This window comes from Eumetopias jubatus, unplaced genomic scaffold, assembly GCF_037043125.1.
Source record: "Eumetopias jubatus isolate StellerSeaLion01/CBP00866 unplaced genomic scaffold, mEumJub1_p1.0 scaffold_7, whole genome shotgun sequence".
In the NCBI taxonomy this organism is placed as follows: Eukaryota; Metazoa; Chordata; class Mammalia; order Carnivora; family Otariidae; genus Eumetopias; species Eumetopias jubatus.
The window spans coordinates 25637339-25779201 of record NW_028274813.1 but is presented as its reverse complement, the minus strand read 5'-3'; the positions used below and the strand labels follow the sequence as shown (position 1 = coordinate 25779201).

At 51.7% G+C, this 141863-nt stretch overlaps 1 protein-coding gene and 1 pseudogene across 4 annotated transcripts; one reads left to right on the top strand and one right to left on the bottom strand.

Moving 5' to 3' along the window:
* Window positions 1-34629: 34629 nt before the first annotated feature.
* On the top strand, window positions 34630-139937 carry ESRRB (estrogen related receptor beta). Of its 4 annotated transcripts, none has more exons than XM_088025022.1 (7): window positions 34630-34679; window positions 87919-88328; window positions 105910-106026; window positions 124275-124385; window positions 124875-125036; window positions 133104-133373; window positions 139693-139937. In XM_088025022.1, exons 1-7 carry the CDS (start codon window positions 34630-34632, stop codon window positions 139935-139937), a joined length of 1365 nt encoding a protein of 454 aa, XP_087881148.1. The 4 variants fall into 4 exon arrangements, with proteins under 4 accessions (XP_087881148.1, XP_087881151.1, XP_087881150.1 ...); XM_088025025.1 differs by lacking the exon at window positions 34630-34679 and adding an exon at window positions 86788-86804; XM_088025024.1 differs by lacking the exon at window positions 34630-34679 and having other exon boundaries at window positions 87851-88328; window positions 124275-124383; window positions 124855-125036.
* Window positions 116278-116690, bottom strand: LOC114206127 (ATP synthase peripheral stalk subunit F6, mitochondrial pseudogene; annotated as a pseudogene).
* Window positions 139938-141863: the final 1926 nt, after the last annotated feature.

Sequence of the window (141863 nt, the reverse complement as noted above, 5' to 3'; positions counted from 1 at the left end):
TCACTTGCCTTGGTTCTGCGGGGGAATCCATAGAACTTTCTAGGGAATAGGCAATGAGTGTGCGGTGGGGTGGGGGGCCGATGCTTGGTGTTTCATCTGGCTGAAGCCCCATCACCTAGAATCCTTTACAATGGAAATGACCTTTCTCTTTGCCCCAGAAAAGGACTTTCCAAAGCTCTTGTGCCCATAGCTGCTTCCCGAGTCAGGAGGCCTCAGTCAATCCCCGACTTTTCTAGGAATTTAGGAGATCCCGGTCGTTGTTCTGAGGTGGGTGGGTGAACACAGCCTTGATGGGAGTCCCTATGGGGACTTAGGGTCTCCTGGGGACACGAGCCACAGGGCTCAGGCTATTTTGCCCTGGAGCCTGAGGCTTCTGCTTTCTGGGCTTCTGTTGTCTCCTCCTTCCTGCCTCCAGCCGCCTCTCTCCGATTTAAGGGCAGGTTTTATTCCCGAGCTGCCTGAGGGCTCCTCTTTCTGATTGTATTAAAGTCTCCGTAATTCTCCCCTCATTAATGATTGGCATATTTTTACCTCTCACTAAAGGAGCTTCAAGGCGACTCCCCGGGGGCCTTGCTCTCCGAATGAAACAATTTCATCCTGCTCCAGAAACGCATTAAAAAGGGTTTGTCAGGATCTTATCGCCAGTTAGAGAAAGCTAATCAAATTACTTCTATTTATTAGCCTGTACAGCAGTGTGTCATTCCATCAAGGCCGGGTCCTGACTCTGGTGCGGGGAGGGCGCGTACAGAGCACCCTGGCTGCTGGCGAACGGCGGTGTTGGACGGGCGGAGGGCGGTGCTGGACGGGCGGAGGGCGGTGCTGGACGGGCGGAGGGCGGTGCTGGACGGGCCGAGGGCGGCGCTGGACGGGCCGAGGGCGGCGCTGGACGGGCGGACGGAGGTGCTGGACGGGCCGAGGGCGGCGCTGGACGGGCGGACCGCGGTGCTGGACGGGCCGAGGGCGGCGCTGGACGGGAGGAGGGCGGCGCTGGACGGGTGGCCGGCCCGCTGCCCAGCCTCTCTGCTCCCGGCTGACAACTTTGCACCTGCCCTGCCCTGCCCTGCCCTGCCCTGCCCTGCCGTCCGCCGGAGCGGGGAGGAGGCACGGCCACAGTTGCCGGTGATGGCTCTGTACAGGTACCTGCGTGCTCTCCTAGCCAGAGGGCGCATCTCAGCCTCAGGCTGCCTGTCCTTGGCAGAGCCCGGAAGGGACTCGCAGGGTATTTATAAGAATACACTATTCTAACTGAGGGTTTCTGGAGTGGTGGGGGGTGGGAGGGATGGGGTGGCTGGGTGATAGACATTGGGGAGGGTATGTGCTATGGTGAGTACCGTGAATTGTGCAAGACTGTTGAATCACAGATCTGTACCTCTGAAACAAATAATACAATATATGTAAAAAAAAAAAAAAGATAGGAGGGGAAGAATGAAGGGGGGGGAATCGGAGGGGGATATGAACCATGAGAGACTGTGGACTCTGAGAAACAAACAGGGTTCTAGAGGGGAGGGGGGTGGGGGGAGGGGTTAGCCCGGTGATGGGTATTAAAGAGGGCCCGTATTGAAAGGAGCACTGGGTGTTATATGCAAACAGTGAATCATGGAACACTACAGCAAAAACTAATGATGTAATGTAGGGTGATTAACATAAAAAAAAAACACGTGTATTCTTCCCTATGTGGGGAGAAAAGAACTTAGACTATTTTGTTTTCCTTTGGGGAATAGGTTGTTTTTTTTTTTTAAGAAAAGAGTATTTTTAAGAAAAAAACTGCAGAAAATAGTGTCTACCACCCCGAATTGACAATTGATAACATGTTGTTATATATGTTTCATGTTTTAATAATAGAATTAATATTGCAGGCAAGTTAGAAACTCGTTTGTGTCCATCCCCCAGTTGCATTATTCCTCTCCCCTCCCCAGGGCCAAGTATCATGGATTTATTATGTATGTTTCTAGGCCCCGAAGAATTCTTTTAAGTAACATACACATATCCGAGGATGGCACCGTTTAGCAGGTGCGGTCGCCCACCTCCACTCTGCAGCATCACAAGTATCTGTGTGGACTCTGGCATCAAACTGCAGGTTGCAGCTCTGTGCCCTTGGGCAAGTGACCTAACTTCCCTATGCCTCAGTTTCCCTATCTCTGAAATGGGGATAACAGCACCACCCCTTAGGATCTGTTGTGAGGATGTAACGAGCTGAGTAAAGCACTTAGCAAATCACCTGGCACGGGTGATGGGTACACATGCCCTTCTCTCTCCTCTCCCCCTTCCACTTGCACCTCGTGGGGGGGCCCATGTGGCTTCTGGGCTCCGTGTCAAATGGACATGTCCATGCCCACCCAGCTTTAGGCTGCTGAAGGATGTGTGGTGTGCAGTGTCCAGACAGACCCCGCTGGTCAAGGCATCCTGGGAGTCTACCGTTCAGTGCATGGAGAAAGCAGGCTGGGCCGGAGAATCTGGCCCATCTGGCTCCTCGGCCCAGCATCCCCTGGGCCCACCCTGGCTGGAGCAGAGAAGCAGCCCCCATCCCGGCCACCCTGAGGCCAGGGGCTCTTCCAGCTGCACAGGCCGCCTCCATGGCCCCAGGAAGGGTTCAAAAGGCTATGCCGCATGCCCCATCACGTCGCACAAAAGGACGTATTGATTGGTTTGTAGGAGCATTTCCTGGGGACCTTTATATCTCGCTCCCTCGCTGCTGTAATGAAGAGGCTGAGAGCACAGAGGAGGGGAGAGGCCGCACACATGCATCCGGGTGGGATTTCTTCATCTTATCAATCAGGACTTTAATTAGACACGTCCGAGAGGGCAGTTCCATCTTGGGGCAGGCGGCAATCCTTATCAAGCGTGCCGCATCTCTAATTACTGTGTACTGACAGATAACAATTGGGGGGCAGGGTGGGGAGCCTAGGAGGCAGAGAAAGGACAGCAGGGCCCAGAGAGGGGCCATTCACCCAGGGAACGCATCCTTCCTAAGCAACCTGGAAGGAATGGCTCTGGTTCCCATAGCCAGGGGCAGGGGATGAGGCCCCAGATGAGAGCCCTCAGAGTGATTGCAGGGATGTGGAGTGGAGAATGGCCAGGTCAGTAGATGGACAGATGTGAGGATCCCCTGCCCCTAGTTCCTGTGCTCCTCACGTGCGCTTCTTTTTTTCTTTTCTTTAGCTCTGAATTTCAGTTTTGCTCAGTGTTTTGAACGACCCAGTAGTAAGAGCAAGGAAGTTCTAAGTTTGAATCCTATGGCTTTGTTCCACATCCACCCGTTTGTGTGACCTTTGGACAAGTGGCTTAACCTCTCTGGGCTCAGTTGCCTTCCCTGGTAAATGGGGATTGTCACACCTACTCATAGGATCGCTGGGGCCATGAATTGAAATGAGGAGCATGCAGATATGTATGTTCTCCTTCCCTGCCTTTCCCTCCGTCCTGTCTGGTGAACAGTTTTATTTAGGGATTTAGGGGACCGTTTAAATCATCAAAGGCTAAAGACAAAGGCTCCTGCCTTTCTGGGGTGTTTTCCGCTCAGCAGTGCACACCAGTCATCAGGGACAGTGGGTCCAAGGGTGGCAATGAGGCACAGAGCCTCAGTTGACCAACTCTGACTCGGCAGACGTCCACAGGCTGAGAGCTGACGGAGAGAGCACGGGCGGAGGCAGGGGCCTGAACTGGAATGCTTCCACTCAGTTATGAACCCGATGAGTTGAGTCATTTATTCTGAGTCTCAGTTTCCTCATGGGCAGAAGGGGTGTGATCACCCTCCCTCCCAGGGCCGGCACACATCGGGGCACACAAAGCACCTGCTCCCAGGTGACGGCCCAGTGGATTAAACAAGACGAGGCTGCCCCAGACCCAGCTCTAACATGCATGCTCCAGCCTCCTGCACGTGCGATTTTCCCTTCTCTCTTTCTCCAGGGGTTGGCTGTCCTGCCCCTAGGCTCTACCCTCCCCGATCCTGGAACCTGCCCTTTCTCCCAGAGAAGGCTGCATGGTGCTAACCCTGTCTGGACACCTTCCCAACTCCTTGTTCACCGGTTCTCAGGCGGGGGTGCCTTGCGTCCTGCTGTCTCCTCCCCAGCCACCACACTCTGACCTCTTGCGGAGATCCCTCAGAAGCATACCTCCAATCACCGGTTCCCCATGGCCTGCTGTCCCGTGAAGCCTCCTGGCTCTTCTGACACCATCACAGCCCTTGGTCCCAGGCTCCGGGACCCAGCATTTCTCTTGAGGGACAGACTTGGCTTGAAGGCTTTATTATTATTTTTTCAAAGATTTATTTATTTATTTGAGAGAGAGAGACCAGAGGGGCAGAGGGAGAGGGAGAGTCCTAAGCAGACTCCCCGCTGAGCACGGAGCCCAACGCAGGGCTCAAGGTCACCATCCTGAGATCACGACCTCAGCCCAAACCAAGAGGTGGATGCCTAAACGACTGTGTCACCCAGGCACCCTGGCTTGAAGGCTTTAAATCCTTCTGGCCTCTACGGTCTCAGGCCAAGTCCCAGGAAGGAATGGGCCCCGAGGGTGTCCCAGGGGTGGAGTGGGGAAACAAAGGCTAAGTGCTAGTTCTTTATGAATCATTGAATCTGTCAAAACAGATCGTGCTAGACAGAGATCGTAATCCCTGCTCAGAGTGATAAACCAACTTGCCCACCATCTCCCGGAGCCATAATATGAACCTACTTCTAGTGGTTAAGTTGGTATTCTTTAAACTACTTAGGAAAGTGAGGACACTCAAAACAGAATGAGATTGGGCAGCACAGGCTAGGGGGGTAGCTGAGAACGTCCCTGGATGAGAATTCTTGTGAGAAGCCTTGATAAGCCTACAGCCACATTTCTCCAAATGGACAGCACACTATCTGTCAGAGAAGGGTAGGGGAAGGCAGTACTCTGGGAAGCAAGAGTTACGGTGTCCCTGGGAGTGCCTCCGAGGCCATCGGCCTGGTCTACCCTGGACTTGGGCTGACGGACACCCCAGGGTGGAGTTTCACAATGCCAGGCTGGTCGGGACCTGGGAGGACAGGTAGGGAGAAGTGGCAATGGGGGTGCACAGAAGGTTGGGGAATAGCCTCACCTTAGAGACATCAGGATGTGGGTGGGGGAAAGAGCTAACACACAAGAGCCCGCCAGAGAACAATGAGGAGCTCACTGGGTGGCGTAATGAGAGCTCCCAGGAAGGAGTGGGCACCGTGGTGTAGATGTGAGCTACCTTCTCTCCTCTGCCTCTCTAGATCGCACACCTTCCAGAAGAGGCGGCATTCTAGCAGGAAAGAAGGAACATGATGAGCAAAGGTCGGGGGTCATCAGGGAACTTGGTGAGAGCACTAAACAAGGCTGCAGGCCAAGCCCCCTGAGATCCAGGACCTTTCCAGGGAGATGCTGCTGATCCCAGTGAAGGTGCTTCTTCACCTGACACATAAGGTGGCTTACATTCTTCCCTGGGCACCAACCCCCCTGAGAGGTAGATGGTAAGATCAACCCCATTAATCCAGATTTGGAAACTGAGGCAAGTGAAGAGGCTTGGAGTGGGGGGAGATGGGAGGGGGACGGGTAAGAACATGGGCTATGGAGCCAGAGTTCTGGTTTGAATTCGGGCCACTTGAGCTTTGATTTTCTCATCTTTAAAATAGGAAGAGTGACGTTTATGCCACAGAGTTGTTGGATGGTCATCACTAGGTGTGTTTCCCGGCACAGAGTAAAAACTCGATTAAGTAGTAACTGCTTGGATTTTCCATTCATTCATTCGTTCGTTTGTTTGTTCATTCGTTCATTCTTCGAGAGAAATACTTGTCAAGCACCTACCCCACGCCAGGCATGGTGCCACATCCTGGGATCACAGCACCAAATGCCCAGCCAAGTCCTACTCTTGAGGCACTTATGTGCTAGTAGGGACATGGCAGGGGCCAAGTAAACAGGATGAGATCATTACAGAGTGGAATAAGCAGTGACGAAGAGTGGTGGCGAGGGGGGTGAGGGTGGGGGCGAAGGGGCAACTGTCTAGATGAGGTGCTTAGGGAAGTCCTCTCAGAACTTTCTGGCCTCAGGCCTGAAGTGTAAGAATGACTCAGTCATGCCAAGAGCAGCTCAGGTGGGGGGAAGGACAAGTGCAAAGCTGGGGGTCTTTAGAATATTTGAGGAACAGAAGTGAGTGAGCCCAGTGAGGGGGAGCGTGGTCCCAAGGAAAGGTGGTCCCCAGAGAAGTTGGACAGACAGATCAGGCAGGGCCTTGTAAGTTATAGTTGATTCTAAACACAGTGCGAAGTCCTTGCGTGGTTTTGAGTAGGGGAGTTGAGGGCATTTTGCAGTGTTCAAGGGCATGGGATCTGATCCAACTTGTCTGGATTTGAGTCCTCTGGAACCATACCTGCCCAAAACTTGTGTCTTAAAGCAACAAACATCATTAATTTTGCTCACAAATCTGGAATGTGGGTGGAGCTTGGGGAGGGTGGTCCGTCTATGCTCAGGGAGCATCAGGCTGGGGCGGAGCAGGAGTTGGTGGCTCACTCCCATGTCTGGAAGGTGGTACTGGTGTAACTGGGAGCTCGGGTGGAGGGGCTGGGAGCCACAGGCCTCATTCCTCTCCAAGTGGGCCTGGGCTTCCTCACAGCAGTGTGGGTGCGCTCCCAGGGTGAATGTTCCAAGCTGCATGGCTTCTTCTTGTCTGGCTTTGGAAATCATGCCTCGTAACTTCTGCCTCTATGGATTTAAGCTGGTCACTAGGGGACAGGAATTAGGCTCCATTTCAAAACAGCAGGAGCAGTAAAGAATTTGTAGGGGCATCCGGGTGCCTTAATCAGTTAAGCATCCGCCGTCAGTTCAGGTCATGATCCCAGAGTCCTGGGATCAAGCCCCACATAGGGCTCCCTGCTCAGCGGGGAGTCTGCCCCTCCCTCTCCCTGCTGCTCCCCTGCTTGTGCGAGTTCTCTCTCTCTCTCTGTCAAATAAATAAATAAATCTTAAAAAAAGAAAGAAAGAAAGAAAGAAAGTTTGTAGCCATGTCCTAAGGAGTTTGGAGAGGTAGGTCAGAGATTAGATCAGAGACAGATCAGGCAAAACCTCATCGGTCATGCTAAGGAGTTTTTAGCAGTGTGAAGGCATTGGATGATTTGAAACAGGAGGTGATGGCAAGTGTAGGGGGTGAGAACAAGGATCCTTGAATTAGGCTGCGTAGATTTCAATGGGGCTCGCACTACTTATGAGCTGTGTGACTTTAGATGTGTTTCATAACTTCTCTGGGCTTGGTCTCCTCATCTGTGAAATGGGATTAGTAATGGGACCTGCCTCAGAGGGCTGTTGTGAGGAAATCAGTTTAATTCTTATAAAGGGCTGGAACCATGCCTGGCACAGATCATGTGCTCCAAGCGTTCTCTATCGCTGTTAGATTTATGCTTAGAAACAGTTGCTCTGGCTGCCATGTAGAGAAGGCATTGTAGGGCGACTGGAGTAGGGCCAGGGAGACCCGGTTAGATGGTAGAGCCGAGACCTCAACACAGATCTTCCCCGTGCTCTGCACACTTTCTTTTGACGAAGGTACTTACTGTGTGCAAGTTACTTGTCGTTGTCAGTTCCTGGGGCCGCTGTGACAGATGACCACAAATTGGGTGGCTCGAAACATCAGAAATTTATTCTCCCACAATTCCTGAGGCCAGAGTCCAAAATCAAGCTGCCTGGCAGGGCCGTGCTCCCTCTGAAGGCTTTATGGAAAGAACAGTTCCGTGCCTCTTCTCTTAGCTTCCCGTGGCTGCTGGAAAGCCTGGGCATCCCTCGGCTTATGGATGCGCCCCTCCCGTCTCCGCCTGTGTGTTCACATGGCCTTCTTCTCCGTGTGTCTCTCTCTCTGTGTCCAAGTTTCCCTCCTCTTCTAAGGACACCAGCACCCACCGAATCAGGATGACCTCCCCTTAACGTGGTTACATCTGCAACGGCCATATTCCTAAAGAAGGTCACATTCACAGGCTGGGAATGAATTTTAGCGGGAAGAGTATTTAATCCTGTTTACCGTCAGGGCCGTTACTGGGAGTCAGAGAATGGAATCGCTGCGGACCCTGCCCTTAAGGCGAAGGAAAGCTGCTGCATCGGCTGCCGGCACAGCTGGTGGGAAACGAGGTGCCCTAGCGGAAAAGCCAGCACCCCCTCGGCCACTGAGCTGCCCAGACCTGGGCCTTCTCCAAACACCTCCAAGGCCAGCCCTTGAGACGGCCCTACCCAGCCAGGCAGCACACTTAGTTTCCCAGGTTCTAAACCAGGGGACAGGATGGGAGCCCCTAGGCTGCTTTTTGTCTGGGGCCTCCAGATGCCCAGGGGCTGGGGGCTGGGTGAGCTGCCGGCGCGCAGGCGGCCAGCTTGGCCCGCACACCTCCGCCTGGGCTGCCTGCCGCCTCTGGGGTCCCCCTGTGCGTACGGGCTTGGGGGCGTCTGCCCTCGCTGCTTCCGACAGGCTGTCTCCAGCCGGGCTGAGCGAGCCCGGGCCCTGCGAAGTCCGAGGAGTATGCCCAGGATCAACCAGGATTCCGTAATTGGACTGTTGTTCTTTCATTTTGCCACGTCGTAGCGTGCGGATTATAGACACCACATGCTATAGATTTCCTGTCAGACCTCATGAATCAAGCCCCACTGTCTTATTTACTGTTGGCCAGAGGCTGTGAATAACGGCGCCCGACATACCCGCGTGCGGGCACGTGCTAGTGCAAATGCGGCCCGCAGAGCCGGCCCTGCTGCGGGGGGAGCACGGGGCGCGGCTCCCCACAGCCCTTCCTCCCTGGCCCTGGTCATCTGGGCTGTCACCCCCCCACCCCCTTCCCCAGGAGGGAGATGGCTTCACTGAAGCTTCGTTTTTCTGCATCCCACTTAGAGTTACTGTCTGTGGGCTTAAGGGGGGAGTCCAGCCCTTGGACCAGCCTGTTGTCAGCCTTACCTGTGCACGTAGGCAGTGAGGAAAGATGAGTATTGTGCATGGGCTCTGGGGCCAGAGAGATGCGGCTCAAATCCCAGTAAGGTCTCTCGATCCCTATGTCATCCTGGGCTGGTTACGTGTTCCCTATCTGAGCTTCCTCATCTGTAGAATGAAGTAATGACAGCATTCATTCATGAATGCACACGTGTGTGGTGTGTGTGTGTGTGTGTGTGTGTGTGTACGCACATGTGAGCGGAGGATGAAAATCAAGGGAGTGGGGGGCGGCAGTGGGAGAATTAGCTGAGAACTCTTGGGAGCACCCAGCATGGTGCGGAAGGCTAGCCGTCATGAGCTAGCCCCATGTTGCTGAGGGCCTCTGCCTGAGTGGGGCCGACTGGAGATACTGAGCTAGCTCACCAGTCTGTCCAGCGACTCTTCCGGGTGGGTATGGCTCCATTTTGCCTGTAAAGAACTCCAGGCTCAGAGGGGTTAATAATTTGTTCCAAGTTGCACAGCTATGGAATGATGGAGCCCAGACTCAAATCCAGCTCTGTCTGACCCTAAGGTCCAGGGTGTCTCCATTAGGCCCACTTTGAGGTCAAGGACTCCAAGGCAGACAATTCGGAAGGAGCATCTTCCCCGCACTGAGCCACCAACCAGCCCAGTTGCCAAGGCAGCATCCCCTTCCTTTCTCTCTCCTGCCTATGTAGGGGCTGCTCGGATGGACGTTGATCCTCCTTGTGGAGCTTAAACCCTTATCCTGTTGCTCAGGGCTGGTGGGGGTTGGGGGTGGAGCTTATGAGACATTTGTCTTTTTGTATAGAGCATCTTTATCACTTCTAGCATGCACTTCTAGCACCAGACTGTGAGCTGCTGAGGGTATGTGCCATATGCGTCCAGCTCACTGTTCTCCCTACACCTGATAACTGGACAGGAAGTATCTGGGTGGGTGGGTGGATGGATGGATGGATGGTTGGATGGATATGTCCCTACCAGCTTCATAAGAAAAGTGTCTGGGTGCATTTTAAACTAAATATGTGCCACATTTCCCATTGAACCTCTCTTGTCCAGTTTCCTTAATAACAGCCACTTCAAGGTGGTGCGGACCTAGGAAAATCATCATTAACATGCAAATTCCTTTGCTTCAATTTAAACAGAGATGCTGCCAGAAGAGGAAACACCAGTGACCTTTTCCCCATGGGTTCAGGGCCGGACCCAGCCCCAGGGAGGGTGTCTGGGGCTTGACGCCCCTGCCTCCCTCCCGTGAGCCTTCCTGGGGGCTGGACTTGGCAGGCAGCCGGCCGATCCCCGCCCCCTCCCCACCCAGACACTGCTGTATTACAGCCACCCCACGCTGATTTCTTACTTTCCTCTCCGTGCGTCTTCAAAACACAAGTCAGGAAAGGGCACTGAGGCTTTAGTCTTTTCTCGGCTGTTCCCCAGGCACCTGTGTGAGACCTCAGAATCACTTTTGACTAACTTCCTTCTTGAAGGCAGTGTGGTTCCTTGAGAAAGCAGGTCGCTGTGATTTCCTGATCCATAAAATGGGCCTAAGAACACCTGTCTCACAGAGACATTGTGGGGCTTGGGGTCTCTGAGTCCTCCCCCAAGTCTATGATAAAGGGTCATATTTCATTTCTTCTATGTCTTGACAGGCACAGGGAGTGTGTTAAGCACATGTGTGTGATGGATCGTAGAGCTTTGGGTTCCACTCGGAGCTTCGGGGATTCTAAGCATGGGTGCATCTGCCAGGGCCGGATGTGCCCCATGGTGATGCGTGTATTAGGCCCTTTTTCTCTGGGAGGTAGACACATTTTCTTCCTTCCCCCAAGAAGAGAGACTTCCACAGGGTAATAAGGCCCACAGGCAGATAAGGGTTGAGTGAACGGCACCTGCCCTTGGGGAACCACCAACCTTAAGGCCTGTTCCATGAGTCATCGCCAAACAGGGCCCCTCCCTGCTCCCCCAGAAAAGCTTTCACTAGCTTGTTCTGTGCCCAGAGGAAATGCTTCATCCTCAAATGTAATTGTGTCTGAGGAGGTGTCCTCTGCAACCAGGCAGGTCATGGAGCCCACGAGTGAATCAGCGCATCCGGGCTGAGTTAATTAAAGTGCAAGGGCTGGCTGGCAGCTGGAGTCTAGCTGGAGATGACTTCCATCACGAAAGGGGTCCAGGGCAGGCCAGGGCTTCTGGCTGGGGTCTGCTGGGCTGGAAAGGGCACGGAGGTGGGGGCATGGTCATGAGAGGGGTGGTCTGGGTCTAGGTGGGGAGGTGGAAACGAGGGAGGTGGCTCTCCAAACTAACTCAACGCTTTGGCTTCATATGGGCTATTTCCATTTTCCTTTGGATTCTCTATACAGTATTCACAAGCCATCAAAAGTTTTCTATGACTTCTCTGTGCCCAGTGAGATGGACTGGCCTGGTGGCCGGGGGTAGGTCTCTTAGACCGCTATTCACCCAGGAAGGCGCACCCTCATGAGGGGTGCCCAAAATGCCCAGAGCCTAGAATGGTGCCCAGCACATTGTAGGCACTTAACTGACAGCTTTGAATGAATGACTGACATTTAGACTCCCCAGTTGGGTTTATCTTAGCGACCAGTAGCTGGGTGGGTGGCCAGAGAAGAACAGAAAGAAATGAGTTAGAAAGAAATGAGTTGTTAATAGGAAAGAGAGAAATGGGTCTACTGGAACGTAAGTCCACAAAGGCAGAGCTTTGGTGTGTTCTCTCCCTGCCGGGTCCCTTGCTATTAAAGATTTGTTAAATGATGAGAGAGAATGGAGAAAAAAGGCAGAGAAGGGGGGAGGGGGGAGGGGGCACCCATGCACCTGGGGCAGGTCTAACGAAAACCAGGGAAACTTAGCGAAAGCAGTCCTCGTCTCTCTTGCACCCTTACCTTCTCCCCATTTCCAGGCACCTGTTCAGGGGCAGACAGATCTCTTAGTGAATGATACTGGAGGTTTCTTTTCTTCCTGCACACCCTCACTGCCACCTGCCAACCTGCTCCGCTTTCTGCAATGTCCACTCCAAAAGAGATTTCTGTTTGAGAGTAGTCTCCAGTCCCAGACGGGACATCTAAATGGAATCTCTGCTTCTTTCCCTCCTTCATAAACCATGCTGGACAATCCAGATGGAAGCTCTGCTTCTCCAGAAACCTGTCCTCCCTCAAGCCAGCTGAGGCTGTGGGGAGGGCAGACCACATGCCCAGCTCCTTTTGATTGCGTGGAAGGCTCTGTGCTAGACCGAGGGCTCATTCAGAATAGCCCCTGCCCTGGCAAGCTTTACTGTCTTCCTAGAGAGACAGGGGATCTGCATACGAAAGCCTGGATGCCTGGAAGAGTTCCAGTGAGCTAGCTGAAGGGGTTAGGGAGAGGCTTGCCAGCCTGCCCAGGCTATTCAGAGTGAGCACCGCAGGGACCCCAAGCTCCCAGGACAGTAGAAGCCACCAGCCATATGTGTCCACCGCTCCGCAGTGAAGGCCTGGGTCATTGTGGAGTTTTCAGATTTGATACTTCGTGCATTTTCCAACTAGAATATCCTGAGCCAGGTGAGTCAGTATTTTGCCTCCCAGAACCTGGAGCCCTCACATGAACCAGGCGCCATGACAGGTATGTCAGGGTACTTTGTGGGTAACTGTTGAGTGAGAGGACCAGGCCACGCATGACTCCCCATGGGGCTGAATGCCCTCTGTTTGCCATGGTTGTGGGCCACCTGGACACAGCTGGAGGGACTAGCATGATGCTGCCTCTCCCTCTCCCCCTCCCCTCTCCAGGAACCCATGAGCAGCCCATCAGCGACGTGGGACTTTGGCAACGCTGAGTGAGGCTGGCAGAGGGAAACTGGCAGGTGAGGTGCGGGGGCCTGGGTACACCTGCCTGCTGTCTGCCCTGCCTCTGCCAACTAGATGCTCCTTTGTCATCCTGCCTAGGAACCATGGGCTACTTCAGACAGGGAGAGGACAACAATGCTGAGACCGCAGGCTTGGGATGGATGCCATTGCAGCCGGCGAGCTTTGTACTAGGGCATGGCCATGGCAGTCCCCCTGACTGTGAGCATTGCGGGCATGGGGTGAGAGAAACAGTGGGTGCGCAGGTCAGGTTCATCCCCATTAATGAGAAAAAAAATTAAAGTTAACACCCCATTATAGTAGTTTCCTAGGGCAGCTCTAACAAAGTACCACACATTGGGTGGCTTAAAATGACAGAAACTTATTGTCTCCAAGTTCTGGAGCCTAGAAGTCTGAAATCAAGCTGTCAGCAGGACCATGCTTTCTCTGAAAACTGTAGGGGAAAATCCTTCCTTGCTTCTCCCTAGCTTCTGATTGGGGCTGGCAATCCTAGGGTTCCTTGGCTCACAGATGCAGCTCTTCAACTTCTGTTTGCATCGTCCCATGATGTTCTTCACACACACGAGTGTGTGCGTGCGTGCATGCATGTGTGTGTTCTGTTCTTATAAGGATGCTAGTCATATTGGATTATGGCCCACCCTGCTCCAGTATGACCTCATCTTAACTTGATTACATCTTCAAAGACCATTTTTCCAAATGAGGTCACATTCACAGGTACTAGGGGCTAAGACTTCACAAATTTTAGGGGACACAGAGATAACAGGAATGTTATCTCATGTACGGAACCATATGCAAAAAGCTGGTTTTCCTTTCTGTTCAGTACACATGGCCTCTTCTCATAAGCCATCCAGAAACAGGAATTAGGTTCATGTCAGCAGCGCTCTCCCTCTAACTGATGAAGAATGTAAGCTCCGAGAAAGAAAGGGTTTTTGGCTGTCCTGTCAACTGTTGAATCTGAAGCATCTAAACAGTGTCTGGCACAAAGGTTTGCTGAATGAATGAATGAATAAATGAATGGGTTTGGTGGTGGGAGCTCCAGAAGCTGTTAGATTTTAACTGTGTGACCCAAGGAAAATCACTTACCTCCCTAACTTTGTTTCCTCATACGTAAAATGGAAAGAGGAATGAGCACCTTATTGGGAGTATTGCGTGAGAAACTATGTAAATGCACCAACTCAGTTCCTGGCACATAGTAAGTATTGAATAAATGCTGATTAGGTGAGAATCTGTTGGAGGCCGTGGTTTGGTCTTTGAGTTTTACAGCTGGAGTGATGCCAACCTGCTGAGTGGAAATGTAGCTACACACTTCTTTTCTGCAGGGGAGGGTTCAGCTGCTTTAACCAGGGATCTGCTAGTGAGAAATGATTAACCCTAGGGTGGAAGGAAGGGAATCGATCACTGGCGAGGGATTATCATAGAGAGCTGGATAAGAGCACAGGCTCTGGGGCCACTCCTTAGGGGTTCAAATCCCAGCTTGGGCTCTTGCCAGCTGTGTGACCTCTGGCACACTGAGGCTCAGTTTCTCCGACTGTAAAGTGCAGTAATAATAGCATCTACCTGGTGGCCTTGTGGCAAGGATTGACCTACGGTGTGTGGCACATGGTGACAAGTAAGTTTACTATTATTGGGATCACTGTTGAGCCCTATGCCCTGATTGCTCGGAGCTGGATCATTGGAAGACCTACCTCTCGTGTTGTGGGCTGGCTCCCGGGAACGCAGGCTCTCGCTCTTCTCTCCCTGGCGCCCGGCGCGCACCTGGCCATGCACCTGCCCGCCCGCCCCCGGCACCCGCGCCCGCGCCCGGCGGAGCTCCGCGCACTCCGAGATCCAGCGCGCCCTCTGGTGGCGCTCGGCCGACAGGCGGCCGCGCCGGGAAGAACCTCCCACCCGACCCCGCTGCTGTCAGGCCGACCGCGAGGGTCGCCCCGTGCGCAGTCCCGCGGCCCCGATGCGTCCCTTCCGAGGCGCCCTTGTCTGTGGCCCTTCTCCGTGCGTGCGGTCTATAGGAGAAGCTGTCTCTCTCTGCGGCCTTCCTCGCGAGAGTGCAGCTGTCCCAGAGAGAGAGCAGGAGGACAGAGGACAGCCCCTCATCGGGGATGCCGGGGTCTGCCTCCGGGTGCCGGCTGCAAGGGGGGAACAGGGCTGATGAGCGGCTCTTTCACAGCACCCTCCCCCCCGCTACTTTTTTCCTTAGCATGATGTTGAAGCCGTCTGGGCAGCTGAAAGGGCCTAGTATCTGCAAATTTGCCTGTTTGAAGGTTCACACCTTGTATCTTGGGCTCCCCAGCTATTTCCAACCCGGAAGCTAGAGGAGGAGGGTTCTGGCTGTGTCTGTGGCTGCGTGGACCTGTTCTGGCATCTTCAGCAGCAGCATCTCTAACGGTATTTAATGCTAAGCCCTTGCCAGATGCTGTTCTAAGTGCTTGTTGTGTGTACCTCCTTCTGCTCCAACAGCGGTAGGACCCAGGGGGGCAGTGGCACCTAGGAGGGAACCAAGGCTCAGAGAGGTTAGTGACTTGGGCAAGATCACTCGGAGTGGGGCAGTCTGCCTCCAAGCTGATGTCACTACCCCTCTGGCCTGCTGCACCCCGGCTGAATTCTGTGCAGTTAGTTGGCCCAGCTCGCCTGCCCTTGTATATGTGTACCCTGATCTCCCCATCTAGAGTGCCCTTCCTCGTGCCGAGGACGTCTGCTTGGCAAGCTCTTCTGTGAGTTCTTCCCTGCCTCTCTGTGGCCTCCAGGACCCCTGCTCCCACCCCGTCTCTCCGTGCTCTTGTTACCCGTGGTGCTTTGCTAGCCTCTGGTACAAGGCTGTGGATTTGCTGACAGCTGGGGGCCCTTGGCTAGCTCTCTTTGCTCCCTGCCTAGCACAGCAGCAAGCACACAGCAGGTGCTCACTGGGTGGAGCCAGGCTCCAGCAGCCGCAGCCTTTTCCCAGGGACATAGCTCCACATTGCCATCTGAAGTGGGGAGGAAAAGCACATCAGTCCCATCTTAGAGATGGGAATGCCGAGGTCACAGGGGTGAGGGGTTCCACCCACTCCACAGAATGAACTGTTTAAACAGGAGATGTTCTCACATGGTCCCTTGTTCTGTGCTTGGCTGCTCAGGCCAGAGACTTGTGAGGGATGCCCCACAAGGACCTGTGGCGTGGGTCACGGGGACGGAAGTGTAGGGGTGTCTGTGCAGGGAGATCCTGGGTGTTATCTGCAGAGGCCGCGGGGGAGAGAATTTGAAATCAATATTTGTTTTATTCTGCAGGGTCTCCCCTTGAAAGACCTCATCCTGGGGGCACATCTTCCTTCTGGATGTGTCTCCTTTCCGGGCAGCCTTCTTTGCCGTCTGAGGCAGTAGAGACCCTCCTGGGCACGGGGGTGCTGCTCCCCAGGGGCAGCTGGGGGCCCGGAGACAGAGTGGGTGCCTGTGAAGGGCCTGGCGTGCCCTCAACCCTTCTCCCTTGCTTGCCTCGCTCCCCAGCCTGACCTGGCGGCTCCCAGCCTTCACGGTCCCTCCCATCAGAGCCTCCCACTCCACTTCTGGTCCACCCCCACCGCACCCCAACCAGCCAGCTCACTGGGCGCTCGCGTCTGTGTCAGCGTGGAGCTCGCCAGGCATTTCTCCTGCCGTAGTGAGCTTTTCTTAAGGAGCATGATCAGGTCTTCTGTTCTGTCTGCCCCCCCCCCTCAGTGGCCAGCGCAATGCTGGGCACTCATAGATGCTCCAGAGGGGGCAAGTTGCTTAGCTTTGCAGAGCCTCAGTGTCCTCCTCCATGAAATGGGGATAACATAGCCACATGTGTGAGACTACGTCAGAGTACCTAGCACAGGGTCCAGCACCCAGGAGGCAACTACTCAGGGTTAATTCTGCATCTTCCCTGTCAACACAGGCCGCCTCAGCCCCCAACCTCCCGCTCTGACTGGGGATGACCCACAGTGAGTAGCACGTGTACTCTCTCCCTCCCCCCCAGACCCAGGGGACTGGTGTTCAGAGGTCCAATGCCCTCTCCTCTGTATGCCTCTCCCCCCATCTCTGGGGACAGGCGGGGAAGGGCAGGGGCCTCAGTAGGCTCCAGCGAAGTGTAGGTAGGGTCTTGGCGGGTCCCCAGTGCCCACCAGGGCCCTAGGAGCTGGCAGTAGACGTTGTGGGCATGGCCATGATTCACTTGATCTGTTCCAGAGCCCTTCCCACCTTCTCCATGGGGGACAGATGAATGGATGAGTGGGGGTGTTGGGGACAGGGCCGGGATTTCTGACCCTGGCACTTGCTGTGTTTGTGAGCGATGGCACAGGGCATTACCCTTTCCCCACCTGGCTGCGTCTTCAAGCCAAAGCACTGGTTCCCACAGTGTGTGCAGGAGTAGGTTTTTCGAATATGATTTTCTAAGAGTTGTCTCGTATTAGCTCACTTCACCTGCACAATAATCCTATGAGCTAGGTACAGTATTTCCCATGTTTTACAGATCAGAAACCCGAGAGAAACTAGCTCTGGAAGCCGTGCCCCCTACCATGGCTATACTGTCTCCAGGATGACAGACACACATTTTCATGTACACCCCACAGCCTGATTTCTTCTAATCCCAGCCTGCTTTTCTGGCCTGTGTCCAAGTGGGCCTGCCAGTCTCACGTGGCCCCAGATGAGTGCTCCCACCCCAGACCTCCCAGCTCTGAGCCAGCTGCAGACTCGTCCTACCCTCTGGGCACTGCCCAGCTTTTGAGGGGAAAAGGAAAGTCCCCTGGGGAAGGAGAACGAGCAGCATGTGGATAAACAGCCACTCCCGTCCTGCCCCATCAGCGCACGGCCTCGTGACTGCTCTAGGCAGCTGGACTCTTTCTGTGGATTTGAACTCGCTCTTGCTCTCTTGTCCACCTTTATGCTCCCTCACTGTGCCCCTCCTCCACGATTTCTGTCTCTTCAGAGGACAGAAAAGGGCTTTGTTGAACCCTTGGCTGGCCGCTGAGAGCTTCTTCTGGGGATCCCCAGGGAAGGTTTACACTCTCCTCAAACCACCCCCGCCCCAGGGGAAAGTTGTCCCAACTCCTGGCTCCTGGCCAAGCTGCAGCCCAGCTGATGGGGCTAATTTACTAGCATTCTCCACTCCTGCCCAAAGTGGCCGACAGTATTTTTCTGAGTTCACAGGAGGATGGGATTCCAGAATTCTAAGATGCTGGGAAGAGCTCAGAAATGCACAAAATATTACCAAAATGTGATGGGATACGCGTTTTTAAAAAAGTGTCAAAAATAAAGAGGTCTGATAAACTGTGCAGGACCTTTGACTCAGTAATTTCACTTCTGGGAGCTGATTCTAAGGAGATCATTCCAGAGAAGAAGAAGGAAGCATGAGGTCCAGAGAGGTTCACTGCAAAAGTGGAAAATGAGAAGCAGCCTAAGTATGGAGGCAGAGCGAAACAAGTGGGGGCTTTGGTGCAGGGGTGTGATGTGGGGTCATTTTCAATGATGCTTATGAAGAGTATTAACCACAGGGAACCTGCATACATTATAACTACACAATGCATACATGTGTCCAAACCTACATAAAATATATGTGTGGAAGGGAATGAGCCCAATTAAAATAATTTCAGTGTGAGGTGATTAGGGATTCCTTCTTTGAGTTAATTTTCCTCATTTAAAATATTCCTACAATTAAGAAAAATAAATGCCTGGGGGGCAGGGATAGTGACCAGACGGGGGACATTGGATTGCCAGCAGCGTTCATTGTTTTGATCTGGGTGCTGGGTACATAAACGTGTTCATCTTATGAAAATTCAGTGAAATGTACCCTTAGATATGTGAACACTTCTGTGAGTGTACTTCAATTGAAAGTTGAAAAATAAAAGAAAAAAAATGAGATCTTAAAAACAGAAAGGTGATCACCTTGTGTTCAATGAGACACACTGTGAACTGCAGCCTGTATGATCAGTAAAGGTTTTTTTGCCCCTAAAATGTATTCTTATTAAAAATTAGTCATGACTGTTTTCAAAAGTCCTTTTGTCTGGGCTTGTTTGAAGCTAGAGACATGGTCTGCAAGAAGATAGACTTAAGAGCTTATAATACTTAATATTTGGGAAACCATTAAAGCAGTGGTTTCCAAAGCAGTGCGTGCATCCGAATCTTCTGGATGACTTGACCACTTGTTAAAATACAGAGTGCCGGGCCCCACCCACGTCTGAGGTGGGCCCGAGACTTAGTATTTTCAACAAATTCCCAGGCGATGCCAATCCTGTTGGTCAATGGAACCCACTTTGAGAATCACTGCTCTGAAATCACCCCCTAGAATCCCATGCACGATGATAGGGTAGGACCATTGCTGATGAATAGCGAGGCATATTCTTCCTTCTGCAAAACCAAAACAGGTGCTAGGGCTTGATAATAATAATTCTATCATCCAAGATGTCAGTGCCCATGATGGTCTGACATTCTGCTCTGGGTGGAATGGATTGATTTAGCCCGGCCCTGCTGATGCCCTCCAAACATTGTCGCCAAGGCTGGGTATTGGTGTTGCCAGGTGTGAAAGGGACACAGAGGCAAAATTACTCAAGCATGGGGAACGTACAAAGTAAAACTCTGGCATTGTACCTTTAAAACACAAGCGAATGCTTTTTTTGGGGTGAAGACACAGTAAGCATTGAGCGATGACTCTGGGCCAGGCACTATCTGCAGAGCTTTATACACCTTGTCTCGTTTGTCTCCAGAACCACCCCCCCCCCACCCAAGGGTCAGTACCATCATAATCCCCATGGCCCAGAGACTCAGAGAGTTGAGTAGCTCATACCTGGAGGAGTCAGCATGGAAGGCCGGGTCCAGAGCCTGGAACCACCTATGGAAGCGGCCAAGGGAGGAGGGAGGCCAGGGCTGCGTGCACCAGAGCAGGGAAAGGATGGTTTTCCTGGGAAGGGACTGGGAGGAGGGAGGCCGGGGGAAGGTAGGCATGAGCCGGGAGGAGGAGGAGGCAATGTGTGGGAAGAGAGCCAGGAAGCAAGGTAACACGGGCTGCATTTGCCAAGCCCCCAGGGCCTGCAAGATGTGCATCCCACAGACGCAGAAGCCCCAAAGGCTTACTTGGCGGCAGATCCTATCCCCAGCTGTGGCCGGATCCGAGGCCATCAGAACTCCACTGCTCCTTATTTTCTGATTTTCTTCAAGCGACAGAATAGCAAAAGAAAAACAAAGAGGCCAAAGGTGCCCTTCAGGTGGCCCCAGGGCAGCGGGAGGGGCTAGGTGCTGCTGCCCTGGCTCAAGGCCTCTGGGTGGGAAAGCCCCCCATGCCGGAGGGGGCTCTTGCCCTCTTCCCTGGGGGAGCACAGCAGGCCGAGAGTGCCCTGTTGCATGGTCCCTGTGGCACTGTCCCATTGCTGTGCTCTGTGTTTGGGCTGGTGTGCAAGGGTGGCACATGGAGAAGCTTGTGGACCTTGGCAGGGCCCCCGTGGGTACCACTGGGTTTCCCCCTGTGCATGCTTGCTCTGCGCTCCTGCTCTCTGCCCCCTCCCCGCGACTCCAAGGTATGCACTGGACTCTGCAGCAGACCCTCACCTGCTCAGCTGCAGACAGAGCAACTGGAAGGATAAAGAGGGAGAACGGCTCTGCCTGTAGGAGTCCAGAAGCTCTGAAGAGGCTTGATAGAGGGCAAGAGAGAGTCCGGGGCAGGCGTGCAAAGCCTGAACACGAAGCGACCCTGCCTCCAGGAGAGTGTGGCCCAGAGCACATCTTGGGCACTGGACCCATCCCCGTCGGATTAACAACTCTTCCTTTCCCCTGGGCAGAGAGGGAATTGGGGGCTGGGGATTGAAAGTCTCCCTTTGTCTTGAGCCCATATCGCTGTATTAGAGGCACCTCGGCAAACCTACTGCTTTATCATGGGGGTCTCCTGTGTTAGTGGGCACTGAGTATAACAAGACTCAACAGATTATAAAGATGTGCTATTGCTCTGTCCCACTGAGACTAGGCACCTGCCTACCTTTTGGGCTCTTCCATCTCAAATTCCAAGGACATGCAATTAATCTTCACTATCTTTTCATTCCACAAAACCCCCACTAACAAGGGACCCAGGAGTGTCACACAGAGGGTGAACTGACTTTATTTATTTCCCCCTTGCCGGATGGAAGGTACTATTCTGCCTCTGATCGTGAGCTGACAAGATCCATGAGACAATATCCAGCGAGGGCTTTGAAATGGCAAGGCAACTTACACACACAGAGCTTCCGCCCTGTCTGAGAGGCTGCCACCTGGCTCCTGCAGACATCGGACAGGGAGCTCTCTCACCCTGTCGGTCATGGAATCATAAAAGGACATATTTGTTTTTCATTCCACTATACCTTCCTACATTCCACTGTGTTTTCATTCCACTGTACCTTCCTACATCAGAGATGGTCCCAACACATCCCAGATAACTTGGCTGCCCAGTGGCTGGACAGGTGGGCTCAGGGGTCATATCCTCTCTGCCTGGGCTGTTGTCTGATGCCATTCAACGTGGCTGCACTCAAAGGTCCCCAGAGATGGGAGGCTGGGGGGTAAAGGGGACCTCAAAGTATTCAGCTTCCTCTCTGCCACAGCAGTGAGGTGAGGTGAGCTCAGCTGTGGGAGATTAAACAACCCTTGTCTCTCCATTACCTCCAAAACGTTCTCTGGGGGAAGAAATGGACAGTGTTTGGATATTTACATATCAATGACTCTAACTCCAAGATTAAGAAGTAAGAGTAATATGCACACTTCTGAGGGTGGTCGGGGCAACACCTGCTGTTATTAACAGGAGTGTAGGAAAAGGGAGGATTTCCAAGGATGGGATAAGCCTGGGGCTGCAGGAATGGCAATTCTCCTAAGCCTTGTTGAAGAACTCAGATCCCAGTGAGCTGTTAGGTCAGCCTGAGAGTCCATGTTTGACTCATAACAAAGACTCAAGGCACACCCAAGGGCATCTCTAATGGGTGGTCCTGACTGTGTGGCCGTGACCGTAATCTCGAGCGAGCATCTGCAGTTTACCGTGATGGTCCAGGCATTCAGCACTTGGGTTATGAGGTTGGGGAGTTGATGGTGAGGTGGGCAGATGGTGGCTGGGCCCTAAGGAGCTACGCTGTAATTATCGCTGAGAAGGTTCTTCTCCACATCCTCGCGGAGTTGGAGATAAGACGGGACAGAGCGGGAGCAGGCAAATAGGACATACATGGGCTGTCACAGTGAACAAAGTCAGCCACTGGCTGGTGCCTAGTTGTACTCTACCACCACCACTCCCCGGGGGGGGGGGGGGTGGAGCGCTGAGCATTATGTGGACGATGGATAGGAAGGGAAGGTCACTGTGAGAGACATCCTTCCCCTTTCAAAGTTGAGGTCAGGACCTCCGTTGGCGAAAGGATGGAGTGGAAGCAGATACCATGTGCCAGGCACCACGCACAGTACTGTATGCACACTACCCTGCAACAAACCACCGTAGAGATTTCAGGAAGCCTGGACGGGGAGGAAACATGTCCCAGGGTCATCAAGCTAATGATGTGCAGAGTGAGGATTTGAGCTCATCGGCTCGCCTTTATTCTGCCAGTGCCTCTCAGCTGCCTCCCCCCAAGTACTGGTGACAGGACACATTTACCTGGAGACATTCTCCCATCAGCACACAAGTGTTCCTTGTAATTCACAAAGCGTTAGTTTGTGTCTTGATTCACCCCTTATGATCCCACTCAAGAAAGCATGTCCCATGCAAGTGAATGAAAGTGACATTAACACTAGTTAATATCATTAAGTACTACATGAGAAAAAGTACTTTAGCAATGTTAAGATTCCTAGTAACCGTCTTCATACTTGATAGGAAATCTACCTGCATACATCCTGTTGCTGAGAGCCCCATGCAGCACTCCCTGTGTGTGATGACGAGTTCGGTCCTCGCTCACAAGTGTGCGGCAAGGCCAGCCACCTAAATGGGGTTGGCCTCATTCTGAATCACAAAGGACAGGGATACAAAAAGCAGGAGTGTTCGGGCAGGTTGCTACTTTTTAACGATGGCTTCTTCCAACATGGCCCCAGGGACTCCAAATAGGTGTTGCCCAGACAACCCTCAGAAGTGTGCGTATTATTCCCATTTCTTAATCTTGGAGGACTGGTCAAGTTGATTAAGTTGATGATATTTAGAGAACACTGATTTTAGAGATACCCTTTTGATTTTCAAAATGTGCTGCAGGGAGAACTAGGGATTCTATAGGGGTGGCTTGTGGATTTCCTGCGGTGGGGGTGAAGGACCCACTTGCCCAAACCAGAAAAACTACTCTTCTGCTGTTTCATACAACAAAGTTCTATGTACAGTTCCACCTGAAGAAATAGTTGGGGCTCTTTTTGTAAAGCTTGAAAACGATTGCTTTAAAACGATGCTTTTTGGGGCGCCTGGGTGGCTCAGTTGGTTAGGCGACTGCCTTCGGCTCAGGTCATGATCCTGGAGTCCCGGGATCGAGTCCCACATCGGGCTTCCTGCTCGGCAGGGAGTCTGCTTCTCCCTCTGACCCTCTTCCCTCTCGTGCTTTCTATCTCTCATTCTCTCTCTCTCAAATAAATAAATAAAATCTTTAAAAAAAAAAAAAAAACGATGCTTTTTGGAGGCACCTGGGTGGCTTAGTCGGTTAAGCATCTGTCTTCAGCTCAGGGCATGATCCCAGGATCCTGGGATTAAGCCCTGCATCCCTGCTCTTCATTGAGTCTGCTTCTCCCTCTGCCTCTGTGCTCTCTCATGTTCTCTCTCTCTCTCTCTCTCTCTCTTCTCTCAAGTAAGTAAATATAATCTTAAAAAAATAAAAATAAAAATAAATGATGCTTTTGTGATCCCGTATGTGAAAAATATTCTTGCTTGTGGATGAGTCTCTCCGGTGGACCAGCCAGTTGGCTGTCACTGAAGTGTTGTTAAGGAACAGTCTCTGGAAAGACCCACCCTCTGGCCCATCCTTTGATACTAGGGCAAGAAATGAGTCTCCTTGGTGGAATAGCTAAGTTAGTTAGGATCCAAGGAAGAAAAGGAAGTGTGCATTTGTTGATATTGGAAGAAACAGGGAAACAAAACCAACTATTCAGTCTTGCCATGGCCTTTCAAACCGCCCGGGCGGGGAGGGGGGAAGGAATATGAGGAATACAAGGTAATTGGATCTCCTTAGTTTAGTAGGGAGTTTATTCTACCTCCAGAGGGACCCTCAGATTTCTTGGGTGTGTCCGCAGAAATCACTGAAGCACATCCAGCTCATTTCAAAACTGCTGCCCATTTGAACCTGCTCCAACAAAGCAAATTGGCCCTAATGAGGAAATTTTGCTTGGCAGCAGATTGTCTTCCTTTTCGTCACCTCCTCCTTCTTCCGGCTGCCCTTCACCATCTCCAAGTCATAGAAAGTTAAAATTTACCCTTTGGCATCATTCCATAAAATCGGTTGGTTTCTTCCCCAATGTTACTCTCCTTCTCACATTTTCTGCCTCCAGTACTGAGAACACAGTCATTCTGATTTGACAGAACTTCTACACGTCTTGGCTAAATTCACAAACGTGGGGATACGTTGGCCCATACTGACTTCCCAGAGGCTATGTTCCTAAAGTCCTCTTACAAATCAGTTGATTAGACCTAAGCACCTATTTTCCCAGTTACCCATAGCACTTAGGGTTTCAGGCTAGCCCACGAAAGCCTCTTCTTTTATCGTAGGATTCAGGGTTGGCATGGACTCCATTAAGGTGACATGGAATAGACAGAGAGCACAGGTTTTGTGGTGAGCCAGAATTGGGTTCTAATCTCAAATTGTCTTCTGGCCTTTCACACTTACCCTCAGAACTTCCGTTTTCTCTTCAATAGATAAAATGAGAGGAATGACATGCGCCGTGGGTGTAGGTAGGCTTGATGACCCTATGTGAGGGTTAAGTGGCAGGACAGTGCCGCGTGCCCAGCACAGAGGAGGTCCTCAGTAAATGTACGTCCCCACCGCCCTCTCCACCCCTGGTCATTGAGTCTGGAGACTCATACCACACTTGGAGGTCTCCAACGAACAAAGAAAAGGAGGGAGAAAATGAAAATGTTAACAATACTAGTGATGGAGCAAAACAGAGGATCAACCATGGAATAATGAATAAGAAATAAAGAGTTTTTGTCTTCATTGCTGGGATTTGGTAAAAGGCAGAATTCTTCAACTGGAGGAGAATGGAGTGAATGGGGGCATGGGGAAGATGCTGAGGGGATTTCGGGGCTCAGGGATGGTTGTCGCTGATCTGTTTGGAGATGGGGGTCCCTTAAAACTATCTTAAGGAAATGTGGACATTCGCCTTTTCTGTTTCGCAGGACAGGTAGCCCAGCTGGGGATGGGCTGAGACAAGGAACAATCGGGTAAAAGGAGGGATGGTGGGCAGACCTTGAATATTTGACACCTGGACCCACTGTTCTCTGTGCAACAAAATTAGACTTAGTATAACTGTGAAGTAACTAACAGTCAGCATTATTTTCCCAATTTGTTGATTAACTTAAAAACAAACCATAACACTCCAGAACAAATAATAAATGTCGACATTAAAGATGTGGTACAAACCCAGTGAAACTTTTCAGGTAGTGACTATTACTGAACTAACAAATATCACAGCTCCTAGTTCTGCCCTTACACTGCTTTAACTTTTAAATGCAAATGATAACTCCAAGTGGTCACATAGAAGAACAAGACCGAAGCACCTCAGGTGCCTTCTCTGTCTGTAGAATCTCTGTGCTGTCGTTGTTTCTTTTAAATCCACCCACTGAGGGGCGCCTGGGTGGCTCAGTGGTTAAGCGTCTGCCTTCGGCTCAGGGCATGATCCTGGAGTCCTGGGATTGAGCCCCACGTCGGGCTCCCTGTTCAGCTGGGAGTCTGTTTCTCCCTCTCCCTCTGCCTCCCCCTGCTTGGGCGCGTGCTCTCTCTCTCTCTCTCTCTCTCTCTCTCTCTCTCTCTCTCTCCCTCCCCCCCTCTGTGTCAAATAAATAAATAAAACTCTTTAAAATAAAAAAATAAAAATAAATCCACCCATTGAACACAGGATCTGCATAGACCACAGGCACTCAGACACACTGCCCCTTATGTGAGCAGGAACAATTTGGCACTGCTAGGAATCTACTCTTGAGGAGCCCCCCCCCCCCCCCCCGCCGCGGCTGAGTATAGCTAAGTTAGGGTGTGGGGGGCTGACTTTGTAAGTTCCACATGGAATGCAATTTGCATTAAAGAATAGGTAAGGAAAATATGCTAATTTGGAATTTACCTGCATTATGAAAATTCAACAGCAGTCACAACTCAGGCCAGGAAATTTTCTTGGGGAGAAGTATTCTATCACTGACATTATTTTGACTTGCTGGAGTAAGGTGATGGCGCAAAGCAGCTTTTAATCAGCTTTAGTATTGTTTTTATGTCTGTATAGATGAAGACCCTCTTATTGTTTGTATCCAAGGTGGCCTGTTGCCACTGTCCTGCTGCAGGTGCGCCACCAGGCACGGCAGACACTGTTGCTAACCCAACAGCCATTCCTGCTTCCTCTTCTAACAGAAGTGGATTCATTTGTCATTGAATACTAAGGTACTCGCGAAAAGTGAGCCTCCCCTCAGCTTCCGGGAGTAAATGTACTTGAAACCAATCATGGTGATCCATTTCTCCTCTGACAGTGATTGGTTTGGGGTGAGTATATGACTGGATTCTGGTCAAGAAGATGTGAGGATAAGTCTGCTGGGGTAGGGATGGGGAGCTCTTAGGAGAGATTTCCTTCTGGACTAAAATCAAATCAAAACCAACAAACGAATGATATAAAGATTAAAAAAAAAAAAGACATAAAGATCAACATTTTCCCCAACATAAGCACACATATGCACACACTCCCTTCCTGAATTTGGACACAGTTAGGTGAGAAAGGGGTACTGATGCCCCCAGAACCATCCTTCAACCGTGAGGGAACAAGTTGAACAATATGATAAAGATGGCAGACCAACAAGGTGAAAACATCTGCCCCTGAAATTTTGTTGTGTGAGATCATAGACCCCTTTTCCTGAAGCCACTGGACTCTCCTGGGGCTTGAAGCCAAAAGTTAAAGTTAGGGGTGTGCGTGAGGCGATGATGGTCACCCGAGGAAGTGGCTGAGCTCAGGATGAAGAAAACCAGGGAAAGAGAGAGCACCATATTGTACTGGGCCTCCTGGGTACAGAAGGAAAAGAAAGAAAGGTGAATGGGAAAGGGGAAGGGTTGGTTAGCTCCAGGTGACACCATTGATCTGAACATTTTGGCAACTGACTCAGAACCATAGGATCTGAGTGGATGGTGAGTGGGTGGGTGGGTGGGGCCAAGTCCACGTGTGCCTTTCTAAACTGCAGAGTCTGTAACTCATGTAGGGATGAGCCATAATCTATCCATCACTGTGCTCATTAGGCTCCATCTCCTCTAACCAAGGAAAGGGGTAGTAGATAATAAGATAGTTTAAACTGAAAGAAAGTTGGTGGCCCTAAACCATTTGCTGACTGTCTTTATCTTAGCGCCAGTCCCCTGGAAAACAGAGCCTGAGGCAAGCATTAAAATGCTGACACTTTATTCGGAGGTGTAAGCCCAGAGATGATAGAAGGGGGAACTGAGGTGGGGACAGATGCCAAGCAGTGAGACACCAAGTACTGCTATGCTGGCTGCCATTTCCTACCCAGCCTCAAAGAGACTTAGCGGGTTGCTTGGCGTGTGTGTCTTTTCTAGAAGGTTTATACAAAGAAATGATGCCATGAAACAGCGCACAGAGGGCAGAAAAGGGAGGAATTCGGACAGCTACCTCCTACACCTCTGGGGTGCATTATGTGGCCCCTTAGTGAGCCAGGTCTCACGCACTGGAAGTAGAGGGGGGACGGCCTGAGTGGGCTGCTGACCAAGAGAGAGAAAGGGAGGTGGTCAGAGGGAACGGAGACAGCCCTACCCAGAGAGTGAGAGAGAGAGAGAGAGAGAGAGAGAGGATGCCTGGACCCGAGCCTTTGTCCTGCACCCGGGGACAACCTCTCCCTCCTCATCCGACCCTCGTCCCTCTCCTGGTGGGGCTCAGAGACCTGCAGGAGGCCTTTGACAACTTCTCCAGTCCTCTCCAAGTCCTTTCCCTATCACCTTTCCAGTCTGCCTTCGAAACAAGTCCCTCAGGGCTGAACATAAAATTCCATCTGTGCTTTTAGTAAGGGAGAGTAAAAAGGAATTATTGCTGCTCCTTGCTCGGCTGGGTTTTGTAGAATTACCCCAAAGCAGTGTTTGTCATGCCATTGAGCTGGAGGCCCATGCTTAATGTGCTATCTCTTCTGACCCCAGACGTCTCTCTGCATCGCTGCCCTCCCGCCGGCTCTCCTGCGGGCCAGCTCACTCTAGGGTCACTGCTGACAAGTGTGTTACTGGTGTTTATCCATATTAAATCTTGTATCGTTGACTGCCTTTTACCCACCCCTGTAAACTCTATCTGGTTCTTCTGCAGTTTCCCTTCTTGCCTTGTCTTGTCCTTCTTGGGGAGGCAAACCCTCCTAAGTCAGGGATTCTACCGAAGCTTCGCATTCCCAACTGTTGATGAAGAATAAAGATGTCCGAGATGGTTCTGCTACAAAGCTCGAACCTTCATCTGGAATTGGTACTGACCCGTTCGTAATTACGCCATTCAGAGCTGTGGGGAGTTCACCAATGGGACTGGTTTCATTACAATATACATTTGTGAAGGTGGTGGTTGGGCAGCACTTTCCTCATACAAGAACACAGGTAAAAGCTATCATCTCAATCATGTTTTATATGGGGAGAGCACTTTACAGTTTAGAAACCATGTACATTTGATTTTTTTCTCAAACCTAAAAGCATTTGCTGTTTTTCTCCCCCTCTCCATAGAGCATTTTATTAGAGCAAAAATAAAATGCATTTTATTCTGAAAAAGTAATGAAATCAGAAGCTCCACCTTAATTGAGCCATTAGGAAACGAAAACACATTTGAATGTTCCCAGTTTCGAGTTTGGTGTCATTAATGCTGGGGAGACAAGCTTAGCCAACATGTTTCTTTGTTCCCACTTAATAATAACCCTTGACATGTGCATGGTACTTTAGAATTAATTTTCCAAAAGTTTCATGTATCTTATGATTTCTCTAAGTTAATTATTCTTGAGAATAGGAATGTACATGGAAGCATAATTTGTGAGTTGCAAAGCAAACTGTTCATTCTTTCTGTGGCCCGTGTTGACCATGACATTTTTGCAGTTAAAACTATCAACAGCCACAGAAGGTGTCCTTTTCCCAATGATGAGACCCTAGAAACAAACTGTGTGTCTTACTATTCGAAATCAACTCTGTTTTATACTTACATTGATGCAAAAGTCACAAGAAATTTGATGATAAATTAATATGTGACACAGATGAAAATAAGGTCAAAGTTCTTTGTTATAAGGAAAAAAAACCCCCACGTGCACTGTAATGGAAAATATGTAATTAGATCGTTCATTCAATCAATAGCTAGTTATTCAATGCCTTTTAGGTCCCAGGTACTATAAAGGCGTATTCTCCCCGCCACCCCCCTTCTCCTCCTCTTCTCTTCCCCCCAGAAATTTGACAGGGGACAAAGCTATTCCATTCCTGACCTGTTCCTAGTTTCCTGCCGCTCAGGAGGGAAAAAGATCTTCGTTTCTTTGGAGAGACCTATCTCACTTTTCTCATCTTCCCAACTTGCCTGTTTGCTGCAGTCGCCATCTTGCATGGGAACTGCAGGAAGAAGGAATCTTTTGGAGTAGACAGAGAACTTTAATATACTATTCAGCTGTGTTGGTGAGAATGGGAACTTGAGGCTCAGAAAAAAAAAAATGAATACAGGAGCTTTGAAATATCTGGAAGCTATTCCAGGACCCCCAGTAGGGGTTTCTGATCATGAAATGGATGGTGGTGGTGGGAGGAAACCCAAGCATTTACTCACTCAAGACATCTCCTCCATACTTTATCTTTGGTGTCATGGTGGTAGTGCTAATATACACGAGCCTTCTTGCCCCAATAATGGGCCATTACAGCTTCAGGAAAAGCCATCATGTTCCCGCAGCATTTATCTGTCAGCAGGAGACTATTATGGGAGCACAAACTCACATTGTATTAGCGTTATCAGTTAATTATGATCCTTGGGACATGCGCCAGCCAATGGGCTGACAGTCTGCTGACCACCACTCAGGAATATAACCCCACACCCCAAATTCAAGCATGTGAGAAGATAGGGGGTCCAAAGAGCTGTGTGGCTGGGGACATTTTCCCTGGCCAGGAGTCCATGGAACCCTGGCCTGATCAGTACTGTCCCCAGCGATGCACAGGTTAGGCTCACTGTCTAGGCCAGGCCCACCTTAGTCATTGTGGACAGTCAATGGATGCACTTCCTAGACTCGCCTCCCCCAGCCCCGACTCTGGGGTGGATCGGAAACAAGCTTGGATTGTGACTCAGACATTTCCACGGACATATCGTCTCTTTCCTGTGCCGGTGGTAAGAAGTGGCGACACACTTGTGTGTTTCCCAAGGCATCACCTCCCCTGGAAACGTGGGTTCAGGGAACGTGAGGGTGAGGGACAGGGGTGGCGTCGTCCAACAATCAGTGTTCCACGTTCCCTGCAAATGTGTGGCCGACTCTCCAAAAATTCTTGTTGGTTCTTATCTTTTAGTGATGAAGCCATCAGGTCCTCTGCTCCGCCGGGGCCCACGCTGAGTGACCCTGCCTAAAAGATGGGAAAATCCTCGGCTGGTTGTGGCCCCGCGGGAGCACGGCACAGGGAGGGGATTCGAGAATCGAGGAGACACTGCTTGCCACTGCCTGTGTGTGTAGAAATGACTGGTGTCAGGGGAGGCTTCCACAAGAGACGGAAGGTCCCCACCAAGCCTAGGTTCTGCTGAAGGTGGAGACTTTCACCAGGCCTGTGGCGAGGGGTGCTGTGTGGGGGTCAGCTGCGGAGATCACAGCAAGGCCACTTGGGTGGCCCTTGAGGTCCAGATGCAGGTACCTGGGACCCCATGGGACAGCCCGTTGTAAGGCCTTAGCCAGACTGGGATGGGAAAGAGTGGGTGGTCCGTGTGGATCCGTGTTCAGCCATCTACGACACACTTGGTACTTTTTTGTAGCTGGGGAAACACAGGTTTGAGGAACAGAGTGGGCCGGGCTGTGTCTGGGTATGTTTTCCTCCTTACCTACCAGCTGAAGCACTTCTCGTGGCAGGACAGCAGGTCAGGAAATGGGTGTCCACCAATCAGGGCTTCCTTTTGTCTCCCAGGAAACCGTGTGGGGAAGGGTGTGGACACAGCAGCCTGGTGCCCACCAGGTGCAAGTGTGTGTGGAGGGTGTTGCCAATGGCACTGTTCTGGTTTGGCTTCATATTCCTTAGCAAAGAGCTTGAACTCGGGGGAGGAATAGGGAGGGGAAGTGAAGAGACACGTGTACAAAGGTTCAGGAGTTGAGTGAGTAGAAATCCAGGCACCAAAGATGGCCTGCTTTGCCCATTCTTCACCGTGTGACCTTGTGTAGGTCACTTCTCCACACAGGGAAAATTTATGAGTTTCCTTATTTGTAAAGCCTGATGATGGTTCTAAATGATTCTCCAAGCCCTTCCCAGCTGTAAGGTTCTGTAAATGTAATAACTATCCATTTAAAGGAGTTTGTCAGAAGAACAAAGTGAGCTGCTGTCCCCTTACACCACCCACAATGACTGTGTCTAATGCCTTTTGTCCCAGTCCCCTTTGGCTGACGTGCCCATGCGGGGCTGCCAGTATTGGGACACAAGATAGTGACGGGGGTGGGGGGTGGCTGGCATAGAGCTCGGGGCTGGCGGAGGTGGCATTACAAATAGCACCTGCTCTGGGTGAGCCATGCAAATATGAAATAAATGAATGAATTTCAGGGTGGAAGGAACCCAGGAGCCCCGCCCACGCAGTCTACCTCCACCCCCAACTCCCCCTCCCCCTCCCCCCCTTTGTGTTCTGGAGAAGTGAGACCTGGGTGAGGTCACACACCGTCCTCTTCAGAACTCTCCAGATGGCACTGCCATCTCTTGAGGTAGAGGCATGGGACCCGCCCCTGGCTTTGGGAGGGACCCCCATCCTCTGTGAGCTGGGTGAGGACAGAGTGGGGAAAGACTGGTCCCAGGACCAGTGTGGACCCCCCCGCCCCGGGGTTTTGCCTGGAGAACCAGAGGAAAACCTGGCCCTGCCAAGCTGGGTCCGGTCACCAGGGTCCCCTTGCTGGCCAGCCCCCTTCTCCCCTCCGACAGCGTCTACAGGCTGTCTTGCCAGGGAGGGAAAGAGAAAGAACTCTGCCCCACTGCTGTATGTGAGGAGGCTGGACAAGCCCCACGGAGGAGAAGGAGGCAGGTCTCAAGGACCTCATTCCCTCCCTGGAGGGCAATCAGCTAGCCCCCAGAGAGCCGCTCAGTTACCGTCCTCCTCCTGCCGTGGGTACAGGCAGTGATTATGGGTGAGCAGTCGCCTAGCTCTTTAACCAACAAAACCTCTTATTTTCCCTCATTTGCCCCCAGTGGCTTTGAATCCACTGCCCCGGGGCTGTGAAGTTGTCTTTCTTTTCCTGTTCTATCAAGTGTGTTCTGTTTCCAGTTAAAAATGGTGCACCCACCCAAAGCAAGGAGCCACTGACCCCATGCTACCTACCCCCTTCTGGGGCGGCCAGCCTGTCCCAAAGCAGGCCCTACCACCACCCCACCCCACGTGGCCACGCCTCTATTCATTCAACAAAATATTTATCAAGCAACTGCTCTGTATCGTATCAGGCACCATTGAGCCCTGGGGAATCTCTGGGAAACAAAAACAGACATGGTCCCTACCCTCATAGGGCTTATAATCTAGTAAGGGGTGGGTATTACTCGTACCAATACATATATAATTGCAGCCTGAATAGCAGAAGGTTCTGGTGCTGTGCAGAAGGTTCTGGTGCTGTCCAGAAGGCGGGGCGTTCTAGGCAGCAGGTACAAAGATTGAGGGCAGTATGGCACAGGCTGAGGAGGGTGCAGAGGGACACACAGGAGTCTGTCCTGTGAGGCCTTCCTTGGGGACCTCTTTCCCAACTGGAACAAGGGCACACTGGGTGTGCATTTTCCAAAGCGCTCTGGGGCTTCTGGGCGCTTGGGGAAGGGAGTTTCAGGGGGCTGGACAGGATGCGGAGAAACCAGTCACTGAGGTCTTGGCAGGGGTGGTGGTTGTGTAGAGGCCGTGGTTAAGGAAAGAGTCTCCACACCCTGTTTCCGCCTCTGATATAACCAAGTACCTATGTGATTAAAAAAAAAAAAAAAAAATCCGGGGCTGCTGGGGGTTCTGCTGCCAGAGCAGACATCTTCATCCATCTCTGTGAGATGCCTGCCTGAGCCCTGAGCCCGGAGAATCCCATGCGTTCCTCCACTTTAGCACATATGAAAAATCTCAGCTCTGTTTCCCAGCCTGCACGCGCTTACATTTATCCAAGTCAAGGATCATCTGTGGTCCTGCTGCCCGTTCCCCAGCCCCTCCTGGGGTTTCTCACCAACCTCCCTGCTTTTATTCCTGAAGTGCTTGAATACTGCCTGCAGTTACACTCCATTTAGACCTTATTTTGATGATAAAATTATGTCTCCCCCCTACTGCTCATTGTCTTCTGTAGACTATCGGAGAATAAGGTGGTGGTCTCTCCGGAGGGCTTTTTCTGCCCCCCCCCTTTTAAATAATTCTGTACTTATCCCCTCCCCACACTCATTTGAACCATCAAATTATTATCTCTGTGGCTGACTCATCTCAAAAGATGAAAAGCCCCCCAGAAGAAGGATTGGGGCATAACTTATAGCTTGTTTTGGTACAGTGGCAGCCCATAATATTCCGATTCATGGAGGGAGCAGCAGACAGGGACGCAGGTGTGTTCGTAGCTGGGGATTCAGGTGTGTATGCTGAAGTGTCAACTTGCGGGCTTCGAAGTTGGTTGTTTTAACCACAATTGTGTTTTCCTAAGCAGACAGGGATTTATTTGCTCATGTCTGTGTCCTCGGTACATTTCTGAACGTTGCCAATGAAGAGCATCATTTTATACATCTAGAGAGCATTTTTTAGATGCACACCCTGCATCTAGCCCTAGGAGAGCGGTTCAGAACCAGCGGGCCCAGGTGATGGCACGGGAAGGGAATCTCCTTCTCTCTTGCTCTGGCTGGCTGTGCCTCACCTGCCCACCTGACCCTTTGCACTTTTGTGCCCCCAACACAGGCCTTGAGGCTGTGAATTTCCAAGGCCCTGGCCTCCACTGGTTTTGAGAGTGGAGCAATGTGACTCCTTTCAATTTGTAAAACAGACCCATTCTAAAAGGCTGAGAGGTGAGTTTGCTGGGCCTGCCAGTTCAAGAACAGGATGCAGGTGGGGGCGGGGGGTATGTGAACAGCACATCTGTCAACCCCCCCCCCCCAGTCCCACAAGCCATTTGGACAATTTTTTTTTCTTTAATGGCGAGAGGATAGGACTTGCGGCTCTACAGCTCGGTGCTCTTACTCCTCAGGAGGTGGGGACCTCGCCTGAGCGTCTGATTCCATTGAAGTCTCTCAGGCTCACCCCCCTCCCCCCACCCCAGCTCGATTCTGTCACTTTAAGTCCAGCCCCTGAGAGATAGCCAATAGGAGCCAAACCATACATCAGTCTCCCAGCCTTAAAGCTACAGTAGGGTTAGTGGGCTCCAAGTCTCTGGTGCCCGAGCCTCCTCCACGGCTTCCCATCCCCTCTGCCCGCTGGAGTGTGTGCCTGAGTGGGAGCGCTGGGCTGTGCGCGCACGGCTCTCTGCCTCCCTCTCGCCCCGCCACGGCGCTTCCTCCCACTCTGCCTTCTCCCGCTCACTGTGCCCCTGCCCGGACTCGCACCTCGCCTGTGCCCTTCACTCGCTCTTCCGCGTGATTTCCCCGCCGCCTTTCTCTACCAACTGGGAATGCTAAAACGGGACTGATGGACGTGTCAGAACTCTGCATCCCGGACCCCCTCGGCTACCACAACCAGTAGGTGCTCTGTTTCTCGGTCTGTCGGTCGGTCTGCCCTTCTGCCTGTCCGGCTGCCTCCGTCCTGGGTGTCGCAGTTCTCCTTCTAGGCATTTTTGAAGTGGCAGGAACCCCGGGGGCGCTTGGGGGACGTCGGAGGGGCAAATCGGCACACTTCCTGGGTTTCCTTCTGGGGGGCTGTAAACCCTCCTCTAACTTTTCCCGCACCCCCTATTACAAACCCTCACTTTTAGGTGAGAGCGGCGTCTTCTCGTTCACCCTTTCTCTCTGATCTACCCCCGCGGCGAGAAAATATTTGAGTTTCTGTGGAATAGGGAGGAGCTAGCCCAGAACAGGTGCGGGAATGTCGCAAGGAGGTCCTGTCCCGTCCGAGAAGGCCTCCCCGGGGGCCCTTTGACTTTAATATTTGTTTCCATACTGGAGACCACAAATGATCCCGGCAAGGGGGCGAAATCGAATGTGCCGCGCGGGTCCGGAAACTGCAGGCGGTCAGCGCTGCCTGGCCCCGCGGTCCCGGTGGGGCGCCCCGAGGGCGCGCACAGGGCGCGGCGGACCCCGGGCGCCCCAGCGGTGCGGGCCGACGCGGCCCGGGGCGCACTGCGCCCCGCACGCCCTGCGAGGGGAGCCCGCATTCCGCGAGGGGTGGGGACAGCCGGTCCGGCGCTACCGCGGAGGCAAAGTTGGTTCGCGGCTTTGGGGGCGGCTGCGTGCGGCGGAACTGACAGGCGTGATTTCCGTGCCCCGGGGCACCTTCGCGCTCGCCTCACGGGAACCCGGGGTTGTCCGAGAGGCGTGGGCGGCGGCGGGGGCTGCGGGACCCGACTCCCAGGCACCGCCGGTTCGGGGCTTGGGCGGCGCGCCGGGCGCGCAGAGTGGGAAAGTGGAGAACCGATCCTCTGAACGAAGTGTCCAGCTCCGGGTTCTCCGGGGTCCTGCTCTGGCCCACCGCGGCTTCCCTTCAAGGGCATTCCGCGCACGTCGCCCCACCTGCTCGGTGACCCGCCCCGGTTTCCCCTCCGGCGTGCCGCGTCCCGCCGCGCTCGGGGCTGGTGTCCCAGCGTCTGCGTGCGGGCGCGCGCAGACTGGTCCCTCGGAAGGCTTAAAAGAATAATAAAATGGAAACTCTAGGTTCTCCCGGATCTGCTTAACTTCGTGCTCTTCTTCCTCTTTTTTTTTTTTTTCCCTGAAGCAAACTAAACTACCAAAATCAGTGCTGGCTCCATCATCCCTTCATTTTTGTACGCCCCCCCCCCCAAGGAACCACGACATCCCTGAAATAAATACTCTGGATAATGTGGGGTTCCAGGAAGTGTGCTTAAACCCCTCCTCGCTGCACAGACTGCCTCCACCCCGGTGGACCACGCGTGAGAGAGGAGGCAACTTCACAGCAGCGTCTCCTGTCGATGACCAGACTGTCCCAGTCTCCACGCTGACCTTTTTGGTTCTAGTTTTAGGATTTCCGCGGGGCAGAGGGGTCCTTTAGGTGCCGCCTGAGTATGGGAAGAAGGAGATGAGTTGGGATGGGCGATAAGGGGAATCTTTAATTATAATGGATTCAGATTGCCATCAGCCCGAAGAAAAGTGTCTTTCCTTCTCTTTTAAAGGTTACACTGATCCCAGCTTGTGTGGCTGGCGGGGGGTGGAGATGGGGTAGTAATTACGAAGTACGACAAATATTGGATATTTAAATTATTTAGTCTCCCTCTCTTCAGAGGTGACTTCTTTAGCTGAGCTTGAGATATCTATGTATTTGTCCCTGGCTCAAGTCACAGCCAATAAATATGAAAATTCGTATGGGGGAAGTACATCCTTTGATCATGTTGACCAGAAAAGCAAGGAGAGATGGAGGATTTAGCAGCTGAGTAATCCATCGAGGTGATGGCCACCCTGGTTTGAGTTTGAGGAGAAATATGGGCAAAGAGGGAATGCCAGGGAAGCAGTGAAAGGGGAAGAGGGAGTTGAGATTCTGGGTGTCTGGGAAGGGTCTGAAGTGGAAATCATTTATGGAGTAAGCCTGACAGTGGTTTGAATTCTCTACCCTCCCTGGTTTCTTTGCAAAGAATTTACTTCTCACTCCGCGGGGCACAGGAAAAGCCAGAAATATACCCGCCACCTCCACTGAGGAACTAAACGTCCCCGGTGAGATACCATTTCTCAAAGCCCAGGCAGGACCTGCTGGGCAGCGGCAGCCCCTAGCGTTGGGGGGAGCTGGTCCCATGTAGAGATGTGCGCCTCCAGGCGAGGGTTTGCATCTGCTGTGGTGCTGGGGCACGGAATTTCCAAGGATGAGCTCGTGGAGATCAGAGCCTGGAGTTGGGGGGAGGCATCTTTCTGACCTCAGCCCCCGGGCTTCATGACAAGTAGCTTTAGAGCCATTGGTAGGAGCAAAGTATCAAAACGGGGGGCTGCATGCTTTGGTTTGTTGGAAGGACAGTAGGGATGAATCCATCCATTACCCATAGTGCTGATGTTTCTCGGGGAACATATACGTGAGTGGGTTTGTGTGCTATGTACAAACAGTTTCCACCCATGTGGCTTAGTCGACATTTCCCCGACTTGAGAAAACCCAAGGGCACAGGGACCACAGTTCAGTCAGAAAGAACTCTGCAGCTCTCCTCTGACTTGCTAACATACAGAGAGCATTTTTTAATGCTTTAGGTTATTCTCACTTTCCCAGGTGAGAAATTAACACGCACTCGTGCGTGCACACACACAGACACACACACACACACCACACACAGATACATCATACCTTCATACCTTTCTCTCCTTCATTTTCATTTTCCTGTAGCCAATCCTGTAGGTGACTCCATTACCATTTCTAATCAATATTTTATGTACATATATAATCAGCCAGGGTAGGAGTGAGTGTGCTGGCCTGCATGTGCCTGTGTACAAATGTGTCCCTGACCCGACCGGCTGGCGACCCTCAACCAAGGGAGCAGGGGTTGGGGAAGAGGGGTGGAGAGGGGTTGGGGGGGGAGCTGCCTCACCTACCATCCGATGACCACTTTGCTGTTGTTAAAGAAACAAAGAACAAACTGTCCTGAAGCTAAAATATGTGGGTTCACACGTAGGAAGAAATGCCACATGGTAATTCAGAATCAGTGACCCAGAGAAAAACAAAGGGGAAATTAATTTTTAATGGTACATTTAAAAATAAATCAGAATGAGGACATTAGTCTTGGTTTTCCAAGGGAGGGGCTCTAGGAAATAAACCTTAATGTGCCTGCCACCCTTCTGGAGGTGTGGGCTGCCCTGGAAGAGGATGGGGTGATGGGAGGCTGGACTTGTTCGGGCCCCAAGGCAATGAGCTAGGCGGAAGCAGGTCAGTGTGGAGGGCCTCAGTCCCAGGGAAGGCCCTTTCCAGCTCAGTGAAGATCCTGACATCAACTGGAAATTTCCTCTTGGAGCTTATGATTTCCCCAACTCCGTTGTAGAAACAGTCCTCTATTTTACCAATAATTAGGAACTATGAAAACATATTTCTTAAAAGAATATATATATATATAAAGAAACAAGCTGGCCCACCAAACAGGAACCTTTTCGTTCTATTGATTTGGAGTCATCAATAAATATTTCATTTAGTCTGAGAGAGGAGGGACAGAAGGGACTTTTGGGGAAAGTGCTTCCAGGGAGGTGGCTGTGATAGAGATTTCGTGGCCCAACCCTGCCTTCTCAGGGTGCCTCCAGCTCTCCCTCAGGGGGGCTTGTAACTTTGTCCAGCATGTTTGATTTGTGTTCTTGATAACTGGACATCTGGCCAAATGTTTTTTTTTTTAAAGGCAATGTAAACTCAGGGAAAAAGTTTGTCTCCTTCTTTGGTCCTCTGCAAAATGCCTTGTTTCTTTGGAGTGCGTGGCCCTGGAGAGATCTGCGGGAGTGTAGCGGGCCAGAGGAAGGGTGTGGGCGAGGGAGAGACAGAAGGCGTGTGCGTTGGGGTGGGCCGGGGAGTTCGCTGTGTAAACCAGCCGCTTCAGGAGAGAGAATTCAGAAGACAGTCAAGCAGTTCCACAAGACACAGGGTGCTCTTGATGCAGTTCTGCAGTGCCCTTCTCTAGAACTTGTCTTCCCAGATGCCTGAAGTGGCTTCCTCAACATGACTGAAATTATTTGTGGTTCGAATTTAAGGGGCAGGAATAGCATGTTTTAGACCATAATCTACTCCCTCAAAGTGATGTCCGACACCCCATGCTGATGCCTTCCCACACAGACCGGCCATCATCGTCGGTGTCTGTCTGTCCCTCCCCAAGTGAGACCCTCTGAGCGCTCTTTCAGCTTGGTGGGGGGGGGGCAGAATCTGTCAGAACAACTCACAGCTCCGCTGGGAGCCTGTCTGGGGCCCTGGTGGCTCTCGACTGAGTGTTCTTGGGGGAGAACCCTGCACAGCTTGAGTGCTCAACCTCTGATGTCGTCCACAGCCACTGTCATTCCTAGAGGGTGTGCGGGCCCACGAGGGGGCTTTGAGCGGAGAGGCAACACACCGCGCCAGGAAGCCCCCAAGGGTGCGACTTGGGGATGGCTGGGGCCGGACAAATCTGAGTGTACATCCCGCCTGCTTGCCCTTGAGGCCATTTGCTGATTTCTAGGGATAGTCAAAGGTCTTTTTAGCCCTGCAAGTGCTGGTGACCCCTGACTGGGCCTGGACTCTGGTGAGTCTCCCTCTCCGGGTCCCTGTGGCCCCATACCTGCAGAGACCTGTCATATTCATGGCCATTCCTCGGAGGGGGGGGTCCTAGTGCCCCCTGGAGTGGCTGGGGTGGCCTGGGGTGGGGGGGTTACATCCTGGTGGCCCCACGGTTGTTGTGGCCTGGTCCCCGTGCAGGGAGGCTGTGGTGTTTATAATTGCAAATGTAATTAGGAGACCAGCTCTGGGGGACTGGGATGCTCAACTTCTCTGCAGTCACGGTGACCCCTGTGATGGCTGGCCGGGCAGATTAACCCTCACCTGGACAGCCTGTCCCCTGCTTTTGGTGAGGCTGCTGACCTTTCACTGATAATGGCAGAGCATCCTGGGTAACTGGTGGCAGAGCCGGACCCCTTCCTCAGAGGGGATGTCAGGGCAGTGACTGGGAGAGGTCCAACTTGGTGGTTACTTTGTCCCTAGACCACTGGGCAAGTGATTCTTGCCTCTTGTGACAAGCTTCACCCTGTGTGGCATGTTGCTCTGGAACATTCTCTTCCTTACTTTCCTGGCCATACTAGAAGGATGTGCACAGAAGACTTTGGGTCCATGCTCGTCAGTGGCTCTGGGGCCCTTGTGGGAGAAAGCCGGCCTCCAGAGGGGACCTATCCTGACTCTCAGCGAGTGGTCCCGGAGCTCCATGGGCAGTGGGGAGGTGAATGCCTGGTGGCTCTCCAGTTCTGCTGGGTATTCCCCCGGGACTGGGCAGCCACGGCTGGGCGCACTCAGGACATGCGGGCAGGCAGGCCATAGGGAAGGGTATGGGTTTTAATATGGCCCACAGACCCCCAACCAACCATCTGACTAAGAGTCCTCGGAAAACCAGACAAGGAGAGAAGCACAGAGCCGCATGGTCTTTTTTTTTTTTTTGGTACCTGCCCATCTAGAGCGCCTTTCTGTACTGCTCAGGATTAGAAAGGATCTAACAGCACCTTTATTTATAAGCAATGGCATACGGGAGGCTGAGGCCTTTCCCTGTTGCTCTTAATGCCCCTCCTGTAGAAGATGTCTCTGAACCCCAAAATATCAAGGCTGGGTGCATTCCTGGAAGAGCTCCCGCTACATGTACCAGTGGGAGCGCATGTTATGGTAGAATTCCCCTTGAAGATGGGAGTAGCAGGGGGCGAGGGGCTCTGCCCTCAACACATAGCCCCTGCTGCCTGCCCTACCCCTTGCTTGGGCTGAGATCAGGCTGTGGCCACATTCCAGTGGGGGCTGCCAAGCCTTGGGGTTTTTCCATGGAGCGAAATTCGGGAACGCCATAGGACCCAAGTACTGGCTGTTCCTGCAGCTGGAGGAGTTCACTCTTTCTTCAGTTTTCTGGCCCGGGTGAGGTGGGCAGACTCCGGACAGGGTGAGAAGGCAGTGCTATCCTTCTCTGGAATAACGGACAGCCACACTCAAAGGGGCATCTGGGCAGTTGTGTTCCAGATTCCCAACTTCTTCTCTTCCTGGATATAGCCATGGACAGTTTAGTCAAATCTTTTCCTAAATCGAGGAAAATCATACCTGTTAATCTGCCCGTGGGACTTTCAATATGGAATTGGACAAGGTGAAAAAAAAATCTATTGGCTAAATGTCTTCAATTCAGAGTTATATGTGCTTGAGTTAAAATGAACCCCAAACAAAAGTTTTCCTGGGGGGTTAGAGCTGTAATTTTTTTTATCCTCATTTTGCTCTGCTTTTGAACTATACACATTTTAGTCCCAAAGAAGTTCCTTCCCGCCCCTGCGGCCCCCAAAATCTCTCTCTTCTGTTCCTTAGGACTTTAGAATATTCTATTCAATATTGTCATTCAGTGTCCCCGGGATTGAGCCTTTTCTGGGAATGGTTTTCTGGATAATGTTATTTTATTTTCAATGTCATTTCATCCAGAGGTCAAAAGGCAGTTAAACAAACTCCGACAAGGTTTTGTTTTTATCTTCTGGTTTCAAATGTGATCAATTTTCATTTAAAACTATATCAGGGTCCTCTCGTGCCAATGACGGCAGCAGTCTGCTGCATGCCTGGCTGGCGGTGTTTACTGAAACCCTCTGCATTTAAAATTGCACGACTGTGAAGTGCCCAATTAGCTTTTCTACATTAAGTGTTATTTTAACTTGGCTCTTTTTTTTTTAATTGCTTGAATTACCTTAAATTAATAAATTATTTTTTTGTCTTCTTATTAATTTTTAACATTTTATTATATTTATTTAGATTTACGTTTTAGGTATTTTCACCGGGTTTGTAGTTTTAAAAAGGTACCTGGAAAAGGGGTTTTGAGCCTCGCAGGTCTTTTCTTGTGTTCTTGGCTTCTGAAGGGCAAAGAACAAATACAGCACAGTGCTGTAGGGCAGGGTGGAGGATGCGAAAGCTGATATTTTAGATGAGATCTCTCGTATACAGTGTTACCTTTTCCTTTGTCTTTACTTATTTTTTCCCTCTATTTTCATTCCAGTTTGCTTTAGGTATGGTTCTCTGTGATTGCATGTTTCGGAGGAAGGAGTGTGGGATCTGTGTCTGTCTGTCTACCTGCGTGAACGTGTGCACATGTGCGTACGTGCACACAGGAGTGTGTGGGCACGTTCGTGCCGTTTTGAGGTGCTGAATGTGATTAGTCTGGGGAAGTCCCAAAGCAGAATGCCTGGTGTCCACGCCACTCTGATTTGGCCATCAATACCTTCCTCCACTGTCCGTTGCCTGCTCCCGTGTTTTGGGGGAGACAGCAAGAAGGGTAAAAGACTGAAGAACAAGGCGGTAGGGACTGGAGCTATGGGTGAGGGTATCAGGAAGCTCTAAACTTTATTCAAAACCAATTTTTATATCTCTCATCTCATCTTACCGCCTAGCGCTTTGAGCCTGAGTTTGGGATCTTAGTGATGCAGAGTGAATGAGCTGGCGTATGCTTTTGTTTTTGCCTCTGTAATCGATCAGCAGAAAACATTCCCTTTTGATGGTGAAACATCCCCTTAGCACACATGCAGAGTGCGGCATTTATCCCTTCCTTTTCACCTCACTCTTTGTCATCTGTCTCTTGGGTGTGTTGACATTGTCTACCTAAGCAGGCAAGCTAACAAGCTTTGCCAGAAAGAACACTGCTTTTACAGAAATAATAGCAATAATGCGATGGTTGCAATAATTATGACAACGGTAATAACAGCTTGCAGCTTTTTCTTCCCCCAAAGCGCAAAGCAATTCTCATAACCGGTTTTCTCATAGTAACCGGGTGAGGGTTGCTGTGTCTTGCCCCCGAACATAAATGTTTTGCTGCAAACAAAAATATGCAAAGGCTTCAGGTTCGCATGTCTACATTCATTCAGGAGCTAAAACTGCCTGGCCTCTGAAATATGAGCAGACGGGTAGAGGAGAATACAGTGTTAGGCACATGGCCCCCCTGAGAAATGCTGGGTGTGTTGCCTTTGAACTAGGAAGGGAGAAATGTTTCTTGTAAGGGATGCTGTGTCAGGTCTGACCCCACTGCCACGAGCTTCTGAGGTCCATGCCATGCTCTGCCTCTCGGTACTCCCACCTTCCTCGGTTCTTCTGGCAGCGACCTAAGGGGAGCTTTTAGACCAAAGGCACACAGAGGATAAGGAGGGTTACACCGGCTTGGCGCATGCAAATAAATGGGAAAAGAACTGTGTGGAGAGAGGCAGAGTCACCTCGCCACCCTTGATCACCTTCCTGGCCATTCAGCTTCTCCCAGGCTGGCTTTCCCTGCTCCTGGGCGCCTCGACCTGCCCTCTGGAGGCAGAAATTAGAGGGAGGGCACCAGGGAGCTGACGTGCTGGATCCCTATGACCCCTCTTGTGACTCCTCATGCTCACTCCCAGACCCGGACCGGCTCATCTGCACACCCTGCTCATCTGTGTGTTACTTTTGAAATAGGTGCTGCCTTTGTTATTTCCTCTCTCATTCCTTTTTTTTTTTTTTTTGGTATGTGTGCCTTGGAAATAGGAGGCAGCCTAATATAATAGGGAGCGCCTAATAAACCAGGGTCCCACGGCTGGCTCCGTTTTTGTTTTTTTTTTTTTTTTTACTTTAATATTCTTACTCGTGTTCTTACTCGATTTTTTTTTTCTCCAAAAACAAAACAAAACAAACCCAAACCTCCGGGCTTTGGGTTATTAATTGATTATTAACTGATTTAACAAACAAAACATCCTACCCCCAAGGAATCCCAGCAAGAGTCTGGCTGTGCCGCTCAGGTCAAGAGCTGCCTTTTCCCCTCAATCGGTGAGAAACGTTATAGCTTCAATTCCCTTGTTGGACCCTGAGTAAAAAATTAATTCATGAATAATAAAAACCAATCAGTCTTGTTGAGTTTAAGAAGGATTAGGAGAAAGGGTGTTTTTTTCTCATAGAGAACATTTGGAATCTGCGTGTCATTGTCACCGAGTGTTCGGAGTAGCTTGAGCGTGCCTTTCTTCACAGCAAATGAGCTATTTATTATCTCGAGGTGTAGCACATCTTTCTCAGTTGTAAGACCAACTTGCTGAAGACTATTATGGGTTTCCCACCCACTTCTCTCCCACAATCCCATACCCCAAACCCGTGATAATTCATTGAAATTAAGACAGTTTCCTGTGTAAGTGGCACATAACCAAATAGCACAGAGGGGCACTGCATTATGAATAAATTGGTTTGTTAATGCAATGGAGTCCTTCTTGGTTTCCCTCCCCTTCCTCTCCCTGGGAAGTAATTGACCAGAAATTTACATGCCTTTGTAAGAACTACAGAAATTAGACTTGTAGATACTCTTTTCAGTTTCCATTGATAGTATCTACCTCCCAGGGTTGTTGTGAAGATCACACAGAGGTAATTCACAAGTGTTGGGAAGGTAGGGGGTGTACATGAAGTGTTCCGTGTTCCTATTAATTTTTTGATGTCATCTTTCGGAAGTTACTTTTCATTCCTTTGACATAACCTCACAATGATAGTCCTCAGCAGTGAGATTGGGGTGCTTGAACTGATTACTTCCTTTAATGCGATCAGTGTGGCTTGGGTTTCCATATGTAACACAGGGGATTAGAGAAGGAATTATGATATGGGACTGGGATGATGAATAGGAAATATTCTCTGAATGAATCTCTGTGTCCTCCGACCCGTGGGCAGAGTTGCGCAATACAATACAGGACACCCAGTTAAATTTGGATTTTAGATAAACAAACAAATAATTTTTTAGTGTAAGTATGGCCCCTGCAGTATTTGCTAAATCTGGCAACCCCACCCATGGGTGTTTTCCTTAAATTGGTCTGATTAAGCTCCCTTATTTTTTTTCTGCTTTTGACAAAGTCTAAGAAAATAATTATGTATTTAGTTTTTTCAAATTGTTTTTTAAATGACTGTCTTTAACTTTTTGCCCATATTAGCTTGTTAAGTTGGCCACATCCTTAGAAGTTAGTGGGTACAAGTGATTTCCATCATCTGGCTATCTTGAGAGAGTTGCAATCAGGTAAGTAAATGGGCCGAATGAGGTCTCCTAACTTTAAGCACCCAGAGCTACTGAATTTTGCTTTAGGGAGGAACAGGGTAAGCAGAGTCTTTTTGGAAACCTGCCTTTTCGTGTTTCCCTGACAGGCAGGTTGAGGGGCTGGACTGCTAGAACCTGAGATCCTGGCCACTGGAATCTACCCTTGCTGCACCAGGGAGGCCAAAAGCTGCAGTCTCTCCCTGCCTTCCCACACAAAGGCAGGAGGCTGACCCTTTGGAGGCATCCTCTAGGAGGCTGTGGGGAAAAGAAACCACCGAAATCAGTGTCAGGTGGTGGAGTAGGGAGGACAAGGGGTCGCACTTGAAACAGCCAACTGGAAACATGGATGAACTGGGGCTCACCAGTGGGGGACCAACGAACCCCAGCTTCTTTTCCTTGTCAGAGCTGCCCGGTCACAGAGCCTGGGTAAACACAACCATTGTTTTAAGCGGCACCCTCGCAGCCCAGAGTATGGGAAATGGAAGAGTTCTAGAGCCCCCTACAGGCCCTCGGTGGCACTGCACCTCATGGATGACAGTCCCACTACAGAGCCTTCCCCAGGTGGGAAGGAGTGTGGAGGACGCCAGCAGGTGAGCCTGCAGGAACTCCTGGAGGAGTGAGCCCCTGACTCCGGCTTCAGGAAACAGCTCTGGTTTGGGTACCGCCTTTCGGAGCCACGCTCCGTGCTCTCTAGCGCTGCAGCTGCCTCCTAGTGTGGTACGCCCCTCCCAACACATGCACACATATGCACACGCACGCACACCTGCACACACACACATGCACGACACACTCACTCCCTCGGTGGCTTGCCTGACCTCCAAACAGGCTGGAAAAGGCTCAGGTCTCATTCAGTCTGAGGAAAGCCCTGCAGCTGCTGGATATGCAGAGGCAACGGGGCCAGCACTTTTTTCAGAGCCTGATACTTACATTCAGATTCTCTTCTCCAAGACACTGAACTCCCTGAGGCTCATTTTAGGGTTTGCTAGAAGAAAAGTTTTGGGGGAAAGGAGGGAGCCACAACTAAACTGTCAGATCAGAGGTGGGCAATTGTAATAATAGTAGCAGTCATTGTAATTTATTGAGCACTTACTATGTGCCAGGCCTTGTCCTAAGAGCGTTTGATGTATTCACTTGCTACTTCTCACAACCACCCTGTGAAGGAGATCCCATTGCCATCCCCATTTCACTGGCAGGGAAACTGAGGAACAGAGATGTTAGGTCACTTGCTCCAGGTTACACTGCTGGCAAAGCCGGGATTTGCTCAGGGGCAACCTGGCTGCGTGCCTGCACTCCTCACCACTATGTGTGTCTAGAATTTCTGCTTCCTAACTCCAGCTTTGAGAGCACCCCTTCTTATCCAGGTGGGCCGGACACATAGGTAAAGTTTAGGGTGGAGGTAGAAGGGGGAAATTGGCCCCCATGTCTTGTTCCTAAAAAGGCAAATGGAAGAATTGCCCCAGGGGATTAGGTCCCTCTTCCTCCTCAGCCTGGCCCAGGGAAAGGCTGGAGAAAGAAGCTTGTGGTCCTCCTGACATCATCCTCCATCCCTTGGCCGCCCCCCAGAGACCCCTGATGGTCTGAGACACCCCCCCTTGTGCCTCCCTCTAAGTGTGTCGTATGTAATGCATTTTGCTGCCAAATCCTCTCTTCTCTGCCTGTGTTTTCTCCCATCTCATGCCATCCCCTTGTTCTGTCCCCACCGGCTCTCCAATCCCTAGTCTGAATCTCAGTGCCAGACTCTCGGATCTGACTTGGGCTCCAGGGGATACTGCACACCAGCCCCTGCAAAAGAGCATTCCAGCATCGCACTCAAACCTGCTTCTCCCCATGTCCTTATCTCTCTCCCTCTCTTGACGCAGGGACCCTCAGCCAAGATAAGGAATATATAGCTTCTGTTCTGCCCTCTCTCCTTATTGTCCAGCACCCACCTCAGGTGTACAGATTTTACCTAAATATACACCTCAATCTGTTCTTTCCTATTCATACTGTTGCTTACCTTCCAGCCCCCAGTCTGCTTGGCAAACTTCTGTTTATCAGCCGTACTCATCTATTCCCCTCTGCTGGGGCCAACCCTGACCCGTCCTGGGGGAGTTCATCTCTCTCCTTGCAGCTGCAGACTGGCCTGTGTCCTTGACTGGGTTGTAATCTTTTGGATTTGAATGCATGCTTCTCTTTCCCCACTAGATCATGAGCCCCAGGAGTATAAGCTCATCTCTGAGTCCCCAGTGCCTATAAGCACCTGGTACAGAGTAGGTGCTTTGATGCATGTCGGTGGTGCTAACCTAGGGAGATTGGAGGTGGATAAAGGGGAATTCTGGGGCATGAAGGGCAGGTAGAAGGCCCTGGGAAAAGTGGCCAGGCGGGGCCTGGTTCTACGGGTCTGTGGCCTTGTTGGTCACCGGGGCAGATCTGGCTGGCTGGACGAGCATCCATGCCCTTTTCGGGGGCAGAATATATAGTGGTTAGGAGGAAAAGCTCTGACTGCAGACGGAGTCTAAATCCTGGCCCCAGTGGGGGTGCTGGAACCAGCTCAAACTGTCCTCGGAGAGCCAGTGGCTTGGGCGAGGTGATCATTACGTTGACAGGAATTTTGTGAGCTGATTGTTAAATACAACTATTACTAAAAATGAAATTATATAAACTTGCAATGAAATACATTGTAGTAAAGACAAAGGTAGTAAGTACTCAAAACTCATTAGTCCCTGATATTTCGCGACCTTTCCCTTTATATTCTTGAAGTCAATTTGCATCCAACGTATCTGCACAGTGGAGATCTGTGTCTTCCCAGTCGCGCCATGTCAGTGATGCCACATGGGTCGCTCACAGCTGTGAGGGGAGTATCTACACCATGGGAATGGGCAGATGCTACAAAGCCGTCCCTTCTTCCAGCCAGTAGGTAGACATTCACCACCACACCCCTGCCTAGCTGCAGGACCTCTCCGCTCTGGGCCCCTGGATAAATGACTTTGTCTCTGTGCCTCAGAGCCCTCGTGGGCAGCGATCCCCTTATTGGGCTGCTATAAAGATGAAAAATTGACCGACATAAACCACTGAGAGCTGAGACTGGTACACGTTTTGGCTCTTTTCAGTCTTTCTCCCTCACTGTTGCAGGCATAGCCCTATCCGAAGTCTGTTGAAACTGAGAATCTTCATAGCGGAATGGGAGCTTTGTGCCTGGAGGGTTAGGGTGTTGCTTTTCCCGACTGGCCCCCTACCTGTGGGATTTGACTGTCAGAGCTAAAGCAGGAAGCAGAGAACCCTGGTTTTCTTTCCACGGGGAAAGGCCCTGGCAGAGAGGTCTGCTCAAGCCTGCAGCCAGGAGAGGTTTGGGGCCCAGGCCCTGTGAGGAACTGGGTCCACAGCAGCTGTCCTCATGGCCCACACGTGAGGCAGGCACAGGTGAGGTCAGGAGGGAGATGGAGCAGGTGCCGAGAAGAGCCAGGCTTCAGGGTGAAGGGGGGCTCTGCAGGTGGCCGCAGCGGGTTCCTACGACCATGGGAGGGGCAGGGCCTCTCCCTGGAAATGCTGGGGAGCGCGGCCCTGCCCACGGGCCGCTCTGGCTCATGGGAGCTGAGGGCCTACCCCAGACCGTTCCCAAGTCAGGGCACATGTTGGAAACAGCTTGAGCTGCGGTGGCACCGGCTGTGCCGCACTTTCTGGGGACACCACAGCAAAGTGGGAAGTTAAGAACATCGAGTCTGCGGCTCCCAGAATCAGAGGCCCAGGAGAGGGTGTAGGAGGGCTGTCCTAGGCTCCTCCTTGCAGGTTCCTCAGGCCCCAGCCAACTCCGGGTCCTGGAGGAGGTCTTTGCCCTGGCAGTTACCTGGAAATGGCTTCAGGCTCAGACCTCTGGCATCAGGAAGCCCTGCTCGGTGACTCAGTGACACACAGCTCCTGGGCCAGCCCGGCCCACTCTCAATGGTAAGTGAACCGCAAGCCTGCAGACACCAGGTGATGGCTAGGTCTGCGCAGCTCTGCAGACTAGAAGGCTTGTCTCATCACTGGGGGCTCATTTCATTCTTTGAATCCCTGGTCTATAGAGAAACACATTTGGAAATGGCCTTGCCAAGAAGGACACAGCCTTGAGAATTAAAGCCTCCATCCCATCTCTCCGTGAGAGTTGTCCGTTTATCTTGAGCCGCACAAGGGCCTGGCTCTGGTTCATTTGTGAATCTGCAGCACAGGGTCACGCGTAGAGGAGCTTTCAGTAAATGGGAGGTAAAAGCTTGAGAAAATTTGTGCATTGGCTGAACTGCTGGTGGGCCACCTGTGTAGTTGTACAGGTTGTTCACTGACCAAGAGTGTCTGGTTGAGGGATAGGTGAGGTCTGAACCTAGTTTTTCTAATTCATGCCAAGACACACATGGCAGGGAGGAAAGGGAGTGAGTATCCAAGGGGTTCATGGCCTAAGGGGGATGAGGAGTCTCAGGCCCTGACTCACACCAGGAGCAGCCCCCCAGGCTAACGTGTGCCCTGGTTCTCTAAAGGCCACTGCGTTTCTGTCTGCCTGGCACCACCCCTGCAGGTTGAATTTAGAGCTTGATAACTGTTCAGAAAGCTTTCTGTTCTGTTTAACTGCACTTCCCAGTGCGTCCCCCACAGCTCTCAGCAGGGCGAGGCAGGAAGGGACACCCAGATCCCGCTCTTCCTGCTGCTCCTAATTCAGCATGCCCAAGGGAGCAGAGACATGCTGGGACCCTGTGCTCCCAGACTTAATGTGCCAGATGTCTGTGGGTGTGGAGGTGGGCAAGCCGGGGGCCCTGGCCTGCAGGGCCACGTCAGAGGGAAAGTGTCACATGGCCGCTGGACTCCAAGAGTGGATTCTGAGCTGTGCTGGAGCTTAACAAGTTGGAGGGGGAGGGAGTTTAGCAACTTGGCCGCACTCGAGGGGGAGGGAGCTACTGTGTTAGCATCTGATTGGGAACTCCAGGCATGATCACTTTATCTTTTCAGTAGCACTTAAGTAGGGGGTCTTAATCCTTTGTGGAGGAAGAGCCTGGCGTCCAGAGGGGCTGAGTGACTTCCCAGGGCAACACAGTGGATCTACTTAAGGAGCCAGGATGCAAATCTGGGTCTGCTTGAAGAGACCAGAATGCCAGGGGCCTGGAGAACATCTGTTTCTCTCACAGATCCCTGTGGTTCAGGACCAACTCTTCTGACACTTTTCTTGGAACATTAATGTGGTTCCCGGCTGAACCTCTCAGCTGACCCTGGGCTCAGGAAGGGGGAGCACAGTCCCTGAGCAGGGCATGTGGCCCATGAAGCTGCCACCAGGTCCTCCTTCCAGGACTGCTGTGCAAAGGGCAGGGCATCTGCAAGTGTCCATGTCTGTGTTGGGCTGAGGGAAGGGCCCCGCCCCTTGCCAGGAAGGAAAGAGGAAGAGCCAAGCACAGGCCCACCCCCTCACTGCTACCTAGGTCAGCTGCCCTGGATGGCATTGACCTTTGTGGAGAGGAGCTGCTTGAGAGTGGTCAGTGTGTTTGAGCTGGAACTTGGGGCCTGTGGTCAGCCCCGCGGAGGGCCTCTGCGTGGGTCTGTGGGACAGGGAAGCACCAGAGGCCAGTTTCCTGCATGTGGTCTCAGGGCACAGGGCAGAGAGAGGCCTGCTTTGGTCTGGGTGGCACCGTGGCCGGTATCTAGCAGGCCTGGATTGGGGGTTCCGTCTCCTTGCATAGCCTGATTCCCCTAGCTCCACACCTGACCAGCAGAGTGGTCCCAGGAGAAGACCCTGTAGGCTTGACTTGGGGCAACAGTAGGGGACCTGCCCTGCTCTCCCTAGGGTCAGTCAGTACTCAGCAAAAAGGCTGTCGTCACCGTGGAAAGTGCCTCCCACTTGGCTCCAGTGGACACCCCCTTGTGCCTGTGGCCTTTGGCCTGGCTCACCCCTCCCCCACCCCTCACAACCTCCTCAGACTTCCCAGCTACTTTCCTGTGGTAATAGTAATAAAAATAGGTACTTGTGGTCTGGCAATGGCTCGCTCTCCCCCGTATTTTTTTCTTGTCTTTACATGTATTTTTAAAATTTTACATTTTATGACATCTAGAAATTGTATGTAATGCCTTTATTGCAAAGAAAAAAGTGACCTGGGGTGAGAGGCAGTCCAAGAAACTAGGGATCCCTGGCAGCCCAGCCATTCCCACAGAGGGAGTGGAGGTCAGGCCAGGAGGTGGGTTCCCTGGACGGTGCCTGTGCTGGGGGCGTGGCTGGGTGTGGGCATCTTTGTGTGGGTGAGGCTATGGGGTTTCTGAGCAGGGGCTGGGTCAGTATCAGGTGCCGACGTACCTGTAAGATCTGAATCAGAACCCTCTCCACAGAGGGCAGGAGAACCTCAGGGCGCCTAGGTAGGCTCAGGAAGGGATCCATACGTGCAGTCGTCGTGGGGGGGACACTTTAGATTCTGGTTTATGTGGTAATCTCCGCTCCTGGCCATGCAGGTGAGGCCAGAGATCATGCCCGTGACAGGTAGGCTTGCCTACGCCAGGCTAAACCCGTTGCTCTCAGATTCTACACCTCTTTTCTTTTCCTCCATCGTACTTTCTTCTTTGCCCCATATTTCTGCCTCTGTCACCCTGGCCTGTTTCACCGTGTATGCCGGTCCCCCCTGCCAGTGACGCCGGTAGTGATTGCTAATATCTCCTGGATGCTGGCCATGTGCCAGGCACCTGCACGCTGCTTCTTTCAGCTACCCACACCTTTCCGTCCTCTCTTTTGGGGGCTTGCGTTCTAAAGACTCAGCCCCGGGAACCACTGAGTGTCCTGCATGGCTGGGTTGTGAGACTTCCTCCTTCCTGGAGGGCGGAGGCAGAACATGGGGGCTGGGGAAGACCCGAGGGGCGCACTAGCACCTAAGCCCTCATTTTCCAGATAGTGAACTGAAGCCCTGAGTGGTGAGGCCTTGTCTACGGACTCACAGCTCGTGCGTAGAACCAAGCCCAGGCCCCAGCCTCTTGGCGCACCACGAGCCACCCCCCCCCCCCCCGCCCCAGCACTTTGTCCTGTACTGCCTGGCTCTCTGGATGGACGTTCTACTTGACCCTCAGGTTCGTAAGGGCCTCCCTGGCCTCGTGGTCGTGAGGACTTGAACTGTGTGTCTCAGGGCTAAATAGTACAGACCCCCGACTCCCCGTTCCACGGTCACGCCGTGTGCCTGCCCCAGGCCAGGTGACGAGATGGTAGGAAACAGAAGCAGAGGAGGGCTGGACAGATGGAAGCGGACAACTTTGAGTTTAAAAAAACAAAAACAAAAAACAAGGAACTGAGAGAGTTTCAATAGACAGAAACTGGTAGGATGAAAGATGACCAGGTCATTCCGGGCAAGTTGGCGCCCTCCTCTGCCTGGTTCCTCTGCCATCTGTCTCCTGATGCAGGCCTGCAGCCCCCTTCACACCTCCCTCCCTGGGCCATCTCTCTAGGCTGTTCTCTGTGCTTGGTGACTGCACATGGTAAGGAGCTCCTCTCCCAGTGGGTGTGTGGAGGAGTGGATGGGAGATGGGAGCCACGTGATAGTAAAGACCATGTCCTCTGTCTGGCTCACGTTGACCTCACCCCATGGCTGGATGAAAAGAGGGTGCCAACCCTGTGGCACTTCCGGGCAGCATCCCAGCTACTGCAGCTCATGCCCAAGGTCAACACTTAACTGGCCATCCCTGATCTGAGGTGGTCGTCAGGGTCTGGCAATATTCTGTGTCTATAAACAGCTGACCAGGCAGGCAAGGCTAGAGGAGGCCTCCCTGGAGGAAAGAGAGGGAGTCTCCTGCGTCACGACTCACCCTATGTGGACATGTGGGGAAAGACGAGTCCTGCGTGGTGTGGTGGACAGGGCGGGCCTTTGATGTCCTACAGGCCTGAATTCACCCAGCCCTTCCCACCCCCTTGCTGTGTAGCCTTGGGTGAGTCACCTAACCTCCCTTTGCTGTGGCTGGACTCATCTGAAAAATGGAATGTTAATCCTTCCCTTACGGGGTTGTGGGAAGATTGGATAAAATAATACTTGTAAAATGCTCCTCCGAGGGTATTGTCAGGATCTGCCCCAAGTGTTCTCTGTAAAAGTTGCTGTGCTCATTGAAGGGAAACATGCGAATTTCTTGAAAGGTATTGCTGAGTTGTGAGTTTATTATGTATTTTTCAACTAATGAAGAATAAAGGGATTAAGATTATGATAATGGAGGAATCAACCAATGTTTTGGTATTAAAAAGAAGCCCTCCCAGGCCCATAAGAACTGATAGGAAATGAAGGCAGCAGAGAATTAAGTGGGAAAAGGTGGTGAGTGAACAGCCTCGGGGTCAGGGCACCCTGTGCAGTAGAAGATCTGCGTGTAACTCCTGACTCCCCCTAAACTTAACTATTAATAGCCTGCACTTGACAGGAAGCCTTACTGACAATATGAACTGTCAGTTAACACATATTTTATGTTTTATGTATTATAGACTATTTTCTTACAATAAAGTAAGCAGAGAAAAGAAAATGTTATTAAAATCCCAAGGAGGGGTGCCTGGGTGGCTCAGTCGGTTAAGTGTCTGCCTTCGGCTCAGGTCATGATCCCAGGGTCCTGGGATCGAGCCCCACGTTGGGCTCCCTGCTCCACCGGGAGCCTGCTTCTCCCTCTCCCTTTGCCTCTCCCCCTGCTTGTGCTCTCTCTCGATATCTCTGTCACTATCTGTCTCTACCAAATAAATAAAATCTTAAAAAAAAAGAAAATGCCAAGGAAGAGAAAATACATTTACAGTATTGGACCAAATTTATTGAAAAGATCCGTATGTAAGCGGCCACACACAGTTCAAACCCACGTTCAAGGGCCAACTGTGTAGTAAAATCACATGTATGGTTTTCTGAATTCCAAATGCTGGGCATACGCTTTGGAAACTTCTGGAAGGAGACAGAAAAAGCTGTCATTTGAGTGACCCCTGGGGAATCTGCTGGAGAATCCTGGAACAGGGAGAGATTTTTACTTTTGACTTTGCCCTTCGGCTTGTATGCGAGTAGGTATTCTGTGATGAAAAGAATTTTAATTTGAAAGTTAAGGATGACAAAGTGTGCAAGCCGACTAACAAACCCTCCTAAGAAAAACTTCGACATAAAAGAGTGTCCTTCTACAAACTTGGAGACCAGTGCTCAGGACAGACGGACTTCTAGAAGCCTGGGTTGTCCTTTCCCCGGCTCCCTGCCCGCCTGCTTCCCCTCGTCCCCTGAAGTGCGCTGCTCACCACGCCAGGTGGTCAGGTACCTCTGCGAGAAGCAGCCACACAGACAACCTGGACTTGGCAGGGCTTGGCAAGGGTCGGCCTCTCACCACATTCTTTCTACGCTTCACGTCTCACAGAGCCAGGCCGGGGGGGTCCCTGGGGGGTCATGACTGGGCCAGTGGGCGGCTGATCCCCTGCCTCGGGAGCCATTAATCTTGGGGCTCTGCGGCGGCTCGTCCTCCTACCCCAGCTGCCCTGGCGCCGACCGACTCAGAAAAGGACATGAAAGGGTCTCCGTGGTGGACCATGACCCTGGAAAATACCATCTGGCTTTTCTGTGTGTCTTCTGACACCAATTCCCCAGGTCGGGACACATCAAAGAGAGCTATGTATGCCTGGTGACACTTCTCATTGTTATTCCTTTGGCAGGGCCTTTAGATTCAAGGTCACAGGTAAACTCAGGACTCCAGAGGCTGCCTGTGGGGCCTGGCACCTTCCAGTCCAATGGATGCCAGGGGAGAGGGCTTGCAGAGGGTGACCCAGGACCTCCCAGAAGGCAGGACCCTATGGGGCAGGCCAGTACCCCTGGGCAGGGCCAGGCAGCAGAACTTCCTGGCGCTCCCAGCTCTGCATTGACTTCCCTGTGGTCTGACCCGGCCCACACAGAACAGCTAAAGTGCCAGGTCCCCTCTCTGGGGTGTTAGCAAATGTGTAGAGTTTGACCTTGGCCCTAGGAACCTTGGCTTTAGTCTCAGATCCATATTTTCTTGAAGAAGGCAGAGGTTGCTGGCTTTAGAGTAATTCCTAAATAGAGTTATTTGGGCTAAAGTCATTTTGTGCAAAAGAGAGGGTCTTTGATAACCTGGAGATTGGTACTTAGAAGTGGACCACATTCTGAGCAGTGAGTAGTCCATCACTAGAGGTATGTAAGTGGAAAGGGGGCCTGTTTGGAATGTTTTAGAGGATATAGCATCAGGCAGGGGATTGAGCTCTCTGTTGTACACTTTGCTCCTTTGGAATGAGCCCCTGCATTTCCTATCAATGGGGAGCAGAGAGTGGGCCTGTGTGGGGCTGCATTGGGCATGGCCTCGCTTTTCCCTTCTGATCTTTCCAACGGGGCCTCCTGAGCTAGCTTGCACTTGTCAGAAAATTAGCTCACTAACCCTAATAGCTAACGCATATCTGCATGCCTACTATGTTCCAGGCTCTGCACTGCACACTTCTACCTATTTTTTCGTCTTTGAATCTCAACTGTACTATGATGTAAGTAGATACAATTTTCCTCATTTTAAAGATGAAAAGACAGGGGTTCAGAGCTGCGGAATGGCACCCTAAAGTCACAGAGCTAATAAAAGGCAAAGCCAGAATTTGAACCCAGATCCCACCTCCAGAGTCCACTCTACTGGACACACCTGTGTATGACAAACGGTTCCCCCCTGTATTCTTTCCTCTCTTTGTTGGAAATTGTTTGGTTCTTTTTGCCACTGTTGATTTCCATCAGAGTTCAAAGGCAGTCAAGAAACTGGGTTCTCTGCTTTGCTGCTTACTGGCTTGGCAGATCTCGTGGGAGGGCTCTCAGGAGCACCGCCCAAAGCAGGAAAGGGGCATTCATCTGGGGCAGGGAATTGTAGTGCCAGCTTCTCATTCAGAGTTAACCTTTCCAGGAGCCAGATACGCGTCCTCACAGAGTCCTTGTGGCCCCCCTCGGAGGTGGCAGCTCTTCACCTCTTTGTACAAATGCCGAGACAGAGAGGCATGTGGTTGGTTGCTCAGCTAGCGGACAGTGGAGTCAGAATCAAATCGGGCTCACGCAGGCTCCCCACTGCCATCCTGCCTTTTATACAGTCCAGCTTCTGCTATTTTGAGGGGATGGAGGGGGAAACAGAAAGGACTCAGGTGCATCGGCAGGTTAGGGGTTATTCTAATCTGCATTTTCCAAATGGGGAGCCTACGGTCCCAGAGTGTCTTGTTGCAGTCGGAAGTTGGAGATGGAAGCTGGCTCCAGGCCCCTCCATGCGTGTCTGGCTCCAGCCTGCCTTCTGTCTGCCTTCTTTCCAGAGGGGCCCAAACAGCTGCACCTGATCATTTGGGAGGAAATGGTGTGCAAGGGGAGGAGGCCGGATGATTGGTTGGCTGGCTGGCTGTTTTTTTAAATCAGTGCCCATGTCTTAATTTGAACAGTGGGAGTGCTTTGACCCCCCCAACAGGAAGCTCTGTATCATGGAGTCTGAGGCCCTCGCATGGCCCCTTTGGTTGATCTGTGATCTTTGACATGTCACTTAGCACCTGAGCCTCCATTTTCTCATCTGCATAACGGGGATAATAGCACCCCCTCTCATTGGGTACCTGTGAGGATTAGGTGAACTCAGGTCTCCCACAAAGGTGAGACGTGCCTCCCGGGAGGCCTGTCCTAACAGGACCTCCATCCCTGACTCCTCCTCAGTAGGCCCTCAAGAGTCTGCCTCACCTCCGAATGTGCTCACTGGTGGCCAGTCTTCTTTCTTGGAGGGCGGATTTAATTTTAATGCCGCCAAGGTCATTTGGAGACAAGTGTAGGGAATTAGTTGGGTGACGAAGCTGAGCAAAGCGATTTTTGATTACAAAGAAAAGTGAGGACGTGACTCTATTTCTCACATAATCTGGCTCAAAAGGCAGGTCCCCATAGGAGCTCCAAAAATGCTTTGACCAAAGACAGCATCCCCAGGAACGGGGGAGAGGTGCCCAAGGTGACCATGCTGAAGGGGACAGCACTCACTGGGGTGTATAAATATCGGTTGGTCACAATTGGCCTCCTGACGTCCCGGTCACACTCCACTGCACCTGACCAGCTGCCACCGCATCGTGGAGCAAACTTGGTGGGAGCTCATTGCAGTATCCCAGGGAATGTGGGTAATTGAGGCGGCCACGGGTCAGGCTCAGTCCCATGCAGAGTAAGGACCAACCCAGCAAGATACCTAGAACTTTCTTGTCTTACCAGCCAAACCTGCAGATTACCCAGCACAACCCGTGGGGCTGCTTTGACCAAGGGCCACCAGAGGAGCCAGAGGTTTCGAGAGTCTAGCTGGAGGCAAAAAGGAAGAGGAACACACACCCCTCCCGATCCCTGGTACATTATTTGCTCTTGAGAATTAGCCTGGCCAAGGAAACCCTAAATGTGGGCACTTATTTCCCCTGGCATTCTGCTTCTGGCAAAACTTTTGGAGAAACTGTTCCAGGAAAGGTAGAGATTTAGAAGTTCTGAATAAAAAACAGCAAGTGAAGAACACAGTGTGGGGAGACAGGTGGTACCCCGGGGGCAGAGAATGCCCAACAGGGGCCAAAGGACCTAGATGCTGGTCTGAAGACTGAGAGAGATGAGAACAGAATCTCTCAAAAGTGAGAGCAACACTGGGAGCCTTCCAGAAGGACTCTGCCCTTCATTCTGAGATGATGGCCTTCCTCCTTTGGGGTGTTAACGTCACTTTTCTTCTGTGAAATGATTGTTATACTAGATTCTCTCTCTTTTTTTTTTCCCCTTTAATGTTCTTACTTGATAAAATAGTCAAGCTTGTGTTGGTTCCCAAATCCAGTGGTGTTGCGTGGAGTGGGGTTTATCCTGTGAAGTTGAAAGATGGGAAACCACTGGCCTAGAACCCAGAACCCAGGTGTCTCCGACCTGGGCCACAGGCTCTGTAGGGAACCCAGGGACAGAAAGTGCCAAGGCAGGAAACCAGCGTCCCCACCTGCTGTCCCACAAGGGGGATGCTCCCACAAGATGGGGCTCGGTCCATCCAGGATCCCCTCCTCCGGGAAACTCCGCTCTTCGGGCTCTTCACGGGGCAGCTAATTCAAAGTCGCAGAGAGAGGGCATTCATTTCTTCACCGCTGTGGCCAAGTACCACAGAGAGGCCGTCCTCACCACCGCCCCCCCCCCCCCGACCCCGATTCAGGTCCAGCCTCCTGCTGGAAGCTGCTGGCTGCCTGTCTGGGAAGAAAGGCTCCTTGGTCCCCTTTGTGGTAACTGCAGTTCAGTTCTGGGCTGCTGTCGAGGCTGGCACAACCCCAGATACTCACGGGGGAGGACAGAGAGCAGAAACGCACTAACCTGCTTGTGTCAAAGCGGAAGGGAAGGAGAAAGGAAAATCTCAGACAGACTGGGAGTTTCATTCATGAAAGAGCATGCCTTCTTCATCCCCATTCTGGTCTTTTCAGCCCGGAAGATTTCAGATTAAGAGACCATGAAGAATGGGGACCCCTAATATATTACTTCAGAAAGCACCTTGGGGTGTAGACTGGAAGTAGCCCCAATTTCTGGGCAGCGGGTGGGGGCAGAGGCCTGCAGCCCTCTTGGATTCTCGCCCTCAATCGTAGTGTTCCTTGAAGCCTTCGTGGAACTTAGGGACTGCAAGGTGTTCTGGGGGGAGCGGGAGGGGAGAGGTTTCCGTGGTTAACTTGTCAGGGTTCCAGAGAAACAGCAAATAGATTGTGTGTGTGTGTGTGTGTGTGTGTGTGTGTGTCTGCGTCTGTCTATATATGTATACAGCGGGAGGGATTGTGTGTGTGTGTGTGTGTGTGTGTCTGCGTCTGTCTATATATGTATACAGCGGGAGGGAGAGGGAGATTTTTGAGGAATCAGCTCATGCAATTATGGATGCTGACAAGTCCAAGATCTGCAGGGTGAGTCAGCAAGTCCAAAGGCCTGAGACCCAGGCAAGCCACTGGTGTAGCACCAGTCCCAGGCCAGCCGGCTTGAGACCCCAGAAGAGGTGGTGTTTCCGTTTGAGCTCGAAGGCAGGAAAAAGCCAATGTCCCAAGTTGCAGGTAGTCAGGCAGGAGAAATTCTCTGTTACTTGGGACGGAGTTGGCCTTATTGTTCTGTGTAGGCTTTCAACAGATTAGAGAAGCTCACCCACATTTGGGAGAGCGGTCTGCTTTCTCCAAGTCTACCAATTTAAATGTTCATGTCATCCAGAAACACGCTCACAGAAGCAGCCAGAACAATGTTTAACTAAATATCAGGACACCTCCTGGCCCAGTCAACCTGACACATGGAATTAACCATCACAGGGGCGCCTGGGTGGCTCAGTTGTGAAGCTTCTGTCCTCAGCCCAGGTCACGATCTCAGGCTCCTGGGATCGAGCCCCGCATCAGGCTCCCTGCTCGGCAGGAGGCCTGCTTCTCCCTCTCCACTCCTGCTTGTGTTCCTGTTCTCGCTGTCTCTCTCTCTGTCAGATAAATCTTAAAAAAGAACGATCACAGTGATCCAACGAATTTGGGGAATTCTGTACACGATAGCCCTATCTTAGACCTTCCAGTACATGCTAGTGTGTTAAAAGATTCTGAGAAGGTCTGCAGTAAGAAACCTATCTGACTGGCTCACCCAAGTGCTTACCTTATTGATTTGGCAATGGTACTTTTTTTTTTTTTAATTTTTTGCGGAGGGGGTGTAGTGAAGGGGCAAGATACCTGTTAAAATCCCATGGAACTGGATTCCATGGATGATACACTGGATAACAGTGCCCTGGAGACATCAAGTGAGACATCACTGTTCCTCAGAACTTCCTCTGTCATAGCCTCCATTCCTGCAAATACTTGATTGTGGTTTCTGGGGCATCTGGACTCCCTCATCTCTGCTGGGCCACACTGGTTGCAGAGAAGGTGGCCTGCCCACGATTGAGGCTCTGGTGCGTTTTGAAATTGCCATGCACTGTCATGGTCTGACTGCATCCAAAAGTGAAAGGACGCAAGAGAGAACTTTCTGAGAATTCTTAATGTGGCTGCCCTATTGGGTGCCTCCTCAGTGCTGTCTGGCACGGGGCTAAGTGATTCGTATGCATGATCTTATTGAATCTTTCCAACCACCCTTTGCATTAGGAACTGGTATCTCATTTTACAGAGAGAGAAATAGGCACAGAGAGTTTCTGTGACTTTCTAGCAAGTGGGAAGCCAGGATTTGAACCCAGGCCTGTGTACTCCAGTACCGTGCCCTTTATGGTGGCCATACCAATTCCCACGGTATGGCCGGGAGACCCTGAGGAGCCCAGGAAACGGAGTCCTCACCAGGCCCACTTTGAAACTCAGCAGTTTATCTGAACTGATAACATTCCTTTGGATGGCAGAAGGGAAAACTGGAGATGTTCGGGAAAAGGGGCGGGGGGCACATAATGCCAGTCAGGGAAGAGAGGCTTTGTGTTTGTAAAATGTGTTCGCATTTCAGAGGGAAAGACAGAACTGGCTTAGAATATCCTGGGTCGTTGTCCCCTTGCTAGGGACAGACAGACAGACCCTGTTCAGCTTCACTCTGTGCATGAATGGCCCGGTGCCCCCGGGGTGACCCAGGAGATGTCCAGGCAGGCAGAGGCCGTAACAGGCTGTAAGACAGTGCTAATTTGGAGCAGGACTTCTGGTCCCGTAAATTGGCATGACTTGGACGAGTCTAGCTGCTCTCAAATATCTGGCCTGACACCTGCCTGCTAAGTGAGTGAAGTTGCTGCATCCTGCTTTGCATGAGTGTGTTGCATAGAGGAAGAGTGGTATGTGGGTGTGCGTGGGTGTGGCTGGGTCTGTCTTCAGCAGCCAGCGTCCCTCAGGGCCCTTACCCTGCCACAGAAACAAGGACCTGGAAGCAGTGTGTCTGCATATGTGAGGATGTGCGGACGTGTCACACATGAATGTATTCCTGCGTCGCCCAGTGCTTTTAAACTATTTATACTATGCCTGGGTGGCTCAGATGGTTGGGCGTCTGCCTTCGGCTCGGGTCGTGATCTCTGGGTCCTGGGATCGAGCCCTGCATCGGGCTTCCTGCTCAGCGGGGAGTCTGCTTCTCCCTCTCCCTCTCTCCCTGCTTGTGCTGGCTTTCTCGCTCTCTCTCTCAAATGAGTAAATAAAAAATCTTAAAAAAAAAAATATATATATATATAATTACATTGTAATGTAACGTAGTATAACATAGTGTAATATAATCTCCCTCTTAATCATTGGTCCCTCCCACAAAATAAAAGCTGCCTGAGGTCAGAGACCTTATTTTTTAAAGCCAGGCAGTGTCCAGAACATTGCAATACCCGATAAATATTATGAATGACTAAACGAACGGACAGACTACTAGGTGTGGTCTTTTAGTAAGTACCCCTGAAATTTACACCTTTATCTAAACTGCACTCCTTCAGTAGAGCCCCTCTGGAAACTGCCCTTTAGCTACCCCAGCCTCCATCCCTTCCCCCCCTCCCACCTCTTCTCCCCGCCTTCCCCTGCTCTTCTTCCCCTCCTTCCTTTCCCCTCCCCCCTTCTCCAGTTTTCCCTCTACCCCTCCCCTCTTCTCCTCCCTTCGCCCCCTCCTTTTCCTCCCTCTCCTTTCAGCTTCCTCTCCCCATGCCCCCCTCTCCTCCCCACCCTGCCCCTTTTCCTCCCTCCCCTGCTCACTTCGTATCCCCTCCACACCCTGGTGCTCAGCGTCATCTGTGGGTCCAGCCTAGCCTCTTGAATATCCTTAATGATGATTTTGACTTTTTTTCCTAAGAGACAGAAGTCATTTGGAATCAAGCATCAGAGCTAGTTTGTTGGCCTCGTTGGTAACTAACCCAGAGATGGTAAATGAAGTGTAGTAATCAGACTTAATATTTTTTGATTATGATTATTTTTTTGAAGACGGCCCAGTGCCCAGAGGGTGGGATGGACTGCCTTCTAGGTATCCCCATGAGGTACTGTGAGAGCTTCGTCCTGGATAGCAATTCATGGGCAGGAGGGTAGAATGTGCCTGGAGTCTCTCCCCATGAGCCGGGGGTGGGACGTCCGGGAACCTCTGCAAACCAATCAGGGAGGGCCATGGACAAAGCCTGGAATCTTCCAGCGCCTGCTGGGGTCAGGTCGGTAAACTGCCCTTAGGATTGAGCTCCTTTCCTGTGCCACGCCTTCCCTCCGGCTTCACAGTGTCAGGGTGGGGCCATGGCAGGTGCCAGCCCCCCACACTCTGATTTTTTCCTCTCCTGTGCTCAAGCTCAGCCCAGCCCTTTGGTGGGCACCGTATTCTACCCTGTGCCTGTTGCCTGCCTGAGAGAACAGCTGCTGGGGGCCCTCTGTAGGGGCTGACTGTGCCCGGCCTCATGGTCTACCTGTCGCTGGGCCTGGCCAGTCCACGGCGCTGGCCCTTGGGCTGCAATGCCACTCCCTGCCCAAGCTCCAGGAACGCTGACCCCGGAGCACTGGGCACGGAGCCTGGTTTGGAGCCATTGTCCGTGCTGCTGCCTCATGGTTTAGCACAGAGCCACGCACACTCCCAGCCAAGGCTGTCCGAAGATCCTCACAAACCCATACCATAGCGAACATATTTAAAGGCCTCATTAATATAATTTTTACTGCAAAAATTATTTGGAAGGGTTAAAAATTAATTTGGAATTTGTTGGATACAATAACTCATTGAATTTAAAATAGGTTCTGATTTCTTGGGAATCATCAAGTCAACTTCTAATTAAGAAAATCTAACCTACCAATTATTGTCAGATGTGACAAAGTATTTACGAATATACCATTAATAAAACAAGCTGATGTCATGTTACACTTTGTGGACATTTATTTAAACATTAAAGTTTTTTTGATTTTGCATTTTTTCCTTCACATATTTGGGGATTAATCTTTTTTTTTTTTTTGCATATGTCATACATGTGAAGGTAAAAATTCACTGGCCCAGAGGCTCTGTGTATATAGAGCTGAGTGGACACACCAACCCTGTTCCAGCCTGGGGAGTTACAGGGGAGGGAAGGAGCAGGGGAGAGAGGTGGAGAAGAAGCTGTTGACCCGGAGAAGTCAAGAGCGTCTGAGAACCAGTTGGGGTAGTGGAGGAGGCTGGTGCTAGGAGTCAGGGCTAGGTTCTGGACTCAGCTCTGATACTTAGTTAACCTAATCTGTAAAAGGGCTTTTGAACCTTGTTCTGTTGCCTGGGGTGCCTGTCCCCTAACTCTCCATAGAGCCATTCAGCCCCCTCCCTCTCTTTATTCACAGCTCTGCTCAAAGGGCATTAGTTACAATGGCGCTCCAAGCTTCTCTAATACATGTAGTGTTAAGAAGCCATTAATACTAAAGACAAATAAAGACAATGGGGTAGGGAGTACCCTCTGTCATGTATTAGTTTGTTCACTTGCATGTGGTCCATCTGGACCCTCTTCCTGAGGGCAGGGATTGTATTTTGTTCACAGCAGCGGCTCCAGCAGCTAGAACAGTGTCTGGCGGCCAACTTTATATAGTAAAGAACTATTGACTCCATGAATGAGCCAGTGAATGAATCTTGGCCCTGCTGCCTCCGGTGGCTGTTGGGGGAATCAGGCAAGAGGAGATGCCCTGTTCACATGATAGACTAACATGCCAGTGGCCCCAGGACTCAGAACACGTTTTCTATTGGCTGGCTAGGTGCTTACCGCGTGGCCCACAGAACACTGGTTCTCAGACTTGTGTCTTGGTAACAGTCACTTGGAAAGCTCGTTAAAGGACGGATTGAAGCCTCGCATCCAGAGATTCTGCTTCGGTGGGTCTGGGGCAGAGCCCGAGGATCTGAGCATCACACCACTTCTGGGTAAAACGGATCCTGCTGGTCCCCGGACTATACTAGAAGCCTTCCTGGAGAACAAGCTATGAATTTGGCTTCATTTTGGAGCTAGAGACATGATCTGGGTGGCCCCTGGAGCCTGTGGGTGCCTCCAGGAGGCCACGGGTACGAGGTGACTGCCTGGTGATCATGGCACAGGGCACAGAGGTGCTGGCATCGGGGGCTCAGCAGCCCAAAGCTAGTGAGATGTGTGGGTGAAGGCAGCCATCTGCTGCTTCCCCAGAGCAGGAGCGGTTCTCCCAGCCTGATCCTCGTGGGCCAAGTGGCCTGTGAATCTCTCTGGTGCAGCCTTGGACGGGCGGCCATTGACGCCGGAGGGTGGGTCCTGGCTCTGTCTCTCTGACAGACACCAGGCGGTACACAGCATGCAGGCCATCTATGCCCCAGCAATCTATGAAGACAAGGTATCAGGCTGGCGGGACCCCTGAGTCACCAGGCAGGTTCGAGGGGCCATCAGGCCTTGGCCCCCAAAAAGTGCAAAAATCCAGGCCCGTCGCGGCCTCCGGTCATCTGGCCCTACTCACAGATTCATTCTTTTGTTCATTGCACAAAAATGTACCAGGCATTTTCTATGTGGACACAGAGATTAGTAAGACAGCCCCTGTCCTCAAGGAACTTGACTGGACAAAATAAGCCCCAAGGCACAAGATGTATATAGGGCAATAAGCAGCCACCCCCCGCCCAATAGACCGCAGGCACTCAGTAAATCTTGGTAAATCTTGCATGAGTGGGCGCCTGGGTGGCTCAGTTAAGCGACTGCCTTCGGCTCAGGTCATGATCCTGGAGTCCCGGGATCGAGTCCCACGTTGGGTCGGGCTCCCTGCTCGGCAGGGAGTCTGCTTCTCTCTCTGACCCTCTTCCCTCTCGTGCTCTCTATCTCTCATTCTCTCTCTCTCAAATAAATAAATAAAATCTTTAAAAAAAAAAAAATCTTGAGTGAGCAAGGTGTTGGGAGAGCGTGGAGGAGAGAATGAGAAACACACCAGGGAAGGATTCTTCGAGAAGGAAGAGGGAAGAGGCATTCCAGGTGAAAGGTGTGGAAGTCATAAGATATTTGGGGAGTGACAAGAAATTTGATGGGAGTGGCAGCGTAGAAAAGAGAAGTAAAAGATAACTTTCATTGAGCCATTCCTGCCAAGCAGGCAAAGGTAAGCTTTTTCCACACATCATCTCCTTAACCCTTTGAGATGGGTCCTGTTGCTACCACTCCCATTTCTCAGTTGCATAGCCTGAGGCCCAGAGACTAAGTCAATGCCCCAGGCCAGGCAGGTAGTAAGGGGCAGGGCCAGGTGTTAAACCACTCACCAGCTGTCACTTAACCAGCGACGGGAGCCCGGATTTCTTCATCTGTAAAATGCAACACTTGGGCTTCTCTCGTAGGTTTCTTGGAGGGGTTAAGAAAATTAGGCATGAATGCCTATGGAAAGTCTGTGAAAAGGTCACAGGATTCCCGAAAAACCCGGTAATAGTGGTTGCCTTCGGGGAGGCTGTCTAGGCAACCAAGGACTAGAGGAGAAAGAACACACCGGTCCCCGGCTCACTTACTGGGCCTTTGGTGTGGAAAGGTGGAATGACAGGGGACCTTAGGGGAAGGTGTTGGGGTGGGGGTTCAGTCTGAAAGGAGGAAGAAATTGAGGCTGCTGTTTCTGGAGTAGGGATGGCATCTGTCCCTAATGGACCCTTCCCCTGTGCCCCCAGCCCTCTCTCCCTTGCCGGGGAAGGACACCCTGGCGACAGGCATCCGCCTTCATACAGTCTGTACGTTTTATCTCTGCAGACTTCTTGCAGACTTGGTTTAAAGATCTCAGCTCAATACCATTAGTGTATATCTGCAGAGGGCCCTTTGTAAAATTGATTAGAAAGTAGGCTTTTGCATGTGGGGTGGGGGGTGGGGGTGGGACCTAATCGGATTTGAGCACTAGATGGTATCTAATTCCCTGCATCTAGCAACTGGCTGGGGGACCTCCCTGGGAGCCAGGGCCCCTAATTTGGTTTGCGAATACATTAGCCAAACAAGCTGAGGGGCTCCTTTGGGAAGAGAGTTTTTGGGGGATGGGGCGGGAAGATGGTGGGAAGGCTGAGGGAATAAGAAGGGGGTCTCTCTGTGTAAGACCTGGGTGCAAACTGTACCTGTGATTACCAAGGGTGTGCATTTCTGACAGTTCTACCCAGTCCAGGAGAATGAAGCGGACTTTTAAGGGGACTTGGTATTGTATTGCTTGCCATTTGTTGAGTCCCTATGTATGTATATTTTTCATCTTTCAGTCTTTTTAAAAAGAAATATTCACATGTGTAATAAAAAAGTCCAACAGTACGGGACTAATAGGTAATGACTGGCGCGTCACTCTTTCTCCGCTAACCCTTGGTTCCGTATAGTCTCCCCAAAGTAACCACTGTTACAAGTTGTCTGTCAATGTTGTATCTTTTTGCAGATTTTCCATTCCCATGCATAGCTTTCTTAATCCCTCCAAGAAACCTGCAAGGGAAGCCTAGGTGTCCCATTTTGCAATGGAGAACTTGAGGCTAAGATTGATTAAATGCCATTTGATGGGTGGCAGGGCCAGGATCTAAAATGTCAGTGGTCCGGCTTTAAATCCTGGCGTCTTTCCATGGAATCATGTGCACTTCTTGAAAAGAAAAGGGGCTGCTCAAAGCTAAACACAAAGCGCTTGGATTTTTACTTGTCCAACTCTCTTCTTGGGTCCACTCATGTGCTGTCATTTTGTCCACTTGTACCCCGGCATGCTCAAAGCAGGAGGCAAATTTCCAAGGGCATCTTTGTTAGAGTCTCCTTCAATTCGACAGCCCTTCAGGAGAGTGAGCTGAGTGAATCCTTGCTTATTTTAGTGGGATCTTGCAGCCAGGCTCTTTCTGCCCCCTTCCCTACCAGGCACTGTGTGTGTGTGTGTGTGTGTGTGTGTGTGTGTGTGTGTGTGTGTGTGTGTGTGTGTGTGTGTGTGTGTGTATACGTACGTACGTACCTGCCAGTTGTGGTGCATGCTACAAAGAAAGTGAGAGTGTGTGTGTGTGTGTGTGTGTGTGTGTGTGTGTGTGTGTGTGTGTATACGTACGTACGTACCTGCCAGTTGTGGTGCATGCTACAAAGAAAGTGAGAGTCTCCTTCAATTCGACAGCCCTTCAGGAGAGTGAGCTGAGTGAATCCTTGCTTATTTTAGTGGGATCTTGCAGCCAGGCCTTTTCTGCCCCCTTCCCTACCAGGCACTGTGTGTGTGTGTGTGTGTGTGTGTGTGTGTGTGTGTGTGTGTACGTACGTACCTGCCAGTTGTGGTGCATGCTACAAAGAAAGTGAGAGTCTCCTTCAATTCGACAGCCCTTCAGGAGAGTGAGCTGAGTGAATCCTTGCTTATTTTAGTGGGATCTTGCAGCCAGGCTTTTTCTGCCCCCTTCCCTACCAGGCACTGTGTGTGTGTGTGTGTGTGTGTGTGTGTACGTACGTACCTGCCAGTTGTGGTGCATGCTACAAAGAAAGTGTGGCATCAGAACCTAGGGTCAGTGTCCAGCTTCGTGACAGATAATAACAGTACCAACCTCATAAGTATCTTGGGAGATCTGAATGATGGCATGGCATTGGTACAATTATATATTAGCAATTATTAGTATTGCTAACTAGAGAAACTTTAATACATTACTCATCCCTTCTGTGCAAGTTACGCTAGCCAGAATATAAGAATAGTATATTGTTCTAATTATACTATTGTTTAATATCTAATATTATTTAAAGTAGTGTTGTTTTAAATAGAATTAGTATAATGCCAGGCATACAAGAGATGCCTGATAAATGTGATTTCCCATTTTTCTTCCTTTCCCTTTATCAGCTTTAAATCAAGATCTTGGTTCTCTCTTATCCCTCTTCTCAATCTAATTTCTGTGAAATGAACCAGTTTTATTCCCCGCTCAACGCATTTATCGAGCACCTGCTATTTACTTGGCACTTTTGCTGGGGCACAAAGGCAAATATAGGCCATGGACCCTGCCAGCAAGAGGCTAATAATCAGATAAGGAGACTGACCCAGAATAGGGGGATCAGTTGCCCTGTAAGCTATCTGGCGTGGGGGGGTTGGGGAGTGCTGATGGGCTAAAGGAATAGCCTTACTGACTTTATACTCCCCACTGCCTCCATTTCCCCTTTTGAAAAGTGGAGCTATCTTCCTTTTTTGTTTCTTGGTATTTAGAAGATGTGGAACAAGCTGACTGATGTAGCTTCAAGTCCCCTCCTCTACTTTCCATTCACCTCTCCCCAACACCAAGCAGCCCATACCCCCGCCACCAGCTCTGCTGGAAACATGGGGCTGTGGCTCGTTTGCAGGGCTGCGGGAATGCATGCGCTGCTTACCTGAGAACTTCCAGCCCCACTTCTCCTTTCAGTGGCTCCTACCCATGAAGGTAGCCTGCCCCACCTGCTCCTGACAACCTCTGCCCCTCCCCCTCTGAGCTTTCACCAGCTCCTTATCCCAACCCCAAGCTCTCCCCACAAGGAAGGTTGTGTAGGGACCACAATACCTTAGCCCCAATGCTGTGCTGTAAAGCCCAGAATTATGTAACAGCTGGATTAACAGCGATTATTAGATTTGCTTAAAGATTTTCTGTTTACACAAGGATTAGTGCGGGGTTCCTTTAAATAGCCAGATTTGCTAATGCATTCCTACTGCAAAGAAAGGGTGCATGGGGGCAGGGGGGAGGGGACAGGACTAGGAAGCAGAAGGCCTGAGTTCTAAGCCAGCTGTGGGATGGGCATTTTACCTCTTGGAGTCTCCGTTTCCTTGTTGGAGAAAGGGAGAGGCGCCTGCCCTGCTCAGCCCGCCGCCCCGTTGACGGCGGGGACCCCGAAGGCGGTGTGTAACCAGCTGCCCTGCAGATCCCAGGAGGCCGCTCCACCGGCATGGCCTCTGTGCGTGGGCGGGGGAGGGCGGGGGGCAGACCAGCACCGCAGGGCGTGGGGTGTGATGCGGCGAGCCCCGCAGGCGCTCCAGGATTGCTGCGAGCCAGCCCCGCAGACGTTCCAGCGCCCAAACCCCTTCAGTTAGCACCCAGGACTGGAACTGGCCCCTGCCCTCCTCTCCATCCGGATCTCCTGCTCTGCCCTCACCTGTGGCCTTCCTGGCCCCGCCCCGTGCCACACACCTCTGTCCCGACTACCCAGGTGTTCTTCCCTGGATGTGTACTGCAGCTTCCCACCTCTGTGACTTGGACGTGCTGGCCCTGCGCTGCCTGGGAAGCCGTTCCACACCTGCTCCCCTACTGGCCTGGCTAACAGCTCACCTGTCTTTCAAAACCGCCTAGATGGCACCTCCCCCAGGAAGCCTTCCAGGACCCTCCTCCCCTAAGGAGAGCTAGACACCCTTTCTCTCTGCTTCAGGAGTTCCCTGAACGTGAGTGTGTGACTCTGTCATCACACTTGTGAACACGGTATTGCCATCGTTCACTTGTGTCTGCCATGAGCTTCCGAGCTTAGGGGCAGAATCCCTGTTGTGTTCCACTCAGTAAATGTGTGGTAAAGGAAATCAAATAAACAGGTAGCAACTACTTTTTATATGAGGCAAATAGGGGGTGGGGCGCCTGCCTGGCTTAGTCGCTAGAGCATGTGACTCTTCATCTCAAGGTCATGAGTTGGAGCCCCGTGTTGGGGGCAGAGATTACTGAAAAGAATTTTAAATATATATATATATATATATATATATATGAGGAAAATGTGCTTCATCCCCAGGCACATAAAGCCCCTCTCATGCCCACCCCAGGAAGCATATCGCTCGTCCTTCAGGGTGTTAGACAACAGGAGTCCAAATAAATCCTGGCCCTACCCCAGCGGTGTGACCTAATTCCCTTGTCCCTCAGTTTCCCCATCTGTAAAATGGGATCGTGGCAGTTCTGACCTCTTAGGGTTGCTGCGAACAGGAAGCAAGTCAGTATGTGTGCCGCACTAGAACAGTGCCTGGACATAGTTCTGTGTTTGACAAATGGATTTTCGTATCAGGCCCTGGAATTCTGCCCCTCCGGGTCCTTCCTCAGGCCCCCAGTATCCCCAGGTTGCTGAGCTTGCTGTTTCTCTCACTTTTTCCTCACTCCAGTGAACTTTCTCACTTCCCTACTCACCCCAACCACTCAGCACAGAAATAATCCAATTTTACTTGATTATTAGTCATTACTTTCTGCTGCTGTTTTTGTTTATTACTTTTTTTTTTTTAACCATTCTAGATTTAATTGAGTTGATTGATTAGCACAATCACTGACTGGAAGGAGATACTCTGTAACCCTCTCCTCCCCCAGCCTGTATTTTACCCCAGAGAGGACCAGGGCTGACTGCTGGGGTCCAGGGCTCAGCCCTTTTCAGGGCTTCTGCCCAGAGTTGCAGTGGCATGGCTTGGTGGGCTGGGAGCCAAGCACCTGACCTTGTCTGGCTGAGTGACCTGGGGCACGTTCCTTACCCTCTCTGAGCCTGAGGTTCTTCATCTATAAAAAGGGGATTGAACTGAAATGAGCCTTCTGATCCCTTCCCACCCTAAAATTCTATGAAAACTCTACGTCTAAGTTCCCTGCTCATCCCCGGTCTGTGACTCATTCATTCATGTATTCAGCATCACTGAGAGCCCCCTCTAGACCCAGCCCTAAGCCAGGTGTTGTGGGATCCAGACGTGAGCAAGGCGAGGGTCCTGCCTTCTAGGAGCTAAGGGGGAAGCCCAACAAGCAGCAAGTCTAATGTTTATAACTGTGTCCTACGTTGAGCAGGGTTTCAGAAGGGAGTCCCTGACTCTGGAAAGTCGTAGAGGGTTGACATGTGGGTTCAGTCCAAAACAAAAACAAATCATAAGAAACAAAACTGAACTGAGCAGTTCGAAGAAGGGACCTTTATGGAGGCCCCCCTGTGTGCCAAGTACTGTACTGAACACTTTCTTCTCCTTTTCTCTTTAATCCTCATACCAGCCCTCCGAATAAGGGAATGTGGTAACAATTTTACAGATGAAACTGCTGAAGCTCAGAGATGCTAAGTGGCTCGCCTAAAGTCACACAGCAAGAGAGTAGAAGTAGAAGTAGACATTGAAATGAGTATGAATGATATCAAAGAGGGTCTATCCTCTTTATACAGTTTCACACCATGTTACAATATTCAATAATTTGAGAAAGGTTAAAAAAAAGTTCAGCTAATTTTCCCAAATAGCACTTCTCCCTTTTCATTTTTGCACATTATTTTCCATGTATACCCTTTTTCTATTGCATACATGTGTAGCTGGTACAAAGGCCCTGAGGTAATAATGCCCTTGGAGTATTTGGGGAAGAGAAGGAGGCCCATGGGTCTGGAACGAGGGGAGAAGAGTGGAAGGTGAAGTTGGAAAGGAGCCAGGGCTAGCTCAAGGGGGACTTTGCAGACCAGAGCTGGGCCTGGATTTTATTCTCTACATGTTCTGCCATTGTCTTCCAATTCCTCTTGTATCAACAGCTCTGCAATTCAACCCAGTGGATGTGGCCTTATTTACCAATATCGAAGCTGTTTCCAGTGGGGTTTGTATGTGTGTGCACGGGTGTGCGCACGTGTGTGTGTGTTGGAAGTAAACACTACAGGTCACGTTTCAAGCATGTGACTTTTTGCATCTGATGAACGATCGGAGTCTAAATCGGTAGGAATGAGGTAACTGGTTCAGTGTTTGATCATTTGTGTGGCTCTCGGCCAACAAGGCCATACTGTGACCTCTGACTGGAGATGGGACAAGGTGTTCCAGGCTGTGGACTCGCGTGAGTGGAGAAGCAGAGCTAAGGAAGAGCCAGGCTTGTTCAGAGGCTTCTGCCCCTAAAGGAGGGAGTCGGGGGTCGGGAGATAGATGCCTCCTGAAAACAGGTCAGCATGCATGGCCTTTCACCTTCTCTTCAAGAGCCAGAGTTGGCACTTTTACAGTTTTTATCAATTTTTAAAAACTTCTCATTAGACTAATTTGGCATTTACAGAAAACTCCCAGAGCTAGTGCAGCGAATTCCTATGCGTACTCCTGTGGTTTTCCCACTCACTCATCACTTACATTACCCTGGTGCATCTGTCCCAGTGAAGAGACTGACAGGCCTGTTAACTACACTCTGTACTTTATCCAGATTTGAGTCCCGTTCCCACTGATGCCCTCTCTCTCTTCCAGGATCCAGCCCACAATCCTCTGCATTTGCATTTGCACTGCATTTGGTTGTCCTGTGTCTTTAATCTTCCCTGGTCTGTGACAGTTTCTCAGACCTTCCTTGGTTTTCATGACCTTGACAGTTTGGAGGCATGCTGGTCAGATATTCTGCCTTTGTGTTTTTAAACTTTCTGTTTCCATTTGGAATCCTGATGGTGAGACGCCGTGAAATGTGGAAGTTAAGCTCAGAACTCAGGAGTCCGAGGGGCCTGGGATCATCAGCCCCTGACCCTGACCCACGAAGCAACATTTAACAAGGAAACCTGCCCTTACAGGAAGAGTGAGAATACTTACTTCCAGGGGCCTGATAAAGGTTAACTGGGTAGACGAGTAAAGTGCTAGTCAGCTGGGTTTCAGTTTCAGTTTCATTAGTGGGTGGGCACCTGGTGGGACTGATTGTCCAGAAGACCTTGGTCACTTCCTCTCCAGGAGCCAGTTGTGAAATGCCACAGGGTGTGACAACTTTGCAGGAGGCTGACACTTTGCAAAGGTTTTGAAAATAATATCTTAATTTGATCCTTATAATAACTCCACGAGGCAGCAAAGATGGGTTTTCCCTGCTTTCGAGATGCAGAAACTGAGACTCAGAAGGTCATCAGGAACCTGCTGAAGGTCATGGAGGAAGGAAGGGGCAGAGCAGAGACTTGAATGTGGACTTGGGAGGGCCAATATTTGATGCTCCTCCCAGTGTAGCCTGGCTGAGCTGACCAGCCACTGGGCAGGCAGCTGTCGGATGTGCGTGGAGAAGCCCTGCTCTTGGGATCCTGGGCTGGAGGGGTTCTGTCTTTGGGGGCCAGAGGACTGGCATTTGGCTCGGCACACACATCAGGGTGGGAGACTGGAGAGTTATGGATTCCCAGTCTTTACATGTCATATTGATCTCAGGCCATTGTATTATAGGCAGTGTTTCATTTTGTAATGTGCATTTCTTTTTTTCTTTAGGTGATTTCATTTTTAACCCTTGAGTTACCTGTGAAAGCAGCATGAGCCAAAAGCTCGTGACTGGCGTCCTGCTTCCCAGGTAAATCTCAGGACCAGTTAGTCCAGCTTTCTTCCACAGGGCCCCTGTGTCACCCCCTGTATCATATGTCCTCAGGCCTCTCTGGCAGATGGCTAAAGCTGTCTCCATTTCCCTGGAAAGGAAATAGAATGACTGAGCCCAGAGAAGGCAAGTAACTGTCTCAGGGACACACAGCCTCAGAGCTGGGGCAGAAGCCAGACCAGCTAGGCACTGGGTTTTTTCTACCAGACATAGTAAGAACTCAGAAGCCCCTTGTGCTGTTTATTTAAAAACAAAAACAAAAACAAACCCAGAAACGTAAACTATAAAAATGCAATTCTACCCTTGAGAGGCGTGTGTGTGTGTGTGTGTGTGTGTGTGTGTGTGTGAGAGAGAGAGAGAGAGAGAGAGAGATAAGGAAAAAAAAAATACAAAGCAATTTTGGCACCTAGGCCAAAAGCCAAAATTTACCCTTAATTCCACCAAGGCACACAGAGGTCAGAGGGGTGGGTATAGTCCTTTCCAAAGGGGCACCCCCGGGGCTTGTAGCTGCCAATCCTTTGATATGGGGGGTTCCCATCCCATCCACTTTGAACTTTCTACATTCAAGACTCACAGCCCCCCACCCCCAGCTCTGCACACAGATGACATGGCCCTGGTAATTCTGCTGCTTCTAAGTGACATCTCTCCCGCCTGTCCCCCGTCACCCAGGCATGGCCAGGTGTTCAGATTTCTGAACAGCCGAGTATCTTCTGGAGCAGGCTGTGTTCACCTGCTGGTCCTGGTGGCCGGCCTTGATTTTTGTAGGGGTGGGGGCGCCCGGGGTGGCTGAATTCCCAGACATGGGTGTTGGGATGGATTAGAGATCAAGGCATGACCCTTCAGTGGGACATAAAAGCCATGTGCCTCAACATCTGTGTGCCTCGATGGATTTTCCCATCTGTAAAATGGGACTAAAACTCCAGAGCTACTGTGAGGATTAAATAAGCTTCTGTGTGCAAACTGCTTTGCACATTGTAAGTACTTAGCTAGAAAGGAAATTCAGTGTTTGGATTCCACTAACTCATACAGCAGCATTACTATCCTTTTGTTTTTTTCTCCAAGGGGCTTCCATGTCTGTTTTCTCACTGAGTCTTTACAACAACCCAGGAGAAGAGGGTAGTTTTGTTGGAGGCAGTTTACCATTTACCAGTGCGGCAGCTGAGGTGCAGACAAGTGTAATGCACTCATTAAAACAGTGGGGGCGCCGAGGCCTGAGCCTGCGGTCCCGGCGGGGCGGGGCGGAGCCGGGGCGGGGGTGGGGCGGTGGCAGCTGGCTAGGCTAGCTGTGTCCCGGTCTGGCCCGCCTGCGAGCAGACCCTGCCCCTCCAGTCTCCACTCACGAGGACCTTTCTTCTCCTCCCTCCTCCCTCCTCCCCTCCCCAAGAGCAGCTGTGCACCCCAGGCCTAACCGAGAGCCCCACCAATCCTGTTTGGTGCTGGCGGGGGGCGTTCCACCTCTCAAGCCAGTGGCAGGGCTCCTGTCATTGCCGACAGCATCTTGGGGGGATGAAGGTTGCATTAGTGAGCAGTGATTGAAATGCAAAATAACATTTTGATCGAGCCAGCAGGCTGTTTATTTATCAGATCAATAGTCAAACTGCCCCATCTGGAGAAGTCCTGTGTGATAAGTGACAGGGGTTCCGAGGGCAAGCCTGGTGAGTCCACCTTGGACCCCCCATCTGCTCAGATGAGGGGAGGGCTAAGGAGCCTGCGAGTGACCACCCCCGCTTCTGCTTTCCCCTTTCCTCATTCTCTTCTTATATATCCAGTTCCTAGAGGAGATGCCTGAGACCCACATTGTCAGATCTGCCCCCTTGCTGGGCCTGGAAGGACCCATACCCAAAAGAGCAGAGGAATCACAGCAGTAGCTTCTGTTTATTGAGCACTTACTCTATGCAGGGCTGCCGTGGGGGCTTTGCGCTGATTGTGTCATTTAACCCTCAGAGAAACTCCCAGGTAGGTATGTTTATATGGCCCATTTTGCAGATAAGGAAACAGGCATGGGGAGGCTGGTTGCACGGCCAGTAAGTGACAAAGCCAGGATCCAAACCCAGGGCACCTGAGTGCAGAACCCTTGCGCCTGGGCCCTGAGGTCAGGGTGTGGCCGTGAGCCCTTCCCTCTCTTAGGGAATCGGCGTTCTGGCTCTGAAGTCAAGGCAAGCTTTTCCCAACCCTCCTTCTTACAGGGTTTCATACATGACATTGATTTTTGTTTTGTTTTGTTTTAAAGATTTTATTTATTTATTTGACAGAGAGTGACACAGCAAGAGAGGGAACACAAGCAGGGGGAGTGGGAGAGGGAGAAGTAGACTCCCCGCCGGGCAGGGAGCCCGACTCGGGACTCGATCCCAGGACCCTGGGATCATGACCTGAGCCGAAGGCAGATGCTTAACGACTGAGCCACCCAGGCACCCCTGATATTGATTTTTGTATTAAAAAATATATATATTTTTTAATATTTTGAAACCAGATTTCTCAATTAGTGGGTCTGAGATGTTAGCTTCTCTAAGTTCCTTCTAAACACATCACATGATTTTGGGTACTGAAAAAACACACACACAAAGTAAGAAAAATCCATACGTCGTTCGTAAAGCCTTTAAACCAGGATTAGCGGAGTTCGATGGGCACCGAGGGCGAGGTTGGCCCTTTAGCTCCTTTCGTTGGGGATTGTTGGACCTGGGTGTCTGGGCTCTGCTCTCAACAGCACTGGCTGGATTCCTGTCCTGTGGCTCAGGCCCAGGACTGTCCCACCCTGAGAGGGTGCAGGGCCTGGGGACTCCTATCCCACCCAACTCTCAGACCTCGTTCATTTGTTCACTCAGCCAGTGTTTATGGAGCCTGTGAGCCTGGAGTGTTCCAGACGGAGGGAACAGCAGGAAAGGCAGAACAAGGGCCAGAGGCCACGCGGTGGGAGCACAGTGGTGTTGTCACAGAACAGCCGGGAGGCCAGCATGCCTGGCCTAGAGTGGGCACAGGGCAGAGTGGGCAGGGGACAGCACCTTTGGTGGTGGGGTCGGACCCTGGGAGCCTTCTAAGCTTTCCTAAGCCGCTGGGATGAGGACTCCTGCTTTCCTGGCAGTGGGATGGGAAGCCCCTGGCTGTTTTGAGCAGAGGAGTATTGTGACTTACTCCCTTTTGCTTTGTAACTCTCTCCAGCACTTTCTGGCCCTGTGACCCCTGCCAAGATACTCAGCCCCTCTTGCAAAACGGGGGAAACGACAGTACCTACCTCAACAGGTTGCTGCAAGGGGCCTAATGCATGCGGTCCCGTGCCCAGCACGGAGTAAGCCCTTTGGCAGGTGCGCACTGTCATCTGCATCACAGAGGTCAGAAGCAGGTTCCCAGTTGGCTTCAGTGCCAGGCCCTCACCTGTCCAGCTGAGTTAAGACGTTTCTTTGTCATCTACTCCTTAGCACAAAGACTGAAAAATTGAGTCTGGAAGAGGAAAGGGTGCGGGGAGCCCCAAGTCTCCTGTGTCATCCCCGCTGTGCACAAGGCCACATGGGAAGGTCCACTGCCTTGGCCAGGTGGTGGATGGAAGCGTTGTCCCCCTCCCTGGGTCGGCACACTGCCCCGCAGGAACACACGTGGGTAAGTGGGACTTAGGCCCAGCAACGGTACGCACAAACCAGACCAGGTGTGTGATTGCACAAGGAGCAGAGGGGAGGTCAGCAGTGTGAGCCGCGCACCTTGCATGCTCGTTCAGTCTTAGGTTGCATCAACAGAGGTGTAGTGTCTGAGATGAGAAGGGTGTCAGTACTGCTGTGCTCTGTGCCTATCAGAATGGACCTGGAAGGCTGGGCTCCATTCCGATGTTCCTTTTTGTGAGGAGCAAACAGAGCAGAGGAATTACTCTCCAAGGAGGACAAAGTGTGAGCAGGAGCGATTCCAGGACTAGGGAAGGCTGAGCCTCACGAGGACAGGGCTTCCCAGGGAGCAGGAAGCTGCCGTCAACAATCCAGAGGGCTGTCATATGGAAGAGGGGGTCAGACTTGTTCTGTAGGTCCTGAGAGAGTTGCATGAACTATAACTGGAAGAAGCCAGAGAGAAGAAATATTTTGGCTCTTGACAAATAACTTTTTTTTTTTAAAATACACTCCCGAGTGGTAGGAGGATGAGACAGCTGCCTCCTGAACGAGGGATCTCCTCATCCCTGGGGTCTTTAGCGAAGGCAGGCAGCCAGGGACAGATCAGAGGCCCTTTGAGGTCCTGGCCTGCTCTGAATGCCTCTGGCTGGAAGAGGGCCCTGCCTGCCTCCCCCTGCCTCCCCCTGCCTCCCCGCTCTGCCTCCAACACAGCGCTTTCCCCGAGTGCCTCCCTCTCTCTCTTTCTCCAGTCTCTGCTTAAATGTCACCTCCTCTGAGAAGCCTTCTTTGGCCGCCCTACCTGGCACTGCCCGCATCCTACCATCTGTCCCCTTCCCCTCCCCCGATCACTACCTGAATGTATACTATTTTGGTTGTTTACTTACTGTATTAGTTAGGGTGGCTAACACTAGCTATTATTATGTACAACCCCAGTGTTTCGGTGGCTTAACACAGCAGAAGTTTCCAGCTTGCGTATGTGGCGTTTTGGGGAGGGCGTTTGACAGGTAGCATTTCATGAGGTTATTCACGGGCCCCGGCTCCTTCCAGTTTGTGGCTCTGCCATCCCCCTGGGGGGATGGGAGCCCCTCCTGGACCCTCTGCCTGGATCCTGTGTGGCCGCTGATGGGGGACGACAGAGCAGGGGGTGCACGGTGGGGAGTACCACGAGAGATTTTGATGGGCCAGATGGGGAAGTGGCTAACATCATTTTGCCCACATGCCATTCGCCAGGACTTAGTCGATGGCTGCAGCTCACTGAAAAGAAGGCTGGGAAATGTAGTCTCTCTGATGTCTAGGAAGAAATGAAATTGCTTTTGGTGAACTCATAGCAGTCTCAGCTATGCTTATTTATCATATTCCATTGAATCCATGTCATCATCTATTGTTAAAGGCACCGTTATTCTTGGAACCACTAATCAAATTAAACTATAGCATGCCATCGATTCAAGATGCATTCTGATTGCCAAGACATTGAAATATGAAAAGATGGTGTAGTTCAAGGTCAATGAAGTATGCTATTGTCACTCGTTGAGGGCAAGAACCTGTCCACCTTGTGCACTAATCCATCCCCAGGGTTAGGAGAGTGGTTGGCACAGAGTAGATCTCCGAGGAGTAGTAATGGCGTGACAGCGAAGGAGTAGGTGAATGGATGAGATGGTATGTGAATTGCTCTTTTGGTTTAAGTATCAGAATGCCCCTGGTGTGAGCCGTTGTGTCAGGGAATCAGACTGTGCTCCCTCACCTGGGCAGAGGTGCTGCTGGGTTTTTGAGCAGCTACCAACAGCGAAGAGGGCTCTCAGGACTCTGCCCCTAGCCAGCACCCTTCTCGGCTGCCCGCTTCGATTTTCTGCTCCCTCGCTGCACTTTGGTGCGAAGTGTGACCTTGCTCACTCTTGAGCTGTCCATCTCGCACTGCTTCTGTCCCTTCAGAGGCAGCTTGGATGGCACACATCTCATGGGAGAGACTCGTCGGCCCAGCTCGGGTCAGGTGCATCCCCCTGGGTCAATCAGCTGGGCCAGCAGGGTAGAGGTCTGTAAGAATGTGGGAGCTCTGCGTGTGCGAACGCTCGCTCATGTTCATGCCAGTAAGAGATGGAGAATGTGAAAGTGAAGTGCCAGCTCCCAGGAAAGAAGCTAGTTAGTTCAGATAGTTGGTTCTGGTAGTGCCTGAATACGGAGCCCCTTCGCCTGAAAAGGGGCTTTCTGGGCGGAAGTTCCAGCACGCAGAGAGGCAGGCAAATGCGCTATTAAGTGATGGATAGGCAGGTGCCCAGATGGGTGAATGCTGGGAGGAGGAGAGAGTAAGCAGTCTTGCTTGTGGTGGGATTGAATGTTTAAGGGACTCGGAGTGGAAGCCATCTCATTACCAAAAAAGGGGTGCTGTAACTTCAGCTAACAATTATTTATTAAGCGTGTACTGTGTGCCAGGCACTGTTCTTTTTTTAAAACATTTCTATTTATTTGAGAGAGAAAGAGTGAGAGAGAGAGCATGAGAGTGGGGGGAGGGTTAGAGGGAGAAGCAGACTCTCCGCTGAGCAGGGAGCCCGACGCGGGACCCGATCCTGGGACTCTGGGATCATGACCTGAGCTGAAGGCAGATGCAAAACCTACTGAGCCGCCCAGGAGCCCGCCAGGCACTGTTCTAAGCTCTTTTCTGTATTAACTTGCTAATCCTCGAGACCACCCTATGACATGAATACGATAATTATCATCCCCATTTTATAGATGAAGAAACTGAAGCACAGAAGGGTTCAATACCTCGGAAGGGACCGAGCTGGAATTCAAACTCAGGCAACCCAGCTCCAACCACTAAGCTCCATGGCCCAGCACCGTGGCTACTGTGAGGCTTAAGTGGCATCTGGAAATTGCCAGATGTGTTCAGTGATAGGAGGTGGGAGGTATATACCACATCGTGGCTTTTGACGGAGGGTGAAAATACAACCAGATTCAAGAATAGTTCAGATAAGTTCACAGATGTCAGATGTCCAGTAGCTAATGAAAGGAAGGATGCTTGTGGTGTGGCTGGGAGCATACTCTGAATTCGTGATGCTCTCCTTCCTCCAGACACTCCCTTTTGTGGTGTTCAGAGCCCAGCGTTGGCTACGAGGGCCCAAGTAAGAGCCACCTCTGGGTCCTGCTTGCGGGGGCACTCCACTAAGAGGACTGCGGTGAAGGCTGATGTTTGGAATCGATCCCTCCAGAGGGGCCCCTGCGTCTAATTTGCTCAGAGCCTCACTGTGAGCCACAGCGGCTGTCCACTGTGGCTGGAGTTCGGCCGGTGGACAGACCCTCCCAGCTGCCCCAGGACAGCGGCTCCACGTCCACTTGCCTCCCCCCTGCTTCAGCAGAGTGTCTCTCTTCTCATTATGATGGATGCAGCCTGGAAAATCGTGGATAAAAAGCTCCGATTGAAAGGCACTAATTACCCGTCATTATTTTCCACGCCGTAATTTGTGTGGAACGAGATTTCAATCAGTTGTCTGGGACCAGCCCGGTTTTGACTAATCTTTCTAAGACAAGATGCTTAATTACAGATTTTTGCCATAGCTTCGGCACTTGGGGAAGCAGGCTGTCGCTGAAGCCAGTTTGCTCTTGGGTCGTCTTGCAGTCCTGGGTCCCAGAGGGGGCCCCATGGGGAGAAAGAGAAGAAGGGTGTTAGCCAAGTATTCCTGGGGGGTTAAAATCCAGATAAAATCAAGACGCCACCAGAGCGGTGCTGTGGTAGTGTGGTGGCACAGGGAGGGTGGCAGGCGGGCCACTGTGTCTTTCAACCCCGAGCGGCCCCCCAGCCAGCCTGGCTCTCTGGTTAGTAACTGAGCGCGTCCTGGCTTCTCGGGGCTTCAGTTCCTCATCTGCAGGTCACCGGGGTGGGCAGCAGAATCTCTGGGAACTTTCAGTCCATTGACTCCAGCTGTGCTAGTGTGGCCATCCAGGAAAATGGGTCTGTTGTGGAAAGATACACATATGCCAGATTTCAGTCGCATAGGAGCGATAAAAACACCATTTATTAAAAGAGGTGATTCAGACTACTCAGGGGGGATATCAATTTGAATTAAAGAAATAAAGGAAGGGCGCCTGGGTGGCTCAGTTGGTTAAGCGACTGCCTTCGGCTGAGGTCATGATCCTGGAGTCCCGGGATCGAGTCCCGCATCGGGCTCCCTGCTCGGCAGGGAGTCTGCTTCTCCCTCTGACCCTCTTCCCTCTCGTGCTCTCTATCTCTCATTCTCTCTCTCTCAAATAAATAAATAAAATCTTTAAAAAAATAAAAAAATAAAGGAAGTTTAAGAAAAAACATATAATTATAAAATATAGCATAAAAACATATATAATTACATATATATACAATTATTGGACCTCATATGTACAGAATTGGATTAATTATAGTCCTTGGTTCCTAATACTTCTCACTATTAGCCACCTCACCCTTCCTTCCTTCTTTCTTTCCTTCTTCCTTCCTTCCTCCCTCCCTCCCTCCCTCCTTCTCTCCCTTCCTCCCATGTAATAAGTGCCCACGAGTCCATATCCCGATAGGAAGCTGGGGTGGTTATTCACATTCATTCAGCCATGCGGTCCTCCCCAACCTGTCCCCCTGTTAAAGGCTCCTCTGCATTCTTTAAAATTTTTATTTATTTATTTTCAAAGATTTTTATTTATTTATTTGACAGAGACACAGCGAGAGAGGGAACACAAGCAGGAGGAGTGGGAGAGGGAGAGAAGCAGGCTTCCCGCCAAGCAAGGAGCCCGACGTGGGGCTCGACGTGGGGCTCGACGTGGGGCTCGACGTGGGGCTCGACGTGGGGCTCGATCCCAGGACCATGAGATCAGGGCCTGAGCCGAAGGCAGACGCCCAACGACTGAGCCACCCAGGCGGCCCTGCCTTCTTGGAAGTTTAGCTGTGCTACTTTCAGATTCCTTGAGGGGCTGGTTCATGACAAATAAAGCCTTGCTGGAGGGTCCGAGGGCCTGTTATAATGAATAGCTTGGGTGGCCCCTGGTTAACGAATTAATTATGGAAATGTACATAAGAGTCTCTCAGATGTTCAGAAATCATTTTCTTCTGTATAGTGGATTCCCGTTTCAGGCTTATTTATGCTCTTAATTTGCCTAACCAACCACTTTCCCTCCTGATAAATGGCAAGTTCCTTATGGAATCATCCTCTGGTCTATATCTGGGGATGTGGTTGAGGGAAGAACTTTGCTAGGTTGAACCACAGGTGGCCTGAGGCTGAATTTTCTGGAAGGGGTTTCCTGGGAGAATGACTACAGCAACCAATGTCCACAGAGTGCCTGCTCGGCACCGGCTTGGGCTACACGTTTTGCCTCCAATCGTTTATGCTCACACAGAATAGCCCTGTGAAGAAGGTGCTGTGACTGAGCCCATTTTACAGATGAGCACTCTGAGGCCGAGAGTGACCTCAAAATCATCAGCTAGTATGTGGCAGAACCGGCTCATCTGCTGTCAGAGTGCAGGCTTATAACCCTTAAGTGACAGAGCTGCTGTTCTTGCTCTTCCACGGGTGGCCTCAGCACAGAGCCAAGGGAGGGCTGGGAGGACAGCCCCTCTGGCATGCCACTGGATTGTTGTGTGTGGTGGGGTGGGCTGTGTCCCACAGAGGCAAGCAGGGCAGGCCCGAGGCTAGCCAGGCCCGTCCAGACCCCTTCCCTCCGAGAGTTTCTGTTCCTCCAGAAGCTTCCCTCCAGCTGCCTGCCCACCAGCAGGCCATTGTGAGGGGGCCAGATCCCTGGGAGTCCGACTTAAAAGATGACAGTTGTCTCTTGCCAGAACAATGGATTTCTCCTCCTCTATAGGTCTGTGGCAAAATAACTCAAAAGTTTGGGTTTCATTCAGAATCTCCAAGCTTCTGTTGGTTTGTGTATGGGGGGAAAACCTTCAACCCACTTCGTTGTCCAGCAGAGCTCCACCCCTCCCCCCGAGGTGAGCTCAGGCACCCCTGGAGGCCAGGCCACTCTGGGGCACAGGGCTCCACACTGAGTGCTAAGAGGGCCAGGGGCAGAGAGCTGGCTGGGGCAGGAGGGAGGCCAGGCCTAAGCAGATGGTGGTGAAATTGAGGGCGTCTCTGGCTGTGCTTCTGTTACCCATGGATCACAGGGGCAGTGATGCCTTGAGGGCCTTCGACAACTGGCTGCTGCTCTTTCGAAGCCTGCTTAGTTGGGGCCTCTGTCCCCTCCCATAAAGTCAATAGTCATCGACCCGGTTGGGAACTGGGTCCCAGCCAACCACAGATGATGGACTTGATGTGACTCCCTCCTCCCCAGAGTGAAGTGTCAGCCACCTCCCCTCATCCTGAAGCTGCGCCCTCCCTGCACGCCATCTGGGTACCCACCCCGTGGCCACATCCTCCAGGGCCTCGGCATCCAGGCTCCACCTCTGACATCTTCCCTGACCCCATCTCCAATCCCCCAGCTTTCTCGCTCCTTCCTTTTCTCTACCTCAGCCTACACCCCCAGAAACCAACATGCTCCTGGCCCTTCCCCCCACCATTTCCTCCCACTTCTACCCTTTCTGCTATGACCCCCCTCTGTCCGAGACCTGCACCGTTCATTGGCCCAACTCTCTGCTCCCGGACCCCCCTGTTCTCCCTCTTCCCTCTTCCATCTCTGTCAGTGATTCTCATCCGGGGTGGGGGGGTGATTTTCCCAGCCCTGTCTGGAGGTTTGGGTTGTCCTCTCTGGGGCAGGGAGGGGGCTGCTACTGGCCTCTAATGGGTGGGGGCGGGGATGCTCCGAAACATCCTGCAGTGCACACAGGATGGCCCCACAGTGAAAAACTACCCTCCCCCAAATGTTAGTAGGGCCGAGGTTGAGGAACCCAGATCTAAGCTGCTGGAGGAGACAGCGCTCCTCTGTGTTGCTGGCACTGCAGAATGAACTAAGGGGCCTGGTAAGCCCGTATGCCCCGATTTCTGCTCTCTCCTCCCTCCACAGCTTCTGTTGCAAGCTTCCTTCCTTTGCCTGGACTTCCTGCCCTCAGCCTTCACTCCCTGTGCCTCTGGCTTCATGGACTGAGTGGAAGGGCCGGGGAGGTGAGGGGTCTCAGGCCTCCCCCTGCCACCCACGCACCTCCCTCCCTCTCTGATTGCTTCGGCTCATTTCTCTTCCTGCATTCCAGATTCCCGTCAGCCCTCTGGCTGTGTCATTCCGTGCTACACAAACGCCCCTCAGAGTCACACCCGGGTTGCTAAAGCAAAGCCACCGGAAAATGCAGACTCCTGGGCCCCACTTGCAGAGATGCAGGTTCAGGTTATGACGGTGGTGGGGTCAGGCCCAGGCTGCCACCTGTTCAACAAGCACCTCAGCAAACTCTGGTGAAGATTGGACTAGAATTTGGGAAAAGCTGACATTTTTTACCTTTTATATCTTCAGTCTTTCCACCTTGATTTGGTCTTTACCGTTAGCATTGAATGTAGTCACCATATAATTCATTTTCTACTTTGGGGAGAAAAGCAGGGGGGTGATGGGTAATTATACCTGTTCAGTAGGTAGGATCAGGATCACCCAGGGCACACTGCAAAGTGTGGATTCCATAATTTTTAAATGCCTTAAATTCCTTCCATTCTTCCTTTTTAAAATTTTATTTTTAAGTAACCTCTACACCTAGCATGGGGCTCGAACTTACAACCCCAAGATCAAGAGTTGCATGCTCTACCAACTGAGCCAGCCAGGGGCCCCAAATTTCTTCCATTCTTAACACACCCCCTCCTCATCAAAGAAACCAACAGTTACCGACAATAACAACCAAACATCCCTTCTCTGCCTCCTTAATCCCCAAGTTCAAGTGGATGGTCCTGCCTGAAGGTGTACCAGGAGGAACCCCACCCTCATAGCCTTCTCTGCCCTTTGCAGCTGAACTTCTTCAAAGAACTGTCTCCTCCATCCCCACCATGCCTTGTCACTCCCCTGGTGAAGTCACCAGCCACCTGACTGCTCACTGCAGTGGACACTTGCCGCATCTGACTTCCCCTGACCTTGTAACCACCTGTCACCTGCCACCACTCCCTCCTCATTGCATTTCCAAGACATGCTCACTTTTTTTTCTTCAGCTTCTCTGGCCATTTCTCCTCTGCCCACTTCCTGGACTTCTTTCCCCGTCCTTCCTTTACGTTTTGCTTTAGAGTGAATGAATGATGTGCCAGAGGCCAGGACAGATGGAGACAGGATTTTCCTGGAGGGTCTCTCTAGCAGCTTTTCGTCCCTTGCCTGGTACATCAAGGAGCAGGAAGCCCAGAGGGTCTCTGTGCCCCCAGGGAGTTCCCAACTCTCGCGCTACGGGTGAAGAAATGACAGCGAGGAAGGTCCAGGGCTTTGGAGGGCTGCAAGCTTGAGGCCTCCGCTGGAGGCAGCTCTTCCGGAGGCCTGGTATTACAGGAGGCAGAGCACGGCAGAACTAGGGGCTTGGGTCTGCAGTCAGATGGGACTGGTTTGGATCCCAGCTTCTCCTGTCTCTCATGACCTGGGACAAGCTTCAAGCTCCAGCTCTTCTCTTCTGTAAAGTGGGAATAATAATGTCTGGCAGACAGGTCGTGAGCATGAAACAAGATGGTACAAAAGAAGGCGTCCAACATGTGACTGCCTCTGATTGATGGCCGCTAACTAGTCTAGCCCAGCCTCCGGAGCAGAGGGGCAGACAGGCCCCTCCTGAGCTTGAAAAATCAGGCAGAAGAGTCTGGAAGGAACTCTCAAACACAGAAAAGAACCTGTGCCCCCTGGAGGAAGGTCTTCATTCAGTCTGCAGATACGAATGAATGAGCCAGTGAATGAATGCAGCAAGACCAGTGAGGCACGGCTGGGGAGCCCCTGTGAGCCTAGTAGACCCCCCGGCCCTTTCTGGTGTTCTGCACACACTTTCTGGTGCTCTGCACACTTGTGTTTGAGAACGAACTTCTTGAGATCATGGGCTGTGCTTGTTATAACCTGTCCCATTCTCTGGCCAGCACTTGGCACATAGTAGGTGTCTGAAATAGGTGTTGACTCTCCCTAGAAAAGACATTCGGGGGAAGGGGGGTGGTGGCAAAATAATGGTCATGGGAAAGAGAAGGCTGCAGGAATGAAATCCTCAGCACCCCCCGCCCCCAACACACACAGCTGGGATTCAGGCAATAAATTAATGGCTGGGTTTCCATGCACTTCAGAGGCGAGGGTCAAGTTTGCTTCCTTCAGCCCTGGAGTCTCTGAAGATGAGATGATAAAAGGCCTATGTGAGGAGGCCAAGTGAGGTGAATGACATAGGCATCGTGACCTAGTGTTAGGCTACTACTGACCTGATGATCCCATGGGTAACTGAAACCACAGATAAGGGGGTTGTGGGGGGGGGACTACTGTAGTTGCCAGAATCACGGCTTATGTCAGGTGTATCTCCTGAAATCTCAAGTTCTTTCCAGTCTGGTGGAGGTGTGGGGATGGAGGGCTGGGGTCTGAGAGCTATCTCCCCAGCAGGGCTTGTCACAGTGGGCCTGGGGTGTTCCTGTGACCTGCAGAGCCTAAAGCAATGAGCAGCAGGGGATTACAGATAGAAGGGCCCCTGGTTGGCTCTCTCTGTCTGCCCTGTGCAGGGATGCTGTGGGGAGGTCACCCAGAAGTGCACTTGTGCCTACTCAGGCAGATTTTCTGTCTGGATTATGCCCTGCCAGGCTGATGGCATTGCCTGTGAACATACCAGGGACCTGCTGGTGGATGGAGGGGAGGCAGGGGGCCATGTGAAACCCAGGAGGATGACAGGGCACCAGCCAGAGCTGTAAAAGGACCTATAGGAGACCCTCGACTTGGGCACCCTCTGCCGCTGTAAGGGAAACATGGGCCTTGCAGGAGAGGGGTCTCAGAGGACTTGGGAACATTTGGTTTGGAACAGAAGACACTTGAGAGCCTCTATCTTCAAACGCTACATTCCAGTAGATAAACTTGGGAGTAGGAGCCTGATATGTAATCTTTTATCTTTGCATCTGCAGATCCCAGGTTCTGATTAGAACTGCCTGTGGGGCAACGAGTTCCCTGTCTCTGGACGTGTTCAAATGTAGATGGATGGGACAACCCCTCGGGAGGTGGACTAACCACGAAATCATCGGTGGCACCAGGGATGGCAAAGCCCCTCCCCATCATGAGATTGCATTTGGTGGGGTGGGGGTGGGCTTCGTGGAGACGACAAAGCAGCCTCTTCCCTGGGTGGTGACCAGTCCTTTGCTCCATGGACTGCCCAGGAAACGGGCTCCCTCTGAGCATTATTGGAGGTAGGACCGTGGCTGCTACCCAGTGGACCCTCCAGCACCGAGACCCTCCCTCCCGGCTGTAGCCATCTTTCCGCTGATGGGGCTGTACCACTGACCAGTCAGCTCTTTTCATTCTCCAGAAACTTCGTCTCTTTCCTTTCACCTGCTCTGTGGACATAAGCCCTGGGCTCCTCCGTACCTCCACACAGCCAGGCCGGGTCAGGGACCCGTGGACCCAGACCCAGCCTCCTGATTCCAGATCCTGGCTGGCCCCAGAGGTCTTCAGTGTGGGCCGCAGCTGGGTTTCCCTAGACGTCCGCCTTCATCACCCTGCTGGGCGCTTTTCTTGCCCCTTTGGAGAGAGGCTCCTCCCCTTGTCCTGGGACCCTATGGGAGAGTCACACCTTGCCTGCCTTCTCACCCACCTGGCATGGGAGGAGGGACTTTCATTTTGGGAAACATTTGACCCTTCACAGTGATCTGGTCATGTTGATAGTGCTCCCTTGACTCTGGGGGTGAGGCAGGGATGCCGAGAGCTTGAAATGTAGGGTTAAGAAGTTACCGGGGATGCACAGAGCTGGGGTTGGAAGGCCCCCTCATGCTGCCTCACGGAGACATAGTCTCTGGGGCCAGGTGGCACTGGGAAGCCAGCCTGCTGAAGGACTACGAAGGGACAGGGGGGAGGGGGCCTAGAGCCACTTTCCAAATGTGCCCTGGGCCAGAGGCAAACCCCGGGGGGCAGCCTTTTGTCACCAGCCCTGCCTCTTGCCCTGGCCAGGTACCTTGCTTGGCATCTCTAGGCCCAGTCTCGGTAATGGTGGCCCATGGGGAAAGCTCCAAGCTTGGGCTTACCGGAAGCCCCAGTGGGGCTGGGTGAAATGGGTTATCAGGTCACTGCACTGAAGGTGTCCAGTCTGGGGCCCGGCACACCCAGACTTTCACCTGTAGCCACCATGTGGTCTTGTCGTGCAGGAAGGTCGGCCAACTATTTTGTCTGAATTCTGCCACCCTCCTGCCAGCAATGTGCAGAGAGCTGGGGTGCCTAATCTGAAGTTTCTTGATCAAACATCGTTTTTTCCTTTTTTTTCTTTGAGGACTCAGAAGGTTCTCGGGGGTAATGCCAGAAACTTGCTCTGGGCTGTGCGGCGTCCTGACCAGTTGACCTTCTGGGCCGGCATTTTATCGCACCAACGCCTTAGCATTGAGTCCCTCCCAGCCACCCCGCCCACTTGGTGCCCGGAGCCCAAAGCTAATTCCCGGGGCGGGTGTCACACCCACCGCACCCTCGGCGGAGCTGACCTGCCCGCGCTCTGTGTCCGCAGGCTGCTGAACAGAATGTCCGCGGACGACCGGCACCTGGGCTCCAGCTGCGGCTCCTTCATCAAGACGGAGCCGTCCAGCCCATCCTCGGGCATCGACGCCCTCAGCCACCACAGCCCCAGCGGGTCGTCCGACGCCAGCGGTGGCTTCGGTCTGGCCCTGGGCGCCCACGCCAATGGTCTGGACTCGCCGCCCATGTTCGCGGGCGCCGCGCTGGGGGGCACCCCGTGCCGCAAGAGCTACGAGGACTGTGCCGGCGGCCTCATGGAGGACTCGGCCATCAAGTGCGAGTACATGCTCAACGCCATCCCCAAGCGCCTGTGCCTCGTGTGCGGCGACATTGCCTCCGGCTACCACTACGGCGTGGCCTCCTGCGAGGCCTGCAAGGCCTTCTTCAAGAGGACCATCCAAGGTGCGTGCAGACAGGGCGGGGGTGGCGGGAAACCGGGCGATGCCCGCCAGTTGCCCGGTCAGGGCCAGGCACCGGGACGGCAGCGGTTCCTAGGGTTTCTCCTTCGGGATTCCGGGCGAGACTCTAAACTCCAGGACTGTCGTGGAAACAGCAGACACGCCCATGCGGTGCCCCAGAAAACCCCAAGAAAATCCATGGAAATGCCTCCCACACGTGTGCCCCTCGCTGATAGGGGGAGCACTGTTAAGAGCGTGTCCCTAAAATTTGATTTGGGGGGAGAAACGTGTTCTTTGCCCTGCAGTTGCAGACGCCTTGCAATAGAAAGGGTTGTCCCTCATTGTGTTTTGATCGTTTTCTTTTTTGGGGGGGCCGGGTGTGTGGAAGGGAGGAGCGAGAGGGAGAATCTCAAGCCGATTCCCCCACTGAGTGCAGAGCCCGACGTGGGGCTCGATCTCATGATGATGCCTGAGATCACGACCTGAGCAGAAATCCAAGAGGCCGTCGCTTAACTGACGGAGACTCCCAGGCGCCCCTGTTTTGATCTTTTTCATACACAGATGAAACATGATTTTCTTAATTGGGAAAGAGGCCAACAGAGCAAGGGAAGCCCACTCACCCTGTCTGATCCCAGCGTGGCCTGTCTTCAAGGGCTTTTTACAGTGCATCTGTGTATCCGCTGAATCCTGCTCCCATGGCCATGAGGGTGGCTGCCTCTCTGGGGGTACATGAGTGATTAGGCCTAGGAAGGTGTGCAGGAGCCCTGGTGGGTGCCCTCTGTAAAGTCACCCCAAGGGAAATGGGGGATAGTGGTGGGTCCACCTTCACAGAGCTGTTACCAAGTTCATGGCACAGGGGCCAGCCCAGAGGAGCAGCCTGGCGCTGGGTAGGCAAGACTCTTAATGCAGCAGGCCATGAGTAGAGCACTTGCGCCATTCATTCAGTTAAGTTTCTGTTGAGCACCTACTAAGCTCCAGCCCTTGTTCTAGGTGCTGTCGCTGGATAGACAAAAGCCTTCCTCGTGCACGTAACTGAGACGAGCTGATGCCATTTCCCTGGAACAGAATTCGTAACCAGACTGGACAAAACCCAGGGGGCACCTGTCCTGGCTCTGGCCCTGCCTGGCTGTCCTGAGGGTGTCCTCTCCCCCCCCCCTTTCCCATTTCACTTTTGAAAGAGTCAGGTTGAGCTTTCCTGGGATGACTTGCAGTTTATTCATTCAACAAATATTTGTTTAAATTTCTTGTGACGATGTATTTATTAAATCAGTTGAGGGCCTTAGGATCGGCCCTCACGTTTCCAATTCTACCTATTAGTTGAGACGTTGCGGTGTAGTGACTATCCACCTGGGTCCCTGGGTCAGACCGCTCCATCGGTTACCTTATATAGGTGAATGCCCCTGGGCATGCTTCCTCAGTTTCTCCCTGGGCTTCTGTCCTCAGTAAGGTGAGATGCTGTCATTCCTTCCTCACATAGAACTGTTAAAAGAAGAGTAAGTGAATTAGTATGTAATAATGCACTTTGATTATTGCCTGGCACCTCGTAAGTGCTAAATAAATGCTTCCAAGTATTATTTTCACTTTGACGATACCTCCTGGGACATATTACTAAGCCAACAGACACATAATTTGTCTTACCGACCTGGCTTTTGTAATGACATATACTTAAGTAAAACAGTATAATTATTGACTTAGGATTTAAATTATTTTAGCTATTTTAGTTATAGTTAATATTTTTTAAATGAACCAGCCAGTAGAAAAGAGTAAAGCAGTAAAAAGTACATTTTCCTAAAACCGCAGACTCTGGTTCCTTGTACCTTCCCCAGAAGGAGCCATGATACACAGTGCTTTCAGCGAATACTTACTGAGTGTGTTCACATCAGGCACTATGCTAGCCTCCAGCACGGTGAATGAACACATCCTGGTCCCTGCCGGCTTCATACCCCTGAGTCTGGGAGGAGGCCCGGGAATCTCTGTATTTGAAAAGCACTGTGTGGTCATTCTAAGTCTTCTGCCTCTGCCAGGGTTGAAAACCTCTGGGCTCATAGCCAGTCAGTATCATTGGATATCTGACAAATAAACAGGAGATGTTTAAACCAAATTAAGTTATGGAGAAAGCAACGTTTTCTTCCCCCATCAGGAGGTGGTCTTGGTAAGGTTGCCATTATTTTAGATTCTTCGAGGCCAGTTTTTGAAAAATGGCTTTTTAGGGGACGGTCCCATTTTCTTCACTCCATATTGCTCTGAGCTAGAGGGGTTCTGGATCAAATTTTTTGAAAGTAGAGGCTGGTGTAGACTCAGCAGAGGCCTGGGTGCTGCAAATGTCATCAGCACGTCAAGAGCCCACGTGATGAAGGGTTTGTAAATAGTCTTAATTATTTGTTCCACGAAGAGGATAATGATCTTTTCCTAGAACTCAGAGGACAAACAGCATTTAGTGCCATCAGGACTGAACTGCTCTTGCCTCTTTTGTCACAAGTCCTGGGTCTTGTTTAGCAGCAGGAAGAGGTTTCTACCTAGAACAGGGAAAAAGTACACTCTCTAAAGCTGATGGCTTGCTCTGGTGATTTTTATTAACTCTTTGGTTTTGGTCTAACATTGATTTTGACTTTGTTGTTTCTGGACCTGATGGCTGTAGAAAATTTGGAAGCGTAAAGGATAAAGAGGAGACCGTGACCTATTGAATGACCTCAGAGACAAGTGGGAACCGTGTGCATGCTCTGAGGTACGGGGTGGAAGCAGGAGAGAGAGACACTGGCACCTGCTCTCAAGACGCTGGAGTCTTAAGGCTTGGAGCACATGAGGTTGTAGGCTTGGCCTTAGGCTCCAAACCAGTTTATGGTCCCCTAAGCACCTACCCAATTTAAGGAGGATATTCAAGCCATTTTTTTTTTTTTTTTAAGTCTGATCACTTGGGGCTGAGGGCCTTCCATCACAGAATGATGCATTCATGAATTTATGTGAATGCTTGAAAAGCTCTGAAACTCGTACTCGCTCATCTTTCACCTCCCTCCTCAGATCACTTCAGTCTCTCACTTCAGTGGTTATATGAATATGGGAAGAAGTTTATAGAGACAGGGATGTCATAGCGGCGCCTGGGTGCCTCAGTCGGTTAAGTGACTGCCTTCACTTCACTTCGGGGCATGATCCCAGGGTCCTGGGTTCGGGCACCATGTTGGGCTCCCTGCTCAGTGGGGAGCCTACTTCTCCCTCTCCCTCTGCCCCTCTCCCCTGCTTGTGCTCTCTCTCTCTCTCAAATAGATCTCTCTCAGATAGATAAATAAAATCTTAAAAAAAACAAGGATGTCATGGTAGACTTAAGGAAAAAACAAGATACCCATTTCTTTCTTTTGTTTCTTTCTCTTTCTTTCTTAGATTTTATTTTTAAGTAATCTTTACACCCAGAGTGGGGTTCGAACTCACAGCCCCAAGGTGAAGAGTGAAAATGTTCCACTGAGCCAGCCAGGCGCCCCCAACCATTTCTTTTCTGTAAATACTTACGCTTGGCTGTGCTAGGTGCTTGGGGGGTTGCCGCTGGAGAGGTGGGCTAAGCACAGCCTCCAGGCTGAAGCCTGCTTTTGTCAGTCAAGCTGGATTAGGACACTGCCCCACCTATTCATTTACGTAGTCCAGTTTAGGCGCAGCAACAGCGGAATTGAGTAGTTTCCACAGAGACCTTCTGGCTACAAAACTCAGAACATCTACTGTCTGGCCATTTATAGAAACAGTTTGCACTCCTTTGCATGACAGACAGCACTGAACAAGGTAGGCGCAGTCCCTCTGCCCTCAGGGGGCTTAGAGTCAACCCGGAGTAGTGCCAGAGCGCATCACCTGCCCCTTTCTAGGCGAAAGTGCATTTGTTGTCGGTGCTAGAGGTGATGATGACACCCTGCACAGATGAACTTAGCCACGAAAGAGGCACCTTCCTGAAGGGACACCGTGGCTCCATGGCAAAGGAGATAACCCTCAATCTGACTGAATTTACTAGCATATCTAAAGAAAAAAATGTGCGCATCAGAGAGGATTGATCAGCCCCAGAGGCATAGAAAAAAAAAAGGCAGACTTTGGCCAAGGCACCACTCCTAGGAACCGGGAGTCAGCCTGGGGACAGACTGATGTCATTAAACGTTCCGTTGATGTGATTAACATCTTTCTGATTATGATCTAGTTCCCCTGTAGGTCTCTGCTTGGAGTGAACTTGCTGGTTAGGCACACCAGTTTCTCTTTGTACTTGAATGTGCGTCCCTGGGCTTACACATCAGGTTTCGGACTTTGGGCGATAGGAGTTTGACCCTGAGAGATGGAGCCCCTTTCTGGATGATGATACTGACTTCACAGTAGTGAAAACCTCTGTAATGGGTATCAAAGTAATGAGGTGGCCTTTGGGGGAGCCACCTGGGGGACTTTTCCAAGCTGGATCCCCAAACCTTGACCATCACCTTGCCTCCTGTCCCACGAAGAAACTGGAAGATAGAAGATGCCACCGGACCTGTCCACTCTCCCCCTGCATCTGTGGTGCCTTCAGTCACTGATCTATACATTGTTGCCCGCCAATGGCTGGGAGAGATCTCCCACCCCGGGCTCTGCTCTTCCCAGGCTTTGAGTCCTACCGCCTCCCCACTTCCTAGAGACTCTCCTACCCACTGTCTCCTCTCTTTTATCTTCTCACTTTCTGGTCTCCTTCCTTCCATCTGCATTTAAATACCTCTAGTATCTCCAGTCTAAAATGAAGAAAACAAAACAGCATCCACATCCCCTCGCCCTGCATCTTCTAGCCCCCCCCTTACCTTCCTTGTCTCAGGTCTTGCCCCACCGTGTGGGCCCAGGATGTCCTGCCCCGTGGTCCAGTTGCCTCTGGAATCCGGATGAGTCCCATTTCCAGAGCTCATATATCAACCTCCCTGCCCCACTCCAATGCCTTTGACACCTCAGGAACATCTCCACTTGGGTGTCCCGGAAGCACCCCAAATGCAACAATTCCTAAACAGAAGCTGTGTCTCTGCAGTCAGATGGTCCTCCTTATGCTCCAGTCGTCGCTCCCCCAGTGTGCAGGCCGGAAGTGGGTCTTATCCTGCCCCCAGTCCCAAACCAACATCCCAGCAGCCACGTTTTGTGTGCAGTCTCCTTCCTTTGTGTCCTTTGCCCTGATGCTTCTCTCCATTTGCCCTGATCTATTCCAGGCAGCCACTGACCACTGACCACAGTAGCTTTTAGTCCGGTCTCCCGGCTGCCAGGCTCAGCCCTTCCCAGTCTGCTTTCTTTAGTGCTGCTAGGGAGACCATTCTGAACACATCTGAACATGGCACTCTTCTGTCTTGCTTGTGGGTAAATGGAAGCTCCAGAATGTGACTGAGGATGTCCTCTGGGATTGCCCCATGTTGACCTGGTAGCCTCATCCCCTGCCAATCTCCCTACAGGCTGTGGGCTGGCCTGACTGCTCTATTTTCCAGTTCCCAGAACTGCTTGCATGCCATCAATTATTCTTCCCTTTATTCTGCCTCCCCCAACCTCTAGCTCCTACTTTTGTCTATTAGGTCTCCAGTTAGCTGGCATTTCCTCCCGGAAGTCTTCTCGCACTTCCTTCTCTCTGAATTGGCCTAGGGGGCACCCTTCCCAGATGCTCCTGTAAACCTTCTGCACCCCCCGCCCCCCATCTACAACACTTAGAACACAGCATGGGTTTTGCCAGGACTTGACTGTTTCCCTAGGAAGATTGTAAGCTTCTAAGGAATAGGGTTGCATCTACTTTGATTTTTGCTGAACCCCACATCCTCCAACAGGGCCTGGTACCTAGGAAGTTTTCAGTGTGTCTCCATAGAAGGTAATGCCCACAGTGATCCGCCTTTTTTCCCAGTGAGGACGAACCAAACAAGTCTGGCCAATTTGCATACGTGAACTTGGCAGGGATCTAGATAAACTAGTCAAATGTCTACTTAAAACAATGTGTTAATTTTAGTTATACTTGTATGTTTCAAATCACATTATGTAAAACACTTATGTTTTTTTGAAAAACTTTTCCTTCTCACATTTTGTGAAGCAAGGTTTATCAAACCTCTCACATGGACCTTTGACTAAAGCACCTTTGCCTTTTCTAGGGGCCACTTCTTGAGTCATTTAACACAGTTTTTCAGAGCACACTGTCTTTTCTTCCATCTTACTTGAAATTTTATGAGTAGATACGTGCTACTGTTCCTAAAAATTTCACTTAATTTCACTTTGAGCTCTAAGTCCGGTTCCCAGACCATTAGGACAGCTCTTTTTTTGTGTCGGTTTACAATCCTGATTGCCACGATGTATTAGGTGCTCTAACGGCTTTTGGCACTCAGCATTTGTAATTGTGAGGTCTTATTCCCGGGAATAACCACATTTACGTGACATTTCTTTACCCCCTTGTTACTGATTCAGTGGGATGACTAGCACTGGTTGAGGTCTCCTTGGGGCCGTGGGGCTTCCGTCATCATGGTCGGTCAAAATAAAGTGATGGCCGTAGCACCTCTGTTAGATGTCACAAAGGCTCGGATATTAAGCAATTTCTTTTCGAAAGGACAATGTTTGTGGGGCGGACACGCCTGCCTTACATTGAGCTTAGGCAAAGGACATGGAAGAATCCTGGGGCCAGCCCTCCAGACAGAGGAAACAGTGATGTGTCTCAGGACAAAAAGAGGGCCAGGGTGGCTGGTGGGAGGGAAGGAGATGGGGCTGGGGAGGCTGGGGAGGCTGGGGAAGGCCCTGGAGGGCGAGGGGCATGGGGAGTGCTGCACTTGAACTTTCTTCTAGATGGAGTGGAAGCTGTTGATGAGTAAATGAACACATTGCTGTGGGAAGGGTAAAGCCACCCTGTACCCCTTCCTATGTCCCCAGGGCATGTGGCCAACTTAGCAGGTCACCCGGAGGCCCTTGGAGCAGCTCCTGGGTCTGTGACTTAAGATGAGGAGAGCAAGTAAGAGAGCTCTGGCAGGCACTGCTTCTGTTCACTGGGGGCCCAGATGCAGGCTTGGAAGGAAACTCTCCCAGGAAGGGCGCAGGGAGATGATTGATGGTTATCCTGCCTTGGACCGCCTCCAGGCCTTTTGTCCTGGAGAATGAGACTGGGAAACCCAGGGGACACGAGACAAGGGGGCTGCAGAGACAGAGCCAGCAGTGAGTGGGAGTCAGGAGTGGGTTGCCGTCCCAGCCCTGCCCCTGACCAGCCGGCTGACCTTGGGCAGGGGATTGGGTCCTCTGGTCTCAGTTTCCTCATCTGTACACAAAGAGTCCATTAAACCTGCAGATGGTGTGTGGTCTGCAGGGCACTGGGGCAATGAGAGGAAAAGCAAATCACAGTTCCTCTTTTTAGAGACACAGCCAGGGTGCAAGTCAGGTGAGACAGCCCAGTCAGGGCAGGGACGGCGTCTGGAAGGCCATGCAAGCAGCAGTGAAAGGTGAACATGCCTGGTAGAAAGACAGCAGGAGTGGGGCCCAGGGAGGCTTAGGGAGGCAGGGCTCAGTGGCAGAGGACAGACGGGGAAAGGCTTAGAATCCCAACTCGGCAATTCCTTTCTTGGTCAACTTGGTCAAGTTACTTAGTTTCTCTGGGCCTTCATTTCCCTGTCAAGGAAACGGGACTAAAGGGGCTGATAAAAGAGTTTCTGCCGCTGGAATGTTCTTGCAGATTGCAGAAATCTAATGAGACCTGTGTGTCAAGTTTTCGGCTTAGTGCCTGGTATATGATAACCCGTAAAGACATTTTGTTTTGAGGAAGCCATTGAAGGGATTTTTGAGCAGGGGATTAATCCAATCTCCGTTTAGCAAGGTAATTCTGGCAAGATAATTCAGGGGAGATGGCCTGGAAGTGGGAGAGTCTAGGGGCAGGCAGTCTGGTCAGGAGGCGGTTTTCATAGTCCAGGGGAGAGATCCGGGTAACCGTCCAGCTGGAGGCCTCCCAGCCAGCAGGGGCAGGAGGGTTAAAGGGAGAGGTTAGGCCGGAGAAACTTCTGGAAGTGGATTCAGTATAAAAAGAACAGTGGCTGTGGGGTGGCTGGGTGATGGACATTGGGGAGGGTATGTGCTATGGTGAGTGCTGTGAATTGTGTAAGACTGATGAATCACAGACCTGTACCCCTGAAATAATACATTATATGTTAAAAAGAAGAAGAAGAAGATAGCAGGAGGGGAAGAACGAAGGGGGTGGGTATTGGAGTGGGAGACGAGCCATGAGAGACTATGGACTCTGAGAAACAAGCTGAGGGTTCTAGAGGGGAGGGGGGTGGGGGGATGGGTTAGCCTGGTGATGGGTATTAAAGAGGGCACGTTCTGCATGGAGCGCTGGGTGTTACACGCAAACAATCATGGAACACTACATCAAAAACTAATGTAATGTATGGTGATTAACGTAACATAATAAAATTAAAAAACTGGCTGGATTGAGACGGACCCTTAGGTTTCAATTTTAGGCTGCTAGGGGGATGGTGAGGTTATCGGGGGCGAGGAGACCTAGATGAATTTTCCTGGTGGAGAAGGGCCAGCTGGGAGCAAGGGGTCGGGGTCATGGACAAAGTTTGGGATTGTTGAGTTGATCAGTTCACAGGTCTTAACCCTGGCGAGTTGGAAAACGGGGCCTAGAGCTCAAGAGTGGAATCTGAGTGGGGTTTGGAGTCTAATGAGATCTTCCAGGCCATGGTTCTCAAAAGGATGGTCCCCAGAGCAGAAGCACCTGGGAGCTTGTTGGAAATGCACATTTCCAGCCCCACCCAGGCCTCTAATCTGAGACTGGGGGGAAGGGCCCGGCCATCTGATGTAATATGCCCTCCAGGAGAGCTTATTCTAGAGAAAGCTCTTCTGAGGGTGGGGGGCAGCCCGAAGAAGGGAAGAGTGAGCTTCGGAAGGAGACTGGGAAGTCCCATCTTGCCTCTGTTGCAACATGCACGTTTCCTGCTGGAGCTTCTCTGGATGGGGCCGCGTGCTGGTCACTCAGGCGGTTGCCCCTGCCTCCCACGCACATCAGAACTTGAAAAAGGGGGGCGCCTGGGTGGCTCTGACGTTAAGCATCTGCCTTCGGCTCAGGTCATGATCCCAGGGTCCTGGGATCAAGCCCCGCATCGGGATCCCTGCTCAGCGGGAAAACTACTTCTCCCTCTACCGCTTCCCCTGCTTGTGTTCCCTTCTCTAGCTGTGTGTCTCTGTCAAAAAAATAAATAAAATCTTAAATAAATAAATAAATAAATAACTTGCAGAAAGGGGCCAGTGACCTGGGAGGCACCCCCCGCCCCCACGACAATGGACAGCGGCTCCCTTATTAGCAGAGAGGATGATTCTGTGGAAAAACACCAAAACAATGACTTTGATCAAAAATGATTCAGGAAAGTCCCACTCGGAGAAGTTTTTAGCGATACCTTCAATTTGTTTTTCTTTATTTTCTCTTCCATGTACGCGCAGGAATACTGTATGATCAAATCTCTATCCCAGTAAAGCTCAAAGAGATCTTTTAATAAAAAGAAAATGAAAATAGCAGTGGCAAGGGAACACAGCCAGTTTGATGGGCAGATTTCCTTTCTTTCATGATGCTACATAAAATAATGGTGCAGTCTTACCATCAGAAGCACCGTAGAGTCAATGTGATGAGGAGAGGAGTGATCTGAGCAAGAGTCCCTGCAGAGGGAGGGGGCATGAAATCTAACAGAGGAGTTTTAAGAGCTAGGCGTCCTCTGTTCCGGGAAGGATTTGAGGGGATGGGTGGGGGGTCCTGGAGGAGGCGATTGCATTCGACAACTGACGGATCACTGCTGAATTCTAAGGTTTTCTAGGTGGAGGTTCTTGGCTTTCAATTTTTTTTTTTTTTAATAGCATGAGCAGGGGGAGGGGCAGAGGGAGAAGCAGACTCCCCGCTGAGCAGGGAACCGGATGGAGGGGCTTGATCCCAGGACCCTGGGATTATGACCTGAGCCAAAGGCAGATGCTTAACAGACTGAGCCACCCAGGCGTCCCCCTCAATTTATTTGCTTTGATCAATATATGTTTTCAGGAGCCAGGCTCACTATACTTGAGATACAAAAATGAAAGACCCAACAACCTGTATCCATAAACACATAGCTTAGAAGGAAGACAACATGCAAAATCCTGATTCTGAAACACTCAGCTGGTTGCTTCAAGTGGAGGGTGGTGGATGCGGCCTGGGTGGGGGGCAAGCATCTTGTACACCTACCCGGGACAAAAGGGAAGATGGTATCAGGAGCGGAGATCCAAGGTTGTGGGAGAGTGCCAGGAGGGGTTTCAGGTAGAGGGAGGTAGGAAAGGGCTCGGAGGTTCCACGGAGTTTTGCGGAGCCTACAGACTGAGGGCCCAGATTGGGGAGATTAGAATGGACGGGTCAGAAGTGGAGATCATAAAGAGTTGGGTGGGCTTTGCCTTGGAGGTTAGATTTCATTCTTTACATAATAAGGGGCGGTTGGACAATTTCTTGAGCTTAAATTCTTAATTTGTAACTTTTATCAAAATAATGTGTGCATACAGTTTTAAAAAGTATAATAGACGTCAAAGTCTCATGACGAAAAGTAATAGTCCCTGGCCCTTCACATCCTCTTTCCTCCCCTCATGATCCAGAGTTAGCCTTTTAAGAAAAAAATTCTTCCAGCATTTATCGTTGTAGTTACTAATTGGATTTTACAGCTATGTTTACTGAGTTGGCAATTTTGGCATTATTTCTTGACTTTGTGTTATGGACAATGAAGAATTAGTTCCAGTTACACAACCCATCCCAACCACACACACACATTTCCCATCTTTCCATTGTCTCAATATGGTTGCATCACAGTTTTTGGTTAAGTCTCTTTGCTGACTGCCAATTTCTTCTCCATTGCCCTTGACTCTTCTCCTGGGTTGGATACTCTTGTTTCCTGCATCCTGCCTCTTCCTCTTTTTGCTTCCTGCATGTTGTGCAGAGCACATACTGGAAAGGCACAAGGGAGGTAAAATTGTCGATGCCTTAGAAGTGTGGCAATGTCTTTACTCATGCCTTCAACCCACACATGAGATTTATATCTTGGCTTGGTATAAAATACTGGCTGGAAGTAATTTCCCCCCAGATGACACCATGGCTGCTTTTCTTAGTTTCTGGTGCTGCCCTCAAAAAGTTCAAGTCATCCTTTAGAGACTGTATATTGAGACCTCACTTTTGCATACACTGTTCTGGGTGCTGAGGAAACTTCAGTGAACAGAGCAGATAAGAAACAAGATGAATAAATATGAAGTCAGGCGATGAGTACTAAGAAGAAAAAAAGTGGCAATGCGCACAAGGGGTGTGTGTGTGTGTGTTTTTGAGCTTTTTTCCTTTGTGGTTTCAGATAATGGTGACTGATCTTAGTCTCCAGCTTCCGTTTTTGACTTTTTTTTACTCTCCCTGAAAAATTTTAGACTCCTCTTTCTTTGTTCTCTCAGATTGAAATTTTATGATAAAAGTCTGTGTTATGTGTTGTAGGTCTTTTTACTATTTATTTATTTATTTTTGTATTTTTGTTTTGAGATAATTGAAGAGTCGCATGCAGTTTTAAGAAATAACCCGGAGAGATCCCATATACCTTTCACCCAGTTTCCCCCGAAGATAACGTCTTACTCAGTTGTACACACACTTTGTATGTGTGTTAGTTCTTTGCAATTCTCTGCAATTTTATCACTCCATGGACTCCTGTGACCATCACTACCATCAGATAGAGAAAATCAGATTGCGAAGAGCTATAACCACCTCCCTCCCTCTCCCCTCCCTGACCCTTGGCAGCTGCTAATTTGCTCTCCACCTCCACAATTTTATCCAGATCTTTCTTCATTCATTCTTCTGGGCTTTTATTTTTTATCTGGAAACTCAAATTCTTCAGGTCTTAGAAATTTCCACCACCCTTCCCCTCCCTCTCTTCTTTGATTTCTGCCTTTGTGATGACTTCCTCTTCATCTTCATGCTTTTCTCTCTTAAAAGTTCTGATGATTGGATACTGAGTTTCTAGGATCAACTGTCTAATTCTTACATCTTTTCTAGCGTGTTGTCCATTGCTTGGATTTTTGGTCTGTAGCTCCTCAGCTCTTCTGAATCTTTTGTGGCTTTCGTATTTTTAATTTCTATGAGCTCCATTTTATACACTTTTTTTTTTTTTTTTTTACTTTTTATTGCATGCTGTTCTTGTTTCATGAATGCAGTGGTTTTTTTTCTCCTCAGGTTGATAAGTATGCTGATTATTGCTTTGCGAGCCTGTTTCTACTTCCTGCTTGTCCTGGTTTCTTCCCGCGTATTTTCCCCTCATTTATTTGTTTTGGTTAGTCTTACATTTTGAAGGCTTTTTTTATGAATGTATTGGTAGTCCTTGGCTGTCTGTCTGAAATGCAAATAGGGATTAAAAAGCATAGAAAGAGCATCCCCCTTTGGGTGCAGGGTGGAGTGTACAGACTGCTAGAATTTGGGGAGCGGGCCCGGGGGTGCGCTGGGTGGTCTCACTGTTAGTCATTCTGTTTTCAGCTTTAGCTTCCCTTCTGCCCGCAGTAGAGTCTGGGTCCTTAAGTCCAGAACTTGACTTGCTCATATTCCCCAGAGATTAAGCTGGCTTCTCTTAGGTGGGTTGTGGAGGACTCCTTGGTGGCCACATGAAGTAGTAGCTAAGTGCTCCCTAAATACAGATTAGCAGCAAATTCCCGTTTCCAGCCTCACACTCCACTACATCTTCTGCTGTATCTTCAGTCTTCAAGCCTGAGGCTTTCTGAGGTTCTGCAGTACAAATGGCTTGTCATCTAGAGCCCCCTCTTTGGCTACTTTGGTTTTTTTGTTTGGTTGTTTGGTTTTTTGTTTTGTTTTTAGAAAGAGAGAGTGCATGGCAGGGGGTGAGGGATGTAGAGGGAGAGGGAGAGACAGAGAATCTCAAGCAGGCTCCATGCTCAGCACAGAGCCTGACTCAAGGCTCAACCCCATAACCCCAAGATCACGACTCAAACTGAAATCAAGAGTTGGACACTCAACCAACTCAACTAGGCGCCCCTAGCTACTTTGGTTTTCACTTCGTTCATTCTTCTGCGATAGTTCTCACTCTCGTGCTGCCACTCAGCATGCCATGCTGGAGGAGTTTTGCACAGGAAGGTTATTAACATCGCTCCAGGGGCGGTGTGGGGGTAAACTGGAATGGGACCTGGAGACAGACGTGAGGCAAGAGGTGATGAGTATGAGGACGCGCTGTGGCCAGAGGGGAGGGAACGATGAAATATGAACCGAGTGGGATGAGAAGGACCTTAGGACCGAAGGAGAGGGAAGAATCCAGGATGCCACCTCAGTTTCTGACCAAAGGGTCACAGTGAGAGGAGCAGACTGGGTGAGGATGGGTTCAGTTGAAGTGTGAGGGACTTCCGCGTGGAAATATCCAGCAGCCAGATGGATGCTGGCAGCGTCTTTTGCTGCTGATCCTTACCAAGTATGTATGTGATAGCGGGAGCCCATGGTGGGAATGAGATCCTCCGGCGAGCCGTTGAAGGAGGAGGGAAGGGTGCGGAGTTGAGGGCAGTGGGCCACACAGAGAAGAAAAAGTCTGTGTCCCCCAGAAGTGAGATAAACAGGGGGCGGGAACCAAGTGACTACCATCCCAGCCCTTCCACAGCAGTGACCTAAGTGGTGGCCATTCAGGCTCCAGACATTAGCCAGCCGCCTTGGAGACAGGCGTCCTCCCGGGAGCCCTCTGTCTGAGCTCTGCGCACCACCCCTGAGTCCCTCAAGAGGACAGCCGGCTGCCTGCAGCTGTTCAGGGACAGCTGATGGGGATGCCCTTGGGGTTTCCTTCTGGGGCACAGGATCAAAGAGAGCTGATGGTGGGGATTTCCCCTCTGCCTTGAGGTCAGAGGTCACACGGAAGTGCAGATCAGGTTCCGGGCATTCCTGCCTCCCCTCCGCTGCAGGCGCACCAGCTCTGAGGCCACCACCAGTCTTGAGGTTCTTAAATGTCAGAACCGGTGGCTGGCCTCGCGTCTGACACCTAGAAAAGACTTAGCCCAGAGTCTTCTGGTGCATTTACCCTGACAGCCGTTCCTGGGTGTGAAAATAAGCACCGTAGCCTTGATTCCTTGCTTGCCCACACACGTTTGTTTACCTCACTAAGCCCTTTACGTGCTTTCTGTCCCTGTATCACACAACTTTAGAAGAGGGGAATGTGCTGTGTCCATTTTACGGATGAGGAAATGGGCCCAGGGAAGTTCCGTGACTTGCCTGACGTAGTGTCTGCCTCTGTCTATACTGGGTACCCTCCTGTAATTTATGCTAGCCATCGGCTGTGTCCTTGTCCTATGAGAGGTCACCTGCAGACCTGCCACACTTCAGCTGCGGGTGCTGCTGCTGCTGCTGCTGGTGGTGTGTGTGTGTGTGTGTGTGTTCCACAGACGCCCCTCCCTGCTCCCGGCTCTCCTAGACTGCCCTCCAGAGACCACAGGAATTCTGATGAATTAATCTCATCACTTTATCGAGGAGGCACTTACAGAAATTACAAGGCAAGGCCACCAGCCTGGCTTTGCTGGCAGCCAGCCGCTGGAGCCATAAAACAAATTGAAAGGAACAAAAATAAATAAATAAAATTAGAGTTTCCTCTCTCTCTCTCTCTCTCTCTCACACACACAGACACACACACACACACACGGGGTCAAGAATGTTGCTCAGGTTCTTGTTGTTAACGCTCAGTCCTCTCGTCCTGGGAGAGCACCAGTGCCAAATCGACAGACAGTTACTGACCCCCTGCTCGAGCAACAACCCTGCAAAACCTGGGACCCATCCTTCTCCGGGGGATGTCAAGCTGCCTGTGCAGCCGGGACCGGTGGAGGTGAAGAGCTGGCAGCACGCAAGTGGCCTCCCAAGGCAGCATGAGTTACCTTGCCAGGTGAATGCAGGGAGCTCACTGCACAGTGGTTCAGGGCGAGACTCGAGCCAGACCATCTGGGTTCAAGTCCTTGCTCTGCCTCATCCTGGACTCCGCTCACCTCTCTCAGCACTAAGGTGGAGAAAAGAAGGTGTTCACTTCCACAGTTGTTGGGGGAAGGGAGGAGGCCGTATAGGAAAAGCAGAACCATGGCTGCTTCATGAGGAGCCCTTGTCCGTGTGGATGGAGCACCTGCTGTGTGCGGGGCACCTGGAGTCACACAGGGAGGAGAAGCAGCAGCATCTTACGTGGGCCCTGGAGGTGTAGGCCGGCCAGGTGAGGTGGTGGAGAGCTCCCTGGGAGTGTTCTAGGCAGCTGGAACAAAGGCCTGGAGGCCTCGGTTATCACTGAGTTCCAGGAACTGATCATTGTGGAGAGCAACAGGGATGTCAAGGCTGAAGAGAAACGAGTGGGGTAGGAAGGCGGCCGGGACCAAATTCTACAGAGCCTTCCTTCCAAGCCAAGATAGATTTGGATGAATTAGTTTATATCTGTGTTTTCTTCCTGTTCATCTTTTCAATTTACCGTGCCTATGGGAATATTGAAATTACTTGCCAGAAGTCACACAAGTCGGAGCAATCTAAGACAGGGATGGGCATAGCACTGGACAAAAGAGGGGAGGGGCACGCAGAATCTTTATCCTTTCCCCTTCCTGACCCCCCCCCTCCAGTGCGGAGGCTGACTTCTAGACTCCCCTCCCCCACAGGAAGTGGGCGGGAGAAAGGTGATAAAGTGAGGCCCGGTGGGGTAAGACTGATGGAGATCTAAGGTGCCCCAGGCAAATCAGCTGCTTCCTCACCAATACAAAAGGGGGCTAAGGCTACCAAGCTCTTGGGAGCACTCACCTTGCATTTGGCGTTCAACAATTTTATTACTTCAGAGCACTTTGTCAGGGGTAGAAGTTGGTTCCTGCTGGCTCTCAGAAAATCCAACAGTCAGTGTTTTCCATATGCCACACGAGGAGGCTGAGGCACAGGGATGCTGGAGAGGAGTCCCCTCCCTGACTTCTCCAGACCACCTCAGCTACTGGGTTGGCAGCAGGGAGGGTGGTGCAAGGCTGGCACGGGGAACTCCTTGTGGCCTTTAGTAACTCATTTCAGCACCCTTCGTCTCAGTTTCTGGGTCTGTGAAATGGGGCGTTGGTGGGCCCACTTCTGAGCAGGTGCATGGTAGAAGTAACTGTTGGAACTGCTGAAGTGGATGGGGTTGGGGCTGGGGGTGGGGTGGATTCAGGGGCCAGGCAGGCCTGGAACTGCCCCTTTAAGCCCTGTCTTAGGCTGGGAGTGACCTTTCCAAGGCTGCTCTGTGTGGGGTGTCCTTGCTGGGTGAGATGGGCCGGACAGCACCCCTGCTTTAAAGGAGTGTCCCGGGGCCTCAGGAGCGGGGGATGTGGCAGGCAGGCAGCCTTCTGGGCGTCACTTCACCATGCTCCCTCAGCAGGTGGGCGTCTGGATGGGGTGGGAACAGGAGGTTTGCATTAGTTCAGTGTCTGTTCTCTGAAAACCACAGGCTCTGGAGGACCTCACAGTTGGGACCAGGACTGGGGCCAGGAAGACCAAATAAAAACAAAACAGCACTGGGGTTGCTCGCTCTCTTGCATTTTACCTTCTAGTTGTCTTCCCCGCCCCCCGCCCCTCTGTGCTCCCTTTCCTTCGCATTGCTTTTCTCTTCGCATTTATAGCTACACAACGCATATTTGTTAAGTGGTTGTAGACAGGTAAGTGTACAAAGGACAGAGGCTCTGTCCTCTATTAGGCAGCCACAGCCTCTCCTGTAAAATGGGGATCAGTACCTACTTCATGGGATTGCTCTGAGGATTCAGCAGGTGACTCATTCAATCAGCTTTTCCTGTAAGGCTTCTGCATGGCAGGGGCTGATCTCCGTGTGGCTGGAGATGGAGCATGTAAACAGTGGGGGCATGGGTCAGGTTCATGGTAGCCGTTACTATAATTCATTAAAGGGGCGAGACAGAAAATGATCCCAAACACCCTCTGTAGTAATGAACTGTGGTTATATAATCACCAGCTCAATGTGGAGTAGTGCTTTACAAATTTTTTTTTTAAGTAAGCTCTACGTCCAGCGTGGGGCCTGAGCTCACTACCCTGAGATCAGGAGTCCCATGCTCCACCAGCTGAGCCAGCCAGGTGCCCCAGTGTTTTACAGTTGTTAAAGCAATTTTATAACCATGGTCTTGCTAATCTTTCATTTTGGAGGTACCACACGGCTTGCAGAGGAGGAAACCGAGATTCGAGGAGAGGAAAGTGATTTCCTCATGGTCAGCAGGCTGAGAGGCCTGGGCCCTGTGGGCCCAGAGCTGCTGAGAGGCTTTTCCCATGATTTGGGGCCCCGGGCTGGAGGGCACAGGGGCTCGTGGTCTGCACCTACATTCTGGTCAGCGCAAGGGGGGGTGTTCTCTGGGATAAAATGCCAGCTCAGTGGTGCCTTCAGAGCTGGGGGTGACCATTCTTCCAGGCTGTGGCTGCCTGGCCCACACAGACCTCCGGGACGAGGAGCTCTGTATTGAAGAGAGTTGGAAAGATTTTGACAAGCACCTCAGAGCACCTACTTTGAGAACTACTGCCCTATGGGGTCCTTGGGACAAGGGGCATTTGTAGGTCTGGCCTTCGGTTGGCGGTGGGGGCCCTTGACACCACCCGTAACCCTGTGTGTATCTGGTTGCAGGCAACATCGAGTACAGCTGCCCGGCCACCAACGAGTGTGAGATCACGAAACGGAGGCGCAAGTCCTGCCAGGCCTGCCGCTTCATGAAATGCCTCAAAGTGGGGATGCTGAAGGAAGGTAAGAGGCCCGCACACCCACGCCATGCTCTCGCCAAGGCCCGGGGTTCCTGCCCACCGGGGGTGTCAGGCCCCTGTGTTCCTGTCCCCGGGCCAGTGCAGACCCTGGACGTCTCCTCCCACATCCCAGGGAAGGACCCTGCTCCCTGGGGTGCATCCCCCTTTCGTCTCCCACACACCACCCTGCACACAGGTTTACAGCGGCCTCAGAGCTGTAAGTGTCCTAAGGCAGACGCGGGGTGTCAGGAAGGCAGGTGTTGGAAGTTCCCCATTCGGGATCCTTTGGGAAACCCCACCTGCGCCCTAGAAAGCTGGCTTGGCCCTCTGGGGAAGGACCTCCTTTTGGGGCAAGCCCCTCGTTCACCCTGGAAGGGGTAGGCTTGAGGTGCTGCCGTCCCGCGTGGCGGGGCCCTGAGTGTGGGCGTACGAAGAGCAGAGACATTAAAGCTCAGAATGACACATCAGGTCCTCTTCACCCGAGCAGGGCTGCTGTGCTCTCCTGCACGTGGGCAGGACATCGCTGTCACCTTGTGGAGGTCCCCCCCACCGCCACGTTCCCCGCCACCCCATCCTTCCTCTTCCTTCCCTGCCTCTGCAGCTGAGCCGGCCGGCCTGGCAGGCCATGGGCTCCGAACACTCGCCAGACTTCCCAGGGTGATAAAAAGTCGAGTAATGAAACAGTGGAGTAATTATTTTTTAAAAACTGATCGCATGTTGGGGTGATAATATTTTGGAGATACTGGATGAAACAACAAGTAGTATGATGTGAATATCACCCGCTTCTTTTCACCTTCTTTAAAGTGGCTACTCGCAAATTTAAAATAACATGCAGCTCTCATTTGGACAGCGCTGCTCTGGGGCTCCTCTTTGTCACCTTCCCTGTTGATCCGCTCAGATGGATGACCCTTGTTCAGGACCATTTTGGGGGATGGGGTGTGTGTGCGTGTGTGTGCGTGCGTGTGTGTGCGTGCGTGTGTGTGTGTGTGTATTTCTCCCCTAACCCAGCTTTAGAAGGAGCTGGTGGAGGTTCTTACACATCAGCTTTTATGATTCTGGGCCCTGGGATCTTTCCAGAAGTGGAAGGAGGCAGGAAAAGAGGTGTGTGCTGATGATCGCATGATGGGGAGAGGCTGGGAGAGAAAGGGCAGGGGCAAGCAAGTCTAGAACATAGTCCCTCACTGAGAGGGCGCTTCTGGAAGCCCAGCCCAGCCTTTGAGGGCCCCAGGGCACTCCTCCCATTGTTTTTCCTTGCATCCCCACCAGGGGAAGAAGGCACGAATTTTAGATGCTTTGTTGGTAGGACAACCTGGACCTTATTGTGGAAATCAGAGACCCCCCTCCCCCAGTTTCTATCTCAGGCACCCCCCTTCAGCCCAGCCCAGTGTGTGCACCTCTAAAACAGAAGCTCCTGAAGCAGTTCCTCAACTACCCCCATATCCACATAGCGTGTTGGCCTTTCAACTGCATTTTTTGTTAGCCGCTTCATTTACCACCTTTGAGATGGGGAAGCCACTCAGCTGTTAGAAACGTGTGAGCGGCTCTCTTGGCGGAGGGGGAGGGGTCAGCTGAAGAACAGTCCTGTTTCTAGATTAAAGATGGGCTGTCGTAGACCTGCTGAAAGGTTGTTGAGTTCATTTTGATTCTACACAATTTTGGTCTTACCCTGGTGTGGGGTGTGACCCACGCTAGTGGCTGAACTGGGTCCCCTGACTCCTACACCAGGCTTGTTCTGCTCCTCCAGAGCATCCTGGGGTTCACAGGGGAGGAAACTGAGGCATAAAGGCCCTCAGCAGTCTGCTTTGGTGCTGGCCACTTGACTTCCTCCTCCATGTGCTGCTGGAAACCAACCTAGCAGTGTCTAGGTCTTTGAGTGAGAGACTCCTCGCTCCTAAGTCCCGAGGACGAGGGCTGCCACCTTGTTCTGGGAAGCTGGGTGTGAGGGCGCCAGGTCAGGCTGGGGGTCAGCCGTCCAGTGGCCTTTCCTGGTTGTAGGTTGTAGTTTGGCCTCTCTTTGCTTACTTCACAGCATCTGAGGAGCCTAGGGCAGAGGGGAGCTGCCGTGCTACCAATATGCTCCTGGATTTTAACGATGGCACAACTGAGTCTTGCAGAGAGGTTAGGGCCTGAGGTCTCTCCCATCCCTAGCCACCTGCCAGTTTGTGGGGAGCTGGACCCAGAGCCTGGAGCTTCTCCATGCCCTGTGCTGTGTCTGCCCCAACCCCAGGCCACCCTGCCCTCGGCCTAGGAGGACCGTGAGCTGGAGAGCAGGGGAGAGTGGAGAGATGAGGCAAGAGGGAGGACCACCACTTGAAATCCCTGCTGGTCTCCAAGGACGCTATCTGAAGAAGACTCTCCTCCGGGACTACCCAGTACTGGGAAGAGAGTGGGAGTACCTCCTAGTGGCCCCCCAGAACGGGGGAATGACAAGGGGGACCCACTAATAGTAGAGAAGTGCGTGGCCAAGTGCACGCTGGTGGCAAAGACAGCTCAGGTACCCGGCGAGCCACTTCAGAGAAGCAAAGTAGATGCTGTGTGTCCCCAGACTACAGTGTGGGGGTGCTGGGGGCACGTGGGCCTGAGAGAAGCTCTGCCTCGGGGAAGACGGGCACGGTGGGGCCCCAACCTTGGCCTCCCTCTGCTCTAAATGGCCCTGTGGTTGGCCCAGGACTTGGATGCAGGAAAGGGTGCAGGATGGCCTCTCTCTTCGGTGGCAGCCAGGGGAATCTGAGACTGTTGGCAGGAGCGGGGCAGGTGTGCTGAGGTAAACTGCCTGGGCCCCAGCCTGGAGACGCCCTTTCTGGAGCTCTGCCTGGAGGAGGAGGAGGGGGCGGTCACTAGAACCCTCCCCGTCCTCACCCTACCCCAGTGCTGGCAGTTCCAAATCCAGAGGGGGCAGGATGACACAAAGACACCCGAGTGTGGACAAAGCCCAGTGTCTCCATTTAGTCTCTGTCCACCCGCCGCCCCCCCCTCCCCCCAGTGCTGAGCCTTGGCGGGATCCTGCGATCAGAAGCTCCACGGGGACCAGCCCCCTTAGGAGGAGCTTGCCTCATTGAGGAGCCTGAGTCCCTGCCAGGCAGGGGCTCTTGGAAGCTGCCCTGACTCCTGCTTTTGTTTGGTTGTCCCCCCACCACTTCGTGAGTAGGAGCCTAGGCCCCTGGGATTGGCGCGGGCTCCCTGCCTCCCTCCTTCCCTCACACGGACCTGACTCTGAAAGGCAGACTCCAGGCTTCCCGGGAGCTGCTCCTCCTCCTTAAGCTTCCACAGTGGGCCTCTCGCATGGAGGAACCAGGGACTCGGGTCCTGGTCCCCGTGTAGGGGTGCGGGGGTGGCCGGAGGCTGGGGAAAGATGGGGTGCCCGCTCCCCTTCCTCCCCATCCCAGCCTGGCAAGGTGTGGCCCGACAGGCTCTCAGTGGAAGAACCTGGAAAACCATTTGCTGCCTTTCTCAGGAAGCCCTCATGCTACAGCACAGCTCTGGGCTTTCAGCAGCTCTCCCTTGAAGGCTCATCCTGCGAACCTCACCTTCTCCTCACCTCACTTCACCTGCCTCAGGCCGGCAGCCTCCCTGTCCTCCTCTTCCTCCTCCCCTCGGCCCCTGCCCGCCTTTCCCCAAGTGTTTTCTAAAAGATACTTGATTTCGGTGAAAGCTGGGCTGACATCCATGCAATACGCTCTCACTGTCTTTGTGCTTGTTGGGCGGGCGGGGAGGGCTCCTGCGGGGATTCTGGGTAATTGGGTTAGTGGCCAGCTCCTGTCAGGAAATTAAAAGGAGGCTCCGATCAGGTTCCCGCTGCATGGGATTTAATGGCTTTGTATTTATAGAGTATTCCGCCTCTAGCCCCTGCCAGAAATACCACTTTTCTGGCCCTCTGAACGAAGAAAGAGGATGGGAGAGATGACTTGCCTTTAAAAGTTCTTTTTTCTTTTCCACAATGCATTAGTGTTCTGAAACAAACCTGCTCTTCGGCACTTCAGGGAGTAGTTTTGAACTAGAGCCCAAGAACCCTGGTGTATATTTGTGTCCCCTCCCCCCACAACCACTTTCCATCTTACGCACGTGCGCATCGACGCACACACATGCACGTGTGCGAGTACACACTCAAAGTCTGACAGCTCACGAGATCTTTCCACGTGGCCTGCAGCCTCTGGGCCGCTCAGGCACGATGACCTGATGGTTAGGGAGATGTTAACTGAATGAAGCCACAGGGGATGATCTTGTCTGTGCCGAATCCTCATTACTGTTCATGCAGGACTTTTGGTGTGCCAAAGCACGAAATAACAGGTTCGGCGATCATACAGACCCAGTGAGACCCCAGTGTGACCACTAATCAGCTCTCCTGGTGCTTTACTTAAATCTCTGTCAGCCTCCTTTTCCTCCTCTGTAAAATGGGAATCCTAATCATAGTCATTTTCATCTTGCTCCCGACTCTTCAGGGAAAGCCCCGGAGTTGTACCACAAAGTAGGATGTCAGTCCTTGATTGGAGATGGATGTTCTTCATCGTGCTATGAACTGATTTTCTTCCGTGATCCAAGAGGCAGCTTTGAATCTCCCATGGCCTCTCTCCCCCATCCTTGGCCAAGGATGTTGCTTTACATTTTCTTGAAAAAAATGGAAACAGTCAAGTGGGGGAATTTCTTACCCACCTGCCGTTGAATCCACAAACCTACCTGTTGTTTCCTGTCTTTACCCCTGTTACAGATATCTCTGCTCCTGTCTAAAGCCGGTCTCCCTGCCTATGCTCTCTCTTCTTTCGTCATCAAGGACTTCAGTCATGTAGTATCATTTCTTCTTCCAGCATCGTCAGACCCTTGCTCACTACTGGATCATTTTCATCAGCACACAAACATACTTTTATTCTCCCCTTATAAAAACAAAATTAAAATTTAAAAACCCCCACAACTGTATTTTAACCCTTCACCTTCATCCAGCTATTGCTACCTCACCCTGCTCCCCTTTCCAACAAAACTTCCCCAAAGAGTTGATAGCATTTACTCTATCACCGTCTTTCAGGCAGCCAGAAGGAAGCATAGCCTCGCCAGCTCATTGGAAGGATGGGACCCAGAAGTGGCACGTGTTCCTTCCACTCACAGCCCATTGGTGGAACCTGGTCAAATGGCCATACCTCTGCAAGGAAGTCTGGGAATTGTAGTCTTTAGCTGGGTGGGATGCCATGTGTCCAGCTAAAACTCTATTGGTTTGGAAAACGGGAATAATGTATTTTAGTGGGCAATCAACATGCCAAAAATATATGTAAAGTATGAAGAATACGGATACCTTCCATCCAATAGGAGAAAAAAAATTTACCCTGATTCTTCAGGTTCCCTTTGTGCCCTTTCCCATTTTTATTACCCTCAGAGGTAACTTACCTGGTTTCATATTGTTTTTCCTTTGCTTTTTAAAATAGTTTTATCACGTTTATATCTTTACGGGTCTTTTGGGGGGGTTGTTTGTTTCAAATGAAATTATACTATGCATATTCTGCATCTCAGTTATTTTAGATGGTATTTCTGAGATGAATGCTCTTGTTACATGGTGCTGTAATTCATTCATTTGCATTGCTATATAGCAGGAGGCAGCCAGAGAATAAATATTTTAGGCTTTGTTAGCCGGAAGGCCTCTGGCAGCTACGGAACTCCGCCCTTGTTCCAGAGCGAAAGCAGCCACAGATGATGAAGAAATGAAATGAATGAACAGAGCTGTATTCTGATGAGCAGGCAAAGCACTGGGTTTAGCCCAAAGACCTTAGTTTGCAAACTCCTGCACTGTAGGATCATTGGATGAGTTTAGGGGAGTTTGATTTCCCTTTCTGCTGCTGAGGAAGCAGTGTCTCATATGCCCTGGTGCCCTGGTGCTCGTGTGTAAGGGATTTCAGGCCTGGGGGGTAGAAGTGCCAGGTATGTGCATCTTCAGCTTTATCAGATGATATGAAACTGTTTTTGATTAGGTTGTGCTGACTTACCTACTCGTGTTTAGGCGTTCTGGTTGCTCCATATCCTCACCAACGCTTTTTAAATTTTTGCTAGTGTGCGTGAACTGGTGTCTTACTATCACCTTGATCTGTACTCTCTCCACTATCAGATAAGCATATTTCATATGCATACTAGCCACTTGGGATTCCTTTTCTGTGAGGTGCTTGCCTGAGCCTTTTCCCTGTTTTTCTACTTTATTTTTTTACTGGTCTTCAAGACCTTGTGTGATCTAGCCCCTCCTCCCTTTTCAGTATCATCCGGTCCCATTTCTCTCCTGGCCCCTCACTCCTGCTCACTCTGCTCCAGCCCTACTGGTTTACTTTTGATCCTCAAGCATGACAGACTCTTTCCCATCCTACGAGCTTTGGGCTGTTCCCCTGCCTGGAATGCCCTCCCCATGGCTGGCTCCTCACCCTTGCAGCCCACACTTACGTGCCATCTCAGAAGGCCTCTCTTCCCACTTCCTTTCTTACATTATCCTTTTGTTTACTTCCTTGTTGAACTTCTCCCAACTTGAAATTATTTATTCATTTGCTTGTTTGCCTGCTTTTTACGGTGACAGCCTCTAATCCAGTTGTTACTGATTTAGAGATCCATGAATTCCTTCGAAAATCCAGTGAAAATTCTGCCATAAAACACACACAAGTACTTGCACATAAAATTTTGCAGACAATTTTAGGAGCGTCACAGAACCCCTGAAGCCCACCTAAGAGGTACCTGAAGTCAGATTAAGGCCTATGATTACAGAACCAGAGTTTTTAGAGATAGAACCTGAGAAATAATTCAGGCTCCTGGATGGTAAATTGCCTTTAGTTGCACCGTCAGTTGTGGGGTGGCGAGTGACTGCCTAGATGCATGATCCAAAGGCGTAGGCACAATTGGGATTGGTAGGCAAGAGTGCTGTGAGCGATTAGCAATGTCTGCCACAGACTAGGAAGTGGAAGGCATTGGCACAGCTGACAACTATTGGCCGTGCCTGGTATGATGAGTTTAATTTGCCCGAGGCCACGCTGCTAGTAAATAACTGAGCTGAGTGGTAGCTAGTCTCCTTGGTTATGTGAGACTTCCTTTTAAGAAGCCCATTCTAACTCAGTGTAGATAGCTTGGCCAAGTAGCAAAGCCTGTAGCTTTTCCTCAAAGGGGAGAAAAGAGTAAGGGAAAGGACGGGGAGGTCTAAATAGGTCTAAATAGGTCTAAATAGCTTTGCCCTGTTGCTTGCACAGTGTTGGAGTCTTCTTGGCCGCTGGGAATGCAGTGATAACCCAGGCTTGCTGGAATGCCCTTGGGCATATGATGGCCTGAGTGAGAAGGGTCTAGAGAAGAGAGCAGCTGATGGATAATTTAATAGACGAGGGGCCAAGGGCTCCTCATTCAGGACCATTGTACCCATCCAGGAGCCATTGGTACAAGCCCCAGGATATTAGGTAGCGTGTGGGTTTATCCACCTACGAGGCTCCCTTGACTTCTAGTGAATGAGGCATGAGACTGAGACTCTCTCTTCACCATTATGTTAGGGCACCAGGCTAAGAGGCAGCCCCAAAGAGCCATCCTGACCTGGGCAGCAAGGTGAGCATACCTGTCACGCAGACCCCCCTGCAGGACAGGTATTAAAGGAAGCCCCGCATGTGCAGGGGTGTAGATAAGTGCTGAGGGCATTCTGCTGTGCTGGGGCACCCATCAGCATGCCCTCATAACCTGCAGCCTCTGGGTACCCGCATCACCTTCTGGGTGGTTTCCTCTTCATAGAGATGAGTCAGCTGTAATTTGGTAGAACTTACAGGCAGTCAACCCTAAGTCCCCAAGGAGGAAGACTGGTCAGATACAGTACTGAATAAAACAGGTTTAGGACAGTGCTCCCCAGACCTGGCAAGTTATCAGAATCGCTGGAGGAACATTGAAAAATTATCCATTCCTGGACATCCCCCGAGACCTTCTGACTCAGAACCTCAAGGAGTAAGTACTCAAAAGTCTGTATCATTCAGAGGCTTTCCATGGCATCCCAACGATCCCACAGTCTGGTGGTCTCAAGTTCAAAGCCAAGGAGATAGGACTTGGAGGTCAAGGTTCAGCTCCTTCCTCTGATATTTCCTGGCTGTGTGTCCCTGAGCAAGTTACCAGTCCTTTCTGAGCTTCAGTTTTCACATGGGAATAACAATAATCATGGATTCTCCTTCCCTCAATATTGTTATGCAGAATTAATAAGATATGGAAATAGCTTTGTAAACTGTGAAGCATTGCACAAACGTGAACCTGCTTACATCATTCATAAACCAAGGACATTGAATGGAGGGTGGGATTTGTGGGTCAGGCGAAGAGAAAGGCCCTGACCAGGAACACTTGGCAATGTCAGGAGAGATCCTGCCCTTAGACGCGCGGAGGCTCTGCAGAGGCGGCCTGGGGCGGGGGGCGGAGCGCTCAGGCTCAGAGGCCTTTCCCTCTCCAGCCTGGTCTGAACATTGCCTGTGGGAAGAGAAATGTGACAGGAGCAGCGTCTGGGCCAGGCTCTGGGCCAGGTGCAGGGCCATGCTCCTCAGAGCTCTCGCTGGTTATTTTTAGTGCCCGGGGAGATAAGAAAGAAACTTGAACTGCCCCCCTGGTGGATGTGCCCCTGCACTCTTGGCTATTTTTACTTCCGAAAGCCTGGGATCTTGTCCAGCTTAGGGAGGGAAAATGAGAAGAAAGGAGGTAGGTGGAGGAAAGCAGGAATTATTTTACTTCCATTAAGAAAAAAGTCAGAAGCCTGCTCTTACCAAGTCAGCAAGTGGACATCTGATCCAGGACGAGGCAGCCACCACCTCTGGACACAGACAGACCTGCGGGGGGGTTGGAGAGGTCAACAGATGGGCGCGGATGGGATCAAGAAGTTGGGGGAAGCTGACACCCCCTCCTTCCAAGGATTTTCTGCCCCAGAGTGGCCCTGCAGCTTCTTGAATGTTTCCTGTGCCCTGAGTTGGGAAGTGGGATGGGCCACTGTGGAGGGGCACCAGCCCAGGGAGGAGCCTGATGGGGGTCAGGGGCTGTACAGCTGAAGCCAAGCCGGAGCCTCTGTCCTGGGTCGGACGGAGGCAGCACTCCACCCTGTGGGTGTATTCCAGAGGGAAGCTGTGCTGGAGCTGTGTGCTCCTGGGCACAATACTCGACCTCTCTGAACCTTACTTTCTTAAGGGTTTTTTTGTCTTGTCTGTTTTGTTGTGTTTTTTTTTTTTTCCCCAGGTATCTTAACTCATGTAGTTACAACTAAGGGGGTGTGTTTCTCTCTCTTCCCAAGAAGGAGGCTGTCAGTTCTTGCCAGACCCTACCACCTTCCATAGGCAGATGGAAGGAAAGAAATGACTTAAGTGCCTACTGTGTACCAAGCACTTGGCTGCTTTCACACATTTTATGTTACATAAATTCCATGAGCTTGAGGAAGCTGAAGTATTTTTAATTGTGACAAAATATAGATAACAAAGTCTGCCATTTTGAAGTCATCTTTAAGTGTACAATTGAGCGGCGCTAAGCACACTGACAGTGATTCTAGTTCCCAAACATTTTTCTCATCCCAGTCAGAAACCCTGTACTCATGAAGCAGTGATACCCATTCTCCCTGCCCCACTACCCCTGGTAACCTCCAGTCTGCCCTCTGTCTACTCTAGGTATTTCTCGTAAGTGGAATCATACATCTCTCCTTTCCTTTCCTTCTTTCACTGAGCATAATGTTCGTCCGTGCTGTGGCAGGTCAGAACAGCATCCCTTTTTATGGCTGGATAATACTCCATTGTATGGATACACCACATTTTGTTTATCCAGTCTTCTGCCAAGAGACAGTTGGGTTGCTTCCACCTTGTGACTCTTGGGAGTATTAACTGCCATGAACATTGAGATACAAATACCTGCTAGAGTTCCTGATTTCAGTTCCTTTGGGGACGTACCCAGGAATGAAATGGCTGGGCCATACGATATGGATGATAATCTTGTTTCACTTTTTGAGGAATTGCCAAGGTGCTTTCTAGAACAGCTGTGTACCATTGTATATTTCCACAAGCAGCTAACAGTCTTGTTAATTAATCTTTTTATTTTTGAGGTAAGTGGAGATTCACATGTAGTTGTGAGAAATAATACACAGGGATTCCATGTGCCCTTTACCCCATTTCTCCCAGTGGTAGCATCTTGCAAAACTGAGCCACAATATCACGATGCTGATAGTGATACAGTCGAAATAGAGAACAGGATTTTTTTTTTTTTTTTGTACACCCAACATCACCAAATAATTTATTTGGAATCAGAATTTAAAGAACACTTGACAGCTGAGAAATGTATGTTTATTCTGATACAGTTGTACAACTAATCTAGGACAAGTTACCAAATAAATTTTACATTCTTTCTTCAGGACTGGGGTTTTTCTATGACTTCAAATTTAGGATCTTCAAATTTGAAGTCTGGGAACGTATTCATGTCTGCTTTACCATACATTTGCTTAAGCTTAAAAAGCTCCCTCTCTGGGTCTTGCTGGTACTCTGGGCCAATATCAACGGGTCCTCCAGGTGCCTGTCGCTTAGTTCTGTATTCTCTAAAGTTGTCCACGAAGAGTTTCTGTACAGGATCAAGTTCCTTATTAAATGCCACTGCTGTAACACCAATGTTCCTCCTCAAATGAACTGAGACTGCAGACCAAATGGGAGAGGAGAACCTGAAGAGCCTCTGAAGAATCATGGTGATTCTGTTAACTTGCACTTAGTCCCGAGCTGCCAGAGCCTCCGCGGCCGCAACCGTTCTACCGAAATAGAGAACAGGATTTTTAATAATAATAATACTATTAACTGACACTTACTGATCACTCACCAGGTGCCATTCACAGTATTTCAAGTGCTTTACACATACTAACTCATTCAGTCGTCACAACGATCCTACAAGGTACATACTATTATTTCGTACAGGTGCAGAAATCGAGGCACAAAAAGGTGAGGAAACTTGCTCAAGGTCACTCACATGCTAAGAGGTAGAGTCAGGGATTACATCCAGGTCTGACCCTGAGGCTAGTGCTTCTTTCTTCTGCTTTGGAGGCACAGACCCCTCTGGGCGTCTGCACAGTTGCTACCCTCAAACATAATCAAAAGCAAACAAACAAACATAGTCACCAGGCAAGCCTAGCAAGCCACAGCCAGGAGGGCCCTGGGTCATTTCTTTCCAGGCCTTGAGATGGAGCATCTCAGCGTGGACTTGGCTACTCTTCCTATTCTCACTACCATTCCCCCTATTCCTCGAAAGGGTGACCAAGCACATCTCACCTCCCCACTGTCTTGGTCAGGGCTGGGAAGGAGCAGGTGTCCCCTCCCAGGGTCACCAAAGAGGATGTAATGAAGGAACTATTTACAGAGGGGTGGGCGAGATGGAGGGAGCCAGTTAGGAGCGGTGATGCGCCCCAGGACTAGCAACAGTGGGGAGCCTTTAACAACGCCAGCCTGGCAAGAATTAGCCCAGTAAGCAGGACAGAACTGTAGCTGTTCTCAGAGGTCAAAGTCAGACTGCCTTCCTACCTCTGTGGTCTTGGGGAGTTACTCATCCTCTCTTAGCCTCAATTTCTCCATCCATAAAATGGGCTAATAGAATCTCCCTTATAGGGTTGTTGGAATCCCTAAGTGAAATAACATACTTAACAATTCTCAGAGCAGAGGCCAGCACCGAGTAGATATGAACTTCTCCTTATACTTGTGTCTACAAAATTTAGGGGTGTTACCGTGTTGGCCCAGGAGGACAGCTCCCTATCCAGTCCTGGGCTCAACTACAGGTCTCAGTCTGCATAGGAACATGGATTCCAGTGATTATCAATCTTTTTGTATTCTTAGAAAATTTATGAATACTTAAATTTTGGCCTGCACATGTTCGGGGATTAACAGTGCTGAACAGTGGTTAAAACAAAGGCTCTGTATTTATTACAGTATTAGAGATCTGGAACACTTTGCATGTAAGTATTATTAATGTTTTTTTAAATCCAGAAAGTATATCAATGAGATGATACAGTCTTATAATCCCAGATAGTAATTATAAGTTAAGTAGTATTTTAATATGCTCCCTGAGCCTCTTTTTAGGTATTTTGCTAAAACTATAAGAATATAAACAATAAGGCAATGTTCTCATTTCAAGTTCAAGTTGCCTTCTCTTTTTCTCCCACCATTGGGTGTTTGTAAGACTTCAGCATCCTAATTTAGAAAGTAATTGCCCACTTTATCAGTGAAAATTGCTTTCTGCTGCAAGTTACAGAGAACTTGACTGCTAGTGGCTTAGGCATCAATAAATGAGATTGATTTCCCCACCTACCAAGGACTCTGGAGATGGGAGATTGCTGGCATTTTATAGGCTTCTCAGCCATAGCATCAAGGACTTAGTATCTTTTTGTCTTTATTTGGTGTTCTTTGGGGTCCTTGCTTGGCTGCCTCATGGTTGCAGGGTGGTTGCCATAGCTCTGACCGTCACCTTCCAGGTCAGGGCAGGAGAAAGGCAGGGCTGCACCAAACATGTCTGTCCCTTGTATCAGAAAAGCAAAACCATTCCCAGAAGCACCCCAACGTGGACTTCCCATTATAGTCCATTGGCCAGAACCAGGTCATAGGACCAGCTCTTGCTATCACGGAAACTGGGAAATAGGGAGGGACCGGGATTGGTAGGACTGGCTAGGACACGTTGCCTCTACAAACAGAATCCAAGTTCCCTTGGCATAAAAGGCAGGGAACGGAAAGACAATTGAGTAGACAACTAATAATGTCTGCCAGACCCAATCATTAGAATTTGGTGATTTATTTTTAAAGGATTTGTGATACAGCATTTTGCTGCAGCGCTCAGGATGAGAACCCAGTCCATGCCATTATCTTGTTGACTAAAATTGTGAGCAGGGTACTCTAGAAAATATAAGAACACACTGACAGATAGTAAGTATAAACATTGTTGACCAATGTCTGTTTAGGCAGAGTGCGGAGGAATTCAGACCTCTGTCCACGGTCTCTGCCCTTGAGATGCTGACCATGCTCAGTTCGGAGCAGACCACATCAATAAAGACAAATGTGTAGAAGGCAGGGAGGTGAGTGGCCTGAAAGTATATACAGATACAGAAAATAAAGAGTGCTTGGCTATAGAAGGAGGGTACCCAAGGATGTTCAAGTCCATAAAGGGTTGTCTTGTGAAAGGGGGTAGTCTCGTTGGATGGGATGGAGGATAAAAAGTGATCTAGAGACTGAATTTAGCTCACTTCATGAGGGATGCGCTGTCCGAAGGGAGTGAATTTCTGGAGGCAGGGGAAAGGACCAGCCAGACCCTAAGATTCTTTTGTCTCCTAAGTGTGAAGGTTGCATTTGAACCAGTACATCATTTTACTCAGACGCTTGGCTGCCTCCCAAGGGCTGGGTGCTGAGCTTAGGCAACAAAGATGAAAGACAGTTCTTGCCCAGGAGGTACCCACAGTCCACCAGGGGGATGAACACATAGTGTATTGTGTAGAGTTGCTGTTTCGACTATAGTTTCTGTAATAGAGAGTGAGCAAAAGGATCCCAAGGAGGGCATGGCCAACTCTGCTAGGGCGAGTCTGGAAAGGCTTCTCAGTAGAGCTAATACTTGACTTGGGCCTTCAAGGGTGAATCCAGATCTTAATTGGCCTTTGGGAACAGTGTGGGCAAGAAGGATATGGCTACATCACTTAGGTGGGGGCCCAGCCAATGGGAAGGGGGCCTCTGGTTGGGGGACCCCTCTACCCTAAACACCATGAGTAAAACCTGACTGGGACAGTATTGGGGGGAGGGGAGCTCAGAAAGCGGAGCTGACGTGGGCCCTTTCCCTTAAGACCCCACTGAATTGAAGAGTGGTTGGGAAAGAAGGGAAACAAGCACAAGGTGGTGTATAAAGTACCCATGAATGCTACCTTGCGTGGTGGTGGGAGTGACAGCCTCCCTTGGCCTACTGGAGCCACTGCCAATTTAGCAAGCATTTTCCCACGACTGTCACAAAAGCCATATTCAGTGAACAGTGTTAGTGCTACCATTGCCCCCTCCCCCGTACCTGATGATGAGACCAAGGCTATGAGAGCCAACTGGGCCAAGGCTGCGTGAGCCATAAGAGCCAAGAGGGGCCTGGGACCTTGCCCATTGGATCCCATGGGCTGGAGCCCTTATGGGCTTGTAGTTGGGGTGAGGCCTGGGAAGGCAGGCAGGAAGCCAGGAGGCAAGCCTGGCTCACGTCAGGCATCATTTTGGGCATAATCAAACCCAACGGGCTACTTTTCTTAAGAAAACAGTAAGTTGATAATTGATGCGTGTGTGTATTGATTGGAGCCATGGCCCATCCTGTGAAGATCTGAAGGAGAAAATTTAGAGGAAAAATTATACCCTCAGGACCCTGGGGGGCAGTACCCCGGAGTAGCAAAGAGTGTGGGTACTGGTTCCTTTATTGGGCAAATTACTCAATCACCCAAGCCTCAGTGGTTCTTACTTATAAAATGGGGATAATCGTGCCGGCTTTATATGCTATAGATGAAAAAGGGCAACACACAGAGAAAGTCCTCCATGAATTAGGCTGTTCTCATGGTTGTTCTTTTTTTCTTTTTTAAGGTTTTATTTGTATATTTGGTAGAGTGAGCATGAGCAGAGGGAGAGGGAGAGGGAGAAGCAGACTCCCTGCTGAGCAGGGAGCCCGATGTGGGGCTCAATCCCAGGACCCTGCGATCATGACCTGAGCTGAAGGCAGACGCTTAACCAACTGAGCCACCCAGGCGCCGCTAAATGATTGTTCTTACTGTGACTTAACAGAGACATGTACATAGTGTCGGGAACAGTAGTAATAATAATGGAGATGACGTTAGTAACAGCTCTGGTTTTCTAAGCATCTGCTGGGCGTTGGGCGCCATGACAGACCATGGAATAATGGGATGGAGAACAGCCCCTGGCGGCAGGGGCACCTGGTCAGTAGGGGAAGCCAGGGGGCTATTGGAGTCCTGGAAGAAGCACCCAGCCCTCCTGGGGGTCTGGGGGCAGGAGACTCATCCATTCCTATATGCATCAAGACTTTCTTGAACACCCACTAAGGGCCAGGCCCTGTGTCAGGACAGAGAACACTGCATATGGAAGTAGTGACCGAAGTGGCAAGTGTCCATCTCCTTGCCTTGCTAAGGGACGGCTGCCTCTTTCTTTGTTTTGTTGAGCATTTCCTGCTTCTGCGGTCAGGCAGGCCGGGTGGAGGGGTGAGCTCGTGAGACTGGCTTCCAGGAGAGAAAGTCCGGGAAGTGGGGGAGGGGCTCATCCTGGACTCCGGTCAGATCCAGGCGCATAGTAGGTGCACAGGAAATGGGCGTCCTCATCGTCCTGTGTGAATGAAGCTCGGCATTTTCGCTTTTAGTCTTACCAGCTTTTCAAGAAAAAGCAGAGCTTGGTTGAGGGTTTGGCTCACCTCCAGTGTCGCAGGCAGGGGTGAGCTGCTTTGTAGCGGGATCATAGGAGGGGGTCAGGAAAACAGGGAACTTTGCCCCAAAAACCTTCAAGGGAGGAGCCATCCTTCCTGCCTTGGTGGGGCTGCTCCTTCTGCCCTCACTGAGGGGCCAGGAAGGGTGGAGGGTGGGAGCCAAAGTCCTCCCAGCGCGTGGGTTTAGGTCCTGCGTGGGATGGGCCTCTGCTGTCCCCTTCAAGGTCCGAGGCCCGGCGAGTCCACTCGGATGCTGAAGTGCAGCCTTTCCCAAACTCTCACGAGCCTCCGTGCCTTGAGTCACCTTGTCAGCATGCTGACTCAGATTCCTAGGGGGCAGCCTGAGATTTTTGCATTTCAGACACGCTTCCAGATGATGCCTGGCCGTGGACCACTCTTTGAGAAGGAGGGTGGCAGCCAGCCGGTGTCTTGCCTGCATTCACTCAGCACTCTGTCACATGCATGCTGACCGAAGTGCTACCTTGTGAGGTGCCGCTCTGCCTGGGGCTTTCTGTGGGCACCGGAGCCTGCTTGGCCGGGCCCTGCCCCGTGAGGTGGCTAAATGCCCCGAGGCCCTCATCTGCAGCAGGAGATCATTGGGGCGTGTCCTACCCTGTCTCCCGGGGTTCCTCAGTGAGGCTGAGCCTCAGTGGCTGACAGCAGGAGCCTGCTCACCTACTCAGGAACGCACTTGTTACTGGCATTCTTCCCGATGTCTGGTTTTGGAGAACCCAAGTGCGAGTATGGTCAGTTGCAATCCCTTCCGCCCCTCAGAGCAGAAGGGGAGTTCACTGGAAGCTTCTCAGGAGGCTCCAGGAACACACTGAGAAGCCAGACAAGGGCCAGGGGAGGCCTGGGGAAGCCCAGGCGCAGGAGATGAGCAGTAGCCAGGGGCTGCCCACACCGCTGCTGCCCTGACCACGTGGCATTTGATCAAAGACTCCTGTCGACTGGGCCTGTGTCACCAGACCATGCTTCGACCTCCAGACGGGGGCGGGCAGGAGGACCTGCCCCACTTGGATATCCAGACTGGGGGTGGGCACAGGCCTCCTCTGAGAGGACTCACAATAGGGGAGTTACTTACATAGGAAGCAGGCGTGGGATGCTGGGTTGACTCTCTCGCCCCCAAAATGTTCCCTGCAGCCATGTCCAGCATCAAGTATAGGAGTGTCGGTCTGGGGGGGTAAAGAGGGACACTGCTGACGGAAATGCTGAGCAGTGACTGGCCTCGAAGAGACCGTCCCCTTGGGCCGTCTGGTTTGGTGGCCCTGGAGGAGGAGGTGGCCTGAGCCCCTACCTGGAGGCACTCCTCACCCCAAGTTCCTTTAGGGCAATTAGCAGTTGAAGGGCTGGTCCCTCCCATTCAGTAGACAAAGTGATTTTACTTTCAGTGGCCCTCATTGCCCTAGGGGACTCCTCTCTGGTCCCAGACACTGAATGGACTAGCTGTACATTCTAAGAAGCAGCCAGAAAATCACCCCTGGCATGAATGGGATCCAAGTCCTTGTGCCATTGAGTTACCGTTATTCCTGCCTTCCTCCTGCCTCTCCCCAAGCAAGAAGGGCCTGACCCAACAGGACCGCAGGACTGGCGGCCGCCCCCACCACACTGGGAGGACAGGCAGGAGGAGGTGCCCGGGGGAAAGTGCCGGACGGGGCCCTGAATGAACATCAACTGCTGGGGCTCCGTAAGGGTGATGTGTTGACCTTTGGGGAAAAAGGAAGACAACGTTGAACTGGGCCTGTCAGCTTGGAGGTCTCCTCTCAGGACTCTGGCTCTGTGTCTGGCTTTTTATGTGTTTCAGTCAAGGCCTGTTTCATGGTAAGGAAAAGGGAACCAGCTGCTCTACTTCCCGTGCTCCTTCATACCTGGGAGCTAATTTGTTGGGTCCCACCTGTTTCTCAGGCCAGGCCACATAGATCGGTAGCCAGTCTGAGCTCGTGTGCCTTTGGGTGAGGAGCCCATTTGAGGTCCTGCCCACCCTGCAGGCTGGTTAGGCGTGTCAGATGGTACCAACATGTCTGTCTAGACAGCAGGAGCTGAGGGGTGGGGTGGGTTTCTGGAAGGCCATACAGACCCAGGGAAATAGCAGATCTCTCTAGGAGAGGGCCTCACTCCTGGGGAGGGATGTTAGTGTGGCATGGCCACACCTGCTTTTGCACCTGCTACTGGGAGACTCAGGTATTCGTTTTCCAGGTGTGGCCAGGACCACCTCACCTGCATCCCCATCCAGGAGCGTCTGGCCCAGGGCTGACCACTCCTCTGCTTCTGAGGGTACTCCTGCCACCCTGACCAATCCTCACCCTCCCTCTGTTCTAGAAGACAGACTGTAGAATGTCATCCTACAGTCCTGGAAGGTGGGATCCAGAAATTGCCACTTGTCATGAACCCCCATCCCAATGCTGCTTATGTAAAAAGTTAGAAAATTCTTGTTTTCATTCTTTTTGAGGTGCCTGCTAGAGGCAGAGATTCCTTTCCTCTCTCACAAGCTAACTCAACACTCCCTGGATTCCCAGCAGATCTACAATAAGGAGTCTCCCTTCCCCAGCACCTAGAGGAGAGCTTCTGTTGTATTTTCCCTTTGGAGACAGAAAGACGCGAGCTGAAGCTTGCTCGGGATAGATTTCAGGAGGATGCTGAGCCCAGAGGCGGGGCCTGGCCCAGGGCAGCTGGGGTGGGCTGTTGCCATTAAGACAGTTGAGTGAGGATTGTCCGACTCCCTGGCCTGAGGCTGGCCCCAGGGCAGCTGGAAAGGCATTGAGTCTGGGGGCCAAAGCCAGCGTTGAAACGCCAGAACTAGTGCTAACACCCCTGATGTTGGACAGCCTGACACCTTTCCCATTCCCTCCCCCATAGGTGTGCGCCTTGACCGAGTGCGTGGAGGCCGCCAGAAATACAAACGACGGCTGGACTCTGAGAGCAGCCCATACCTGAGCTTACAGATTTCTCCGCCCGCTAAGAAGCCATGTGAGTGCCAGGGTAGCCCGTGCCCCTTCTGCCTGCATCCATGCCTGGAATGTCTGGCATCCCTTGGGGGCAATGCCACCTTTCCACTGCTGGGTCTGGGACAATGTGCATCTTGGGGAGATGGCCTCAGTGCCTGGCTTGGTGTTGGGTGCTTCCGGCTTTATTTAGGCCTTTCCATGTGGGATATGGCTCCAAGTGAAGCATGATCCTACGAAGGCATGAGCCCCAGCATCCAGAACATGCCCCCCTCACCTCCCACTCAAAGCAGGGTCCTCTTGAGAGAATTCACCAGCAGCTTCCGGAACTTGGAGGGATATTTGTCAAGAACCCAAATCACCACTGCCAGCAAGTTGTGGAGTCAGAGAGGGAGGGGAGATGACCTGCTGGGACTCCCCAGAACCCAAATTTTCTTCCTGAGCCATCCCAGGCTCCACCCTGGCCCCTTCCTCTTTTCCCCAACATTTACATTCCTCCTCTGGTCGTTGGCAGTGACCAAGATCGTCTCCTACCTGCTGGTGGCCGAGCCGGACAAGCTGTACGCCATGCCTCCCCCTGGCATGCCCGAGGGCGACATCAAGGCTCTGACCACTCTCTGTGACCTGGCAGACAGGGAGCTCGTGGTCATCATCGGCTGGGCCAAGCACATCCCAGGTGAGTCACGTAGGGCCAGGAGGAGGGTGGAGCCAGGGATGCTCCACCACTGTCCCCACAGCCATGGTCCTGACGCCTGGGAGCCGGGTACCCAGGAGCCATGTTTTCTTCTGGGCTCCTTTTCTCTCCTTGTGGGATTGGAGGTGAGCAGGTGTGGGAAGGTCCAGTAATGCTCTTGAACCTCTAGCGGCTCTTCGGAACCACTTATCATTCTAGAGGGGTGATGATTGCATCTACGCTAGGTTAAGATTCAAAGAGCAAGTTTTTTTGACTCCTTGAAGGCCAAAGAAGGGTTTTCTCATAGCCCTTATTGGAAATGCGCTAGGAAACAATGCAGGAGAGAATTGAGTCTCTTGCTTCCTTTAGAGGCCAGTGGACTGGAGTGGTTAAGAACACGGGCTGGGGAATGGGACTGGGATTCAAGTTCTGGGTCTGCAGCTTACTAGCGGTGTCACCTTGAGCGGGCGAGCCCTCCGTGAACAGGGAATAACAGCAGTGCTTCCTTCGTGGGCTTCGATGAGGGTGAGCTGCAAGTATGAATGTGCTGTACAGAGGATGCTGGTGTTTGCTGCAGACTCACTGTTGCCACATGCCTGATGGTGAGGGTGGTACGGAGAGTACATGTAATGAATATGCTCCAGGTGATACGGACTTCATTCACCGCATGTGGCCCAAACCTGTCTTTCAGCTCCCTCCTTCTGGATAAATGGTGGAAACTGATTTTTAGTTTTATTTTTGTAGACACCGATACCCACATATGGTGCATTACGCACATGTTGGGGAGTTTTCCAAAGCCTCTGTGGTTTATTCCTTGTCGGTTCTAACAGCTTGTCTTGTGGTGTGGTGGGGACATCCTGTTTTCCTCTGGCAATGATCCACTGTGGACTTGGATTCTTACTAGCTCTGTGACATGGGGCAGTTTATCTTCCTGTCTATAGATCCTTTTCGTGTTTGCCGCCAGCTCTGAAAAATGCATCCAGCATGCATGGTGATGTAGCAGAGGTGGCCTAGACTTTAGATGCCGAGGCCTGCAGTCGATTGGGGTGAGTCAGAAGGTCCTTATATAAGACATGTGTGCACAGCCTCCAGGAAGGAGTCTTCCTGCAGACCGGGGCTCAGGAGGTGATGCTGGTGTCCCTTAGCTGGCAGGACACAGAATTCCTTCCATAGGGATTCCCTGGTGGCCCCTGGTATTCTGACTGAGGGTGGGCTCACGGGGGATCTGAGCTGGAGCGCCCTTACTAAGGAGCTCAGCCTCTTGGGATGACACACTCTGTAGTTTTGAATCTGGCCTGTGCTGATTCAGCACAGATGTGGGGTCAAGCCACTGCTTAAGACACCTCAGCCTGGATTGCTCCACTAACCCAGGGCCAGATCTGGTACAGCTCCCCCTGCCCTTCCCCTCCCCAGCATCACATGCTCCTCCTCCCCTGCAGCCCAGCAATGGCTCAGGAGTGGCTCCTGGCGGGCCCCCCAGGTCACTGCTTCCTTCTGCCACCAGTCCCCTCTGAGGGGAGGCGTGGAACCAGGAGGCGCTGTCCCCTTTGCACCCACTCTTCCCCCACGTCGTCCTGCCCCTCAGCTCCATCTCCCGTTGGTGCCCACCAAGAGGGCAGTGGGCAGAGCAGAGTGGTTGTTAGGGGCACAGACTTTGGATTCAGGCCAACCTGAGCTCTGATGCCAGCTCTGTTCTTAAAGGCCTTGCAGGGGATCTCATTTTTCTGAGCTTCAGTGTCCTTGCCTGTGAACCCGTAATAGAGGGTCCAGCATACTCGGTCCAGCCCTCGCACACAGTCGGTGCTTGATAAGTGGCGGGACCGTGACCGTGTCATTGTCTTTGCTAATAGTATGAAAAGCCTCCTTGCCCATCTTCATTTTCCCTTGTCCAAAGCTGAATTCTTTTTGATTAAAAAATAAAATAAACATAGGGGCTCATTTTGTCTGTCTGAAACACTAATTTGCCTATTTTGCATACATTTGCATGCTGAATTATTTGGGCCTGACCTTCTAGTGTTTAAGGTAAAATTAATTAAGAGTCTTCTGCCACTGTATGTAAACCTCATAATAGGGGCAATGACATATCAAGTGCCTGATACATTTAAACTAATCGACTTAATTCCATCTCAGATTAGACAGAAAACTCACCTGCAGACCTGCTCACTAGCCCTTAAGAGAGGGAGAGAGAGCGCCAGAAAGAGCAGGTTTAGCAGGGTAGGTGCAAGCCAGGGCCCCCCCGGGACTGCTGTCAGCTCCTTCCCAACCTGCCCTGGACCACAGAGGGACTCAGTCCTTAAGGCGGTTCAGGTTAGCGCGCAGCCCACTTAACTTAAGCACAGGAAACCGTATCCCATGGCTCATTATGGGCTAGCCTGTCAGTATCTGTTCAGAGCCTGGCACACAGAGGGCACTTCATTACTTGCCTTTGCATGCATTTATTGAGCATGAACTATATGTAAGGTCTCTTGTTAGGAGGTGGGGCTGATACAAAGAATTCGATTAACTTCTGCCCCAAGGATCTCATTTGGGAATAAGATGGATAATTGTTTTAAAAAACAAAATACTTTTTCATGGAAAATTCTAAACATATAAGAAGAGACCAGATGGTATCAGGAAGCTCCGCGAATGCTGCTTAGCGCTATCACCCCATGGCCCATCTTGCTTCACCTCTACGCTGTTTGCCATCTCCTGTCCCACACACTTAGAATGCAGCAGGAAGAACCACAGGACAGGGTCCCCAGGCAGGGGGGACGCCAGGGGCGGCAGGGGCAGAGAGTGGAACCTGAGCTAGGCCTTCAGGACGATGGCATCAGGAGGGCATCAGGGCGTCGTGAACGCAAGTTTTCAGGCTGAGCCCAGAAGCTGACCTATGCACATGGGCGCTGAGGGACCAGCGTGGCCAGGAGGAAGGATCATCTATGCACACACTCATTTCCCAGCAGCCCCGCTCCTTTCACTCCTATTTTTGAGCACATAGGACACTGTCCCACAGGTGTCTTCTGTGGGGAACTGGGGCTGATGGCGACTCAGAAGAGCGGCCGTTCGTTCGAGTCCGTCCACAGTTGCCCTACGCCGCACTCACGCTTTTACCTTGAGTGAATTTACCGAGTCCTGCATTGCTCAGGGGATGAGCCCAGGTCTTTAGATTCCCCGTCATGTTCCCCGTGAGTGACATGTACACCCCAGAGGCAGCAGCCTTTAAGAGGCAGTGGGTATCCCTTGAAGACCTGCACCCTCCAGACGTTACTAGCCGGTTATCCCGCCACCCCAGGCGGCCCGGAGGCTGCCCCAGCCCAGGCCCTCTCCCGCCGGCCCTGCCCGGCCCAGGCTGACAGGTGCACAGCTCTGCAGGGGAGTCCCCAGACGCCTCCCACGGAGGGTTCCTCAGCGGCCCCGCTCCCAGGTAGCCGCTGTCTGGCTCCCGCTGGGGGAGAACGCCAACGGCCAGTGAAATATGAGCTGCCGAGTGACAGCAGCTGTGTCTGGAGTGGCCTCAGATCCCATAATTACATCTCCCTTTATTACCGCTGCTAATGGCCCTCCGGGTCGGCAGAAACGATAATAAATTAACAGATTATGAACTCCACTTGCCACAAATTACGTGCTCTCTCTCTCTCTCTTTTTTTTTTTTTTCCTTAAATTCTAGGAGCTCATGATCTCTGGGGGATGGGGGCTTGGGACAAGCCCGAATGTTATCAGATCAGTTGGTGCACATAAAGCAGCTTTGGGGGGGAGAGGGCAGCAGAGCTCCAAGTGGGAGACCTCGGGAGACGGGCAGGGGCAGCTAGCTTGGGCAGGGCAGGACCTCAAGGGGGCAGTGCGAGATGCCCAGGGGCCTGGGCCACACCAGCCTCTCTCAGCAGCAAGCCGCGGCCCAGAATTGCTGAATGCTTGATGGAGGTGGAGACCCAGCCCAACAGAGAAGAGCAGGAGTGGAGGGTGCTTGGCTGAAGGGCAGGGAGGAGTGCTTCAGCCCTTCTTTTGGGTTTAAATAATGTGTGCTTCTAGTAAAGATGTCAGATGTGACAGAGGGATGGATATTATTTCTTAAACATCCGTCTGGGAATTTTCTGTGCATATATAGCCATTGTGTGCGTCTGTGTGTGCATGGGCACGCACGTGTGTTCTCCCCCCACCGTAGGACCGTTCTTTGACACTGCTTTACATCTGCTCCTTTCCGAAAACATAGTAGCACGTCCCTGGTGCTAGGCACTGTACTAAGTGTTCCACACAGTAGCTCATTTCATCCCCATAGTCCCATGAGGGAAGTATTGTTGTTATTATTCCCATTGTACAGAGGAAGAAACTGAGTCACAGAGAAGTGGACATACCCAGGGTCACAGCCAGTGGCCAGCAGAGCTAGGATTCCAACAGACAGTCTGGCTCTGGTGTCTCTGCCCTTAATAGTTATGTCTTCCTATGCTCTCGGGTGTCTTCCCCCACCCACAAAAACAGTTCTACCTCATTCTTTCTGGTGGCTTCTGATGTGCCATTCACTTAGCTAATAATTACATTTATATAGTAATTACATGTATCACATTAGTTACATTTAGGTTGTTTTCCTGGTTGGGGTCATTACAGACTCATCTAACAAACACCCTTTCCCATTTATCTCTGTGTTTACAGGAGAAATTCCTAGCGGTGGACTTGCTAGGTTGAAGGGAGCAAGCCTTTTGTTTTATGCTTGATTTAGTTTTATTTTGGGAACATAAGTAGGGACAGGTTCAAAAGCCAAAACTAGATGAAAATGTGCCCACAAAACCCTCCCCTCCATCCCTCTCCCCCTCCTGCCCTCCATCGCCTCCCCTCCCTTCTCCTAGAGCTGTTATTTTTCATTTTCCCTTCTAGTGTTTTCTTTTTTCAGGTACTAGAAAATATTTGGGCTCTTTCAAATATGAGACCATAGCACATATTTCTCCCCTACCTTGCACAAAGTGAAGCAGCCTGTGTATAGCATTCAGCACTTTGGGGAGGACATTTGGATTTCCAAAGCGCCTTCCAGCTCCTTTTGAAGGAGGAGGAGAGAAGTCAGGGCTGGGTCCACCAGCAGAGAGGTCTAGCCTTGGAGGGAGCCACAGACTCTCAGAGGCGCCGTTTCGCTTCCTCCCACCACCTGCTCTGCGCTTCCCCCAGAGGGCAGGCCTGTTTCTAGCTTGTACGCGAGGGGCAGAGGCAGCGAAATCTGAGCTTGTGTCTAAAGGATGGAGAGGGTCTCACGGAGTTCTTTGTGGGTTCATTTTCTTGTCACCCAGGAGTCAGGGCCCAGTGACATTTGTTCATTCGACTCTGCTAGGAATATGCACTGGGCATCTTCTTTCTCCCAGGCTGGGTGCTGGGCAGCAGGGGCAGGAAGATGGGCAGCACAGGGCAGCCCATCCCGGCAAAACCCCCCCACCCCCCCCACCCGGTGTGCTCACCGGCAGCACCCTCAACACCCCCTTGGGAGCTCCTCACCCTTCGGGGCTCAGCCTCCCGCACTTTCCCGCTTGGGCCACATTGGCACATGGTGTGTTCTCAGAGACCCTCCATCTCTCTGGCCCTTTGAATTGTCCTAACCGTCTAACCGTGAGAGCCCAGCAGAGCTTGGGACTCAGGGCGTGCCTTTGCCTCTTGACTGAGAGCTTTTGCACACGGGGACCGGTTCTGGTTCGAGCTCGCCGTTGTGTCCACCGTGCCTGGCGCTTTAGCGGGTGCCCGGTGAGGATTTGCGGAACGAATGAAGAGACAGAAGCACGCTGTTGACTCTAGGGATGGTATCTGCGTGATGGGCCTCATGGGGGTCTTTCCTCCTTCCTTTCCAGAAGCCCCTCTCCTCCCTCCCCTCCCTTTTTGCCATCTTCCGATTCAGTTGTCTGTCAGTTTCGCCCCATCCGCCTCCGACATCTTCCCTCCCGGTCTGTCTGCTTCCGGTGCAGCCCCCCACGTCCCCATGTGCACACACCCTCATGAGCCGGCTGATTGGGATCTGTTCATTAATGTCGCCCAAGGCCTCTCCCGCTCAGAGGCCCGATAAGGGAAATTGGATGTCCATCCTGTCTGCCTTTTATTACCTCCCGGCTGTCCCGGCTGCCACAGGCTGCCACACACCCCCTTGCGTGCCAGGATCTAGACAACACGCACGCACCTGGCCCCCTAGTGCCACAGCCTCTCCCCGAAGAGGCGCGTCGGTCCAGGCCCGCCCCTGTCTGCCGGTGTCATCGCCCAGCCGTTCGTCAGTCACCCGCGGATGCCGGCAGCCAGGTGATGAGCCAAGGCCAGGGGTGTACAGATCGCATTCAGGAGCCATGACGACTGGACTGAGAGGATGTCCCCCAGCAGAGGGGGACCCACCCAGTGAAGGGGCTTCCACCCTGGAGTGCCCCCTAAAGTTGAACATCGTGTTCTGGGTGGAAGGGGGACAATGGGGTTTAAAGTCAGGGGACAGCAGGGGAGAGTAGGACAAACTCCATGGAAACCCAGAGCGATAGGCCCGTCCAGGAGCTCGGGACCACCCCAGGCCTCTGGCCATGCCCGGAAGGGAGGGGAGAGTCATGCCAACGGCACGCTAATAACAGAAACAGTAATAGTAACGACCACCTCCGGCATCACCCTTGCTCAGTCTCGCTGGGTGCCGACGGTGTGGGGAGGGGAGCTGGGTGCTGTCCGTGCACCACCTTTTTATCCTCGAAGCCCCCATATCTGTGCTGTGCCCACACAGGGTGAGGTGCCAGGTCAGCAAGTGAAGTAGAGGCCCACCCACATAGGCAAACTCACCCCCAGAAGTCCCCTCCTTCTAGTTGCCCGTGACGCGTGGTGCAAAGGGCTTTGTGGATGCTCGTTCTTTCCTTTAGTCTGGCATATGGTCAGTGCGGCGGCCAATCGCTGAGTCTCTGGCTGAAGTTATCACCTTGTGTTTAGTGACTGGGATGTTTGAAAATCAACTTCCTCCCTCCCCCTCCTCCTCCCTCCTCCTCCTCCTCCTTCTCCCTCGCCTACTTTTTCTCTACCCTCCCTCTCAAGTCAAGATGTTAATTGTTAGTGCCTAAGTCAAGTACAGGTATAATGCAATTCCAGATACTATTCTCATTTCGTAGCTGAAGACTTTTCACCTCATCATCAATAACAATGGTACGAGCTCAGTGAACACAGTGTATATTCCACAATCATTGTCTCATTTCGACCTTGACGCGAGTCTGAAGCGGGTGCTACGGTTTTACCCATTTCATAGAAGAGGACACTGAAGTTTGGGGGCAGTTAACACAGCTTTCACATGGTCAGCCTACAGCTAGGAAAGGGGAAGTCAGGATTCAGGCCCAGGCAATCCCCCCAGCACGTCGGACAAGACGGTGACATAATTCCGGAGCCATCCCCATTGCTGACCTCCTTTCGCTCTGGAGTCAGCATCCTTGCTAGCAAGGAGGGGGAAACTCCCGCGATTCTAAGCTCACAGAATGCAGGACAGCTTGGGTCATTGTTAGGTGGAGAGTGATGGCCAGGGCAGCAGGGGTCTGAGCCCTGGAGGACAGGCTGCCTGTGAGAAAGTGCCCTCTGACCCTGGAGGCTCTTGAGCCCTTAGCCCCAGGCTGTGGTCACTGGCGGGGTGGGGAGTCATCACTGGCTGGGGACAGCTGAGCCCTCCCTGGTGGGGCCATTGGGTCAACACACACGACTTGAGACGCTGCACTGAGGATCAGGTGTTGCTTCAAAACACCAAAACCTCCCCTGGTTGAGCAGAGAGAGAGGAATCTGGAAAGTCCCCCGGGGGAGAGGACCTTGTGCTGCTGCCTTTCGATTCTGCTATGAATTTAATAACTCCTTAAATTACAGATGCATTTAATTAATCAAAAACCTTCTACAGACGTTCGCAAAAGGCATAGAACGAACGGTAATAGTGTTAACAACTGTCAACATTGACTGAGCTCCTGTTGTGTCAGTCTTTCCCGCGGACGCCCCGTCTGACTCACTGACCGAGGGGAGGACAAGGAGTCCAGCGGGCGCAGAGGGAGGGGCGAGACCCGGAGGGGCCCAGGACCACCACCTCCAGCCAGCCCACCTGACTGCCGCTGCCCCCCTTGCCCCTTCTTCCCGCAGGCTTCTCGAGCCTGTCTCTTGGGGACCAGATGAGCCTGCTGCAGAGCGCCTGGATGGAGATACTCATCCTGGGCATCGCGTATCGCTCGCAGCCCTATGACGACAAGTTGGTGTACGCCGAGGATTACGTCATGGACGAGGAGCACTCCCGCCTCGCGGGGCTGTCGGAGCTCCACCGGGCCATCCTGCAGCTGGTGCGCAGGTACAAGAAGCTCAAGGTGGAGAAGGAGGAGTTTGTGACGCTCAAGGCCCTGGCTCTGGCCAACTCAGGTAAAGGCGGGCGTGGGACCCACAGAGGGAGCTTTGAGAGGTCTCGTTGGGCCCAGGGAGCACAGCTCTGGGGCCTGTGGGGGTGGCGGGAAGGTGCCAGAGCGTCTAGTCACCAAAGACCGCAGGGCTTGGCCTCGGCTTCTAATGTCTAGCCTGGCACACTGGCAAGGACACAGATTCTGTAGCCAAGCTGCTAAGACCACTGGGGCAAGTCACTTCCCTCTGTGCCTCATTTTCCTCATCAATAAAATGGGAACAATAAAGAGTCCCTACCCCACCAGACTATGGAAGGGATTTGTTTATATATGATTATATTATGCCTGGTGCATAATAAGTGTTCAACCTGTTAAATAAATGAGCTATGAACTTACTTAATTCTTACACATGATCTTATGAGCAAGGTTCTCCTGATTTTAACCCCATTTTACAGATGTGGGAATTGAATAACTCCATTTTACAGATGTGGGAATTGAATAACTCCATTCTACAGATGTGGGAATTGAGGCCTGGGGAGGTGAAGAAAATTGCCCAGGGTGACACTGCTAAGGGGTGTCAGAGCTAGGACTCGAACCAAAGTCCTCTGATGACAAAACCCACCCCCAGCTTATGACGCTCCTTGAATCTCCCAGTCAAATTGCTCAGGTACAAGAGAGAAAAACCTGCCCAACTGAGTTGTCTGGACTGTCATTAAAAAGGAGGCTTCAGGGTGCCTGGGTGGTTCAGTCGGTTAAGCGTCCGACTCTTGATTTTAGCTTAGGTCATGATCTCAGGGTCCCCGCATCTGGCTCTGTCCTCAGTGGGGAGTCTGCTCGAGGATTCTCTCTCCTCCTCCCTCTGCTCCTGCCTCTGCTCTCTAGCTCTCTCTCTCTAAAGTAAATAAATAAATCTTAAAAAAAATTTTTTTAATTAAAAAAATTAAAAGGTTTCACTCCATTCCTTCAACCCCTTCCAGCTTCTGGTTGGAATCTCTGGGGGGAGGGGCTGGGCATTGGCGATGCAGGTGAGCAAGCTGAAATGTATTCTGTCCCCATGGTTAGGGAGCGTCCCCTCTGTGCCAAGTGTGTGTGGGGGGGGTGGAGAATGCAGGAGAAAGTCAGGCTCCCTGTCCTAAAGAGAGAGTGTCAGGCAATTTTGCTATAGGGCAGTGTGTGCTAGAGTTCACTGCTCAAGTCTGGGTCAGAGGGACCCAGGTTCAAATTACAGCTCTGACACTTAGTAGCCGTGTGACCTTGGGCAAGTTGGCAACCTTCCTTAGCCCTGTCCTTGTGTGTGAAATGGGGATATCCCAGTGCCTCCTCCAAGCACTCTGCTATTAAATGATCGACCGAAGATAAAGCACTTAGCCCAGTGCCTGACCTAGAGGAAATGTTGAATAAATATTAATTATTATCATTACTATTAATATTAGAGGAAACAAAGTGTGATGAGCTAGTTCCCAGGTGGAGACAGTACAAATAGGGTAACCAGCCGGTTTGCTTGATACTGTCATGCTTTCAGTAAAAGTCCTGCGTCCCGGGAAGCCTCCATCCCTGGCAAACCCAGACAGTTGGTCCTCTTAAAAATTGCTTCATAGAGAATGCAGGGGATGCGGCAGATACCCTGCTCAGCCCCCCTTTACTGGGTTAGTGCTCCCATGCCCCAGCTGCTGAGTTTTGCTGCTAAGAGCTCCTTGCTGGCCCCTTCACCAAGACCTCCCCTCACCTGCCTTGCCTGGAGAGTTGCGTACGGTGGCACCTTCAGCCAGTGGTGACCCACACAGGGGAACAAAGACTGGCTCCTGGCAGGGTGGGATCAGAGCTCTTCATGGATCAGGCCAAAGCCAAGGCCATGTCCTCACCTTGCTGGCTCCCACCCTCACCCTATCCTGCCTCCCTCCCTTCCTTTCTCCTGAAAGCACATCTTCCAGAAGTCCCGTGCACCTGAACCCTGGTTTTGGGCTCTGCTTTTGGAGAACCTGATCTAATCCAGAGAGGCAAGCCTTTTTTTTTTTTTTTTTTAGTTTAGTTCCCTTTTATTAATAAACAAATGCAAAATAATAATGAAAATTTTTACAGGCTTCTATACAGACCATTTACATTTTAAGATTCCAAAATGGTAGTGTATTCTTTGTGAGAGAATGCTAATCCTGTTGGGTTTTTTTGAAAGTGGTTTTAAATTTACAGAATAATGGAGCAGATAGAGCGACAGTTCTATGCCCCCAGCCCACCCACATCTACCACTTGAATCCACTTCTTCCCTGTAGTTTCCCCCACTGTTCATATCTTGTATTGGTGTGGCAATTTGTTACAATTAATGAGCCAATATTGATACATTATTACGAACAAAAGTCCCTAGTTGCCATTAGGGTTTACTCCTTGTGTTGGTGTGGGTCTGTAGATTTGACAAATGGGTAGTGACAGAGCTCCCCATCACCTCCCCTACAGAGCAGGCTCACCCCTCGTGAGCCTGTGCTCACCGACTCTGAGGGAAGCACCGGCACCAGCCCTGCAGAGGGGCGGGGAGTTTGCGTGGGCAGAGGGAACACGGGGGCAGCGGAGGACACGGAGTGGGAATGGTGAGACCAGCAAGGCTGCCAGGCCTTGGAGGGCACATCCTTGATTTTAGGCTCTCCTGGCCGTTTCTCACCTGACCTAGAGCTTGAGCTGGCCCATGCTGGGAGAGGAGAGAGAGGAGGGGGAGGAGAGGGAGCAGGTGGGAGGCCGGTCAGCGGTCACCTCCTCCCCACCGCTGCACATCAGGCTGTGCCAGCTTTCAGATGGCTTTTTAGGTTAGCTGGCTGCTCTTCCTCTGATCTCTGATCTCACATGTACACACACACACACGCATTCACACAGACAACATGTGCACGTGCTCACACATATGCACGCACACATACACACGTGCATGTGCTCACACATACACAAGATGTGTGCACACATACACACGTGCACGTGCTCACACGTATACACACGAAGACATGCATGCACACATACACATGTGCACATGCTCACACATGCACACGGAGACGTGCACACAGACACATGTGAACATGCTCACACGTACATTTATCCACAGACACGTGCACGTGCTCACACATACACGAAGATGTGTGTGCACAGACACGTGCACATGCTCACACATAGACATTTATGCAGACATGTGCACGTGCTCACACATACACAAAGACATGCACACAGACACGTGCACATGCTCACATACACACATGGCATAAACAGACACGTGCATGTGCTCACACGCATACACATGAAGACGCGCGCACACATACATGTGCACATGCTCACACAGACATGCAGACACGTGCAGTGCTCACACGTACACAAAGACATGCACACATACGGACAACGTGCACATGCTCACGTATACACATGAAGACATGAGTGCACACATACAGGCACGTGCACGTGCTCACGTCTACACACAAAGACGTGTGTGCACACATACAGGCACGTGCACATGCTCACACAGACATACATGCACACATACAGGCACATGCACATGCTCACGTATACACACGAAGATATACGTGCACACATACACGTGCACACACATGCTTGCACACATACAGACACGTGCACGTGCTCACACATACAGATGCATGCACGCATACACATGTGCACACGCTCACATGCACACATACAGGCACTGCACAGGCTTACATACACACATGCACGCACACATACACAGACATGCATGCTCACAAGTATAGACACATACACATACTTGCACACATGCACGTATATGCACATATTCACCAATACACGTATGCCTATGCACACTCATGCACACACACACACGTACAGATATGTACACACAGGTACACACACATGCACACACGCACACACAGCACCTGACGACTGGCTGTGGTTTAGTAACACGAGCCTATTGGCAGCCTCACTAGCATCAAGTGTGGCCTGAGTACAGTCATACAAGATGAAATGCCACGAATCTGCCCTTCTTGCCCCCGTGGCATCTCCCAGGCCATCCTGCAGCTGTTGTGCAGGTACGAGTAGTTCCAAAAGAGGCGGGGTTTGTGCCGCACAGGCGCTGGCTGCAGGTGGAGCGATCAGCCTCGGGCAGGAAGTCGGGAAAGAATAGGCCTATTGCAGGTAAGGCCAGAAAAGCGGGTTGGGGTCAGACCAGAGGCTCTAGGGCTGTGAAGGGACTGACTTGTAATCGGGTTGGTCCAGGGGGCCGTGAAAGGAGGTGCAACAAGACAGGAAAGTCACCCAGTCAGACAGAGTTAGCAGGAGGAGAGACAGGCGCCTGGAGATCATTGGTGTGGGCCCAGTGGCCGCCCCAGGGCCACCGTGGGTGCCACTGCTGAGCTTGAGCACACGGGACGGGACCACTCTGGTGGCTCTGGGGGCTGATGCGAGGCAGAAGCGTGAAGCACGTCAGAGACAGGCTGGGTCCCCAAAACCCAGCCCCTCAGGAGCCTGCTGGCCGTCTTTCACCCCAAGTCCCGGCCATCTCCAAGGCTCCCTGACAGCAGAAGAAATTCATAGCCATTGATTTTGTAATTAACAGTTTATCAATGCCATCGATACAGACTCGCTGATGGATTGCAAAGAAATTAATCTTGCAATGTTATTTTATTTCATTTTTGGTCGAAGGCAGCTGCCAATTTTGGCCTCCTTGGGGAGGGCTGGGGGAGGGGGCAAGGAAGCTGGCGGGAGGCAGGGAGTTTGGATGGCCACGTCCCAGCCTTAGAGGGACCAGCGCATCTTGGGTACACATTCTGGAACCAGCTGAGAGTGTAGGAATGAAGCTATGCTCCTTCTCCAAGTGGCAAAGGAGTCCTAGCTGCTTTGGTAACAAGGGGCAGAACAGTGGAGGCATCTTGGGTAGGGAGCCAGTAACACCCCAGCACGCTAAAGCCACTTGCCCCAGGCTGAGTCCTCACAGTAACGATAATACTGCATTTATCAGGTGCTTACTAAGTGCCTGGTAATGTACTATTTCTTTTAATCCTCACCACTACCCTCTGAGGCATAGAGACATTTGCTCTGTTGCAGAAATGAGGATACAGTCTCAGAGAGCCTAAGTAACTTGGCCAAAATAACACAGCATCTAAGACTCCAGAGTCTTACCTTCCTCGTTCGGCTTTTCTCCCAAGAGGAAGAGGCAGGACCCTGGAGGCAGGGGCTGAGTGTGGCTGCAGGAGGTCAGGAGTCACTGGGGTCAGCCAGTTAGAACAGCTACCCTTGGCGGTTTGGTGCCTAAGCTAACCCGGCACGCAAAGGCATTGCCCTGCTCTTTTGAGGAACTCAGCAGCCTCGCCCCGCCTTCCTTGGCAGCCTGCCCAGAGCTTCCAGCTCACTTGACCCATACGGCACCCTTGCCTTCCCGCCTTTGGCAGGCGGGCATTGGGTGCTGCAGTGCAGAGTGGTGACTCAAGCTCTTTAAGGAATGTCAGGAGAAGGCGGGTTATTTTCCCTGAGCCCCCAGATTGGGTGCCAGGAAATGGCCTTGGCTTCAGCTCAGCCCCTGCTGTAAGCCAGCTGTCAGCAGGTGCCCGCCTGTCCTGCTGGATTTAGGTAACTTTTGAACCCCTAATTCATGCCTGAGTCCAAAGCCCTCCTCGGGATTTTTAGAGGACTCCCAACAGCATCCGTCATCACTGTGGCCCATGCATCCTGCCATGCTGTCTCAGGCCCCCACCAGGCCCCTGGCCACAGGGCACCTGGGCACAGAGCTCAGCCCCGTTGTCTGTGTTTGCATTCTGTGTAAGCATTCTGTCAGGTCAGTGATGGCCCCGGAGACGAGCTGGTGCCTGGTGGCAGCAACAACAGTAGTCTAGTGATGATGGTGGTCATGATGCCACCAGCCAGGCATCCCTTTGGGACAAGTACTGTTTCAGTCCTTGACCTGTACTAACTCATTTAACCTCTTGAGGTAGGTGTGGCCATTATCTCATTTACCAAATGAGAAAAATAAGGCACAGAGAAGTTAAATAACTTGCCTAAAGTCACACAGCTGGCAAGTGAGGGACACAGGACTCCAGCTCCCCTGTCCACCTGGCACCTCCAGGGCAGTGACCGGTCTGCTCCTGGTCAAGTCCTTCAGGGTCTCCGCTACCGCCTCTCGGTGGTTTCCCGAGAGATGACCTTCCGAGATACAGATGGCTCCCTGGCTCCAAGGCTCAGCTCTGTCACGGGCCTCTGTGACCTCAGGCTGGCAGTTTAGCCTCTGCGAGCCTCCGTCCCCTTCTCTGTAAAGTGAGGGTCTGGGGGGCGGCGGCAACAGCACAGGGTTTCCCCCCACCCCCCGTGCCAGGGGCGTCCGGCCGTGTGCACTGACGCTCGCCCTGTGCCCACAGATTCCATGTACATCGAGGATCTGGAGGCAGTGCAGAAGCTGCAGGACCTGCTGCACGAGGCACTGCAGGACTACGAGCTGAGCCAGCGCCACGAGGAGCCCCGGCGGACGGGCAAGCTGCTGCTGACGCTGCCCCTGCTGCGACAGACGGCCGCCAAGGCCGTGCAGCACTTCTACAGCGTCAAACTGCAGGGCAAGGTCCCCATGCACAAACTCTTCCTGGAGATGCTGGAGGCCAAGGTCTGATGGCCCGGCACCCAGACCGACTCCCGCCCGCGGACACACCGGCCGACGGACCACCGCGGAATGTCCGCGGCCACCAGCCTCGCCCTTCAAGCCCTGTATCATGGCCATGAGCAGCCCCAGAGGAAGGGCGCGCTCGCCTCCGGGCTGTGCACCAAGTCCCGAGTGCAACGGGGCCGGGGAACAGGGAGGGGAGGGCAGGGTGTGGGCTCATCTGTAACTGGCTTTTTCTTTGGTATGTTTTTTCCTTCTCCATGGGCAGTGCTGAGGTCTGGGCCAGGGCTGACTCCCTTGAGACTGGAGACCATCGAGGAAGCGCTCCCTCCCTCCGAACCCCCAAGAGATGGCAGTGCATAGCCTAGCCCCACCCCCATCCCCCCCCCACCCTGTGCACTGGGTGGGCAGTGCTCAGCGCCCAGGACCCCACCCAATTCAGGCTGGGTGCCACCCGGAAATTGTCCCTTCCCAGAGGGCAGGTGTTTTCTTCCAGAGGCTCCGCCTACTCTGAGGTTCTTGGGTTCCCTCCAGAGGCCCCACACCTTCCCCAGTCCAGGCGGCTCCTGTCCTGCAGCCTTTCAGCCTGGCACACACGCAGCTGCCGGAGCTTGTGCTTCTTCCTGGGCACCCACCCCTCAGTGCCCTCCCACCTGCCGTCACCACGGCGCCAAGGCCCACCTGTCTTGGTCCTCTCCTCGTCCCTCCCAAGAGATCCCTGCTACGTCCTGCCCCTACCGCAGAGCTCACTCAATGGGTTCAGCCAGCCAAGGTGAATTCAGGTCCATAGCTGGGAACAGTGCTGGCTCCGAGAAGAGCAGGGTCCAGGCAATATTCCCCAGAGCTCCCCCTTGTGCTTGCTTCTCCCCTTCCCCCGGTCAGCCTTCAGGGCAGGTCCGGAGCAGGTGGGCCTGTGGGAAGTTGGGGAGTCTAGGGGCCTGGCCCCCTCTGAGGGCACCCTGGGCACTGATTTCCAGGCTGGCAGTCCTGGGAGGATTGGGGCAAGATGGGGAGAGGTTCGAACCCATTTTTGCGGAGCACAGAAGGCCCCAGAAGCGAGATAAGCAGGTGGGGAACCCTGAAGAGGGGGCGCTCAGGAGAAGTTGCCAGCCTGCCGAAGGGCTGGCTTCTGGGGGCAATAGACACCAGGTCACCCCATGCCCTGCATTCCAGAGGGTTGGGCAGATCTGTCACAGGAGGGGTAAGGTGTGACGTAGCTCCCCGAGTGCACTGAGAAGGCCCAGCTGTGTGGCAGGACACCCCCCACCCCCCGTCTTCCTGGCTGCTGTGTTGGGTGACTAACCAGCCCGGTTTGCCCAGAATGTTCCTGGTTTTACCACTGAAAGGTTGTGTCCCGGGAAACCCCTCAGTCCCAGGCAAATGGGGACAGTCACCAGATTTCTGGGAGCGGCCTCGAGGGTCAGTCATAACCCACTCGGGGCGCCCTTAGCGCCCCCTCTGCTGCACCCGGGTTGGCCCATGGCCGCACAGGGGCCCCTGAGGATGAAGGGGGGGGTTGGGCGTGCTGGGGAAAGCCCCTTCCGAGCAGCTGCCTTCGAAGTGGGGATCAGCAGTCCTGCCTGGGACACTTCTGGGGGATCTGCACCCATGGCCCCCGACCTCCTGGCACGTGGAGAGGCGGGCGGATCGGCCCGCCCATTGCCGGGTACCCACGGGCCAGGTGCCGTCTCCCACAGCCCTGCAGCCTTCCATGGGAGCAGCTGATGCTGGTTTCGCCTTGCTGCCTCTCCCCATCCCCTGTCCCCAGACACCACCATCTGAACTGTGCTAGGACTTGCTGAGGTCACCCCAGGCCTGAGGTTGGCTAAGACCCAGCAGCTGCCCAGGGACTCTCTGATGTCCTCCTGTGCAACATATAAAGTGTTCCAAGAGGCCTCACGGCCCAGTGAAGTGTGCTGTCCCGTTAGCCTGTGG

What these genes read in the sequence shown, in the direction of transcription:
- ESRRB (XM_088025022.1), top strand. Translation starts at nt 34,630, where the DNA reads ATGGACGTGTCAGAACTCTGCATCCCGGACCCCCTCGGCTACCACAAC. An exon ending in AGTGGGGATGCTGAAGGAAG is followed by an intron (nt 106,027 to 124,274) that starts GTAAGAGGCCCG and finishes CCTCCCCCATAG; the next exon opens with GTGTGCGCCTTGACCGAGTG. An exon ending in CTGGGCCAAGCACATCCCAG is followed by an intron (nt 125,037 to 133,103) that starts GTGAGTCACGTA and finishes TTCTTCCCGCAG; the next exon opens with GCTTCTCGAGCCTGTCTCTT.